This window comes from Arachis hypogaea, chromosome 12, assembly GCF_003086295.3.
Source record: "Arachis hypogaea cultivar Tifrunner chromosome 12, arahy.Tifrunner.gnm2.J5K5, whole genome shotgun sequence".
NCBI classification, from domain to species: domain Eukaryota; kingdom Viridiplantae; phylum Streptophyta; class Magnoliopsida; order Fabales; family Fabaceae; genus Arachis; species Arachis hypogaea.
The window spans coordinates 10,382,651-10,526,829 of record NC_092047.1 but is presented as its reverse complement, the minus strand read 5'-3'; the positions used below and the strand labels follow the sequence as shown (position 1 = coordinate 10,526,829).

At 32.2% G+C, this 144,179-nt stretch overlaps 11 protein-coding genes, 4 non-coding genes and 1 pseudogene across 23 annotated transcripts; 6 read left to right on the top strand and 10 right to left on the bottom strand.

The window, feature by feature from the left end:
- The first annotated feature begins 17,922 nt into the window (after positions 1–17,922).
- On the top strand, positions 17,923–23,000 carry LOC112726807 (shaggy-related protein kinase theta). Its single transcript, XM_025776329.3, has 13 exons — positions 17,923–18,750; positions 19,608–19,859; positions 20,037–20,129; positions 20,293–20,352; positions 20,466–20,738; positions 20,821–20,895; positions 21,061–21,117; positions 21,197–21,337; positions 21,478–21,528; positions 21,643–21,738; positions 21,976–22,059; positions 22,343–22,445; positions 22,532–23,000. The coding sequence occupies exons 1-13, from the start codon at positions 18,688–18,690 to the stop codon at positions 22,597–22,599; spliced, it is 1,416 nt and encodes a 471-aa protein (XP_025632114.1). The 5' UTR covers positions 17,923–18,687; the 3' UTR covers positions 22,600–23,000.
- A 609-nt stretch (positions 23,001–23,609) lies between these two features.
- On the bottom strand, positions 23,610–23,680 carry TRNAG-GCC (transfer RNA glycine (anticodon GCC)). The gene has a single exon. It is a non-coding gene; the product is annotated as a tRNA-Gly (tRNA).
- Positions 23,681–24,701: 1,021 nt separating this feature from the next.
- On the bottom strand, positions 24,702–24,784 carry LOC112731774 (small nucleolar RNA snoR114). Its single transcript, XR_003167536.1, has one exon. It is a non-coding gene; the product is annotated as a small nucleolar RNA snoR114 (small nucleolar RNA).
- Positions 24,785–24,794: 10 nt separating this feature from the next.
- TRNAG-GCC (transfer RNA glycine (anticodon GCC)) lies at positions 24,795–24,865 on the bottom strand. Its single transcript has one exon. It is a non-coding gene; the product is annotated as a tRNA-Gly (tRNA).
- A 5,586-nt stretch (positions 24,866–30,451) lies between these two features.
- On the bottom strand, positions 30,452–31,607 carry LOC112726806 (BON1-associated protein 2). Its single transcript, XM_025776327.3, has one exon. It carries the CDS (start codon positions 31,367–31,369, stop codon positions 30,812–30,814), a length of 558 nt encoding a protein of 185 aa, XP_025632112.1. The 5' UTR covers positions 31,370–31,607; the 3' UTR covers positions 30,452–30,811.
- A 3,674-nt stretch (positions 31,608–35,281) lies between these two features.
- Positions 35,282–36,018, bottom strand: LOC112726805 (BON1-associated protein 2-like). Its single transcript, XM_025776326.3, has one exon. It carries the CDS (start codon positions 35,906–35,908, stop codon positions 35,345–35,347), a length of 564 nt encoding a protein of 187 aa, XP_025632111.1. The 5' UTR covers positions 35,909–36,018; the 3' UTR covers positions 35,282–35,344.
- A 46,639-nt stretch (positions 36,019–82,657) lies between these two features.
- LOC112726802 (BON1-associated protein 2) lies at positions 82,658–83,736 on the bottom strand. Its single transcript, XM_025776324.3, has one exon. The coding sequence runs from the start codon at positions 83,547–83,549 to the stop codon at positions 82,974–82,976; it is 576 nt and encodes a 191-aa protein (XP_025632109.1). The 5' UTR covers positions 83,550–83,736; the 3' UTR covers positions 82,658–82,973.
- A 2,853-nt stretch (positions 83,737–86,589) lies between these two features.
- TRNAG-GCC (transfer RNA glycine (anticodon GCC)) lies at positions 86,590–86,660 on the top strand. Its single transcript has one exon. It is a non-coding gene; the product is annotated as a tRNA-Gly (tRNA).
- A 6,833-nt stretch (positions 86,661–93,493) lies between these two features.
- Positions 93,494–93,970, bottom strand: LOC112729131 (BON1-associated protein 2). The gene has a single exon (XM_025779487.3). The coding sequence runs from the start codon at positions 93,968–93,970 to the stop codon at positions 93,494–93,496; it is 477 nt and encodes a 158-aa protein (XP_025635272.1).
- An 11,199-nt stretch (positions 93,971–105,169) lies between these two features.
- On the bottom strand, positions 105,170–105,857 carry LOC112726801 (BON1-associated protein 2). The gene has a single exon (XM_025776323.3). It carries the CDS (start codon positions 105,749–105,751, stop codon positions 105,245–105,247), a length of 507 nt encoding a protein of 168 aa, XP_025632108.1. The 5' UTR covers positions 105,752–105,857; the 3' UTR covers positions 105,170–105,244.
- Positions 105,858–108,453: 2,596 nt separating this feature from the next.
- Positions 108,454–114,660, bottom strand: LOC112726799 (RAP domain-containing protein, chloroplastic). 8 transcript variants are annotated; one of them, XM_025776316.3, is made up of 5 exons: positions 114,386–114,660; positions 111,388–111,516; positions 109,173–111,195; positions 108,844–108,926; positions 108,454–108,724 (listed from the first exon to the last, which is right to left on the bottom strand). In XM_025776316.3, the coding sequence occupies exons 3-5, from the start codon at positions 111,010–111,012 to the stop codon at positions 108,617–108,619; spliced, it is 2,031 nt and encodes a 676-aa protein (XP_025632101.1). In that variant the 5' UTR covers positions 111,013–111,195; positions 111,388–111,516; positions 114,386–114,660; the 3' UTR covers positions 108,454–108,616. The 8 variants fall into 8 exon arrangements, with proteins under 8 accessions (XP_025632101.1, XP_025632103.1, XP_072064841.1 ...); XM_025776318.3 differs by having other exon boundaries at positions 114,461–114,605; XM_072208740.1 differs by having other exon boundaries at positions 109,173–111,022; positions 114,461–114,602.
- On the top strand, positions 114,427–118,490 carry LOC112726800 (cell division protein FtsY homolog, chloroplastic). Of its 2 annotated transcripts, XM_025776321.2 has the most exons (13): positions 114,427–114,605; positions 114,764–115,123; positions 115,255–115,359; positions 115,502–115,575; positions 115,679–115,737; positions 116,048–116,085; positions 116,182–116,302; positions 116,475–116,543; positions 116,638–116,720; positions 117,146–117,214; positions 117,461–117,523; positions 117,643–117,781; positions 118,185–118,490. In XM_025776321.2, exons 2-12 carry the CDS (start codon positions 114,794–114,796, stop codon positions 117,754–117,756), a joined length of 1,125 nt encoding a protein of 374 aa, XP_025632106.1. In that variant the 5' UTR covers positions 114,427–114,605; positions 114,764–114,793; the 3' UTR covers positions 117,757–117,781; positions 118,185–118,490. The 2 variants fall into 2 exon arrangements, with proteins under 2 accessions (XP_025632106.1, XP_025632107.1); XM_025776322.3 differs by lacking the exon at positions 114,427–114,605 and having other exon boundaries at positions 114,794–115,123; positions 118,201–118,490.
- A 264-nt stretch (positions 118,491–118,754) lies between these two features.
- Positions 118,755–120,912, bottom strand: LOC112726798 (uncharacterized). The gene is made up of 3 exons (XM_025776314.2): positions 120,548–120,912; positions 119,706–119,852; positions 118,755–119,146 (listed from the first exon to the last, which is right to left on the bottom strand). The coding sequence occupies exons 1-3, from the start codon at positions 120,794–120,796 to the stop codon at positions 119,003–119,005; spliced, it is 540 nt and encodes a 179-aa protein (XP_025632099.1). The 5' UTR covers positions 120,797–120,912; the 3' UTR covers positions 118,755–119,002.
- A 7,581-nt stretch (positions 120,913–128,493) lies between these two features.
- On the top strand, positions 128,494–129,850 carry LOC112729664 (RING-H2 finger protein ATL54-like; annotated as a pseudogene).
- Positions 129,851–134,419: 4,569 nt separating this feature from the next.
- Positions 134,420–136,836, top strand: LOC112726797 (uncharacterized). The gene is made up of 3 exons (XM_025776313.2): positions 134,420–134,798; positions 135,764–135,910; positions 136,595–136,836. Exons 1-3 carry the CDS (start codon positions 134,556–134,558, stop codon positions 136,733–136,735), a joined length of 531 nt encoding a protein of 176 aa, XP_025632098.1. The 5' UTR covers positions 134,420–134,555; the 3' UTR covers positions 136,736–136,836.
- A 4,379-nt stretch (positions 136,837–141,215) lies between these two features.
- On the top strand, positions 141,216–141,770 carry LOC112729663 (uncharacterized). The gene has a single exon (XM_025779827.1). The coding sequence runs from the start codon at positions 141,216–141,218 to the stop codon at positions 141,768–141,770; it is 555 nt and encodes a 184-aa protein (XP_025635612.1).
- Positions 141,771–144,179: the final 2,409 nt, after the last annotated feature.

Here is a 144,179-nt window from a genome sequence, read left to right as displayed (position 1 = left end):
CATTTATGAGCAACAGAAAACTTCTCATCACACCAATAGCACAAACCTTTTTCCCTCCGATTCTGAATTTCAGCAGGGGAGAGTTTTTGGACCTGGTTTCGGGAAGAAGGAAAGGTCAATTTTTGGTTGAGAGTAGGTAAAAGTGGCGGCAAGGTATTTCGTGGAGGTGTTTTGATTTGTGATTGTGGAGCTAGAGTCTGAAATTGAGATAGATAAGATGTAGGACTAGAATTATGGCGAGGAGTGGAAGAAAACTTATCTTCATATAATCTATCCAAGCTCACCACCCTCATCAGTGAAGGGGGGCATTGTGCCTTGACCTCGCGCTTAATATCAGCTCAGAGGCCACTAATGAAACAATCTCTCAAAGCATTTAGTGGATCAATGTGAGTGCGGTTAGAAAGAGTGACAAATTCAGCGTAATAATCACTCCCTGAGCCTTGCTGTTGCAGCTTGAAGATCAATTCCCGTGGTCAGAACGGTGCTGAACGGTGAGACATTTGGAACCAAGGTATGGCCATACCCGTCATATGTATCGCAACAAGACTGATTTTGTCTTCTTTTGGAACACTAAAGAAATCAAAGTATTGGTCTGCAGAGAAGATCCAACCCAGCCCATCGGAACCATCAAATTTAGGTAAATCAAAACTCACCCTTCGTTGCTGCCACAGTCGAGAGAAGTTGTCAGCTCCTGAGTGGGATCCTGTCAATGACTCGTGCATGAAAGAATGGCCGCGATTATGATCGGAGAGGAGCTGTGTGATGGAGGTCTGGATCACTTCTAGCTTCAAATCAGTCGCCTCCATGACGCGTTCACGCTCGACGTTGTTGTCCTCCGATACCGATTGAACCATCTGGAATAAACGCTTGATATTCTCCTCCATGGTCTTCATGCGAGTGTTATCTACCACAACCATGGTCAATGAAAGCACCAAATGGAAGGATGTTGCGTTCAAGTAACACAGAGAAGGAAAATAATGGTAATACCTCAATGGGAATGGATTTTATATTCCTTAGGCACTAGCTCTTCCAATTGGTCTTTCAGCTCAGCATCATTTCCTTCCATATTACTAACTCTATTTATATTCCTTACAATTAAATATGACAAATGTCTAATATCCTATTATGTTCATGCTAAATCGTTGCAAGGTACAATAATTTAGTATTTTTGCTGCTTTCACCCTATAAGGGAGTGGATCTTCTTCAGTGGAAAAAAAATTGGATGGTGTCTAGTGTTTAATCTCATCATTCATTACTCTCTCTCTCCTATTTAATTTTGGTCCCACTTATAGAATTAAAGGTGAGAGATTACACTTTATTCTCTCAAGTATTCAAAAAAATGGAGAGGATCCATTTCCATCAAAACATGAGAGTGTAAAAATTAACTTATTCAAATCTTACATCATACTAAATTGTTGTAGAATATAAAGATTTAATGCTTTGTTGTATTCATTCTACTAAATTGTGGTAGAGTAATACGATTTACGTGTAAATGATAAATCTCTTACCACGATTTACATAAAAGAAAAGAGAAAAGATATGTAACAAAAATAATGTAGAACAATCACATAAAATTGGTGGGCATTCATTTTATTTATGTGATTTACTCAACGAGTACTATATTTGTTCAAAATTAAAAAATACGACATTATTTTTTAATAAAAAAATTTACTTTAACAGAAGAGTGACGAAAAAACATATTCATGAATAATATCGTCAAATAAATAATAGCGTATACATAAACCATTTGTATACACAAAGTTTAATAGTATTATGTACGCGTGAAAATTATTATAGAAATAATTATCAATATTTAATATGTAAAAACTCAAAATTGGATAAAACTACAAGTCAAAATTCAAAAAAAAAGACATTATATTCAATATAACTATTTTTTATGAGTATTTATTTATGTACAAAGAAGAATAAAGATATTGTTCAAAAAAAATATTCCAACTCTATAAACTCTACACCTTAAAATTTTGGACACGACCTATATCTCTTTCAAAAAGAAAAATTTTTTTCATTATACAACTTAACCACTATATCTCTCACTTAATTTCTCTTTTTCTCCCTTGTCGGCACACAAGTTGAAGCAAATTCCATCAAAGATTAACTTCACTTCAATATTTGACTTTAACATAGTACGCAGAGTAAATCACACTGGAATTTTCTTTCTCCTTTTTTAACTTTTAAAAATATGTACATTAACTCGGTTATTGTGCAAGCATATTCACCTTTTTTATTTATGGATCAAATTTTCCAAGTCACTACTATTTCGGGGTGTTACCTAAAATCGAGATGAATTTTGGATTTGGACGTGAGGTCTAAACGTCTGAAGAGGATTATTCTAAGTTGCACTTAGATGGTGGTTTCTTTGACGTCGTCGCCTGGGCGATGGTAAAGGTATCTGCAAGTAACTCTGATGTGTGAGTTAGTAAGAGTTTAGCAAGCCTAGATGAAAATTGAATTCGACAAATATTTGAGTTTAATGAAATATTTATAAAAGTGGATGATGACTTGGTTATCACTTTACTTGTAAATAGTGGGTGGTTTCTTTCTTTATTGCATGGAAAATTATTCCACGTTGAGGTAGTTACTGATATATAGATAATAACTAAAATAGTGGAGGGGAGCAGTGACTTACTCTCCAAATAGTATCCGTGCTCCGTATAGATCTAAAAAATTAACCTGTGTGGCTCTTAAACTAATCTCTTTAGATTTGGAGAAGTTTTACTGACTATTAAAATTGGACTGACTCTTTTTGGGCCCAGCTATATCTATGTAATGGTTGAATCTCTCGTAATTATATAATGGTATGATTTTCTTTAGAGTATTTAACATCATATTGTATGTTGATTTTTTTTTCAATAATTATTTCATGTTAGCATTTTTAATTGCATTTCCTTTAAATTTTTCTATTGTTCCTTTTTTAATAAAAAAGATTTTAATAATTTTTAAAGTAAATGGATAAAAATACACATAAAAAATTTTAGAGTAGATAAATGTACACTTCAATCAATCAAAATACTCAATGTACTCCCAAAAGATTGGTAACGATAGATAAAGATGATATACTGTTAGTGAAGCTCCATTTCCATTAAGTTTAGTGCCTACGTGGCTGTATAGCGTAACAAGGTGGACTTTTTAGTAAAGCTTGGATGAAAATAACATAATGAGCAATGCTAGGGAACCAAAAGGATATTAGCTAAAAATCAGCCAAATACCTTTGGGTGAATCCAAAATTTTTATGAGTTAATATATATGGATGTTTCTTCTGCTAAGTATCAGAATGTTTTTTTTCATACTAAATGGATGTTCTTTTATATATTTTTCGAATTTTTTTGTATTGAAAATGTGAATGTCTTTATTTGTTTAAGAATTTTATATTTCTTTTTAAATTTTATAAATATTTAATTATTTTTGCTAAAATATAATTGAATGTTTCTTTTGTTAAGTATTAGGATGTTTTTTTCATATTAAATGAATGTTTTTTGAAGATGGACTATTACTCCCATGTTGTTGTTGTTATTCAGTTCCCATATTGTCCCTCCCAAACGCCTTCCAGATCCAATGGCAACTGAGCCACATGTCCTTCTTCTTCCACTTCGGTCTCAACACCTTCACCGGACAAGAGTGGGGCTCCGGCCACGTACACCCTTCCCTCTTCAACCCCACCAACCTCAACGCCACTCACTGGATACACCTCGCCAAACTCAACGGCTTCAACCGCGTCATCCTCACCGCCAAGCACCACGACAGTTTCTGCTTGTGGCCTTCCCAATACACTAACTACTCTGTCCGCTCCTCTCCCTGGAAGGCCGGCACTGGGGACGTCCTCGCTGACCTCTCCGCCACCGCCAAACTTGCCGGCGTTGATCTCGGCATCTACCTCTCCCCCTGGGATTAAAGTTGGACTTCGTGTTGCCCCAGTCGTCATGATGAGGGCCAGGGAAGAAGAAAGTCTCTGGTCTGCTGAAAATCTCATCAACCTTCTTCGCCGGCTGCATGAAAGTGAGTTGCTTGGCATGCTTGTCCATTGCACTCATCACGTTATTTTCCCCCGCAAGAGCTTGAATCTTGTTCCCTCTCGCATTTACCTCGTAACACACTATGTGAAGATCATCTTCCCTCTCCGCCACCACCAAACTTGCCGGCGTTGACCTCGGCATCTATCGCCGGCGCTTCCAGCAGCATTGGTGAGATCAGAGAGAGAGGTGCGTGTGATTGTTGGAGGTGGATAGGTTAATGTGAGAGAGAAGAGGAAGGCTTTTATAGGTTTTAATTAGGTTTACTTAATTAATTTTAAATTTTTTAAATTTTGAATTTAAAAAATTTAAAATTAATTATTAATATAAATTAATGTGGTTTTGTTTAGTTTTTGGCTGGTAACCTTTTGGTTCCATATACTTTTCCTAACATAATTTAACAAATTAAAAAATTTTTAAATAAAATTAGGTGCTCTAGTTTCTAAAAGAACTCTATCTCTTACTCCAATTACAGTGGCTTGAGAAATTGAGGGATGAAAGGTAAAGTTTAGTCTAGATCTGAGGGTAAATCGAGACTACCATGCTTGAAAAATAACTAGTGATAGCGGTGAGTCTTCTGTTGGAGGTGTGAAGAAGAAAAACAAGAAGAAACACCTTTCAATGGTGGCAAATGCTACTATGGCATGGATGTTGTGCTGCTAAAGTCACTAACGGTAGATAATCCAGATAGATGGTTCTTATGATGTCCGCATTATAAGATATATGTATACTAACTATTGTGCCTCCACTGTTAATAAAAATCTTAGTTGATGCTGATTCATTCTTCTTTTCTCCAAACTTGTGTGGAGCAGAAATTAGAGATAAGATGTGATTATTTTACTTGGGTTGATGAACTTGAAAATGAATGCACAAAAAAGACCATTTTTTATGCTAATTTATTACACCAGTCACAACCATAGAAATATAATGCAAATATGAGTGAAGAGAGGAACATAGATGACTCCAATATAAAAGTGATATTAAAGTTGATTGTTAGGATGAATTCAAAAATTAGTAACTAAACGACATTGATAATTAGTTTGTACATTGGGTTGGGGATATTGGGTTTGATGAGCTTGTATAACTTATTAAAGTAATGTATAATTAGGGCACTCAATTTTATTTGAGATTTTTTTAAATTTTTTAAATTAGGTTATTTCCACCTAAGCCTCACTAAAGAGTCCACATTATCATACTACACAGGCACATAGACACCAAACTTAACGGAAATGAAGTTCCACTAACAACGTGCCATTTTTGTCAATCGTTATCGATTTTTTGGGGGTATATTGAGCATTTTCATTGATTGAAATGTACATTTATGCACTCTAAAATTTTTCATGTGTACTTTTGTCCATTTTTTCTAATTTTTAGAGCTAAATATTGTTTAGTTATTGCTTTATACAAGGAAACAACTTTTTATAAAGATTAACACACAACAAGCTCATGACTATCTAGACCCAACTCACTTAGAGGAAGAATAATCTTAGTCTTATGATTGTTTGCTTGTTTGTGGTTTCTTTTTATTCTGGCCAAGAATAATACACCAGTAATCCTACTAAATGAGAATATCACGTTATTGGTTCGTTATTAATAGTCAACAAATATATTATTAAAGCAAATAAAATTATTATCTCGTAAAACTATTAAATCATGACATTAAAAACAATAAATGTCTAACAGTTATATCGGAGAGGTGTAATATAAGGGAAAAAGAAGCTCACGAGGTAGGACACGATTCATTACGATCACTCTAAAAAAAATTATTGATTTGAGCATCGGAATATTATTGCAGGTTGTTGATAAACCTCATTTTTAGAGTTTATCTTGTGTTGAATTTAGAGAGTTTTGTCAACTTTTCTTCCATTTATTCACTGAAATAGCATGGTTTTGTAAATTCTCCTTTAATTGTGCTTAAGAGTGAAAATATGCTTTTTTAGGTCTTAAAATAGCTAAATTTAATTCACCTTGATTCTATTAGATGCCTTGAGATATTTGTTAAGTGATTTCAGGTTTAGGAGGCAAAGATTGGATTGAGGGAATGAAGAAAAAGCATGTAAAAATGGAGAACTCATGAAGAAATGAAGGAATCGCAAAGCTGTCAATCATGACCTCTTCGCACTTAATCGATCATAACTTGAGCTACAAAGGTCCAAATGAGGCGATTCCAGTTGCGTTGGAAAGCTAAAATTCGGGGCTTCAAAATGATATAAAATTTGCCACAGTTTCCTCGCGTTTAGGGATGCGTACACGTGATGTACGTGTACGCGTGGGAAGCTGCATGTGACTCACTAAAGGCAACTCGTGGCTAGCAATTTCTGAAGCATTTTGGACCCAATCCAACTCATTTCTAATGCTATTTAACCCAAGGATTGAAGATGGATGAATTAATTAGTGAGTTAGTTAGTTTTAGTTTAGTTTTCAAGAGGCTTTAGTTAGTTTCTAGAGAGAGAAGCTCTCTCTTCTCTCTAGAATTAGGATTAGGTTTAGATCTAGATCTACTTCCTCTTCTCTTGCTTAATTTCCTTTTTCATCTTTAATTGTTTCCTTGTAGTTGTAGCATTCTACTTCTCTTGTAGTTTCTTTGTATTGTTAGTTGTAGTTTATGAATTCTTTTGTAGATCTACATTTCTTTTTCAATGCAATTAGTAAGTTCTTTGTTGTTTTATAATTGTTTTGTCTCTCTATTGTTAATCTCTTGCTTTTGTAGTTGTAGATTCCTTTAATTATTGTAATCAATAGTGTTTGTTTGTATTTTCCACTAGGTGTTTGTTAAAATGCTTCTTCTAGTTATGAGTTAGATTTTTGTTCCTCTTGGTTTAGGTTGAGTAATTGGTGACTCTTGAATTATCGAACTCTCTTGTTGATTGATGATTGGAAGTTGCTAATTAACTTGAATGTCACTAAAGCTAGTCTTTCACTTTGATTAGACTAGGACTTGTGGTCTCAAGTTGATTGTATCCAACTTTCCTTCATAGTTAGATGTTAACTAAGTGGAAGCAATGAACAATTATCATGTCACAATTGATGATGATAATTAGGATAGGACTTCTAATTCTCATACCTTGCCAAGAGCTTCCTTAATTGTTAGTTTATTTCTTTTGCCATTTACATTTCTTGTTTTTTATCTCAAAAATCCCAAAAGATACTTCATAGCCAATAATTGAACATTTCATTGCAATTCCTAGGAAGAACGACCCGAGATTTAAATATTTCGGTTATTATTTTTAGGGGTTTGTACTTGTGACAAATAAATTTTTGTATGAAAGAATTATTGTTGGTTTAAAAACTATACTTGCAACGAGATTTTATTTATGAAATTTTAAACCGTCAAAAATCCATTCATCAGTTGTCCTTTGAATTGGTGTTAATATTGTCCAAACTAAGATCTCAGAAACCTTAGTAAAAATATGAACCTTTTTTTTTTTGGGGAAGGGGGGGCTTAAAATTTTAAATTGAAATATTTAAGGTTACACCTTCCACCACCCCCCAAGTGCGCTTCTAGAGATTTGAACTTATGTCATCATTTTTACAAAAGATCAAATTGTTTGTCAGTTATTTAATATCTTGTTGGTTACTCATGGTTATTAACATAATATCGATTAAGGTTTAGTTGAACACCTTTAATATCATATATACAAACTTTTAAATGTTCAAACAACATTATTGGAGGTGGGTATATCGGTCAATTTGACCAATTTAACCCGGTCCAATGGATTGATCAAATACTAATGAACTGAATTACAAGATAAATATGCTATTCTAATGAGGTCAGCATTCATATTGCTTTAATATGTAGGTTCTCAAACGACTTCAATCCACACTTTTGACTTATTATTACTTATTATGGGTCATGGCTAAATAAAGGGAATAATAATAGCTGAATTCTCACATGATTAATTGTCTAAAAACAAAAAACAAAAAAAAAATTAATATTTAGAGAGGTTGTTAGACTACGGATTAATAAGTTGTAGCACATTAAAGTAATTTTTCAAAAATATATACACTTAAAGTAGACTAATAAATTAGCTCGTTAAACTGCAAACTCAACCTATTTAGCTCGCAAATTAAACAATGTGGATTTAAAATCCACTAAAGATGTAGATAAAAAATTGACAAATTTAAATAGTGCGAGAACTTACCTTTAAACAAATTAATTAACCTACAATCCTAGTATATCCAATCGATGATTATGGCTGACAATACATATTTTATTCGTGAATATTCAATCTAGTTCAACATGTTTTAATTTGTTCAGATAGGATTGGTTATTCAATCCGCTACAGATAGAATAGAGAATGGTTCAGATTTGCTTGCAGGTAGGATAGGGTACAAATTTAAAGTGTATCCAACTCTATTCTACCCACACCTCTAATATATAATATATATTTTAGAAATTATACATATAGTAAAAGAGGTGAGAGTTAAACCAAAATCCTTCTTCATATAATAGCTTAAAATAAGTAACTAACCATTAAATTAGTTAGTTAAATTAGTAATTTAAAGCATTTGTATATTTATAAAGTTAACATAAAATAAAAATAAAAAAGTTTATATTTGCAATAAAAATTTTAATTTTTCTGCGAGTATGGTAGAGTTTAAAACTTTAGGGTGCGGGTAGATTAGAGTTGAGAAATTCTCAACCGACGGGTAGAGTACGGTAGAATTTTAAAAAAGTTTTCAACCTGCGGATAGGATTAAGGTAGAGTCCAAACCCTACCATACCCATTGCCAGCCCTAACTATATGTGCAAGTATTTTTGTAACTAAGTCTAATCAAGTTGGCGTAAATTTAGTGGAAAAAAACGTACACATACGTCACCACTTATTCTTTTCCGCACTTGTTGCAGCATAGAAATTTTACTTAGAGAGCATATAAATTTATTGATATAGCACAAAAATTTTTGCACATTTCACAAACTTATCAATATAATATAGAAATTTTTGCACATAAATATTTGCACATAGCACATAAATTTTTACTGCAAGGGTATTTTATTAGTTGGGTGAGTCAATGTTCTAAGTATGTAGTCCTCTAAAAATTTATATGTTGTACATATTTGGTTAGTTGCATAACAATGTTTTGGATATGTGGTTTTTCAAATATTCTTGTGTTGTATACTAAAATTTTTATGTTGTGCACCAAAATTTATGTGTTCTAATTTTTCGAATATTTATAGGAGAAGAAGAAGACGATGATGAAGACGATGTAGGAGGAGATAACAGTGGCGACAGCGACAACGACAACAACATTAAAGAAAGAAGCACGTAAAACAAGAAGATGACGACGATGATGAATGAGGAGGAAGAAGATGAAGAGAAAGAAGAAGCAGCAATAAGAAAAAATGAGAAAAAGCAGCACCCACACGCACGTACGTACAATGACGAATCCAGAATATTTTGTGAGTGAGGGCAAAATATACATAATATGATAATAATTTTTATATTTATACTTTGTTATTATAAAATATAATTAGTCTTTAAATTATCGAACCAACAAATTAAAATACTAAAATAATAATTTAAATAATAATATATAAATTAAAATTTCATTTTTTAGGTTTTATATTTTAAAAAGATTAAATACAATCAAATCTAAAATTTCATTTTAAATACAATCAAATATCTCTCTTTTTATATATGTCGTTAATAATCATGTAAAAATCCATCTCTCATACGATTACGAAATCGATTCTTTATAATATTCATATTTAAAAAGGTTTTTTCAACTAACGTTATCTCAAAAAAAACTAAAGTTAACTTAAAAAAAATACCAGTGAATAAACAATATTATTTTAATTTTGTTATTTTATTATTATTATTATTATTATTTAACTATTTTTTATTTATAATCAATAATATAATATTAATATTTTTATTAATTATTTTTAATTTAATATTAAAATTAGTTTAATAAGATTTCATTTGAAATTAATTTAACAGAATAATTATATATATTTATAATCAAATCTAATAAAATATTGAGCTGAATTTTATTATTGACTATCAAATATTTTTATTGTTTTAAAATTAAGATGCTAACCTAGCGGTAATTTATAGAAGAGAGAATAATGTTTTGAAACATATTATTTTAAACAAGTAAACAATCAAATAGTATCAAAAAATTTATATCGCTAATAAAAATAACTTTAAAAGGTGTTAACAACAAATAAGTCTCGAAGAACTAAATATACATTAAATATATATTCTAAAAAAAGACTTTAGATGTCATATTTTGATGCAATTTTTTATAAGTAATATTAAAAAAATAAGATCTTTTCATTTTCAAAAATTTATAATTTTATGTCAACTGAATTTTTTAAAATTTTTTTAATTGTGAATGATTAAATTTTTTTGAAAAAAAATCTAGAGATAAAATTTTACTCTAAATATTTTTATGCATCTTCTAAATATTTATTCAAACATTGACAAAATAATTTAAATTAAATGGATATGTCATTTATTAAATACGAAAGTTTTTTGTCACTTTTAATAAATATAATATTTATTAATTATTTTTATTGCAATTTTCAAATCATTCAAGGATTATTTTGTTTGAATCTTTTGGATATCAAATTAGTAGTTACATCTGTTTTGAACAAATAATCAAATATATATAATATATATACACGGGACAATACAAATATTCACTAAGTATATAAACAGATTTTTTCAAATTTTAAGTTTATTTATTAGTTGTAATTATAAAATAACAAATTTATAATTATTTCACTCTTTCTTTTTAAAGGTTATTGTAACAAATTCATTTAAATCTTGGATTATATTACCATTTGTTTTTACATAATTAAAGTTGATGAGTGAAGTTCAATTATAGTGGGATTAAATTAAATTATATAGTGGGAGCAAATAAATTTTATTACTATATTAGTTAAAAAAATTTTAAATTCCACTAGGGGACACTTGCCCCCACTTCCTTAAACATGCATCTGTCCCTGCGTACGTACGTATGTATGAAGGAGAAGTAATGCGCGATGATTTGGTCGAAAACTTGGTTTAAAAAAATTTGGATGCCTAGTTTTATTAATATCCAGCTAAAGTTATTATCTTACTTATACTCTATAGAGGTAAATACTAAATCGGTATCCGAAATATTCTGGCGCTGATAAAATGGTGTCTGACTTTTGTTATTGACAAAATAGCTCCTGAAAGATTTTAAAATTTGACAAAATCACCTAACTGTAAAAGGATGACGTCATAATGAACGGAAAACGTTGATGTGGTCATTGGAAGAGAGCTTTGATGATGGCAGAGAGCTCCGACGACGTTTCCAGTGTTCTTCTTTTTCTTTGCCATGGCAGAAGGAGACGCGGCGGCAAGGTGCTGTCTTGGCAGAGGGGACGCGGAAGGGACGCAACGGCGTGTTGAAGAAGAAGAAGAAGCGGCAAACACGAGAATGCGGTGAGGTACTGCCATGGCGAAAGGAGACGCAGCGGCATGTTGAAGAAGAAGAAGAGACGAACATAATGCAGCGAGGTATAGTGGCGTGCCATGGTAGTTTTCTTCTTCGGCTTTCATGGCAAAAATGGACGTAGTGGCATGTTGAAGAAGAAAAAGCGGTGAACACGAAGAAGAAGAAGGTCACCAAAAACGTCGCCGGAAACATTGCTAGAGCTCTCTGCTATCATCGGAGCTCTCTTCCAACGACCACATCGGCATTTTCCATTTATTGTGACATCATCCTTTCGCGGTTGGGTGATTTTGTCAAATTTTAAAATCTTTCAGGAGCTATTTTGTCAATAACAAAAGTCAGGTACCATTTTCTCAGCGCCATAATCTTTCGGGTACCGATTTAGTATTTACCTCTACTCTATAAATTAAATAAACCCTTACAGATATATTCGTGGTATAGTAAAATATTCTAATACCGTATAAATAACATAAATTATTTTTTCTATTCGTGTGATTTTGGTGATGTGCAGATGAGTGGGCCGCATAGGAGTTAAATGTGTATATGGTGTCAAAAGCTTCTCGCAACAAACGAGTCTCTAACGTTGCCATCATGCTAAGTGCAAGAAGTTGGGGAGAAGACACATGTCCTGGATCAAGTTGGGAGCTTTGCTCCGCCTACAAAGCTGCTTCCCGTACCTGTGAGAAGCGTGATGCGTGTAGCTAGGGGTGGCAAACGGGACAGAACCCGTCAGGCCAGCCCGCGTAATTCGCCAAAAAAAGCTGGGCGAGCTGAAAATTTGAAACCACCATAATTAAAAAGCCCGCCAAACCCGCACCGTCTAATTCACGGGTTTCGGCGGGGTGGGACGGGCTTCTTCGGCGGGCCTGTCTTTTTTTTTTTGTAATTGAAGATGTTCTAAGTTATAATTTGGATTATGTTTTATATTTGATTGATTAGAGACTTGAATATGTTTAATTATATGTATTAGACAATGTTTGTTTTATTTTTTACAATGTTAGTTTTATTATTTTGTTTCAAAAAACCTGGTTGATGATTATGTTTATTACATATTTAGAATTATAAAGACTTTAATGTTTGTGAATTTAGAAAGGGATAAGTACTATTTTGGTCCCTAATGTTTAGGGTCAAAATCGAAATCGTCCCCAACGTAATTTTTTATTTAGAATCGTCCTTAACGTTTTATTTCGTATTAAAATCATCTTTTTTAATAAAATTTTTAATTTTATTACTAAATTACTCCTATCCTAATAAAAAAATTATATATAAAAAAAAGAAAAGACGCGAGAGGGGAAGGGAGAAAGGGAAAGCGAAAAGGACGCGAGGGAGGGGGAAGGAAAATGGGAAGGGGGAAGGGAAGGGGGGAGGGGGACGGCACCGGCGAAGCTTGGAGCCGCCGTCGCGAGCCAAGAAGAAAGCTTCTGCTTCTGCACCGTTGTTCCTCACTACCGCGTTCTCGCCGTTGCTCCTCGTCACCTTGCCGCTGCACCTCGCTGCCTCGCCGCCTCTGCTTCTTGCTTCAGCCTCTGTTTCTGCTTCGCCTTCTGCTTCTTGATTTGGCTTCTGCTTCTTGCTTCGCCTTCTGCTTCTTGCTTCGGCCTTTCTGTTTCTGCTTGAGCTTCTGCTTCTTCTACTTCTGGGTCTGCTTCTGCTTCTACTTTTAATCTGATTTTGATTTGATATTTTCTAATTTCATTGTTATTGTGTGTTGATTTGGTTGTTGAATTTGATGTTGTTGTTTCTGGATTTGAATAATGTGTTATTGTTGGTGTTCTTGAATCTGATTATTAGTATTTGATGGGAGTAAGGGAGGTGGTGGTGGTGGTAAAGGTGGTGATGGTGGTGGAGGATATTTTTGTCCGTAAAAAGTTAAAATGACGATTTTAATACGAAAAAAAATGTTAAGGATGATTCTAAATAAAAAATTACATTGGGGACGGTTTCGATTCTGACCCTAAACATTAGAAACCAAAATAATACTTACACCATTTAAAAATTATAATTTTTTATATCTTTAGAAATAATAAATTTATTAAAATGATCGTAAAATTATAATATTTAATGATTTAATAATAAAAAATTAATATAAAAAAAAGAAAATTAACCGGCTTAACCTGCCAACTCGCCATTAGACACGAAATGGAAAAAAAATTTGAGATTGTTTTACCAGGCAAAATGAATTTTTAACGAAGCGAAACAGATCAGACTAGCTCATTTGTCACCTCATACGTATAGCTATCTCCCACCTCCTAATTCCTAATTCCTAAACTATGTATAAATTCCACCTTCTTTCTTTTTGGAGTTTGCATGTGATGAGTTGTGAATGGTGAATTTTGGTATAATATTTTATATTAATTTATGTTATTTATACAGTATTAGAATATTTATATTAATTTATTAAAGATTTCATATTGGTAGAACATTTTATATTAATTTATTTCATATTACCTCCATGAAATAATGTTCAAAGTCTTAAAGAAGCAGCTTTAGTTACAGAGGGAAAGCAATAATTTTCTAACTGCTGGTCCATATTTTCCCGGATCGATCTTACACAACAACTTACTACTACTTATTAACTATTAAGAGTTTTTTTTTTAAGACAAAAAAATTAGGAGAGTTGGTAATAATTTGACTTCATGTTCAAGATTTGAAGACCAATAAATTAAACCACGTTCAAAAAGCTAAGATGATTTAATGAACAGAAAGGTCAATATACACATTAAAAATCATACTATTTTCTTAGAACGACTTTGAATAAAGCTTCATTAAATTTCTCATATTACATTTCATCGTTTGTATATGAAAAGTAGAGTTTGCAATAAAATTATATATTTTGGAGACGCATGATCACAACCGGTACTTATACCAACTTATTATAACGCATCATAACTTGACCTACAACAAAACATAACATGTTTTTTCCTCTAATTTGTGGTTTTCTGTTTCTTTATTTCTCGCCTACATTCAACAGATTTGTTCATACTCTTTATGTGATAATAATAAATAAATAAATCAGTTGGTAAAAAGAAAAAAGACAACAACATTTCTCTGCTGCATGTTTGGAACAAATTAAAGAGACGTATATATACCTACCGTTTTATTTTAATAGGATAAATGAAAAATTAATTTTAATTATTATTTCTTAAGAAATTAGATAATATTGCACATTATACATAATAATTATTTTTTTAGGATCCCGCTAGGAAGACAATGGACTATTTGTACAATATGTATAATGGGCTATTGAGTTATAAAATGAACATCCCATACTATCTAGAATAACCATCCGAGTACTAGCGATAATAAACATTTTCTCAACAAGTTAAATTAATTTTGAGGTTCACCAAGGATCGAACTCTTGACTTTTCGGATCTAAGGTTTTAATATCATTTCATGATACCACATCCCAAAAACTTCAATTAATGAGAAAGGGTAACACTAATAATTATATCTATAATACTCCCTAAACCTCCATTGTACACATTATATAAATATTCCATTGGTTCCTCATACTTTCCCTAATTATTTTTGGTGTCATGCTATATATATAATCAACTAATTAATGTACAGAAATGCGTATTTAATATTTAAAAATATTATAATTATATTACTATATATACAAAAGTTTTATTATTCAACATTGAAATATTTGGTTATTGTACTACGATAAATTTAATTATTTTGAAAACTAACTATTTTATTAAAAGAATATATGAAATAATATATATTAATCGACAAAAATATATGAAGACTGATTTTTAATGTACAGAAAATTTTTTTTTAGAGTTATGTTTAAGATTATTATTACTACACTTTTCATTTTACAAAATACGTAATTACCAAATAATATATATAATTTCAAATTTTAAATAAATAAATAAATAATATGTATAAAAATGACCATATTTAATTAAAAAAATAATAATTTACCCTTTTTAATATCATTTAATCACTTCTCCGGCAATGCATTTGCATGAATCTAAATTCTCTAAGCACCTCCCAAATGCTGTATGTCATTGTCACAAGCCAAATAAGTGTCAACGTCACTGTTTTTCTCTCCATACATATAATATGTGAATATGTGATATGTCATATGTGTGATATTATCTGATATATGTGATTAATTATTATGGTTGAAAGCTTTTTGCTATGCATATCAAAACTCAACTAACACACATTCGGAGTTAGACATTTATAATTTATAAAATAGGATGAGAAATGGTCCAATTCAATTTAAATAAAATGCAAAGTTCTAAGAAATAATTTGAGCCAGAAATTAAAATAGGGAATCTAGACATTATTAAAAACAAAACAAAAAAAATCTTGATTTCCAAATACTTATACGAACACAAACTCATTACCTATTTATGTGGTCTCAATAGTCTTATCTATTGTATTCAAAGTTTGATAAATTTAGTTTAATTAAGGCTGTGTTATTGTTGCTGAAATTGGGACAAGAATTATAAAATTGAGACGGAGTGTTATATTTGATAATTATTAATTAAAAATTAAAATTAAAATTTTAATTTCAAAATATATAAAATTTTAGTTTTTTAATATTTTTATAAAATGAGACATAAATAATTAAAATTTTTTGGAATGAAAATTTAAACTTTAATAATATTTTTTTTTAAATATTTTAATTTAATTTTTTAAAATTTAAATTTATTTATTAATTTTTATATTTATTTTAAATTAAATATAATACTGATAATACATAACTCAATCTTATATATTTTATACTAAATATAATACAAAATTTAATTTAACCTCTATTTTTTAATTTTTATCCTTTAATTTTTTTTTAGTTCCAATTTCTCTTTCACGAAATCTAAGATTTTAGACAATAAATAATAAATTCTCATGGTATTAAAAAAATAATAAACTACCATTTTTATCTATAAAAGCTAAACGTTCAATTATCTATTCATAAAAGACGAAAATTACCATTTATATTTATAAAAAATGACTTTTGCAAGAAAAATTACCCAAACCTTAAAAAATTAAATAAAATTTTTTAAACTACCCTTCTCTCCACCACTATTATCATAATCTCTTCCCTTTTTTTCTCTCTCTCTCTCTCAATGTTCTTAGCTACTCCAATCCCAAATTCTGCCACCACTTTCTTTCTTAACTACCAAGCACCATCACTGCTGCCATTACCATCACCACCACAGCTATCACCACCCTTCCTCCTCCCTCTACCTCTTCCACTCTGATCTCAACCGCAGACTCCGCTTCTCCTTCACCTTCCACCTCTTCCAAAACTCCAACCTCGCCGTCTCCTCCCCTACCAGCTTTGAAAGGAGTTGGAAGAGCTTGAAGAAAATCATTAACCAGCAAAGACCAAGTCATTGCAAACTTCAAGCAATTGGTGCAAGAAAAAAATCCATCATCCTTCTTATCCACCTCATCACCATTCACATTCACATTCACATTCACATTCACATTTACATTACCACTCATTGAGTTCTGTGAGAAAATACCCAAAAAAGCCTTCAAGGGAACCTTGATTGACAACCCCCTCTTCTTCTTTATATTGCAGATATGAAATTCACCACCTTATTTCACCTGGACAATCAAACAAATACCTTTCATACTCTTATTCTTGTGCCTTGACAAGAAGCAGTGCTCAAGATCCTTTGCAGCTTTTCGAATATCCACTTTTAAAAGGGACAGTGATTCCTTCACAACCTGAATGGAATTGAAGAAGGACTCAACTGGGTCGTTCCAGACACCATTTTTTGATAAATCCTTGAAAAAGTCGCAGCCCTTGAGTGTGTGTGCAAATTCGAATCCGGTTCTCTAGAACTCGATCCGAATCGTCGAATGGTAAAAGTAAAGATGCATAATACAGAAGTCTCTTTACGCGCTCTATGGAATCCGTTAGGGTGTTGAATTCCGAGGCCAAACAGTTAAGCTTGATAGTGATAGAAGAAAGAAAAGATGATTATGCTGGTGATGGTGGTATTGGTGATGTTGAATCGCGACTGACACCAATGGAAGAGTGTACGGTAAAGGGGTTAGGGTGACGGTTGAGAAGGAGGGTGAGGCAGTGGTACTGAATGGCGATGTAGTCGATATTGGGATCGGATCGCTGAGAACATATAGAGAGAGGGGGGTTGGATAATTTTACTTGCAAAAATTATTTTTTATGGGTATAAATGGTAATTTTTGTCTTTTATAAATAAATATATCAAAATTTTTAATTTTTATGGATAGAAATTGTAGTTTACTAAAAAAAAATCAACATTTATGTTTCCCTTTCTATTATTTTTTTAGTTACCTATATGACAATGATCTTATATAAAATATTTCTTCCTTTAAAAAAATTCCAAATAGATAAATTGTTTTAAAATTTTTATCAATAAAATCCATGCATGATTTGTTGCCATTTTTCATTTGTTTATTTTTTCAAAAGTTAGAAGAAGCTTTATTTATTGAACTCCATAAAGGGATATTCCTTACACACGGATAGCATCCCTCGTAATGAGGGAAAGAATCCCTTCTTCGTAAATAAGTACATCTTGGAGGGTATTTCGGTAACTTAGTTCCCACCAAACACAAGCTTTCACTTTATATCAAAACCAGAAGATGTAAACCGTTAAACCTACATCGATGACCATCCAACGGTCCATATTTCGATTTTGACCAAGGTACAAATTTTGAAGCTGGAATGATTGGGGTTTGATCGAGGTTTGACCGTAGAAAATTCAAAAAATTAATAAAAAAAAAAATTCTTTTTTCATTAACAAAACACAAAAGGCTCACCTGCGAAGCTCTCTGTCTGTACCTAAAAGGAGAGAGAGAGAGAGAGAGAATCTAGAGAGAGAAAATCTAGTAAGAAAGGAAGAGAGAGAGAGAGAGAAACGAAGGGAGGGAGATTCATAAGATTGTGTTGTGTTGGTGTTGTTTTGTGATTTGGTTTGTTACATTTTCTGTTGTTTCATTTTCCTAGCTTCTCTCAATTTTTTTAATTAAATATTTCAGTTATTTTGTTTGGTTTTGGGAGATTTGGGATTATTGGAACTTAGGGTAAGAAAGGGGGAGAGAGAAAGTTTGAGATTTCTCTCCCTCTTCCTTCTCTTTGTTTGGTTGTATAATTATAATTTTCTCTTTTTCTTTGGGGAAAAAGTTTCTATTTTTTTTCCTGAGGGGTTTGATTTGAGGGATTTATTAGGGTTTGGATTTGTTTTGGTGTTGTGTGGGATTGGAATAAAAATCTGCAACCATGAATATGATGAGAAGGTTGAAGAGCATTGCTTCTGGCAGGACATCCATTTCTTCAGATCCTGTAAGATACACATTTCTATTTTAAATCCCACAAATTTTTATGTTGTTGAGAATCTAGATTTAGATTGGGTTAATGTGATGAGCATGTCCATTGTTTGAGGCTTCAAGGGGATTACTTTTTTTTTTTTTTTGTAACAAATGTCTAATTAATGCATGTTGTGTCAGGCGAAACATTTTTTTTTTGTGTGGTGTTTTCCCCTCTATTTAGTTTTTAATTACATTATCTGGGATATTTTTTGTTTCATTTTATTTGTGAAATTTAGTTATCGTGTTAATCATTTTCAGCTCCCCTTTGATAATTTATGCTCATATGCATTTCTTACAATTTTCCCATCTTCTCTGGTTATTGAGGATTGTGAATTTGTGATAATTGTTTCTGAGACATAGGTGGTTTATTCTCAAGCTTTGTTTATTTATTTATTTTGTGGTCTTGATCTGATATGAACACAACTTTGTTGTCTATGTAACCACCTATTCAATGAAGTCCTCTCATTTTCTGAATTGATGATAACAGAAGCTTTGTGTATGTTTGGCATGGTTAAGTTGTTGGAAGTGTAATTTTGCAGAGATTTTGTGATGTTGAAGTCTTTTATTCTGATTTCTAAGCAAAAATAATGTGTTTTGGCTTTTAAGGCAATAGATTGGTAGCTTTGTTAACATCAAAAGATACTTTTGCTTTAAACCTATTAGTTACATTGCATTGTTTATGGAATGTTGTGCTCTCAAATTAATTGTGACGAGGGCGACGAATTGTGAACTTTGATAAGTGATTGGTTATTGAAACTTATTTTTCCCATGAGACACCTTGGTAAAGCTCCATGTTGAGGTTTCTATAAGGTTCAAATTCGTTCATTTCAGGGAGGTGATTCTAGCACGAAAAGAGCTAAGTTTGATCAGGAAACCACAGGGAAAGTCAATGATGAATCGATTACCATAGACAAAGGCGGCCAAGATCAGGAAGATTTTGTAGATGCACAAATGGGGGATGCTGTTGGCACATCAGATGTATCTTCGGTAGCTAAAAATGAAAAGTCGGGTTTTGATCAACTTCCAAAAGAATTGCATGATATGAAAATTGCTGATGAGAAAAGGAAAAAGAACAATGAGAAGGTATTGTTATCATTTCCTCTTCTTCTTTAGTTAAATTTGATCCATGTTTTGGTCGTTGCTGTGATACTTTACAAATGTTAGATTTTCATATTCATTGCAAATAGCTTGCATTCTTTTTAACGTTTCATGAACCGAGTTCCATCTTAGTGACTTCAGTGATATATTTGCTATGTGCAGGATGTAGAAGCAACTGTAGTGAGTGGTAATGGAACAGAAACAGGTCAAATAATTACAACTGCTATTGGTGGCCGAGATGGACAACCAAAGCAGGTGATTACTTTATTCTTGTTGCAGCTAAATGAGATCATTTATTTTAAATCGGCTAATTTAATTTGCATGTCTATATGCAAATATATAATAATGCAACTGATACAGCTTATTAATGGCTTATGCAAAATATAGTACTTTTATTAACTCATTTCTTTTGGCTCAGACAATATCGTACATGGCTGAACGCGTGGTTGGAACTGGTTCTTTTGGAGTTGTTTTTCAGGTATTCATCTCTTTGTTGCTGTTTTTTACAAAATTGTGGTTGCCCTCTACTTTACCATTCTAGCATTGTTAATTACTCGTTAGCTTATGAACAATACTTCCTTTATGTTGTAGGCTAAGTGCCTCGAGACTGGTGAACCGGTTGCCATAAAGAAGGTTTTGCAAGACAAGAGATATAAGAATAGGGAACTTCAGGTTATGCGCATGCTTGAGCATCCTAATGTTGTGCGACTAAAGCACTGTTTCTTTTCAACTACGGATAAGGATGAGTTGTACCTCAACCTGGTTTTGGAGTATGTTCCTGAAACTGTTTACAAGGTTTCAAAGCAGTTTATTAGGATGCACCAATATATGCCTATCATTAATGTGCAACTTTATACATATCAGGTAAGTGTTAAAATTATGAGATGATTGATGTATATGTATTATTATCTTGTATTGATTATTCATGGATGCGCCTCTCTTGTAGATATGCCGTGCATTGAATTATTTACATGAAGTCATTGGCGTCTGTCATCGTGACATCAAGCCCCAGAATTTATTGGTAAGATTTTGTCTTTTAATTTCTGTTTATTTGGTCCTTTTTAAGTTTCCATAATGTCAACAACTTTGGTTTCACGAAAAACACTATTGGGTTGAGACTGCTTAGAACTTGTTTCTATAGTATAAATGCATTTTGGACTGACATCAATTATTATGTATATTATAGGTCAATCCTCAGACCCATGAGTTGAAGATATGCGATTTTGGTAGTGCAAAGATGTTGGTATGTTCCTTTTGCTTGTGAATTTTTTATTACCTTACGACAACACGGACGTTAGCTTATGAAATATTGCATGTTTTAGGTGCCTGGTGAACCCAACATATCATACATATGCTCGAGGTATTATAGGGCTCCAGAACTTATATTTGGGGCAACTGAATACACAACTGCTATTGATATGTGGTCTGTCGGTTGTGTTTTGGCTGAGCTCCTTCTAGGACAGGTGAGCATATGTGCAAGACTTTTTTTCTCGTTTTTATAAGAATAACATCGACCTATATAACCAGAAAGAACATTCAATTAGCTTAGTTTAAGTTCTATGAACTTGTAATATGGAAACTTATCCACATTTCATTGTCGCAGCCATTATTTCCAGGAGAGAGTGGGGTTGATCAGTTAGTAGAGATCATTAAGGTACAACTTCTTGTCTTCTTTTGTTATCTTCCATCTCCTTTTGCTTTATAACCTTTACCGTACAAGTTTGATTCTTTTTCTTTTCCCAATCTGTTCTCTTGTTATGTATTACAGATCTTGGGAACACCTACCAGAGAAGAAATAAGGTGCATGAATCCCAACTACAATGAATTCAAGTTTCCTCAGATTAAAGCGCACCCGTGGCACAAGGTTAGTGGTTCTTTCCTCTGCGTGTCTCCTTGTTACTTCCTTTGTTTCAAAATAAACGACGGACAAATTGGTACATACGAAAAAATGTATCACGAAGTAAATTGCATCCCTGATGCACTAATTTGTTTAGGTATTGATTTGTCCAAAGTGGCATTTTTATTAAACCAGAGGGGGTATATATATAAACGATAAATGATATATGCTTCAAGTTGTATCTTACCCAATTAATAACTACAGGTTTTCAACAAGAAACTGCCACCTGAAGCAGTGGATCTTGTGTCAAGGCTACTTCAATATTCACCAAATCTACGTTGCACTGCGGTAAGAAACTTATTTTGATTTGGAAATTTTACCTTTTTTTCCTAGATTGCATATTCAGTAACCTTAGTTTTATAACTATCTCTATTTCAAAATAAAAGTCGCTCTTACTGAATTAATACATGGAACAATGTTAATGCACGAGTTTTCAATGAACATGCATACTACCAAAGAGGGAAACCATTCTTGCATGTGATATTATTTATTTGTGTTGCAAATTGTTCTTATATTCTGCCATCAGCTAAGTTGCATAAGAGTTAGGGAAATAATTATTTGTTGTTTCCAGTTGGCTGCATGTGCACACCCATTCTTCGATGATCTACGGGACCCGAATACATGCCTGCCAAATGGGCGACCGCTGCCGCCGTTGTTCAATTTCACTGAAGCAGGTAAGATTTTATGGTCAGGTCAACATCTGTGTATTATTATTTTATTTGTTCATCGCGGATGCTTAGTTAGGAAGTAAACAATGCAGAACTGGCAAATGCACCTGATGAGTTGCGTCAACGTCTCATTCCCGAGCATGCGAGGAGTTCGAGCTGATTATAGCCTGTGACGAAACAGAAAAAATCCGTAGGGCATTGTAAATGGCGGCTTTTTGGATGAGAATAGAGGAAATTACCTTCACCAGCAATGTTTGCACACCACAACTCTCTAATTCTGTTGATGAGCCTGCTCAAAATGTGACCATGCAAACTTGATACGAAAACCCCTAACATTGTAGCAATCTCTTCTATCAAGGAACATGAAACATGAATGCAGGTGAATATACCAAAAGGATGAGAAAAGTGCCAGTTCATAATGGTGTTGCAATCATTTTTAGTAGTTTATATGTGTTTTTGGTGTAAGCCACATCCTGTGGAAGTTGTTGTGTTCTCTCTTACTATCTTGTAATCATGATGTTACCATATAGTTCACCTAAATATGATTGTTTTATTTCTTAATTGGAACCAAGTTGGAAGAACCTTAAGTTGAGTAGGTACCTTTTTTATGCTTAATATTATATCTACCAATATTCTTTTTTTAAATGGAAAATGGTCAATAATTCTTTTTGAAGTGATGTTTTATTGCAAGTTAGGTTAGAATTTATGAAAAACTTTAGCATTGTATATTAAAGCCATTCAATTATTAACTTGGAATGTAAGAGATGGAAATGGAAGAATAATTATAGCTAATAAAAATACATATCCGATGCCTTGAGTGTAAGATGGGTAAAGGTTAGTGCTTGATTTAGACTTTAATAAATGTTCTTACCGTGTGATGAGGAAAATCTTTAGTCTCACTTGATTAATTCTTTATATTCATATTTTAATATTAATATATGCAATTAATCTCTCTTCAATTGCATCAGTACTTATACATTAGTGCACAGTGACTTAAATTTTGTTATAATTAAAGAACCCAAAAGGGAAACGAGAAGAAAAAGCAGACACGAATATTAAGAAATTAAAATAAAATTATAAAAAGAGAGGAGCTCAGTCGAACTTCTAATCATCGAATAGATGAGATGTGAAGGACCCTCCATCACAAGTTCTTGTCGTCATGGCTCCAAATGCACCAGCCGGGAATCGAACCCGGGTCTGTACCGTGGCAGGGTACTATTCTACCACTAGACCACTGGTGCTTGATGTTTATTGTTCTATTATTCTTTTAATCTGTTCAACTTAAGAATCAAATAATGACATTTTCTTTTAAAAATATTATTGAGTAAAATAATTAGAATGGTTCTTAACATTTCATTCTTGTAGTCATATTAGTGAGACTGGAAACTGTTATAACCTAGAAAAAAGCTCACAAATGAACAAAAATAATGGAGTGTATAGGCAAAAAATGAGCGTATAACGAACATGATTGATGTTCAAGAATTTAAAAGACTAATTTGATTGAACGGTAATTTAAGAGGACCAACTTGATTAATAAATAAAATTTCAGAAGTATTCACAAATTTACTCAAAGATTATTAGAGGATCACACATAAGCAGTGAGTAACTAATGAATTAATGATAGATGGTGAGAAGAAAGATAACGTATATTATGTTACAAAATTTATATTTTATAATATTTAGTCGGTGATGAAGAGAGATTTTTACTGTTGGACAATGGAATATTGCATAGACAAAACAATATTCAAATTCTCAACATTTATTTAAGCGGACAAATTAACTAACTAATAAACTAACCCCACTTGATTTATTACAGTACATATTTTACAGGGACAAATATTAGAATGGATCCTAGATTATACTAAATCAACTCTCTTTACTACTATTTGGAGTTTTTTTTTTTGGACTTAGAGTTTAATTTAATTATGCATTTTTTGCTTATTGTTAAATGTAATTATTTAAGTTAGCAACCTAGTAAATTTCAAAATTATGACTCCTTGCTATAAATAATGAATTAGTCTCATTTGTCCAACAACGGTCTATGAAAACAAAACCAACAATCCTCAGCAGATGCCAACTTCCAACAACTCTCGTAATGGTTTAAGGTAGGAGCAGCATAAATTGAATTGTCCACATCTACCATATGCTTACATGTGTAGCCAACCTTAACTAATGTATAAATACATGTGCAAGTATCAAGAAAAGTCCCACTTTGAAAAAGTTGTCATACAAGAAATTAAAGTATAAAATTAAAAAAACAAGGAGCTCAGATGCACTTGTTATTCTATCCCAAGGATCAGATTTGTGATGGACCCACCATTCACAAGTAAATTTCATCACTGCTCCAAGAAGACTTGCACCAGCCGGGAATCGAACCCGGGTCTGTACCGTGGCAGGGTACTATTCTACCACTAGACCACTGGTGCTTTGTTGATTGATTTTGTGAGTATATATATATATATAAAACAAAAGACAAAATATATATTCAAAAGTTCAATCAATTTAAAAATAATTGAGTTATATTATTTTAATAAATATATAACAAATATTAAATAAACACCAACAATACAAATATAAACTCGTATAAATCCAACGTTACATAAGACAAAGAAACTCATATTCTAAGACTTTCTTCTTTTAACAATCAAATAAAGCCCTTCTTATTGAAGGGGATGGGTTGCGGATTAGGATTTTATAGGTTAAGTTTTTACAAACGATCTAAAAAAATCATAATGCTTTGTTCATTCATTGCAAGAAGGTTGGGGAAGATAAGAAGGGTTTGCAGCCTTTTAGATCCCAAGCAGCTTGGATGACTCATCCCTTTTTTAGGAATGTAGTTGATACAACTTAGAGTAAAGGAGCTCCAGACATAGTCAAGAGTTTGCTAGAGGTTCAGAAAGATGCAATCATCTTCAATAAAGATATTTTTGAAAATATTTTTGTCAAGAAGAGGTAATTGGAGAGGCAATTAAATGATGTTCAGCTTTCTCTGAAGAGTGCTGAAGATCCGTAGTTAAGGATTAAAGAACAAGGCTTGCATGAGGAACTGAATAATATCCTTCTTCAAGAAGAGCTTTTGTGGTATCAAAAGTCAAGAGAATAGTGGGTTCAATGTGGTGACATAAATATTAATTTTTTTCACCTGCAAACGGTTATCAGGCGAAAGATGAATAAGATTCATGGGTTATTTTTAGAAAAGACGAGACTTAGTCTACGGATACGCAGGTTAAGGGTTAAAGAACAAGGCTTGTATGAGAAATTGAATATATGCTTCTTCAAGAAGAGCTTTTGTGGTATCAGAAATCTAGAGAACAGTGGATTCGATGTGGTGATATAAATACTAAATTTTTTTCACCTGCAAACGATTATCAGGCGAAAGAGGAATAAGATTCATGGGTTGTTTTTAGAAGATGGGACTTGGTCTATAGATACGCAGGTACTGGAGTCGGAAACAAATTCTTTCTTTCAGAAACTGTTTTCTTCAAGGGAAGATATTGATCTGGATGCTATGGGACTTTCCATGTCCTTTTCTCAGTGATGAGGCCTGCCAATGACTAATTGAACCAGTGACACTTGAAGAAGTGAAACCATGAATTCCTTTAACACTTCAGGGCAAGATGGTTTTCATGCTCTGTTTTATAAAGAGTTTTGAAATTCTCTTAGTTATGACATGTGAAGGTTAGTTAAACAAGCCTTTGATGGGGAGACTATAAATGCGACTATCTTTGATACTTTCATTGTTCTGGTACCCAAAGTAGAAGCTCCCTCGTCTTTAAAAGTGTTTTGTCCTATTAGTTTATGTAATATTTATAAAATCATTACGAAAGTTCTTGTAAATAGGTTCAGACCTTTCCTCGTGGAGATTATTACTCCCTTCAGGGTGGTTTTATTCCAAGGAGAAGAACCACAAAGAACATTATTATTGCTCAGAAAATTATGCACTTCATGAGGAATACAAAGTCTAAAAAGGAAACTATGGCGTTCAAAATTGACCTAAAAAAAGCTTATAATAGGGTAGACTGGAGATTTTTTGAAGCTTCTCTGGTAAGATTTGGATTTTCGAAGGCTACTATTAATCTTATCATGGCTTGTGTGACATCTTTTTCTTTGGTTATCTTGTGGAATGAGAATAGACTTCCAAATTTCAACCCCAAGAGAGATTTGAGGCAAGGAGATCCCATGTCTCCTTATTTTTTTGTGCTTTGTATGGAGATCCTTGCCTGTCTTATTTCTCATAGAGTGTCGCAAGGTTCATGAATTTTGGTATCAATTTAAAGACATGGACCAAGAATTTCTCATTTGATGTTTACTAATAATCTGCTATTATTCTGTAAGGCTACGAAAGCTTAGGTGGTAAAGGTCATGAAGATTCTGGATTTATTCTCAAAAGCATCAGGATTGAAGGTGAATTTTAATACATCTAAGGCTTAGTATTCGAAGAATGTTTCTGCAAGAAGGAAAGTAGTTCTCTCAGGGGTGTTTAGCATTAGGTTTTGTCAAGATTTGGGTAGATTCCTGGAGTTAATATTGGGCATGATAGGGCTTCTAGGAGGATGACTCGGGAAGTTATTGAAAAAATTCAAAGGAAGCTTGCCAGCTCGAAGGGGTGTTTACTAAATAAGGCGAGAAGGCTTTGCTTGGTTAAATCGGTTATGACTTTTATCCCAGTTTACAACACGCAAATTTCTCTTATTCTCCTAAGTATGCTAATAAGATCGACTCCTTGATGAAGCAGTTCCTGTGGAAATCAGGCCAGGCTAATGGGAGAGGTTTGCCCTTAGTTAAGTGGGATGTAGCAATAACTCCTAAAAGGATAGAAGGTTTAGGTATTAGAGATACTCAATGTGCAAACATGGCACTTCTTGGCAAGCTAGTTCGGGATTGTCTCATTAATAGCAACAAGTTGTAGGTGAAGATTATGAAGTATAAATATCTCAAGAATCTGAGCTATCTAGGCAACTATCGCAGACATCACTCTTCGGCTACTTGGAAGAACATTGTTAAAGCTTATGCTTCAGTTCTGGGAGGGTTTCGATGGAATGTCAGAGATGTACGTCAATCAGTGTGGTATGATGAGTGAACTCCATTCAGAAGGCTTTGCGATCTTGCTTCTTACGTGCATATTTCTGAGTCAGACTTGGTAGTGGCTGATTTGTGGAGGGATGGTTCTTGGGTAGTGGATAGACTTACAACGCCTATTCTGCTTGAGACCAAGCAGTTTATTAGCTGCCTGCGTTATCCGAGTAGTGCCAATTTGAAAACTAGGTGGAGTTGGGAGCCTGTGACAACAAATGGATATAGTGCTCGAGAAGGTTACAAATGGTTATTAAAGAATAAATTGAACTGGAATGTTAATGGCAACTGGAATTAGTTGTGGCATTCGATTGTCCTGGAAAAGATCAAACTAACTATGTGGCTTGGTGTTCATAATGCTCTCCCAACTGAGAATTTTCGTTTCAGGTGTCATTTAGCTAGTTCAGATCAGTGCCCGAGATGCAATGAGGCACTGAAAAAAAATTGTTCATTGTCTTAGAGACTATGAGAAATCCAAAGCTATTTGGCATATGTTGAACCCTCTAATTATTGACTCAGTTGAAGGTACTACTCTCGAAGATTGGTTTCAGAAAAACATGACTGGTAATGAGGCACTTTTTGGGTCGGTGCTTTGGTGGGTGTGGAGACATATGTGTAATGATATTCTGAATGATAGAAACCAATGGACTGACCACAAGGTAGTTGCTCTTGCTATAATAACCGCCTCTAATATAAAATTAAATATGAGTAGAAGCTCTTCGTTCAGAACGTTCAAGAATCGGCTATGCTGAGAACCACGAGTCGAAAATAGTTTTAAAGTTAATTGTGATGCAACTTTGTTTCCTGATTTGAACTTGGGTGATTTTGGTTGCCTTATTAGAAATTCTAATGGTGGTTGGATTTTAGGTTGTTTTGAAAGCTCTTTCCCCTGATCTATTGTCAGATGTGAACTCTTTGCAGTTTGGAGGGATCTTGTTTTAGCTTGGGACTGCGGTTTGAGAGATATTGTGTGTGAAACAGATTGCCTTAAAATTTTTTATTTTTTGCATGATTCTGTTGAAGGGTATCCGTTTGAAGTTGTTAATCTTGTGCGCAAGATTTAGGAGCTTCGATCAAGACTTTGGTTTGTTCAAATTGAGTGGGTAGCCCGAAAATAAAACAAAGCTGCGAATTGAATGACTAGATATGGAGCAAGGAGTAATCCTAATAATATTATTTGGTCTGAATCTTGTGATGATCTTAATCAACAAGTCATATGTTCTGATTTAGGATAGATATCTTACTTTGTGTTTCTTGTTTACTTGTATAGACACTAATATATATATATATATATATATATATATATATATATATATGGGGAGTTCTATGATAGCCTTAATTTTAGTGACTAAGAGTGGCATGAGTTTGATCTATAAATAAAATATTGATTTATGGCAAGAAAATTAAATCTAAGACCAAAATGATTCTCTTTCTCTTATAATTTTTTATGATTATTTTTATCAAAATAATTTTTTATAATTATAAAAATAATATAAAAAAATAACATCAAAATAATTTTTTAATTATTATTTTATTATTATTTTTCTAATTATTTATTATTATTTTTATTAATTTCTAAAAATAATATCAAAATTATTTTTTAATTAATTTTATTATTTTTATTTTTAAAAAACTAATACCGAAATGATATTTTCTCTCTTATAATTTCTTATTATTATTTTTAAACTAACACCAAGAGAGAGAATATCATCTTGGTGTTAGTTTCTCGAAATTACAAAAAAAATAATTATAAAATAATTTTAATGTCATTTTAAAAATTATGAAAAATAATAATAAAAAATAATTAAAATATAAAAATAATTATAAAAATTTATTTTAGTAAAAATAATTATAAAATTAGTTATAAGAAATTATTTTTAAAAAGAAAAATAATAATAAAATAATAAATAAAAAATTATTTTAGTATTATTTTTTTGAAATTATTTTTTATAATTATAAAAATAATTATAAGAAATATTTTTAATTAAAATAAACATAAAAAATTATAAAAAAAAGAATTATTTTAGTCTTAAATTTATTTTTTTTGTTATTTTTTAATATTTTATTTATAAGTCAAATTCATGCCACTTTTAATTACCAAAACTAATATCACTATATATATATATATATATATATATATATATATATAAAAGAGCGGAAGATAACAAAAAAAAAATTAAAAATCATTTTTAAAATATAATTTTGGTATACCAATAGTAATAATATAAAAAAGTTTATATATACATGTAATTATATATTATTGTTATATCAATATAAATGATTTTCTTAAAATTATCACAAATAATTATTTAAAAATATAATTAAATAAGTATGAAATAATTTATATTATCCATACATCAACACTAAGCGGTAATTTTAAAAGGTATTTTACGTTTTAAACACGAAAACCCCCCACACGTATCACGAGCTGCTTATCCCTTATATGGTATAATCAAGGTGACAAAGTTACGTACTCTCATGACACGTTTTCCATCGTGTTTTACAAATTAGAATAATATACAAGGGATTAATCGATTTTCACCGTAGCTATTAGCTTATTGACTTTTAGAGGGAAAAAGGGTGAAACTTTCTACCACACGCTTTCTTATTTTGAACACTTCCAAGTTCCAAGTTCCAAAAAAACCATCTCAGGATTCTGGCATGGCGAAATTTTTCTCATTTTTGAGACGAGAAGAACGTCAGAGGGCTATAAAATTTATTATTTTTATGAATAATTAGTTAATAATATTTAAAATATGAATTGAAATATATTATTAAATTATTAAATTAAAAAATTAAAATAATAATTTAAAATATTGATAAAAATAATAAATTTTGCTTATCTTTAAATCTTTTTCTTTCGGAAATTCAATATTTTTACACTACTATTTGTACATAAAAATTAAACACATGTAAACAAATCCAAGGATACATATCTATTAAATAAATTCAACTTATGTAAGACTTCTGTATTAATATATTTTGAGTATACCAAAAGGGAATAATACTAATAAGGAGGAGGTTACAAGATTGAAGTCATTGAACATCCATAACAACTTATAACAAGCCTTCATCGCAATAAATTTCAATTCAAGCTGACTTTGTATGAACTTTGACCAACTAACAAACCTCTTGTAATTACAATATATATTATACACCACTTTTTTAATTTTGTGTATATAACTAAAAATAAATAAAAAAAGAATACAAAATTTATCATTTATACTAATAAAAATACATAAAAATAACATGTCTTAATTAAATATAAAATATTAAAAAAATAACAAAATAATAGATCATCAAATAATAATATTAGGGTAGTTCCACCATACGGGAACTCCAAGAACAACTTCTTCACCAGGTTCCTTCTTAGTCTTTTTCTGATCCTCCACCAACTCCTTCACCGTATTTTCCACCGGTGGTGCCACCGTCATCCTCCTCACGGAGAAATGAATAACTCCATTTCTCCTTCCATCCCAATCCCTCAACCTATAACTCAGCACATTGTCGCCGTCTCTGTCGCTGTCGCTGCCAAACCCAGAACCACCCAACAATATATCCGAAATAGCAATCCTTGCCACCCCAACGGGTCTAGCACTACTTGCTCTTGAATTCTTGCATTGAACCTCAAACGTGATGGACCTTGCATGCATTGGAATCTCAAGCAATAACTTCTCGTTCCATGAAATCAGACTTGAGCTATGATTATTGTTGATGATAATGTGAGTGTTTTTGGCTGCTTTTGTTGTGCAAGATTTGAGTGACTCAGCTCGAACGACGACGTATGATTCCTCCTTCACATGAACGTTTTCACCGGAAATAACCGTAATCTCTATAGTTTGTGAGCTTACCCCCATAGCTTAGAGTGTATGTATTAATTATTAATTATGTAACAAAATAATAAGACTATGAATAATGTGTGTAATGTTTTTGGTGGTGTTGGTGAACAATAAGCAGTGTTGAAGGATGGTTTATATAATGAATGGAGGTAGATATAATATGTAAATGTGTTATGGGGAAGGGGGCACGAAAAAGAGAGAGAAAGAACAAAAGAAATTGAGGTGGCGTTTCGGTGATTTTAATGGATTTTAATTCTCTCCGTTTGGTTGGTGTGAAGTTAAGGTGTAATATGTGTGGGGACTTTGACTTTTGACTTTGACCTTTTCGCTTCATCGTTTTTAACTTTTATACGCCACACGCACTCTGATAGTGAATCCGCGCGCGGTTTGGTAGATTTCATGGGAAAAATAATATGCAGTGTGTTCCGAACGGAGCGCGTGTGATCTATGGGCTGCTTTTGTTTAAACTAGAATATAGAGATATAAAATTGTGTTTGATAAAGGAGATATAAATAAAAATAATGTATTTATAAATATTGAATTAATATATTTTGTGTTCATCTTAATAGAAAAAATATAAAGATACTAATAAAGAACACAATTTATTTTTTATTTTTTTTTTTATTATTTTTATTAATTTTTTATAATTATATTTTTTATTATTATATTTTTCATTTCAAATTTTTTGAATGAAAAAAATGAGAATAAATTGTATTTTCATAATTTGTTTTAGTTTATCATCAAACAGAATACAAAAACACAAATTTTTGTGTCTCTGTCCATCAGTATCTTGTCCTGACATGTTCTCAATGTCTTGTCCTGTCATGTTCTTAGAAACAAACGCAGACGAGTTTCTTATATGCATATCTAGGGGGCAGCAGTTTTATTTGAATTTGACTAACATTTAACCATTAAAAGAAAAGTGAGTAATTTCATATTATTGGATGAAATCTCACACTATTAAAAATACCAATAATAACTAATTGAGGATTATAAATCACAAAATTGACTAGTCCCTAACACTCTTCTATAACTAAAAATAGGACAATATATATATATAATTAGTCACTAAATTAATTTATATATGATTATGTGTATTGTTTAATTTATTTTTAATATATATTTTATATTTTAAAATATATTTTTTATAAATAAATAATTTTTTTTATATATGTAGCATAATTGATGTATAAACTATATATACTTTTATTACAAATTGGTTTTTACTCATATCATTTATACAATTAAAAAAGAGTTAAGTACGATTTTGGTCTATAAGGTATAGGTCGAAAAAAATTTTTTGTTCTTAATATTTTTTTTTATACAAAATCGTTCCTAAAGTTTAATACCAAATTTTAAAATCGTCATTTTTTACTTAAATATTAAATTTTAGACTAAATTACTCATAATAAAAAATATTATAAAATAAAAAAATAAGAGAAAGAGAGTGTTTCTGTTTCTACGAAGGGAGATGGGAAGAAGAAGAAGAAGGAAGAGAAGAAGAAACTGTCCATGATCACCTCTATCTCTATTTCTATCGCCATTTCCATACGATTTTGGTTATGGACGATTTTAAAACTAAGTTAACTCTTAGGGACGATTTAGTATACAAAAAAAGATTGAGAACGAAAAAAATTTTGACTTATACCTTAAGAATCAAAATCGTACTTAACCCATTAAAATATTTGTGGTATATAATTTTTTAAAATTGACATGGTTTATAGGCAAATAAAATTTAAAAAGTAGATAAATATTCGTAAACAATGAAATCAGACACTCCTTTAGTCCAATGGCTCCAAATACCTTTGTCTTAGTAATTTTCTCAATAAGACTCCAAATCAAATTATGAGGCTATTCTTAAAAAAAAAAGATTACCATTTAGGTAATTTGTTTTTATTGACAAAAGGTCAAATTAAACTGTTGAACAATTTCAAAAAGTCAAATATATATAGAGTTTAATTTAATGTACTGATAGTGTAAAACGTTTTATATAATCGTCTAATTAATTTATTTGTTTGGATGACTATTTACGTAGTCAATATAAAAAATAGATATTTTTACTGACATAATGATATATAATTGAATACACGTATAAAATTATTTTATACGACAATGTATCAAAATTAAATTTATTTTTTAAATAAAATGTTTGAAATTTTTTTTTTCTGGCTTTAGAGTTCTTTCAACACTCTCTTTCCAGAATAATGTAGTGGTGTAAATGATAGGGTGATAAATTAGTTTCAGTTATTCTGTTTTAACAGAATCTGTTATATATGTTGCTTCTTTTGGGTAACCGCTATGTCTGGTATAAATAATAGTTAGTGTATATGCTATGGATTCATTCAATCAATTCTCGCATTGTTCATTCATCGAAAATATTTCATTTCTATGATTTTAGATTGTTTTTTTGAAAGCGTTCATCTCTTTGGTGTTGATCTTTTACTTCTATATCTACTTTGTATGTGCTCTCTTTAATCAATTATATATGTTAGATATATATCAATATTATTAGTTATTAAAATCAGTCACTAATTAATATAAAATATACATTAAAATTATGCTAAATAATATATATTTATAAATAAATATATAATGATTGATTTTAGTGTATATAATATTTTTTATTTTTAATATATATAAAATATACTTTATCTTTAATTTGAAAAAAAAAATAAAAGTACACACATGAGCCATATTTTTTAATTTTTCTCTTTAATCCTATAGTAGTGCCATAACTACAACATGAATGAATGTTAGAATGTATGTATAATTTTGTTAATAAAATGTTTTAGAGAATTGGGACCGATCAGTTATCAACGATTTCGCAATTAGGTCGCAATTTTATTTTTTGAAACCAATAAAGGAAATAGAGGCAGTTTCAACTTTCAAATCACAAATCAATTACCTATTTAACGATGATTATAGATTTATAGCACAGTAGTGGTTGTTGAAAATTGCTAAGAATCTTTACCAACGCCTTAAAAATTGGCAGAAAATCAAATTCACGGATCCATGTAGCGGCGGTTCTAAACCGCACAAATCCCTTGTGAAATAGCCGCAATTGTTTATTGGTGGAAACTTAGATGCATTCGACTTCATGTGAAGTTGATAGCTGAGAGCTGTTATATGAAAATTTAGTTAAATCAATCAAATTATTTAATGGCTCTCAGCTATCAATTTCACGTGAAGTCGACTGCACCGGAGTTTCCATCTTGTTTATTTTCCTTGTGAACTTCCGAACCGTAACCAGCAACCGACTTTCAACTAAAAGTATTGTTATTCACTTTGACCATATAACTTGCCAAACACGTAATAACTCCGTTTAAATTAAGATGATAATTTTATTTACTAATATATATTATAATAATTAATAAGAATGTGAACATTGTACTTTTGAGTTTTGCTTTTTCATTCTTTTCTTTTCTTCTTTAGCATGGAATGTCGTTATATTATGTATTTTATGTACAATTTTAATCTATACGTAAGTGTTTTTCAAGTAAGAATTCCTTATAAAGTAATACCAAAAAACCAAGTAGTGAAGCAAGCTAATTACGATTTATAGAAAATTCTATGTGAGCTTAAATAATAAATATATCTCATTACAAGCAGATATGCATAAAATTAAAAATAATGCTACAAAAATAATAATAATAATAATTTATACTTAAATTTACAAATATTTTACATACAAAAAATATATAATTTATATTTATATTTATTAAAATTTTAGAATAATATAATTTGTATCTATATTTTTTAAAATTTGTACATATAAATTTATAAAATTTATTTATTAAAAAAATTATTTATTAAAAATAATTTAGTATTTATGGTATGGTAGCCAAATAATAATAAAAAATATTAAAAATTGTTGCCTCAGAAGTCAGAACATTTTTTTTAAAGAGCAATTAATTAAATGAATCCTTGATCTGGAAAAACAAAAAATGAATAAACTTAAAACAACAACAAAAAAGAGAGCAATAATATAGATCTTCAAATAATATTGGGGTAGTTCCACCATAAAGGAACACCAAGAACAACTTCATTGGAGTTCTTATTATTCTTCTTCATGTGATCCTCCACCAAACCCTTCACCGGCGGCTCCACTGCTTCTTCCACGGCGGCCGTGATCTTCGCAGTCGTTACGGAGAAATGAATAACTCCATTTCTCCGTCCATCCCAGTCCCTCAACCTATAACTCAACACATTATTGTCGTCGTCGCTGTCGCTGCCGAACCCCGAACCACCCAACAATATATCCGAAATAGCAATCCTTGCCATCCCAACGGGTCTAGCACTACTTGCTCTTGAATTCTTGCATTGAACCTCAAATGTAATGGACCTTGCATGCATTGGAATCTCAAGCAATAACTTCTCGTTCCATGAAATCAAACTTGAGCTATGATTATTGTTGATAATAATGTGAGTGTTTTTGGCTGCTTTTGTTGTGCAAGATTTGAGTGACTCAGCTCGAACGACGACGTATGATTCCTCCTTCACATGAACGTTTTCACCGGAAATAACCGTAATCTCTATAGTTCGTGAGCTTAGCCCCATGATGCTGATGCTAATTATTAGATATGTGTGTGTGGTGTTAGTTTAGATTGTTTTCGTTGTTGTGATGATGGAGATTAATAACGAGGGTGAAGGTTGACGCTCTTATAAGGATGTCAAGGGGTAGAAAAATTTGTTGGAAGGGAACACGAAAAAGAGAAAGAAATAGCGAAAGAAGTTGACGAGTTGCGTGGACTTTTTGACTTTTGACCTCAGCTTACTTACACTTACACCAATATATATACAGTGCTTATTATTAAATATTAATTAACGTAATATTATATAATTAATAAAATTTATTATTTTTAATTATCAGTATTTAAATTTTAAATTTTAAATTATAATAACATAAAAGTAAAATATAAATTAAATAATATCTAATATTAATAAAAAATATTAATTCTGACGCGTCATTAGTGATGGGAATATATCGAGTAAGGACTGTGTGTGTGCCTTTGGAGACAAGTTTACCTGCGTATCTACTACTAGTGCCTCTTCATTAGATTATTTATGTCATCACTTCACTACATTTAAAATACGTGAATATGTGTGTAACTGTGTATGTTCTTATTCTTCTTCTCAGAAATTCAGATAAAAGGACAAAACATTATTATTTTTAATTTTTATTTAAACATTTAAAAGTAGTGTCTATATGTGACTGCAAACAAATTTAAGGAGAAATTACTTAAATAAAATAACTCTTTTTAATATTATTTATTTATAATTTTTTTAAAAAATGTATTATTTTATTTTATTTTAATTTTATATAATTTATTAAAAGCACCAGCGGATTCAAAATTTATACGTAAACCATGGGATTTTATTACGATATTTTTTAAGTTAGATAATTTTATTTATGAAATGAAAAAAATATAGAGATGTCCATGTATGAGACAAATAAAAGAATGTGCTTGTTACGGTACGATGATAAATTCATACGTATCGATATGTTTAAAATATGGATAAATAATAACAAGTCATGTAGAATTTATTTTCCACATCAACATTTAATTTTTGTTTTTTTAAATATATATTATATCACTATTTTTATTAATACACTCGTTTAATTAAATAAAAATAAAAAATATTTTTTATTTAATTTTATAAAAAGTCTTAAACATCCTTCTTTTATTTGATTAGACAAAAATATCCTTTTAAATTAACGAAATTTTAGAATTCAATTAATCATAATTTTATAGTTTCAAATAATTTAAACAACATAATAAAAATATATTAAAAAAATAAAAAATAAAAAAAAAATTTATCTTCTTCAATTTCTCTAATCATTCGTGCCCCCTCTAAGCAAAACATATTAAAGAAATAAAAAATCGATCGTTCTTCGTCTTCTCCAATTACCCCTCTGAAGTAAAGTAGTGAAAGTCCCAAACCAAAACCCTAGGTTCTTTGCCGCCGACGTGCTCCCCGAGGTTCTAAGGCACTCTCTTCCTTCCAAAATTTTCAGAAACGAAACCACAAATTCAACCAATTCTTCCTTCTCTGCTTTCAAATGGGTCCTTCATTCTGACCCAAAAATCCAATCTTTTGTTAACCCTGATGCAATCAACCCTCTTTGAGCTTATGTTTCGTTGCCTCAGGTCACGTTTGGTCCCAAAAGGTGGAATTTTTAATTCAGGCGCCCTTTAATTTTACTGGCTTATGTAGAAGAAGGGAATTTGAGGCCAGTTATGATATAATTTTAGTTGCATAAAGTTATCTTTTTGAGTTTGAAGTCTTAAAGGTTTAAATTTGATTTTTCCAAAACCCTTAGTTTATGTGGAAAATTTGAGAGAAATTTGTAGCTAGTTATTATAATTTTAATTGCATAAGGTTTTGCATTTGGTTAAAGAATCTAGGGTTTTGGTTTGGAATTTTCATTACTTTGCTTCAGAGGGATAATTGAAAAAGATGAAGAACGATTGAATTTTTGTTTTTTTGATATGTTTTGCTTAGAGGAGGGCACGCATGATTAGAGAAATTGGAGAAGATGAAGAAATTGTGATTTTTATTCTTTTAATATGTTTTTTATTGTTGTTTAAATTATTTGAAACTAAAAAATTAGAATTAATTGAATTCTAAAATTTCGTTAATTTAAAAGGATATTTTTGTCTAATCAAATAAAAGAAGGATGTTTAAGACTTTTTATAAAATTAAATAAAAAATATTTTTTATTTTTATTTAATTAAAGGGGTGTATTAGTAAAAGTGGTGATATAATATATATTTAAAAAAACAAAAATTAAATGTTGATGTGGAAAATAAATTCCACGTGAATTGTTATTATTTGTCCATATTTTAAATGTATCGGTACGTATGAATTTATCATCGTACCGTAGCAAACACCATAAAAGAAATGAGGGATTCCTAACGCTCTACTATAAAACTAACATCATATAATAATCTAATAAGAGAGATAAAAAAAGTAAAGTAATCATCAATTAGGAAGTGAGAATTTGTTGAAACTCTTTCTGCAACTTCAAAGTCGACGCCATTATCTCTTTCACACTAGATACATTATCAAAGATGAACCTGTTCCTAGCATTCCATAAGGACCAGCTCAAAATCATCATGATCATTTTCTGAGAGGAGCTATTGGGTTGGGCACGCAAGGCTCCCGTTCTCAAGTTCCACTCAACATAAAAATCAGAGTCTTCGGAGCTCCTTTTACTATCTAGTAAGCCCATTTTTTGACCAAATTTCCTTTGATTTTACACAATAGAAGATGCAATGAGTGATTGTTTCTAGAAATTGTAGGCATTTTCGGCAGATAGGTTGAATCGCTGGGATGCGATGATGAAGCTTTTGCAACACTGGAAGCTTTTCATAGAAGCCCCTCCAGAGAAAAATCATAATCATCCCTGGAATTTTCAGCTTCCACAGTTCCGCCACAAATTTCGTTGTCTCATAATCTCTGCGCAAAATTCAATAGGATGATGGAGAACCCATAAGCCACACGATACCCAATACTCACTTCATACAAACCATTTTTATTAAGGGTCCAATAAATTTTATCTTTTCCACTCCCAATTGTTGTTGCTAGCACACGCTGACTAGTGTCCTAAAAAAAATACTTCTAATTAGAGTTTGATTCCACTGACCATTAGAAAGTATTAAGTCTTTGACCATTAATAGTGGTTGATTTTATAGATTGGAAGTTTCAAATGAAGAAACAACATAAGGATGTGGAGGAGCAAGCCAAGGATCACTGAAGATTCGGATACTGGATCCATCATCAACTCGCCAAGCCAGCCCCTTTTCAACAACCTTACGCCCTTCCAATATGCTACGCCACCCCACGAAGGTACTGTTCCGATCTCTGCATTTATTATAGAACTGTATCGAAAATATTTACTTTTGAGGAGTCTAGATAGGAGTGATTATGACTGAGAGACAACTTTTTAATATTGTTTTGCTAATAGCACCAAATTCTGAGCCCCTAGGTCTTTAAAACCAAGTTCACCTTCCAATTTCGGTCTTGTCATAGTATCCCAACTAACCCATGCCATTTTTTGCTCTGTACTTTTTTTATCCCACCAAAATTGAGAGGGTATGTTGTGAATCTCTCTAAGTAAAGTGTCAACAAGACTTAAACATGATAATGAATAAATTGGGATAGCCTCCCCAATAGATTTTATTAGAACATGCCTGCCTGCAGAGGAGAGAAATTTTCTTTTCCACCCTTGAACTCGCTTCCTCACCTTGTCCTTGATTTCTCCAAAGGTAGCCTTTTTTATTTTTGGACTGTAGATGGAAGACCCAAATATTTATCCTGTGCACCAATATGATCAATTTTTAATTTCTGAGCCAGTAGTAATCGAGCAACGAGAGGAGTATTATTACTAAAGAATAGAGCTGATTTATGCAAATTAACTTTTTGGCCACTGAACCCCTCGTATGACTGAAGAAGATTGAGAATATTTTCACAACTATTTTCTGACGCTTTGCAAAAAAGGATTGAGTCATCTGCAAACAATAAATGATTAACAGTAGGACATCTTCGGTTGGTCTGAATACCTTCAATGAGACTGTTTTGCTCTGCCTTGTTTAGCAAAATGGATAATCCTTCTGCACAAAAAAGAAAAAAGTATGGAGATAGAGGGTCTCCTTGACGGATACCTCTATTTGGTTTAAAAAAATCAAAAGGTTGACCTTCAACAATGACAGAGTAAAAAACTGTAGTCACCACCTCCTGTAACCAACCAATCCACCTAGATTCAAATCCCAGCTTCTCCAAAATGAACAAAAAAAATACCACTCAACACGATCATAGACTTTGCTCATAACCAATTTAATAGCCATTTCACTTGATAGGCCCCTCTTCTTTGTCTTTAGATAGTGCATACATTCATGAGAAACTAGGACATAGACTGAAATCAATCTACCCTTAATGAAGGCACTTTGATTAGGGTTGATCAGCGAAGTCATAAATTTCTGTAGTCGATGAACTAGTATTTTAGAAATAATCTTATACACAACTAAGAGAAGGCTGATGTGTCTAACCTGTATCATATCCTTTGCATAAGGAATCTTAGGAATGAGACAGATTTGTGTATGATTGAAGCTCTTTTGTAGTTTACCACTGACAAAGAAACTGCGGACAGCTTTAAAAACATCTTCCCCTACTAAACTCCAGTAGAATTAAAAGAATTTAGCCGTAAATTCATCATCACCAGGGGCGCTCTGGGGGTGAACACTAAAGACCATACGTTCTACCTCATCAAAACTAACCGATCTAGTTAATTTTCTGTTCATAGTTGCTGAAACTTTGGTTTCAAAATCTCCGAATGCATGTGCCAGATTAGCTTGGTTAATCGATGTGAAGATATCCTTGAAGTATGTTTCAACTACTTGTGCAATTTTCTCACGGGTGGTAGCATACGTACCATGATTCTTTTCTAGTTTCCAAATTTTATTTCTCCGGATTCTGGATTGGAATGATTGGTGAAAGAAACTTGTATTTCTGTTCCCTTATTTTAGCCACTTTACATGAGACTTCTCTCTCCAATAGCTTTCCTCCCTAAAGTAAGCATACTCAAGTTTATTTTTCAAGGCTTCAACCTGTTCTCCCCCTGTAATACCCTCATCTCTGAGAATTTCAAGCTGAGATGTGGGTTCATCAATGTCCTTCTTCGAATTAGATTTGTTCTGCTGCTGCCATTGAACAATACGGTGCCTACAATACTTCGATTTTTGAGACAAAACAAACATTGATAAGCCATCCACCTATTCCTTCTAAGCTTCAGTGATAATTACCCGAATTTCTTCTAAATCACACCATCTCTCTTGAAACTTAAACCTCCGATTAGATTTTTCTATGAACGGATTTGTATCAAGGAGGATAGGCGCATGATCTGAACTGTTTTCTGCGAGTCGAGACAACGAGGCTAATGAAAAACAATCCATCCACTCACCGTTTGTAAGTGCACGGTCAAGTCGTTCCCTGATTTGGTCCTGCCCTCGTCGCCTATTAGTCAAGGTGAACCTTCTCGCAATCATACCCAAGTCCTTCAGTCCACCACCATCAATAAAATTCACAAATTCAGGAATAGATGAAGTTGATTTTAACCCCCCTTACTTCTCATCGAGGCTCACTATAGCATTAAAATCACCCATAATTATAACTTTTTCAAAGAAACCTTGTACAAAAGAGAAAAGTTTTGTGTATTGGGTAGACCAAATACCATCCAATCTATTTAAATGTACCCCAATCAGCCCCCAAAAATAGTTTAAAACATGATCAGATACCTTGACAGTTATGAAAAACTCTTTTTCAACAAGAATCTCAACCGTTGTGCCTTCCTTTCATGTTAAAGCCAATCCACCAGCTGTACCCGTCGGACTAACAATCCTCTAATCTGTAAAATGACAAGATCTCAACTTACTTTCTACCAGACGAGATTGATTTTTTGTTCACATAGAAACAAAATCCTGAGGGAGTAGGATTGACACATCCCTTTAAGGTTATGAACTGTCAGGGGTCTTCCCAAACCGTGACAATTTCATGAAAGAACTCTTATGGCGAATTAAAGGGAAGGAATAAAGAAGGGAATAAAGAAAGGATTAAAGAAAGAAATTGGAAAAATCAAACATTGACCTAGACGGCACAAGAATTCTGTTTTGGGAAAAACCCTACCAGAACAAGTTGAAGGAGTATGTACTCCTCACGTGATCCTATTACGATTTTACATACAAACTGAAACAAAATATATATAAACTATTATAATATTATATATATTATAAAATTATTACTAGAAGAAATAATTTTATAATATGGTATTAAAATTTTTATGATCTAAAGATTTAAGGTTTAGTTAGTATTAAAAAAAAATCAATACTAGACAAATTGTTGGATAATATAACATAAGTTTATTGTACTAGTTAGTAGTAGATGATTGCTCCTATACAATTTAGTTAGAAGTTGTTATGGATGATTAGTCTAACTGGCTAGATGATTAAGTTAATTCATTGATATAGTTAGTTCTAACCTTAGTTAACATGACGTATATAAACCAGCTTCTTGTATTGTTACAATTAAGTGAAACCATTCTGCAAGTTCTCAATTTCTAAACTTGGAACTCATCTTCCTATTCTCTTTGTCCTCTTCAATTTACGAGCTTGTCCTGAGTTTTCACATGGTGCAGTGAGTGTTTTTCTCACTTGTTCCCTTTCTTCTTCTCCGATTCACCCACACGACAGCGTTGAAGAGAGTGCTTCGTTTCGGTTCCGTTAAAGTGTCGACTCCAATCACGAGTTTATAGGGATTGAAGGTAGGTGCTCGTTCTTGTTGATCTTAAGAGGATTAGCGTCTTTGTGCTGCTTTCAATTTCTCTTGTGCACAATTCCTGGTTCGTGGAACTTGCTTTCGCAACATTTTGTCCGATTTAACGGTTTTGCTAAAAGAATCGTTGATTCACACGCTCCTTGCTCCGATTTGGAAAATCCTGGATTCTCCACTGCGGAATCTCAAAATTTCATGCTGATGATGCATCACTTCTCGACTATGCAATCTCAATTAGGATCCTTCTAGTCAACTTTTTTCACCCGAGTAAAAATCCTGGTATCTCACTCACTTCCATTCCCCGGAACAATCACAAATTATCATTCTTGGTCCCATTCTGTGACAATCTCTCTGAAGACGAAGAACAAATTTCTATTTATGGATGGTTCTCTTCCCAAACCTGATAAGACTGACCCTACTTTTGAGGCTTGGGAACGTTGTACTTCTTGTATGCTTTCTTAGCTTCATGCTTCCCTTATTTCTGAGATTTTAGCTAGTGTGTTGTGGTGCAATGTTGTCGCGGATGTTTGGCGAGATTTAAGTCATCAATTTTATTAGGGGGACATTTTTAGCATCGCTGGGTTGGAGGAAGAGATGTTTCCCATCAAACAGGGGGAGTTGTCGATTACTTTTTACTTCATCAAGCTCAAGTCCATTTGGGAGGAAATAGAGGAATTTTGATCGATTTTAAACTGTGATTGCCTGCACAAATGTGACTGTGTCTGTAGAAGTTTTAGAGACTACAGATCACAAACCAATATTATAAGATTATTACAGGCCTAAATGAGGAGCATGCGGGTGTTTGATCTCAAGTTATGCTTATGTAGCCATTCCCGAGCCTTGCTACGGTATTCTCTATGCTTTTATAGCAAGAGAGACAGATGTTTACCTCTGACTTACTTGAAGAAAAGGTGTTAGTCAATGCTGCACAAACCTCCGATTTCATCCCAATTTCTCCAATATTCTCCTTCATGAGGCAGAGGACACGGTGGTCGTGAGGGCCGCTATCGTGGTTCCACTAAGCAAGCACTCAATGCGGCAAACCTAGTCACACTATTGACACATGTTATCATAAGCATGGTTATCCCCCTCATATGCGAAAGCCTCAAACAACTTACGATAGGCGAGTTGTTAACAACATGGTGGCAGATGGAAATGATGCACAAAATGACACCATCTCTGAAGCTTTGAAAAGTGGCACCAATGTAAACACCTTATTCTCCGAAGAGCAAAAACAAGCTTTGATTTCTCTATTCAACCCTCATGGTGATAAACATGCTCATTCTACTAATCTGGTAACCACGATTCATGCTCCTTTAGCAGGTATACATAAAATTCTTTCACTTTCAAGTCACAATTTAAGACCATCTGATTAGATATTAGATACAGGAGCAATTGCTCATGTATTGTTCTCTTTAAAAATTTTCAACCGTTATTATTTCACAGATCCAATCCTAGTTAAGATGCCAGATGGTTCCCAAATTGTATCTACCATTAGGGGAACAATTTGGTTTACTGATTTTTTCTACTTAACTGATGTTTTATATGTGCCTTCTTTCTCATATAACATCATTTCAGTCTCAAAAGCAACCTCAAAATTTTCTTGTCAATTTTTATTCAATGGTGTGAACTGTGAGATGCAGAATTGGATGAAGTTGAAGATGATTGGCACTGCTGATGATCTAAAAAATGGGTTGTATATACTGAACTCAGCCACATTAAGTCGTAGCACTCATCCCTCCACTCAAGTCATCCATACCATTTCCACTAATAAGCACTCTGCAGCACTATGGCATGACAGATTAGGACACATTGTCTCTAATAAATTAGAAATAATGCAAAGAGAATATGATTTTTGAAGTGTAATTTTGATTCATTGAATAATATACCATGTGAACCGTGCCATTTTTCTAAACAGAAGCATTTATCTTTCCCTTCTAGCAATATTAAATCTGTTGAATGTTTTGATATGATACATGTTGATATTTGGGGACCTGTTGCTATACCCTCTACAAAGGGACATAAATATTTCTTAACCATTGTGAAAGATAAATCTCGGTTTACTTGAACTTATTTTATGAAATTGAAATCTTAAACCTTCCAATTAATCTGGGACTTTGTGCACTTTGTGGAGACATAATTTAATAAGAAAAATAAAAACTATACAGAGTGACAATGACAAAGAGTTTCTCATGACTGATTTCTATAGTTCCAAAGACGTAGTACACCACATCACTTGTGTTGAGACTCCCCAACAAAATAGTGTGGTGGAGCGCAAGCAACAAAATATTTTAAACATGGCTCGGCCCTTGGTTTGCAAAGCAATTTGCCACTTAAATTTTGGACCTTTGCCACGGCTTAGGCTATCCACATACTGAATAGGGTTCCGTATACTTTGTTCTTTACACTCGGAGAGTCCTTTTCAAGTTCTTTATCAAACTTTGCCTATTATTCAGCATCTTCGAGTATTTGGTTGTTTGGCCTTCGCCTTAACTTTGGTTGCTTCTAGGACAAAGTTTGATAAACAAGCTCGGATATGTGCTTTTCTAGTGTATAAGTCTAGTACAAAGGGTTTCTTATTATTAGATTTGGTTAACAAAGACATCTTTCTTTCTCGAAATGTGATTTTCTATGAATACATATTTTCTTTTCATTATGATTTGGTCACTGCGTCATTCCAGTCCACTTCTACCCACTTTTCCTCTGTTTTGGGGTTTTGTTTCTTTCATAGTGCATCACTTATTTCTTGGAAAAGTAGAAAACATGTCACTACTGTCTGTTCCTTAGTAGAGGCGGAGTATAAGGCTTTGGCACTAGCTGCTTATGAAGGTAGGTAAATCAACTACATTTTGAGGGATTTTTTAGTGTCATTGGATAGACCGATTACGATTTTCTAGGACAACTGATAAATTCATATTTTATGATATTTATTTGATCTAATTGTGTAGATTTTATTAATTTTTCTTGCATTTATTCATTAAAATAACATAGTTTTGTGAATTTCTCCTAATTGTTCTTAGTGATGAAAACCATGCTTTTTATGCTTAAAAATACTAATTTTAATTTCATTTCTATTTCATTCGATGACTTGATGTGTTTGTTTAAGTGATTGAAGGCAAGGATGGCTTGGAAGGATGAAAAAAAAGCATGCAAAAGTGGAGAATTCATGAAGAAGTGAAGGATTTGTAGAGCTGTCAATCGTGACCTCTTCGTACTCAAGTGATCATAACTTGAGCTAAAGAGATCCAAATGAGGCGATTCTAGTGGCATTAGAAAGCTAACATCTGGGGCTTCAAAATGATATACAATTTTCTATGGTGGATGTGTGTTAAGATGTCCGCGTATGTAGTTAGAGGAATTGCAGGAAAATGTGCATATGATTGGTTATGAGAAAAAATGGGGTTGTGACTTGTGATGGCAATAGACAAGAAATATAAAAAGCAAAAAAGTAAAGAATCAAATAATAACTAAATACCAAAAGCAATTAAACTAAGAAAATTAAAGACACCAACTAAGAAAAGTCTTGGTAAGGGTTGAGAGTTGAAATTCCTATTCTCATTATCATCCTCAATTGTGATAATAAATGTATTTTGCTCTCACTTAGTTATCCTCTAACAATTAAAAGAAAGTTAAATGAGCACAATTAACTCTAATCCACAAGTCCTAGTCAATTCTTAGTGAAGGACTAGATTTAGTGGAGTCCAAGCTAACTAGCAACTTTCAATTACCAATTAACACTAGATTTTGATAATTCAAGAGTCTCCAAATTACCAACCCAAGCAAAGAATACAAAATTCTATTCTAAAATTGAAAGAGACATTTTTATCAAACACTTAATATGCATAAAAGGAATTTTACCCTCAACTTTTTCTACACATTCCTCATTGCTCCAGGCATGTGTTGGAGGTTGTTCATGGTCCTCTTTATGTTGCCATTTTCACTTTCATGAACTCTTGTTGGATTTTGATTTTTTTAATGTAATTTAATATTTTATGTTTTCTTGTGGTTTAATTTAGTTGTTATTATTGTTTTCTTGCATTGGGTAGTTATAGATTTTACTAATTCATACAATTTACCATGCTTTATGTTTATGCACATTAGGTGTTTGATGAAATACTTGAATTGGTTTTAGAGTAGAATTTTAGTACTCTTGGCTTGAAATTAATAACTTAGGTGCCTTAATGTCATTGATGTCCAGTGTAATTAGTAATTTAGGATTGTTAGTTGATTTTAGAATCAATTATATCCACTTGACTTCACCCTCCGATATTAGAGGAAAACTAAGTGGAATTAACCTTTTGTAATTGCCATGAGTGTCTTTTAGCATTTATATTATCTTAGTTGTTAGCTTTACTTTCTTGTAATTTACTTTTTTGTTCATCATTCCAAAACTCAAAATTCTCATAACTAATAATATGCACACTTTCCTGCAATTCTTTTGAGAAACGACCCGAGGTTTAAATACTCATGGTTATTATTGGTTTGACTTAAGTGACAAACAAAATTAAACTTTGATTGAGGGTTAATTGTTGGTTTGAATCTATATTTCGACGGGATTATTTTTGTGAAAATTCTAAACCGACGATTTCTCTACGTCAACAACCAATCTGCACTTTACATTTTTTCAAATCCTATGTTACATGAGCACACCAAACATATTAAAATAAATGGTCACAGGGTAAAAGATTAAGTACAAGATGGATTGCTGAAATTGCTGTCCATTAGGACCTACCACATAACAGGTTGCATATCTCTTGACCAAGAGTTTGGCTCTGGGTCGTTTACAAAATTTCATTCCAAGCTTGGACTGGTCAATGTTCACACTCCAAGTTTGAGGGAGGCTGTTGGATAATATAGCTCAGCATAAGCTTACTGTATTAGTTAGTAGTAATTGATTGCTCCTATACAATTTTAGAGGTTGTTACGGAAGATTAGTATTGCTGGCACCGTAACTAGTTTGTTAAATAATTAAGTTAACTCATTGATATAGTTAATTCTACCTTATTAATTAACATGATGTATATAAATCAGTTTATTGTATTGTTACAATTGAGTGAAATCATTCTATAAGTTCTCAAATTCCGAACTTGAAATGCATCTTCCTATTCTCTTTTTCCTCTTTAATTCATGAGCTGTCCTCAGTTTTCACCAATGTTCTGAAAATTGAACCGGATCGACTGGTTCAACCGGGTTAACCAGAAATCAGTCACTTAGCTGGTTCAGTCCACTTATAAAACCGTTCTGCAAAAAATTGGCAGAAAAATCGATTGAATCGGTGGTTAACCGGCGAATCGGCCCGGTTTTAGCACGTACCGGTTCTCCCCCAATAAGAAAACGACGTCGTTTGGCTTTTAAAAAAAAAGAAAAGAAGACTGAAGAATGCGTGTTGCAGCCACTTTACCCTAAATCCTTAATCAGCTAATCTTATCGAACAACACTCCCACTCCCAACCCTAAACTCTTCGAGGCTCGAGCTTCTGCCTACGAATGACAACCGCCGCCGTGAATCGAAACAGACGCCGGAGCAAGCGGCACTGTCACGGGTCGTCGCCTCACCGTCGCGGGTTGTCGCCTCAGCGTCACGGGTCGTTCTGTTCCCTACTTCGAGGCTCGAGCTTTTGGCCTTCTGTTCTCTACTTCTCTTGCGGTTTGTTCTGGGCTTCTGGCTCTTCTTCTATTCTTTCTGTTTTTATTTTTTGTTCTAGGCTTCTGTTCTTCTGTTCTTTTGTTCTTCTGTTTTTAAATTTTTTTTATTTTGTTTATTATATGATTAATCAAATGTTGAATAAATTTGATGTATGTTGAATTTGAGAATTCTGCTCTGCTCTGTCCTTCAATTTTTTTATCTTTTCAATTCTGCTCTGTTCAATTTTTTTTATTTTTTCAATTCTGCTATGTTGGATGCCATATGAATTGTATGAACTATGAATTGATATATTGGTCTGGATTTTGGATTGCTGGCATTCTGAATTTAGATGGAACAGTCACAAAATGATCAGCAACAACAACATAATGCTGGCATTCTGTTTTGAGTACTGTGGTTTTTTTAATTAAATTTTTATTCAGTGAAAAATTTAGGACAGATTTAAAGTAGGTTCATGTTCTTCAGATGCAGAGTTCTTTTGCTCTCTTGTTCTATTTTTTAAATTTTTTTATATTGTTTATTATATGATTAATCATTCTGTAATGTTGAATAAATTTGATGTATGTTCAATTTTAGAATTCTGCTCTGTTGATGTAGGTTCAATTTTTTTAATTCTGCTCTGTTGAATTAACTCGATGAATAGCTGAATTTAATTATGTTGAATGCCATGTGAATTGTATGAACTATGAATTGATATATTGGTCTGGATTCTGGAAATCCTATCAGAGCTGCAGCCACCTTCAAAAACTTGGCTTGTTATATTGATTCTGATTTTTGAGCTTTGTTTTGTTATACTGATTCTGATATTTGAGTTGTTGGTTCCTGATTTTTTCTAATTCTTCTAATTCTGAGTTATTGATGGTACTTTGCTGGGAATGAATGTGTCAATATGCAATAGAGATATTTGTGCTCTTCGACTGGATTTATCTCTGATTTGATATTGGAAGAAGAGTTTTCAATGGATGATCTTGTTATGAATGAATGATCTTGTTTTCAATTGAAGATAAGTGTGTGTTCAATTGTTCAAGTCCATCGTTGGTCCAAACCCTATAACAGAACTTTGCTACGAACAAATGATCTTATTTTCAATGGATGCTGATTGCTTGTGTGGTTTGTTTGTTACAGAAAGTACAAAAGGCTCTTTTGCAATTTGATGTCCACTCAAAATCTGTTTTTCAGTTTTTATTTTTTATTTTGAATGCTATATAGAATATTTTGGATTCTGGATTCTGTAATTCTGAATTTTTGAATGTTATATTCAATTTTGTAATATGGATTATCTTTATGATGGGAACAATGGAATACTTAATGATGATTATGATTGTTAATGAGTAGTATCTTTATTTAGTTGAAAACTTGTTTAATTTTTGAATGCTATATTCAATTTTTGATTATATATTGAATTTTTTTTATAATTTCACTGTATATTTAATTAAACCGATTTGACTACAATTCGACTCTGATTAAACCATTGAACTATTGAACCAATCACTTGACCAGTTCAATGACCGGTCCGATTCTCGCAACCTTGATTTTCACACACATAAAAAGAAAGAAAAAAAGTCTATTCTAAAATTTACACCATAAAAAAAAAACAGTTCTTGTGTAAAAAGACATGTTAAAGATACTTATTTATGTGTCTCTATGTATTTGCTTAAAATTTTTTTAAAAAAAAAGATCATAACACAATACGAATACATATTTCGTATTCACAAAAACATAATTATATCGTTATAAAAATTTTAATTATTTTAATATGATAGATTTAATTATTTTAATATAAAATATTTGATAATAATTAATTATTTTATTAGAAAAATATTTTATGTTGACGGTGAGTCGGTGACCCCACCTATCTCTATCATTCCATAGCTGCAAGAGACATTAGAAAGTTGTATATGGATGATTCATGCACGCAATCAAGAAATAAAAGGAAAAAAAAAAAGGGACATTTGGTCCCAACTACATACTGTGAAATAATGATGTATCCTCTGTAACCTAGTAAGTTTTATAATATATGGTTCACTATTTTTAGACATTTACATTATTAGGACTCTTTTGCTACATGAATAATACCAATCACGGGGTATATGTCACATGATCATTGTTGGCACCAGCAAGTGTTGTCCCTAAATTTACCGTGCATTATGGTGTGATGTATTATTGATCTTAAATAAAAGCTGTCAAGGAGAATTGAATCCAGAATTAGACTGATTTCTAAATTAATTGATCGATTAAATAAGGAAAATGGAATTGATCAATGATGATATCACAGAAAAAAAAAAAAAAAAAAAACATAGTAATAGTTCGGTTTTCTAAGGAAATAACTTTTTTTTTGTTGAGAAGGTTACAGACTTACAGTAGGCAAAATCCTTTTATTTTAATAAAAATATTTGATAACAAAATATTATTTAGTATTTATTAATTGTTATTCAAATTAACAAATATTAAATAAGACAAATTAAATTTTTTTTTTATTTTCTTAGTTCTTATAGATATCAAGTAAGAAATAAAAACTATAGATTTGAAATTAACCGAATCTTTAGAGATTCAATGGCGACGAATTACGTTTAAAGGTTTTGAGAATAAGCTTTTGACTTGTTTACCATTCTGTGAAGAATTTGCAAAGAGATTAGCGAGAAATTTGATAATAATTAGGTACAAAATAGTTTTGATTTAGCGATAAAATTCCATCTATTAAGTTTATCAATAAATTAAAGTTGCGATGACAACTTAGTGACAAAGTTTTTTTTTTTTAATTAGCGAAAAAATATGTCACTTGTACTATATATAGTCGCAACTTTTTTGCTAATGAGATTTTAGTAGCATGATAACTAAATTTTAATTTAGACTTTAGAGATTGGTATTTTTTGAAGCTGTTTATTTTTTGTGTTTTGACAATGTATATTCCACTTTAGTGTGTTGAGCTCTTTTTTTAAAAAAAAAAAAAAAAAAATACACGCCCTTATTAGCTGAGTAATTAGTTGTTGCCACAAAGTAGCGGTAACAATATAATTATCACTAGCTAACATAACTTGTGTAGTGATTTTTTGTAGTATTAACTATTTAAGTGATGAATTTGGAGGAACTAGTACGTTGCTCGCTAAAAGCTTTAACTTTGGTGATGTATTAGCTAGGAAATTTTGTTCATCAAGTGTTTGCGACGAAATAACAAGCATTATTCCTCACTAGTAATGAATCTTCCTGCACTAGCTTAGGTTCATTAGTGATGAATTAGTGACATAATTGTTGATGACCATACAAAATGAGGGTAAATGTGTGTCACTACCCTTTTCTAGCTACGAAATTAAATTTATGAGAAATTAACTTTCTTGTAAATCTGTCACTAATCAACTGCTTATCTCGTGTCTGGATGTTTTGTAACCATTCCCAAATAAATCTTGTTAATGTGTCACCACTTCATTGTTAAATACTGAAGAAAAATATTTTTTGCAAATTTTGTTGCTAATCTGCCAAATTGTTGTAGTCCGGTAGAAGAATATAAATCAAAATGTATTTATTTATTCATTTTTTTGTTTTAATTGTTTTAATTTGTATTAACAAAAAGATGCCTTAAAATACAATATTCTACCAAGTGGCATATATTCATTTTGTGACGGATTAAAATTATCACAAAATTTTTAAAATAACTACTGCTAAATCTGTTTTTTTTTTTTTTTTTTTTTTGTAGTGTACTAAATGACACGAAGCTTATATGCAAGTATTTTGGGCTGTAACGAAAAATAATAAAATTATATGTAAATATAACTTAATTCTAAAAACTAATTTAGGATATAAAAGATATCTGATATTTATAAACATTCTAAAAATTATATTAAAATTGTAATAAGATCTAAATCATAAAATTATCTAATCTAATAAAAAAATTTAGAATTATTAATTAATTTATTCAAAATCATGATATGAGAAGATTTTAAGTGTTAAATCGAATTTTTAACTGCTTAATAAATACACACTAATGATAGTTAGAAACAAGAGATTAAACTGGAAAAAAGATTTGTGTATTCAAGTTGTCTATTCAAATTGTCTGGAATGATACAATATAGATGGGTATTTATAGGGACTGACAGAATCGTAATAATAAAGACGTAATATTCTATAATAAATATTCAGATATAATAAATAATTCTAATTGATCCTAATTATATTCTAACATCCCCCTCTAACTCAACTGACAACTTGAGTTTGAAACTTATTTAAAACAACGAAATAAAAAAAAAACTGCATAAACTGATAAATTGGATGCAGACGGAACTGCCAAAAGGAAACGCAGATAGAACTGACGCACTATAACTCAAGATACAATTTTTTTTTTTTAATATCTAGGTATATATTTGAGAGTGAAGAGAGTAAATGTCAAACGAAAAGTTTAAGAAGTACTCTTTGACAAAGAAGCAGGTTCTAGCTAGATTATTACCTTGATTGTTCATTATGCTGTTTTTAAGGGATTATTTCATTATCTGTGCTAAGGGAGAAATTACGATGTGAATTACAGAGTATAGGATATACATAGACTTGGAAATTGCATATGCATGCATGGGTCAACGAATTTATGATCAACGCATTACCCACACCTTACGTATGAGAAAACTTCACTACTAGTGCTTTAAATATACACGATAGAATCATCAAATCAATGTGGCCAAGTCATTATTTAGTTACAAAATAAATTAAACCCAATCCGTTGAACAACACTATCTACCTACCATTGCACGGAAACTTTTAGGTTATTTTAATTATAAAGCAAAAGTCAATTTTAGAATTGTTTGTACGTACTTGATTCTTGTAATTGGAAAGATATATGAAACTCTACCAAATGAGGATAGATATATATAGATGGGTAATCCATATTATTATTTAGGTGAAAACTCAGGTGCAATCAACTTCACATGAAGTTGATGATAACTGAGAATCATTAAATAATTTAAATAATTTGACTAAATTTTTATCTAACGACTCTTAATTATGAACTACACGTGAAGTTAACTGCATCTGAATTTTCACCTATTATTTATAGTTCAACTCCATATTATTGATTCTATATCTATTATAATATATCAATCACACACCTTCTTCTTATTCTTCTTATATACAAATCCAAAAATAAAAGAAAATTTAAAAAAACTAATACAATGTCTCAACCAAACCGGAACACATATAACATTATTTTTTGGATTATTTTGATTCACTTTAGACTCCATAACTTGGTCATGCTCAAATAATCCACTAGAACTCATCTTCATTTCTTCCTTTGCTTGTTTGATTTCGTAACTCGCCGGCCAATCCTCCGGCGGCGGCACCACCACCCTAACCGAGAAATGGATAACCCCATTTCTCCTCCCATCCCAACCCCTCAACTCATAACTCAACATTTGAACGCCATCGTCATTATTTTCAGTTGCATTCGAAATATTTCGACAAAAAAGAACATCCAAAACCCCAATTCTGGCCACCCCAACGGGTCGCGCCGCCTTGTATTTCTTGCATTGGACTTCAAATGTGATTGACCTAGCATGCATGGGAATATCCAACATGAATTTCTCGTTCCATGCAAATATGCCACCATTTTCGCTTACCATTTTGGTTGTGCAACAATTCAGAGACTCGGCACGAACGGTTACAAAGATGTTCTCAGCAATTGGAGTTCGATCAACACATATGTTTTCACCGGAGATAACAGTGATCTCTAGTGTGCACGCATGTTGCTTTGCCTCCATTTTATTTTTTGAGAAAACAAAATAAAAATAAAAGAATTGCTATGGTATTCACAATGTTGATGAGTGTGAAGTTCTTCATATGTTAAGGGGTTTTAATAATAAGTAGTCAGATTTAATTGCATGAGAAATTAGGGTAGAAATGCATATGTTATTTCTTATGACTTTTCATCGTTTTGAGAAAAGAATAGAATTATAGGTATTAGAAAAAGAGAGGAAAATGCTCTTGTCGTAAATTTGCTTATATATATGAAAGGACTAATTAAAAAGATTATAAAGTTAAATGTAGATAGAGACTTTAACGTGTTTATATGGCGTGTGTGGAAACTGTGTTTTACGTGTTGAGTAAGTTTACTATAATTTATGATGATTTCAACGTGTATGTATTTGAGTATACGATGTTGACTTATTCAACATACATGCCATGTGGAATATAAGACATAAAATATTATTTGTACATTAAAATTAGTCACTAAAATTAATTATTAATATATTTGTGTATAAATACACATATAATTTAATTTATTTTTAATATATATTTATATTCTAGCATATATTTTATATTGATAATTTATTTTAGTGACTAATTTTAGTATATATATAGCATAATTCTTTATTTTATTTTATGGTGTATACTCTTATGAAATTTTTATAATTATTATCATATAAAAATATTTTATTTTAAATATTGAATTGAATAATAGATTTTAAAATTTAATTTTTATATATTATAAAAATATTATTTTTATTTAAAATATGACAAAATAAAAAAATCATACTTTTGAAACCAAAATTATTATAAAAAAAATATTTGTAATATTTTCATTAAAATAGTTGTCTTATTTTAAATTAGGAAAAGTATAGGAAAATAATGAAAATATTAAATAATGTGAACAATAAATATATTAAATGTTTAATTTAATAGGTAGGCAGATAATTATGTTCATTATTTTTAATTAGATGACTATTTTTTATTTGATTTACTCATGTACAGTTAATAATAGTTGGATGTTTAATTTATTAAGTGTACAAATAATTATCCTAATATTACAATTTAAAAAATAATTTAAGAGTGAAATATTTTTTATTTTATTGAGTCAATTTTAGAATTTATTATTAACATTATTTACAAAAGTGATTGTTTACCTAGTAAAAATGATTAAATTATATATTTGTTTCTTCGTAGGTTGCTTTTACGTTGCATACATTCCTCATGTTATATATTATTTTTTTATGGCGGTGACAATGGTGTAATTTCCCACAAAATAATATGGTTTTAGTGTTTTAGGAATGTATATAGTGCCTGTTTCGCAGAAATTAGTAATTTTACTTTCGTAAATCATTACTATTGATTTTACTTTTCTTTTTTTTTATTTTTTAAGTTTTTAAAAAATAGAAATCGTTATTTACAATTTATTTTTTTATTTTCTAAAAATAAAATAATTACTATTTACGATTTTATTTTTAAAATTTTTATTTTTAAAAATAAAAGTTACTATTAATGAATTTACTTTATCTCATATTTTGATAAGATCCAAAAAGTCCCGTAATATTTTGTATTTCACCAAAACAATCCCAATGTGTATATATATATATATATATATATATATATATATATATATAAAGGCCGCCCCATCACGTGGCGCTATTTTATATATAATATAAATTTTACTTTATGAAAGATTATTCACTAATTTTTTGTAATCTATGTCGTTCTAAGTAAGTTTTATCAAATTTGAATTTGTATATTGGAAAGTCTAAAAAGCGATTAATTTCGTGTGCATGTATCTATCCATTCACAATTCAAATTAAAAGGTATCCTCCATCATATTTTTTAGGAAAAGTTGAAGATTTTTTTAAATTTGGGCCACTATGTAACCTGCAAAAAAAAAGTGAGTTATTGGATGAAATCTCACATCAATAAAATTATCATTGATGACTATTTAATGGCTACAAATTACAAAAATTACTGGTCTCCTGACACTTCTCTATTTTTTTAGGTGTGTAATGTTAAGGAACCTATTTTTTTATTAATTTCATCAGCTAATTTTTATAAAATTATTTTATTTGTATTAAATTTTAGCCTTTAAATTATATATTCTTAATTCTAAATTTTAAATTCTAAATTATTAAAAATAACTTTTTTAAAATTAAAAAAAAAAGTTAACTACTCTTAACAAACTAAAAGTTAATTCTCTGTATTTTTTTTAAATGTTTGTCTATGAATATATATATATATATATATATATATATATATATATAACAAATATTGATTTGTTATAAAATGTTTAATTATTTTAGAATAATATCAGAGATTTTTTTGCTAACTCTTTAAAATTATTTTGTTTATCCTAAATTCTAAATTCTAAATCTTAAAAAAAATAACTAATATTGACAAACTAAAAATTAATATTTTATTTTTTTATTATTTAATAGCTAATTGTCTTATTAAAAAACTAATATTAAGAAATTAACTTTTTTCAGCCAACATCAACTAATTTTTTAAAAATTATTTTGTTAATCTTAAATTATAAATTGTGAACCATAAACTATTAATTTTAAATTCTAAATCATAAACTTAAATTCTAAAATTAATTAATGTTGGCTAACTAAAAATTAGTTTATATATATATATATATATATATAATATATTAAAACTGGTAAAATAATGTGTCTTGTGGCTGTATTGGCTGATTTTTAATATATATATATATATATATATATATTAAAACTGGTAAAATAATGTGTCTTGTGGCTGTATTGGCTGATTTTTAATATTTATTGGAAACTTTTTTTTAATTTTCCCTTATATCATTAGTAATGAATAATTGTTACAATATTATATTAGTAGAAATAAGAGTGATACCACTGGCCATACACATAAGTAAAATTTAATTTTAAACTAACGTTTTACATGCTCACTGCTGCTAAATTCATGAATGTACTTAATTGATGGCTTTTGGTACCTTAAATTGAGCAACTGATCGAGTTCATCCATAAGGCATGGGCATGGTCATCATATGCACCTCATTTTGGACCACAATAATATTCATCTTCATTTCCTCAACAACCACACTACTGGCGGCTATATATACATATATATGCACCATGCATGCTGGTTAAGCTAGCTGGTTTTCCTATTTCCTTAGCTTGACCCTAATTTTTCTTTGACTTGAGAGAGTAGAAAATTCATTACCTATTCACTCTAAGATAGAATGTGAATTTCTTTCAATTTTTTTAAACAATGAAAAAAAAATCTAAAATAAATTAGTACAATTAGTACTCAATAAAATAAACATCTTATTAGAATTAGGTTTTATTGATTATTGAAAAAATATATTAAAATCAGGGATAAGTACGATTTTGGTCCCTCGCGTTAAGGGTCAGAATCGAACTCGTCCCCGATGTATATTCTGATTTAAAATCGTCCTTAAAGTCGCATTTAAATTTAAAATCGTCCTTTCTAATAAAATTTTTTAATTTATTCCTAAACTACCCCTAAAATAAAAAAAATTATAAAATTATAAAAAAAAAAATAAAACGCGTACGGGAGGGGGGGAAGGGTTTACAAAGGGAGAGGGGGAAAGGGGGAAAGGGGAAAAGGGGAAGGGGGGAGGGGGGACGGCGGGGGGGATGGCGCCGGCGGCAAAGAGAGGGAGGAGGGGAAGTGGAAGAAGCCGGAGAAGAAGCGGGTTCAGGGTGGGAGGAAGGGGAGAGGAAAGGGGAGAGGGGGAGGAGGACGGCGGCGGCGAAGGGGGAAGGGGGAAGAATGCGGGGTGGGGGTGGGGGTGGGGGGAAGGGGAGAGGAAAGGGGAGAGGGGGAGGACGGCGGCGGCGAAGGGGAAGAACGTTGGAGTCCGCCTGCCGCCTCGCCTCGCCGCCTCCGCCTAGCTTCTGCCGCCTCACGCCTCGCTTCTGCCACCTCACGCCTCGCCGCCTCCGCCTCGCTTCTGCCGCCTCCGACTCACGCCTTGTTTCTGCTTTCTTGTTTTCTGTTTCTGTTTGTTTCTGTTTCTGTTTCTGTTTGGTGGTGGTGGTGGTTGGTGGTGGTTGTGGTTGTGGTTGTGGTGTTGTTTCCTGTTTCTTGGTGGTGGTGGTGGTGGTGGTGGTGGTGGTGGTTGGTGGTTGGTGGTTGGTGGTGGTTGTGGTTGTGGTTGTGAGGGTGGGGGTGGATGGTGGTGGGAGGGGGAGACCGGGGGGTGGGGGAGGGGGGAAGGGGAGACCGAGGGTGGGGTGGGGTGGGGGTGGGGGTGGGGGTGGCAGGAAGGGGAGACCGGGAGGTGGAGGGGGAAGGGGAGACCGGGGGTGGAGTGGGGGTGGGGGTGGGGGAAAGGGGAAGGGGAGGAGGAGGGCGAGGGGAGACCGGGGGTGGGGTTGGGGGTGGGGGAGGGGAGAGGGAGGCGGGAAGGGGAGACCGGATGGGGGAAGGGTATTTTTGTCCAAAAAAATAAAAAGGACGATTTTAATACGAAAAAAACACGTTAAGGACGATTTTAAATCAAAATATACATCGGGGACGGGTTCGATTCTGACCCTCAACGTGAGGGACCAAAATCGTACTTATCCCTTAAAATCAAATGCCTAATTTTACCAACATGTCAACGGTTATATTTGTTAGGGATAAATATTGTTTTGGTCCCTCACGTTGAGGGTCGAAATCGAACTCGTCTCTGGTGTATATTTTGATTTAAAATCATCTTTAACGTGTTTTTTTTATTAAAATCGTCCTTTTTAAAAAAATTAATTTTATTCCTAAAATACCCTTACTTTAATAATAAAAAAAATTATAAAATTTAAAAAAAAAGAAAAGGACACGTTTTGAGGGGAGAGTAAACGCATTTTCGGGGGATGGGGGCCGAAAGGAAATGCGAAGGGGGGAGGGGAGGGGAGGGAGAGGGGGAAGGGAAAGGGGAAGGGGGGAGAGGGGACGGCGCCGGCGAAGCTTGGAGTTGCCGTCGCCGTCGCCGGAAGAAAGAAGAAAGGAGAGGGGCTGCGACGGAGGAGAAGAGAAGAGGGAAAAGAGAGAGGGAGCGCCGGTGGAAGGGAGGACCGTTCATGCATGCTTCTGCCGCCGTGGAGTGCGTCGCCGGGAAGAGGAGCACGACGCGAGGAGGGCGCACGCGAAGGAGAGAGAGAGAGGGATCCGAGGCTGAGCTGGTCCGTGCATGCTTCGTCGCAGGTCCGCGGGTGATGGCTGGGTGGCCGAGGAGAGAGAGGGATCCGAGGGTGGAGTGCGTCGCCGGTCCTCGGACGCTCCGTCGCTGCCGCTGGGGATGGATGGCCAAGCGCTGCTGGTTTTGCATCTGCTTTTTCTGCTTCTTCTTCTGCTGCATCTGCTTCTTCTGCTTCTTCTTCTTCTGCATCTGCTTCTGCAGCTTCGGCTTCTGCATCAACATCTTCTTCTTCTGCATCTGCTTCTACTTGAGTTTCTGTTTCTGATTCTATGACTGCCTCTGCTTCTGCATTTGTGATTGCTTCTACTTCTGATTTTGATTTGGTTGTTGAATTTGTTGAATTTGGGTTGAATTGTTGAATTTGGATTGATTTGTTGAATTTTTTATTTCTGGATTTGTTGAATTTGTATTGATTTGTTGAATTTCTGATTTTTGGATTTGTTGAATTTGTGTTAATTTTATTGATGTTGTTTTTTTGGGTGGTGGAGGTAAAGGTGCTGGTGGTGATAGAGGTAAAGGTGCTGATGGTAGTGGAGGGCATTTTTGTCCAAAAAAATTTAAAAGGACGATTTTAATACAAAAAAATACGTTAAGGATGATTTTAAATCAAAATATACACCAGGATGGGTTCAATTCCGACCCTCAATGTGAGGGACCAAAACAATACTTATCCCTATTTGTTATTCGAAACACATAACAGAAAAATAATTCTACATACTAATAAAAGTAAATTATAAAAAATAAACTCCACGTCCTTTAATTAATTTTATGTATAGCAAAATTCTATAGAAAAAAGAACAATCACAAAAAAATCTTCTAATTAATTTTATTAATTATGAAAAGTTTTTATTGAGTAAAAAATTATTTCAAACTGTATGTTATGCAGATGTTTTAGTAAATTTGGGTTGGTTCGATATCTAATAATTTGGGAGCAAAACTTATTCCTCTTATGAATATCAATTTCGAGTTGTGCATCAAAAGATCCCAATGTTGGACGAATAAAGAAGAGAATAAAAGATTCGAAATGTGAATGAAATTTAAATGACTTGATATTAAAATTACAAAACAAAATAAATTACTTGAAATTAAATCAAAGTAATAAAATACCTTCAATAATAAAGGTCAAAGGACTTTGAATTCAAAAGACAATGTGAAAATATTAAAGAAGAAAAAACAAAGACTTTGCAAGAAAGTAAATTTGCAGAAAGGGAAAGATTACAAGAAATTTAAAAAAATTTAAAAGATATAGAAGGAATCTTACAGAAAGAAAGCTCTTGACAGACTTAGAAAATCGTTGGGGATGTGAGTATGCGAGAGTGTTTTCTAAAATCGAACTCCAAGCTATGTCTATTTAAAGCTATCTTCAACCAATCAGATTTCCTTCACGTATTATTCCTTATACAAGGAAGTCAAACATAATTGTTCCCGCTATAACAAGTATGATAACCATCTTCAACTGTCTCGATCTCTGGCCTCTCTATTGCTTCGATCATGTACCTTTATTTTCGATTTGCACCTTCAATCAATCTAGCTTGCTTATTGATGCAATCACCTTTGTGTGCCTTCTCAACATAATCCAAACAAATGTCTTCAATTTGTTCGTCATCAACTTATTATTTTTAACCAACACTAACCATGAAAGATTCTGGCGTTGATAAATTTATCTATAAAAAATAAAACTAATATTATACCCATAAAAGATAGATTTAAGTTGACAAAACAAACAAAAACCTAAATAATTATTCAGAATTTCTAAATTATCCCTTCTTTACCAAATCTAATTCAATAATCTCTCTTCCTCCTTCTCTTGCACCACTTCACATCCCATGCGCACTTTAGCCAACCCTCTCCCTTTCCCATGTCCATCTTATGCTGCCTCACCCTAACCCTATGCCATCGCCTCCACCACAATCGTCATTTGCTGCATTGCCACCACATGTGCTACTGTCTGCCAGGACACCACCCTCTGGACCCCAACCCTACTCTCTCAGGTGGAATCTACCGCCGAATCCCTCTTTCACATTGCCGTCGACACCTCTGCCACACCCAATCTTGTGGAGTCACACACACGCACCGGCCAGTACCGTGTTGAAGAGTAGGGATCATAGTTAGCAGAACCGGACCGGACCGGCCGGTTCGATCGAAAAATTGGTGAACCGGATCTAGTATCGGTTCGGTTTGATATTTGGACCGTATAAGGTATAGAACCAGAACAAATCGGTCAAACCCGGAGTGAACCGGTGAGAACCGGTCAAACTCGGTAAGACCGGTCTGACCGAACCGTTTGAAAGGCAAATTATCCAAAATGTATGATATGGGGTTTGAACCCCTATCTGCTAGAAGATCAAAACCTCTCTTTGCCGCTGAGCTATGTTGATTTTCATTAATATGTATGCAAATTATAATATATATAGATATCTTTCATCAAATAGTTTACTTTTATTTATTTTATTTTAATTTTAGTTATAAACTCACTTATTTTTTCTTTTCATAATTATATAATATATTAATATTATTTTTAATGAATACATATAGCACTTTTTTATTTTACTTATATTCAATTAATTTTAATTTTAAAGTCACTCATTTTTAAATCAATTATATTTTATTTAACTATAAATTTTATTAATATATATATATATATATATATTAAAAAGATAAAAAAATTATAAACCATAATTTATTTTTTCTTTTTATGATTATATGATATCTATTAATATTATTTTTTCAATAAATAATTATAGCATATAATAATAGGTAAAGACTCACATGCAGTTATCTTCATATGAAGTTAATAATTGAAAATCGTTAGATGATATTTAGTTAAACTTGTCAAATCATCTAACTGTTTTTAAATATCAACTTCACATGAAAATTAATTGTATGTAAGTTTTTATTTATAATAATATAATAATACAATAAATATAAATTAATTAATAAAGTATTAAAATTTGAAAATAATTATTATTTTTATAAAAAAAATAAAAGTACTTATAATAAAGAAAAAATAATTAAATTTTACATAATTACTTAATTATACCGGGTTAACCGGTTTGACCAGTGACCCACCGGTTGAACCAGTAACCCAGTGACCCAGTGACCTCACCGGTTCGATCACCGGTTCGGTTCTGACAACTATGGTAGGGATGTGGTGGAACTAAGTTCAGTCATGGAAAATGGGTTCGACATCATTCGGCTCGTCCCGCCAGAGAAATTCGGCATTGTCATCGTCTTTGCCACGAGTTTTGGAATTAGGTCAGCATTTTACCTCAATTTTGGCATTTTGATTTTTCACTGTTGAAGATATTTTCTTCTTCTCTCAAATTATGTTGGTCTTCATTTATTTTAATTTTTTATTTTATGTTGGTGATGAAATTTCACTTTATTGTTGTTTATTTCGACTAGAAATGGCTTGAGGAGGAGGAAAGAAGATGATAATTTGAACATCAGGAAGTGGATGAGTATATAGGGGACAATGAAGCTGGATTTGTAAAGTTGAAGGTGAGGGTGGTAGTAGAAGAGGAAGAGGAAGAGAAAAAGAAGAGATGTTGTGAAATTGGATTTAATAAAGAAGGAATAATTTAAAAATTTTGGATAATTTTTTAAAATTTTGGTTAGTTTTGTTAATTTAAATATATTTTTTAGGGCAAATCACTCAATTAAGCCAAGGGGTGGAAAAAATTACAAGAATCAGCAAAATCAAAAACTGGTTCATGAATCAACCAAGAGACATTTCTATATAGTTCGAATCAACCTAATTCGAACTTCATTTCAATGTAATTCGAATCACACTGATTCGAATTACACACACACGCACACACCCACTAATTCGAATCAACCTGATTCGAATTACTCACACACAGTAATTCGAATCAGGGTGATTCAAATTACACCCATGCACGCGTTCCTAAATAATTCAAATTTGGATGATTCGAATTACACAATGTATAATTCGAATTAGACTGGTTCGAATTATACTGAGCCAGACGTGTATAAATATGGTGTGAACGTGAATTGATCTCATTAGAGTGAGAAAATAGCTAGTGAGGAGAGTTTTGTAGTGTTGGTTCATCACAAAGGATCGATTAAGAGGAAAACATGATATGGTGTGAAGTTCACTAATAAGGATCCTCTCATTATTTTTATTAGGCCTACGACGAGCTATGATGAGTTTGTGAATTCTATACTACCGAAACTTGGTCTGCAAGGCGTCAAACAGGTTCAGAAGTTATTCTATCAAATTCCGATCTCAGTGCTGCAAGAAATAGTGAAGCATGATTGTTTCACGATCGGGAGTGATGAGGACTTGCAGGTCCTGTTTGATTGTCGTCGGCAGTTTCCCGAGGTTAGGACACCTGAGCTGTTGGCGAAGTTGGTTGATGTGGTATCTAGCTCGGGGGGTTCGAACCGGAATACCCACGCTATAGGCACGGTAGCCGGTTCTAGCTCCAAACCTGTTGGTGCATCTTCGTCTGTCCTTGTGAATGAATCTCCGGTCGAGCCTGTCGCCTCCCCGTCCTTCGCTGTTGATCTCAACTGTAGTGGAGGTGGAGAGGTTGGAATAGTGGATGTTTTGCCGACTTCTTTAGAGTGTGCTGCCCCGGCTGGTCTGGGCGATGCATTGCTGGATGATGTTGACGATGATGATGTGGAGCCGGATACCATTGCTGATGACAGTGGCGATGATATTGGAACAAGTGATCCAGCTGGGGCTGGAGGTGGTTCTAGCTCTGCCACACAGCAGTACCCTCCGCACTTTTCATCTTTGGACTTAGATTCCATGAGACAGGAGGAGGTTCCTGGGGAGCTTACTAGATTTGGTGCTAGATATGGCCAGGGGTCTGCAGGTCTCACAGAGTTTCAGGTTGGTCAGCAGTTTCAAGATAAAGATGAGGCTGTGTTAAGTGTGAAGACGTATAACATCTGACGCGGGGTACAGTACAAAGTGGTGGAGTCTGACTATCGCCAGCTCCCTCAGGGCACTAACAAAACCACTAACATAAACCACTAACATAAACTACTTGCAAAACCACTAACAAAACTAATAACATAAACCACTAACATAAACCACTTGCAAAACCACAACCCTAAACCACTAACATAAATCACTTGCAAAACCACTTACAAAACCAATAACATAAACCACTAATATAAACCACTTGCAAAACCACTATCATAAACCACTTGCAAAATCACTAACAAAACCACTATCAAAACTGCAAACATTATAACTAACAAAACATAAAAAAACCAGTCACATACAATGTTACCAACGTCATTTACCATCAAAACCACTAACATAACGTATATAAATAAACGAATAAGTTACCTAATCCTACTTTAAAAAAAAAAGATTACGTACTAACCTCTTCGTTGATGACCCCGGCTATATGAGCTACTCCATCCAAACGATATAGTCTGTCCGGATTATCCCCCATGGGCTGAATATCCTGCTCGAGCCTTTCTTCGAGTTGTGATAGGTTGTTTTCTCTGGAATTTGGTGGGGTATGATAATGGAAAGGTGGTTCCAATGAGGTTGGTTCGAACTCCTTTATAGCCGAAGCAAGAGTAATTCGAAACACCGCAATTCGAATTACTACCGGAGACAAAAATTGAGTAATTCGATCAGCCTAATTCGAATTACTTAAGAATGCGTGCGTGGGTGTAATTCGAATCAAGTTGATTCGAATTAGTGGGTGTGTGCGTGTGTGTGTAATTTGAGTTAGTTTAATTCGAATTACATAGAGATGAAGTTTGAATTAGGGTGATTCGAACTATATAAAAATGTGGACTGGTTGATTCATGAACAAATTTTTTATTTGGCTGATTCGTGTAATTTTTTCCTCCCCTTGGCTTATATAGGTGATTTGCCCTAATTTTTTATGAGCACAAAGTTAGTTTTGTTTTTTATGAACGTATTTATCAGTATTTGAATTTTTAATAATTAAAAATAATTATTTATTCTTATTTCAATTGCATAAAGAAAAATAAATTTAAAGAATATTAACAGACAAATATATACATGTATATAAAAGTCTATCAGTTGTATTAATACTAAAGCGTTTTAGTATATTCCTTAGACATGCCATTGATATATAATTAATGTAGGATGAGTCAAATATGTGTATACTAATAAAATTGAAGAGTAATAATTTTGATAAATCTCAATTAATATGAATATAATTTATTCATAAAATAATAAATACATCTAATTTGAATTATAAGAATATTTCTTTTTTTACCACATGACTGATCTCCACAATATTCCTGAAAATGTTAATAAAATAATTAAATAATAAAAGAAATGTCTAGAGAAAGAAAAAGAGACAGCACAATTATATAAATAGATCCAAACAAAAGAAAAGAAGTAATAATTAATCGTGCCTTTCCTTTCCTGCAAGAAGACATCTCTTCAACTATAATAAAATAAGTCAGCTAAAAACATAATTTTTTTTAACTAATATTTATTAATATTTTTTAAAATTATACTTTTATCATTTTATTTTTCATTTCTTTCATTTTTTTTTCCAACACAAAATTAATTGTTCGTAGATGGTCAGATATTTTTCCATGGGTAGCTTGAATTATAAGCGTAGTCTACTTTTAGGAATTTCTTTTTGTGGAAATATTTAGCTTTCCACTAAGGAAAATAGCGTTTGGAGTATTCTCTAATAGAGATGGTAAAAATATCGATCTGTATTTGTAGATATTCGTAAAAATTATTCATGACAGGTAAATTAACGAAAATTCATAAAATTTTTATAAGGATGAAGATCTGTTCCGGCAAAGAAATGAGAATGGAAGGAGACATTACGGGGACCTATAAATTTCTTTTTAAAAATTACTTAAATATTTTTATGTAAATATATATTTAATAGATTTTTTTAGTTTTATTAAAAAATAAATTAATAATATATTATAATATTTAAATTTACAATAACTAATTATTTAAATTTTTGTCATTACAAAAAGAGAGTATTATTCATGTTTGATTTACCACTAAAAATTGTTATATTATTTTGTTAGAAATTATTTTATTTTATTTTATTTTGTATGTTAAAGATTTTGTGTGTATATTAATTATGTTGAATTTGTATTTAAATTGTGTTCTAATTTGATACATTTAGTTGAATTATATTAAATTATAATTGTGTTAATTTTTTTAATTTTTTTAGAAGCTTAATATCCATGGATATCTATGGATATCCACCTTTTCCGTGGGCAAAATAAATGGGACTCGTAACAAAAATGGGACGCGGATAAAGGACGTTTTATTAAATGGAGACGGGGATGGGGGAGTGATCCCGTCCCATGGAATTCCATTACCATCCCTATTCTCTACCCATATTTTGCGAGTAGCGATTGATTAAACGGTTCGAAAGTTCGACCTTTCTTCTTCTTTACTTTACTTAGGTTGGTCCATCTGATCCAAAAAATTTTATGTTTCCATTTTCAATAATATTAGCTAATAAACGTTCAATCTATTGACATAAACTCTTTGGCAATTGAAAACAATTCCATTATATAAGATGGAATAGCTTGTGCGACTAATTTTATTAGAACTTCTCTACTTGTTTTAGATAGACTCGTCTTATTCCAAAATTAAAGATATACTTTTTGAATCTTTCGACAAAAATAGGTAGATCTAAGGATTTTGAATGAGTCTCGATTATCTTAAGTCCTAATCAATCTTAGATAAGTGTTTATATGAGAGGTGTCATATTACGACTAAGCAAGATCTTTGACTTATCTAGATTAATTTGTTGTCTAGATGCTAGTTAGTAAAAATGTAAGATTTTCTTTGCCTTTGTTATCTCCCAATCTGTAGTGTGTACGAATATAATAGTATCATTCACAAAGAAAAGACGGGACATTGTCAAGACATAATGTGAGTTTCGAATGTCGTGAATAACATTTGTTTGTTGTGCTTGAACCTGTTAGGAATAAATAGTATGACCACAATTCAATCAATTATGTGTCAAATAATTTGTTATTATTATATGGGTTAAGTACTGAAATCGTCCCTAAGGTAAGGGGCGAAAATCAAATTCGTCCCCGACCTTTTTTCGTTATTAAAATCATCCTCAACGTTCAAAAACGCTTTAAAATCATCCTTCCCCGAATTCTTGGACCAAAATATCCTCATCATCATCATTCTTTTCTTCACCTTTCTCACCCCACCACTTCCATTGCCACTAACATCACCACCACCACCACCACCACCACCACCACAAACACCAACACCAACCAATACCAACACCAAAAACATCAAGCAACAGCAACAACATAACTCAGAAAATCAGAACTCAAAACTCAGCAACAACAGTAATCAAAACTCAACAAAACTCAGCAAAACTCAGCAATAACAAATTCAGCAACAACAATAATAAAAACTCAGCAAAAAGCAATAATCAAAACTCAGCAACAATTCACAAAAACTTCAAAAATTCTACAACAAAAATTCAGTTCACAGAAGAAGAAGAAGAAGAAGAAGAAGAAGAAGAAGAAGAAGAAGAAGAAGAAGAAGAAGAAGAAGAACAGTGGCGGATCACAGACGGCAGGCGGTGCAGCGGTGGCGGCGGCAGCGAAGATCGGCGGCGTCCGTGAAGACCGGTGGCGGCGGCGGGGAGTATTCTCCTTCCCCCTCTTCTTCCCGAAACCCCCTCCTCCCTCTTCTCCCTTCGCGTTCCCTTCCCCCTTTCCCCGAGGAGCAGAGCGGCGGCGGCGACAGCGAAGAGCGACGGCGGTAATGAAGACCGGTGGCGGCGGCGAGGAGAGAAGATGACGGAGGCGAAGGCGGCGAGGTAGCGAGGAACGGCGACGAAGGCGCGGCGGTGACTGGTGCGATGGCGGCGACGAAGGCGAGGCGGTGACTGGCGCGATGGCGGCGACAGCACGCGGCTCCTCCAACGGCGGCGATCCCCTCCCCCCTTTCCCCTTTCCACTCCTCCTCCCCCACACCCCTTCCCCCACCCCCACCCCGCGTCCTTTCCCCTTCCCCCCACCCCCACCCCGCGTCCTTTCCCCTTTCCCTCTTTCGCCGGCGCCGTCCCTCTTCCCCCTTCCCCTTCCCCTCTTCCTTTTTCCCCACCCCCCCTCTTTCTCGCCCCCCTTTCACCCTTCCCCTGATTCTCTTTCTCCCTCAGCCTTTCTTTTCTTTTTTTTTTAATTTTATTTTATAATTTTTTAATAAAGGGTAAGTTGGTAATAAAAAATATAAAATTGGTAAAAAGGACGATCGTATAACGTTTTGTAACGTTGAGGATGATTTTAATAATAAAAAAAAGTCAGGGACGAATTTGATTTTTGCCCCTTACCTTAGGGACGATTTCAGTACTTAACCCTTATTATATTAAAATATTATTATAATAAAGTTCTTGATTAAATTTAGAGATTTATCATTGTGATAGTGATCATAATATTAAGAGATAAATCTTTTAATTTATAATTTAATCTAAATTGTTATTGATCACAGAATTATTAAAAGGATATTAATAATCTGAAAATATCATTATATATATAATGGTCTTCATTGGATGAAGATTAATATATCTCATATATATATATATATATATATATATATATATATATATATATATATATATATATTAAATTCCTAATGGTTATAATTATCGCATATTTGTTAATAGAATATTCTCAAGATGAACATGGTAATAAAGTTTCCTTTGACCTGTAACTATTATAGTAATTAACAATATATTTATTATACTTTAATTTCGGACACCTAATACCCTAGGGTACTAGTTGAATGGATATTGGGTATGATTTAAATACTTGTAGAATTAATGATCAGTCAATAAGGAATCCGTCAACACTCGCTAATAAAGAGTTTGAGCTCTATGATTATAATGATTGAGATGAATAAAATCTTGGCTAAGGGAATTGAATGAATGAAGAAATGAGTTTCTTAAGTCATTCACAGTTCATTATAATAATAAGGGTTAACCAAGAGCTAGAAAGATGGAAGGAATTATACCTTGTTCTTCTCAGGTTCTTAGTAAAAATAGATTACTTCATACTATCGGGTCATTGAGGAGTGTTGCTAGACGCCAACCTTAATTAGTAAATTTAATATGACTAATTTACTACCCGCTTAGTATTAAATCTATGGAGTCACACAGTAACGAGTGTTCTAATCTTTGTTGTAGAATTATTTAATTATTATTTTAATTTGATCAAATAAATAATTATATTAATTCAAATAAAATATTATTATATTCTTTACTAGCACCAAGAATATAATAATAATAATATGATAATTGAGAATATTAAATGAGATTTGAGAATAATTAGTTATTCTATTTCTAAACTTGAATTCTAAATTTAGATGAGATCCTAACGAGTTAAATCTCAAAGTAGTCCTTGCACTTGCACTCGAGTCTCAAAGTGATCCCTGAGATTAATAATTACTTAAATTCGTCATTGAAATTGTCCTCCGAGACTCATAGTAGTTCCTAAAATAATTTCCGTCCATCTTGCCATTGGAAATGACTAAAACGACGTCATTTTGTATTTATTAAAAAAAAAAACACGCTCTCCTTCTCTAACCCTTCTCCAGTTTTCGTTTTCCTTTTCCTTCCATGCTCCCTTTCCTCTTTCCCAATCCTTCTCTAGTTCCCCTTTTCCTTTTCCTTCTCCAATCTGAGCCATTCCCCTTCTCTTTCCCTTTTCTCTTCCCCTTACCAGTCCACTCCTAAGTCCTTCCATGTAAATGGCAATGGGCTGCAACGGCTCAAAAGTGGAGAGGCTTCCGGCGGTTTTGTTGTGTCGCGACCATTACAACTTGTTCGACAATACACTCTTTCAAAGCTACGCCCTCTTTGGCGCCCACGTGGTGCACATGCACTTCCTCAAAATACTTGCCGCTGTCATTGTCTTTTTCTTCCAACAACACTACTCCATACCTCCCCTTCCCACTCTAACTCCAATCAACGGCTGTGATGATGCCAGCAAGAAATCCTCCTCTTCCTCTTCCGATGACTCTGAATCATGCAACCTCCTGCATTTTGAATCAGATTTTCAAGATATAGACGATAGCTAGACATAATTATTCATCACTGTAAGCCGTCATAATGAGTATCTCAACCACCATACTCATGATAACATCACTTTCATGCATTACGTACTACATCTCCGCCACCTCTACCTTTCTCTCTTAGCACCTCGCGCTGGAAATTCTTCAACTTCTTCGAACCCTATGATGACATTTACTGTGCCACTGCTGATGTGGAAACAAAAAAAGAGAAGGAGGACATTGACAGGGGAAAGGGGAAGGAGAAAAGTCTCAAATTGGGGAAGGAAAAGGGGAAGGAAAAGGAAAAAGGGAACTAGGGATGGGTTGAAAAAGGGGAAGTGGAAGGGGAGCGCGAAAGGGAAAAAGGAAGGGGAAGGGTTGGAGAAGGGGAAAGGGAAAGGATAACTAGAAAAGGGTTGGGGAAGAGGAGGTGTTTTTCTTTTTTCTTTTTGATAATAAATACAAAACAACGTCGTTTCAGTCTTTTCTAATGGGAAGGATGGACGAAAATTATTTTAGGGATTACTATGAGTCCTAAAGAACAATTTCAGAGACGAATTTGAGTAATTATTAATTTCAGGGATCATTTTGAGGTTCAAGTGCAAGTTTACGGACTACTTTGAGATTTAACTCGATCCTAACTGATTCTGTTTTAGATTGAATTATGATATGATTTATAAATTTGAAAGATTCAAGTTTAAAATAGTAAGATATGATTCAAATTTAAATTGAGATTCAATAATAAATCTCATACTATATATATATGCCAAGAGTAGAAAAAAGAGAGGAGAATAACACACAAGTATTCTATTCCTTTATCTCTATATATATAAACGTATGTGAGCCTAATTCTTAGAGAAGAATTTTATGGAGTGCAAAGAGTTGCAAGAGGTTTCTCAATTTAGATAAGATGTCCATTGGTCAAGGAGTTGATAGCAAAGGTTGGTTTCAGTGTGGATACGTATAGCGCTTTCGTACAATCGAAGGAGAAAGTGATTTTTACTAGCGTACACACAGGTATTTAGATCTGATCTATATATTGTTTTTCGAATAAAATTTTTAAGTATAAAATGGATTTTTAGATTTTTTTTCTTCTATTGTGTGTTATGAACACATAGTAATCCTTCAGAACTAATAGATTAAAGAAGACTTTTGCACATAGAATGAATAGATAGGGTGACAAAAAATTTTCTTATCAAATACTCTTTGAAGGCGCAAAAAATTTTGATGGAGTTTTGTTTTTAAAGATTGAGAAAGAGATGATAGTGGTGCACTTGCAAATAAGATTGATCCATTTTTTCAAAAATTTTATCATGTTTTATTTGATTGGAAGAAAAAAAATTAAAAAATAAAATAAAAAAATTAAATAAATTTTTATTTTATTTTTTATATGTTTGAATGAAAAAAAACATAATTAATATTGCGAAATAATAATTTTATTTTTTTATATTTTAAAATATATTAAAAAGGAGAGAACAATATTAGAATATGATAATGAATATATTTTCTTTTTATTTTTCATCCAAAGTTAATTAGAAGAAAAAAATTTAATAAAAAATGACCATTTTTTTCTCAATTTATTTTCATTCTATTTTTGTTTTTCATTTTTTTCTCAATCAAACAAAACCAAATTTGAGTACTCGAATAAGAAATTCCATTCGATTCGATCATAAGTTTTGGTCATATCTGATTTAATTTTTATATATTCTTTTGCACTCATTTTTTTCTCGTAGAATAAAAATATCGTTATACGAAATTAATGATAAATGTGCGATGTCAAATGTCCAAATCCATTCTTATAAATTTGTTCATTATTATTGGAAAAAAAAAAAGTAAACTATTAAAATAGTACTTGAAAATTTACTGATGCTAATGAAAAATAAATTTTTGAAAAATAAAAAATACCACAAAAAAACTGAATATTAAATATATATTCTAAAAATAATTTTAGAGATTATATTTTGATGTAATATTTTTCAAGTATTATTAGAAAAATAAGATCTTTTTATTTTTAAAATTTAATAATTTTATGTCAAATAATTTTTTAATTGTGAATGACCAAGTTTTAAAAAATAAAAAATCTAACAATCAAATTTCGTTTCAAATTTTTTGTACACTTTATAAATATTTATTTAAATATTATTAAATACAAAATGTTTTTATTATTTATAAAAATATAATATTTATTAATTATTTTTATCATATTTTTAAATTATTTAATAAATATTTTATTAATAATATTTTTTACATTTTTTTTGTCAACCTTTAAATCTTTTGAATATCAAATTAACAGTTAATAAAAAAAACTCTCATGTGAGACTAATTTTTTTAGTTATGAAAATTCAGTATTATGTCCGATTATAGAGAAATAATATATTTTTTTATGGACGTAGAGATATATTTTTTTTTAAATTAAAATTTACAAATCAGAGACTCAAATTTGTAAAAGCTACAAAATTTAAGGTTTAATTTGTGATTAAAAATAATCAGAACCTCAAATTTATAGATGAAAATGTTTTTTTTTTTCATGTAAAGTAAATTGGGCTCCAATTTGTAGCTTAAAAATTTTTTTTTATGCTAAAACGCAAATCTAATCCTTAAATTTACAAATTAAAAAAAAATTTCTAAATTTAAATCTCAAATTTATAATATCTATACACAAAAATATACAAAATTTTTACATTATTAAAAATACCATTTCAACTATAACACAAAAAAAAGAGTAAACACCCAATTCGATCTTTGTCCATTTTTACAAAGGACAAAGCGATTTTTGTCCAAAAAAAGGATATTTCGACTCTCAACCTTTTTATTTTGGGACAATACGGTTCTTCTGTTAAAAAATTTATTAAATAATAATAAAAATTAGTTTTGTGGGGTTTTATTTGTATTTTATGGGGTTTTAAACCTCCACAAACTATTAATAACTTTGTTTTTGAAAAATTTCTTTATCAATGGTGGTTAAGTGAAGAAAAATCATTGAAAAAATGATGCAACAAAAAAAATAATTATAGTACAATACTTTTTAAAGGAAAAAAATAACATCGAATAAAAAATGAAAGAAGAGAATTTTAATGTTGATAATATTGGTATTGGTGATGATGACGGTAGAGGAGATAATGATGATGATAAAGTATGGTTACACAATAAAAATAATAGAGGTAGGAGTGATAATAATGAAGATGAAAAAGATAATGGTAGTAACTGATTATATTGTTGAAAAGATTTTTGTGGAGATTTAAAACCCTCATAAAATAATACAAATAAAATCCCACAAAACTAATTTTTATTATTATTTAATAAATTTTTTAACAAAAAAATCATATTATTCCAAAATAAAAAAATTGAAGATCGAAGTATTTTTTTTAAATAAAAATTACTTTATCCCTCGTAAAAATAGACAATAAACGAATTATATCTTTACTCTAAAAAAAATAAAAGGTGGCCATGTGAAGGTGTAGGGGGAAGAACTCTTGGAACTTGGACTCCATTCCTATTTTAGGCAAACAGAACTTTTTTTTTTGGGAAAAATAAATAGACAATATCATCAGTAAGGTGATAAAGTTATACTATCCTTCCCTACAAGTTCGAGGAAGCAACGAGGAAAATACATATTAACAAAAAGAAAAAAAAATAATTCAAAATGGTATGTGCTTCAAAATTTAATTTTCTATAGAACATAGTGCAATTTATATAATATTAAAAAACAAATGAATATATATATAAGAGATATATTTGATTTAAAAGATAAGCATTAATGACTTTAACATGACGTGGAACACTACCCTTTGCTTCTTGTTATCATCAAATTAATATGTTACGTACCTTGTGGGAAATTAAACTCAAAATAATTAATTGGTGGCAAAATATGGAATATAGTTCTACTCATCATAGTAGTCATGGTGAAAATTAACCATATACGTTTCAAGTACGAAAAAATTTGAAGGGAATAATTTACCCGGTTGTACACGCTGCAACATGAAATCAGATGAAATAAATTGCAATCCACTGCGTAAATTTCGTGGCATTTTCATAAAAGGTTCTTTAAAAAAAAAATTCGGGTGATAAAAAAAAAAGGTTGTGAGAAACAAATATAATAATAATGTGTATGATCTAAGCAATTACCTTGGTAAATATTTAAGGAAGGAAAATACACAGTAATAGCAACTTCGCAAGGAATTGCACTGTGATAGTTTCATAAACCAATCAGAATATTAGCATTACCTTTTTATTTTGTTCTCATTTCCTTTTTATTTATGGGGAGTTGGTTGTAAATTTTGATTTTGGGACTAGTCTTTTTTATTTGATAAATAATTAAATAGTATTACAGTTGTTAACAATTTTAAATAATAAGAGTAACAACTTTATTATTAGATTTTTTTTTGGACTTACTTTATTACTACATATTTAAATGTGTAAACTCCCCACATTTCTCCAATAAGACTCTAATGAGACTGATTTTATGATGGGTTTGGATTGTCTTTAAAAAGTGTTTTTGTTTTCTTTATATTTTTTAAGAATATTTTTTAGAGTTAAGTATGATTTTGGTCTCTAACGTAGAGGTCGAAAATCGGAATCATTTCTAATTTTTTTTTGTTACAAAATGATCTTCAAAATTCCAGTTTAATTTAAAATCGTCCTTTTTACCAATTTTATTTTTTTATTACAAAATTACTCCTCAATACAAAAATTATAAAATAAAATAAATATAAAATAAATAAATAAAAAAAGAAAGAAAGGGATACAAAAGCAGGGGGTGGGGAGAGAGAGGGGGCGTGAGAAAGGGGGGAAGAGGGAGAGGATGGGGGAGAGAGAAGGGGGACCGCACCACCGCACTGCCACTCAGCCGCGTTGTCGCCTGCCGCACCGCATCCCACCACCAGTTTCTTCTTCTTCTTCTTCGCCGCCCTGCCGCCTGCCACACCGCACCGCACCACCAGCTTCTTCTTCTTCTTCGCCGCCCAGCCGTTCTGCCGCACCGCACCACCACCAGCTTCTTCTTCTTCTTCTTATGTGAATTGGATTTTTTGTGAAATTTTATATTTTTTTATGAAATTTGTTGTGGAATATTGTTGTTGCTGAAATTTTGAATTTGGAATATTATTGTTGCTGAATTTGTTGATTATTGTTTGAATTTTCTGATGATGATGATGATGAGGCCATGATGATAATGGTGGTGGTGGTGGTGGGTTCTTGTTCAGTTTGGGCTTCTGGTTGATTTTGGAAAAAACTCTAATGAAGATGATGATGACTATGATGATACTGGTGGTGGTGGTGGTAGTTCTGGTTGGGCGTAGGCTTCTGTTCTGGTGGTGGTGGTGGTGGTTGATTTTGGGGTAAAGGGAGAAGGGTATTTTCGTTCGAGGGACGACTTTTAAACAAACTGAAACTTTGGGGACCATTTCGTAGCAAAAAAAAGGGGTAATGCTAGGTAGACAAAAAAAAGTCAGAATTTGTCTTATTTAGCATTAATTAATTATCGCAACAATTAATGAATGCTAAATAAAGCAAGTTATGGCTGTTTTTGGCTGATTTTCTTTGGTTACCAAACATTTCCGAAAAAAAGTTGGAGACGATTCCGATTTTCGACCTTTACATTGGGGACCAAAATCGAACTTAACTCTATTTTTTATTAAAAAATAATTTTATTTTAAAATAGAAAATGTAAAAGTACTCCTTTAATTTATTTTAGTATACAATTTATTAATTTTTTCTTAAAATTTTATTTTGTTTATAAAAAGTAACACATTACTTGCTTAAAATAATTTTTTAAGCTTTAATAAAAATATTTTTTAAAACCTTTTTTTTTTGTAAAAATAGGGAGACTCAAACCCACAACCTCTAGGTGAGTATAGAAAGACTATGTCATTTAAACTATAGCTCGTTTGGCAAATATTTTTTAAAACTTATATCCAAACATTTTTGTAATGATATAAAAATGCTATTTTTAATTTTTTATTAAATAATAATCCAAACTAACACTCCTCCATTATTAAACAAATAAATTACATATTTACTATTTTACATCAAAATACAAATATTTATTTTTCTACATCTTATTTCCCAAATTTGTTGAGAAAAATAAAAAAAATTATTCCAATTTAACTGGTCGTACTTATGAAATTGGAACAGCAAAACACAGCATAACTTTCAATTTATTGACCTTTCTTTCTTTTAATATAAATGTGATAAAAAATACCTCAATTAACTTAAAAATAAAAAATATCAATATGCTGAATTGTATTTTGTTGTTCTAATTTTACTAATACTACCTGTAAAATTGTAATAATTCTTTTTTCTCTATTTTGCCGTTAGTAATTGTAAATTGTATGGCTGTGAAATTGAAAAATAATATATAAAATAGTAAATATTTTTAGTTTGATGTATAATGATAAATATATAACCGATAAACACATCCTACATTTTAAATTGGGTTTTTACTTTCATTTTCACATAAATGTTAAAGAGTACTCTATACAAATTAAAGTTATATAGAAAAAATATATAAAAAAAATTTTATAATTATTTTTTACTATATTATTATTGTTCAAAATATGGGTCATAATTTTCTCAAATATTATTTTATCCCATAATAAAAAAGATATATAAACTTAAATTTTTAACATATAATTCACCAAATGTTAATTGACAATTTTTACATCAAGAGTGGTCAATTAAGTAATTAACTGATTCGGAAATAGGAAGGAAGAAGGGTTTGTCACAAGTCACAAGTGTGCTTAGTGGACTCAGTCATTTGAACAATATCATGAATCATAAATGTGTTAGTTTGGCACTTTGGCTTATAATGGAAATAAAGCAAAGCCTAGGCTGTATTTGTTTGGTATTTTCATTTTCATTTTTATTTTTATTTTCAGTAATTTTTATATTTTAGATTTTATTTAAAAAATAGTAAAATAATAAAATTTTATTTTAAATCTTTATCTCTTATTTTTTTTATAAAATTTTGAAAATAAAAAATACTAGAAATAAAAAAAAAAAGTGCCAACCAAAGCAATCTTTAGAGTTGCGGAAAGAAAAAAAAAGCATTAGGTCCCGGGCTGAGGTTCACCATAAATTTGGACGGATCATAAACATCATTGTCTACCACATTAGTCTAATCAAATATTCAAATTTTATAATACACGAATAATTATAATGATATAATAAAAAATTATTATAAAATGACAATTGTATTGTATTGATAAATTAGTAATTTATATATATTATTAAGCAAAATTTTAAATTTGTTTCGAAAATCATTTCTGCTTATAATGTGTTTCAAAAATATTTTATACCCACAAAATTCAGTCAGTCATCATAATTTGTGTATAAATACATTAATTATTTAACTTATTTTCAGTATCTTTTTTAAACATATCTTTATACAAATAAACCTATTTTTCATATATACATTATATTTGTTTATTAATTGTTACTTTACATCCCTTCCACTAGTCAAACAATTTAATTCTCTTATATGAAGTTTTGTAGTTTGAAATACTTTTGAAAAACCAATTTAAAATTGTCCTCTATATTAATTGACATTGTCAATTTGTCATGAACTCTAAGCAATATTAAATTAAAACAATATAGATTTTGTACTTTTTTGAGTTTCTTGAACAAGATGGTGACTTTTTGACTAGATAGATAAGAGTAAAGACAAGGATCACAGTCATCGATTTTATCACCGCCGCACCGAATGCGCCGCATTTACACTTACCAGTTGCCCCTTCACCATTTTCCTGCTGCGCACACTGCCGCCACAGTCCCTTTTTTTTATGATTCAGCGGTTCAGCCTTCACTACAATTTAATACCAATTCAAAATCCCCGCATATTCTTTTTTTTTACACAACTATTTTACAGAAAAAAATAATTGAGAATTAATATTCAATTTAACTCTAAAATTATAAAATAAAATTTAATTTAACTTTTAAAATTATAATAGACTTAAATTAAATTTTAAAATTTATAATCGTAATTTATATTAAATTTTAAGTTAATTTTCGTTACTGATGTATTAATTTAGTAAATTAACTTGTTGCGATTTGAATTTTTTATCTAAATTTTATGTGTTTAAAATTTATTAGAATTCTTGAAAAGCCAATTAAATTTATAGAAGATTTAGTAGGTATTAGCTAAATGAAATTTAAAAAAGAAGTCCAAAACTCCAAATCAACAAAAAAATCAGTTCAAAATTAACGTGAGTTACTGTTATAAATTTTAGAAGTTGAATTGAATTAATTATAATTTTAAAAATTAATTTAAATTAATTTTAAATTTTAAAAATTAAATTGAGTATTATTTTAAAAAATTACCTATTTAAATATATAATTTTTTTTAAAGATAAATGTTATTTTATTAATATAAAATAAAAGTATTTCTATAAGAAAGTACAAAATAATTGGATATTTTCATTTATTACCAACTGTGACTGAAAGAGTAAGAGTTTAAAGAAGAGTAAAGTAAGAGTAAAGAAAACTAGCAGCATCTATAAGGTATGGCTCACGAGTTCACGCACTAAATTGCTGGCTTCTTTCACTATTTCTGGTGCCGGGCTTATTACCTTCTCAAAAACACACCGATTCCTCGCTTTCCAAGTGCTCCAACACAGCGCCACTATGAGGAGGGTCTTTTGTCTACCGTTGAATTGAGTCACTGCTCAGGATAAGACTCGTTGTCACCAATTGAAAAAAGTCTCTTCTCTCATCCATAGGTCAGGGGTTATTAAGTTTAGACTCCATATTATTGAAGACATGGAACATTGGAACAAAGCATGAGAAATTGATTCAGCTTTCAACATGCATCTTGGATAAGTGGCAGGAGTAGATGCCATATCAACTTAATTAATCTCATATTTCTTATTTTAAAGGTTAGTGTTCTTTATTTTAAAGTTAATATTATGAATAAAAACAATATAAAATTTATTTTAATATGTTTATATTACAGTAATTATAGCTCAAATAACATAATCTTTTCATACTCACCTAAGAGGTTACGGGTTCAAGTTTTTCTATCTTCGATATAAAAAAATTATAATAATTATATTATTTTAAAAAAGAAAAAGTCTAGAGGCCAGCAACTTTATTAAATTCTGGCCAGCATGTAACCAGCAAAGAAAAGTGAGTTATTGGATAAAATCTCACACCATTAAAATCATCATTGATGACTATTTGATGATTACAAATCACAAAAGTTGCTCGCCCCTAATATTTCTCTTTAAAAAAATATTATTCAAATTAAAATAATACTTTTTATTATTTAACAACGTTATTTATCAAATTGTGCTAAATTTTTTTTATCAAAATATAAAATAAAATGACTTCAATGTTAATAATATTTCATAACTATCGAAAATATTATAAATATAAATATAAACATACTAAAATTTACCACATAAAATATAATATATTCTCTTTAATAATCATGCATCTCAATGAAGAAAATCATGTAAATAATATTCCCACCATAAATTACATTAACATCAATATAATTTTAGTTAAAATTAATTTTTGAAAATTGATACAGATATATATTTGCAAAAGTTAACCCAAACACTAACAAAATTCTGTAAAATCCAATCAAAGAAGAGTTTCGTGAAACGGGTAGAACTGAAACACGTATGTATTGGAAATTGTTTTACATCCACCAGAATATTATATCTAATCAAATGCCTAAATTCCTAAAATTAGGTCACCATACATATCATTCCAACAAATATCACATTCTGACGCAACAAACCATCTAGTAATGGAAATTCTTAATTCATCAAATCCAAATTAAAAGCGGAAAATAGAGGAAGTAAATTGCTTTCACGCTTGAAATACCATTACATAATTACAGTACATTAACATTACATTATTATATATAAATTCCATAAGATAATTGATATAGATAATTGAAACATTAATTAGTAGGATCCTATATTCCTATTCTCAACGGCATATCCACATCAAAATAATATATATTAATCTTTTTTGTTTATTTCAATTGATTGAGTCATTTAAACTCGATTTGACAAAAAATTTATCTCGTTCAAAAATATAAATATCTCATTTTATATTTAATAAAATAAAAGATTATATGCTTGTGATTTGATTCAAAAATCCATCTATAACTTTTAAATTAAAAAAAAAATTATCTTTTATTATATATGTTTACTAAAATTATTTTAAATATTAAAAATAATTTTATCAAACATCATTTTATAACTTATAAAAAATTATTTCATTTTAACTCACAGGAATTACCTATTCGAGGAGGTCCGTGGAAGGATATTTGTCAGATACAGTTCAAGAATCAGGAAGTGAAGCAGAAGATGATTACTGGGTTGTCCATGAAGGTGGGTGACGGGAGACGAACTCGGTTTTGGGAGGATGTCTGGATTCATGGAGGTTCTTTGAAAGATCGTTTTCCAAGGCTCTTCTCTGTTTCAAACAAAATAGGATCGGTGATAGGGGATTGTGGGTTTTGGGATGGGTTAGTGTGGATATGGAATTTCCAGTGGAGGAGAGAATTATTCCAATGGGAGTTGGATCTAGTGAACCAATTTCACCACACTTTGAGGCTGGTGAAAATTGAGTTTGGAAGAGAGGATAGAGTTGTCTGGAAATATGATAAACAAGGAATTTTCTCTACTAACTCATTTGTGCAGGTGTTGCAGGTGGAAACGGTCCCGGAGGATATATCAAGCTACAGCTTTACTAGGACTATTTGGAAAGGCCTTGTCCCACCTAGAGTGGAGTTGTTTGTATGGTTTGTCCTAATTGGCAAGGTCCACACGAAGGAGAGACTGAGTCGGTTTGGGGTCATTCACCAAGAAGATAATTTATGTGTTTTATGTAACAATAGTGTTGAATGTGGCCACCACTTGTTTCTTGGTTGCAGCTTTTTTTGGCAGGTGTGGTGTGCTTGGTTATCATATGTTGGTGTGCAATGGACTTGCCCGGGTGCGATAAAGGAGCATTTCCAAAGTTGGACTGAGATCTCAAATAGAAAAGAGGAGTGCAAGAGATGGATGGTATGCTTTTGTGCGATCATTTGGAACATATGGTTGGAACGAAACAATAGGATATTTCAAAATAAAGGAAAAGGAGTTGAGGAGATTATCAACATGTCCTTTCTGAACTACAAGGAGTGGTTAGGTGCAGACCCTTTCTGTTGTTGATGGCAATGTCGGAGATGACAAAAAGGGTTATCTAAGTTTATTCTACTTATTTGCTTTTAGTTTGGTTACTATGTTGTTATCATCTATGCTCCACTTGTTGTGTTGAGCTTCTCTTTAAAAAAAAACAATACGAAATTTAAATTCATGACGAATAAATTCTTGATAGCAAAAATGTGGCTAATTTTTTTATATAAAAAAATATTGATATTTTTATTAGGAATTAGATTATTTGATATAATTATAAATGGATGGATTATGTAGATGAGAGGTCAACACAAAAAGGATATGTTACAACTTATAATACCGTAACAACATCTTAATCAATACAGGAGTGTGTTGAAAAGGTCAGTATACAAATAAAATATTATCTTCACTTTCAGGTTAAAAATAATTTCTGCAGGAGAGTGATCCAAAATAAAAATAAAAAATATTTTAAAAATCTTTGCCAAACTAGTGATACAGAAACTCATGGTGTGTTTGGATTTGGTTGGAGAAGAGAGAAATTCGTTTGAGTTCCTTGAACGCTTCATCTTCATGTGCAACATTTTTATGCTGTAAACGCAGAAGTGATTTCTGTCTTCAACCCAGGTTTACCAAAAACTAAAAATTCTAGCTTTTCCGTTCACCTTTTACATTGGATTGAACTTTATGTTCTATGTACCAATTATGTCCTTCATTATTCATATGTTTATTATTTTTTTATAATACTTTTTTTTAATATTCTCTTGTATATATTATTATTTTTTATAAAACTTCTGTTTTTTTATATGAGTTCTTTTACTATTATTGTTATTTCTTTTTTATATGGAATAATTTTTTTATTTTGTATTATGATTCTATTAATCCTATTAGAATACTAAAAAATATTAAGAATATTAAAAAAAAATTTAAATTTATTTAAATATTTAAAATAAAATTATAAAATAACATAAAATAGTTATTTAAATTCATGTCTTTTTTTAATAATTTTTTATCTAAAAATAATTTTGAATAATATAATCCAAACAATATTTAGTTTACTATAATCCATTTTGAATTAGAATTACCAAACATAAACCAGGTTAATACTAACTCACTTTTGATTAAAATCAATTCTACAAAATCAATTTTATACAAACCTCCCTTTACAAACCGTAATCCAAACCCACACTCAACTATCCCACTCTTACAAAAGAAATAGAACTTTTTCAACGAAGATAGTTTTGATTCACAAGACTCGAACGATGTAAGTTGAGAAATTAAAATTCTACTGAAAACAATAACACCACACATTATGTTAACATATTCAAACTTAAAGACAAATTGGAAACTAGCTCATATATAGTGAGTTCCTACTTCCAATGCAACCTTCACTCTAAGAATTAGTTATTCAAATTTTGCAAAACACATTTTAACGCTGGGAAGTTGCATTTTCTAGATCTCATAAACTTAGGTGATCTTCCAATCTAATCTAGAGGAGTTAACCACAGATTCAAACATAAAATAAAATAAAAGCTTCTAGTAATGATTAATGAACATACTGAATAATTTTGCCAGCTGTAATCAGATGTTGTTTCTCCACCAAACAGGAATGCCAGTAACAACCGCATTATCAGAAGCAGACGAAGAAGAACAACCCTCACTCTTTACACCAACCACCTCTTGGAACCCATGAAAACCGTCACAGCCACCACCAACCACCTTCGCAAGCGGCGGAGCAGCGGCCAAATCCCTAACGGAGAAATTAATAACGCCATTCTTCAAGCCATCCCAATCCCTTAACCGGTAACACAAGAACTGAAGGCAGTGATCGGGTACAACGGTTCCCAGGAAATCAGATAGTGCCACCCTGGCAACCCCAACGTCCCTAACGGATCCCGTGGGGGACGTCTTGCACTTCACCTCAAACGCGATGCTACGCGCGTGTGCCGCAACTTCCACAACAAACTTCTCGTTCCACGAGACGAAGCCGTTGGAGTTGCTGCCGTTTCCCTTACACGACGTCGTGTGGGCGGTTAGGGATTCGGCGCGTACCACCACGAACACGTTCTTGGTGGCGGTTTTTCCGTTCACGCGGAGGTTCTCGGCGGAAAGCACCGTCAGCTCGAGGGTTCTTGGTTTCGTTTTGATGGAATCCATAGTATTTTGAGAGCTCTTCTTTTTCTTTTTTCGGAATGAAGGAAGGGACTTGTAAATTGTGAACTCTTTGGCACGTGGGTTTGAAGTAAGAAAAAGTGTACCGGGATAGCAAAAAATTGAGTAATCATTATTAAATAAAATTTTATATCGTTAAAAATATTATTAATTATTACAAATCATAAAAGTTAGACCCTAGCATTCCAATTGAAGTAATAGTTGATACTTGATAGTGAAGTATTTTCAAAGCGTGATTCGATTCAAAATCTAAATTAAATCGGTTTATGTTTTAATTAATGTCATGTATAAGTGGAATTTGGATTTTCTAAAGTTTAAATTTTACTTTAGAAAATAAAGTGTGATCTTTTATTATTAATTTTATAGGTGGAACAAAAAATAAATATGAAAGAAAAAATATTCAAGGATAGAAGATCAGATTTTACTCTTTAAAATAAAATTCAAATTTTAAAAAATTCAAATCCATACAAGTATACTTAAAAGAGTGAAAATTCATGTGTCAGTTAATTTTATCTGAAATTTATAATTAAAAATAATTAAATAATTTGATTAAATTTTTATCTAATAATTTTTAATTATAAAAATTTGATTTTTTTTTGTGACGGTATACAAAATGGATTACACTTGAACTTTTACTATTTAAAATATAATATCTTTAAAATATTGTTTTCGTTGAACTAAATTAAAAATTAATTCTTATAATTTGATTCAATTATGTAAAATAAAAATTTAATAAAAGATGAAGATTAATATATAATTATTTTTATGTGATATTAATAGCTGAAAATTATTATAATCTAAACAAATATTAAATTATCTAAACATAAATATTTTTTTTCGCTCATGATATTTTATCTAAAAGATGACACACATGAAGATTGAGATGTGTCTCGTTTTTTGGATAAAGGGTGAGGAGAGAAAAGAGTATCTAGTAATTTTTAAATATTAATTTTACATAAAAATAATTGTATGTAAATTTTCACTTTAATAAAAATGTATTTGATTTGAATGGATAATTTTGTCTTTTGTATTCATTTATTTGTAATACAACCTACCATTGTTACGAGAGTTAAACCTCAAAGTAATCCATGAGATTCACAAAATGTACCGATTTAGTCTCTGACTTTTCAATTACACTATTTATGTCTTCGAGATTGAAAAAAATGCATCTATTTAGTCCCTTTCCGTTTTTCTGTTTAGACTGCTTCCCGGCGGCAATAATGTGGCAATAGATTGCCATGCTAGAGTGTCAATTGAAAGTGTTTAACCCAATGTGATCCCTAAGCCCTTTTTAACCCTAATCGCTGCATGGGTACAAAAATCATTTGATTCGACCTTGTTTCTCTTTTGGTTCATCACCAATCTTCGGTTACCTACCAAAAACAAACTTCAATTTTTAAGTCCTCATGAATTCTGAGCTATCTAGGTATTCTTACTTCCATGAAAGAGCTAAGGTAATCTTTTTTCTTCTTTTTTGTTGTTTCAATCCCAAATTCTTCAATGGCACAAGTTGTTGAGGAAAGAGAGAACAGCAGAACTCGCATGAGTAATTTTCCAAGAGATATGCTAAAAAGGTTTATGTCAGTGAACCATCTTCACCATCATGAGCTACAACAACAACAACATCGCCATGGTGATGGAGATGCAAAACAAGAGATTGAGCTGAGCCTTGGTCTTTCAATGAACGGTCGTTTTAGTGTGGACCCAACAGCAAAGAAGATCAAGAGAACAACATCAATACTCGAATTCTCATTCTCAAAGTCCCCTCATCAGAGATGGAGATAATAACAACGGTAATAATAATAATAATTAAGATATTGGGGTTACTCTAATAAGATGCCAATGCCTTGCACAACAAATCTGATAAGAACATGTTCCCTTCCAACAGAGACAGAGGAGGAGTGGAGAAAGAGGAAGGAGTTGCAGACGCTGAGGAGGTTGGAAACAAGAAGAAAGCGCTCTGAAAATCAGCAGAGGAACATGAAGGTCATGAGAGAAAAGAGTAACGGTTCTTCTTCTTCTTTCTCTAAAGATATTGCTACTTTTGTTGATGGAAACAATAGCAATTTGGTGGAGGCTGCTTTGAATGAATTTAGTAGTTTGGAAAGAATGACATTGTTGAGTACTAGCGTGGTAATCCATTGCCACACATCACTGTCGCCAGGAAGCAGTTTTGACGAAAAAACGGAAAAGGATCAAATAGGTGCATTTTTTCCAATTTCGAGGATATAAATAATGCAATTAGAAAGTCAGGAATCAAATCAGTACATTTCGTGAATCTCAGGGACTACTTTAAGATTTAACTCTTGCTACGACGACCATTAATTATAAGACGGTTGCTATCAATTATTAATCAAAGAGAAAACAGGTTAGAGTTCACCTTTAATAGGTCAGACTTATAATAAATAATTTTAAAACTTAATTTGATTTAAAATTTGTTAGGAAGTTTGATAATTTAAAAAAAATACAAAATAAATAAATACAATTAAATAAAATTAAAGATATAAGATCAAGTCCTTGTTATTATATTTTTAGTACAATAAAATTATATATTTATAGGTCTAAAATAGTGGGAATGGATCTTTTTAATTGTTAAAAAAAATTGAAATATAAAATATAATTTTTAATTTTTTATTATTCTCTCTTTTATATTTATTTTTGGTTCTACTTATAAAATTAATGGTGAGAGATCATATTTTACTTTTTCAATTATTAAAAAAGTTGAGAGGATCCATTTTCTAAAATAGCCTATCAAAGTATTTTTTTTGTGGGCCAAACACAAACTTCTCCCAAATTATTTTTAAACCGTTCTCTTTTATACTAATATATCTAAAGAATGAAAATATATTTTTAAAATTTTGAACGCATTAAATCATTTCGATTCTAATTAAATCATCTAAAAAAAGCTGCATCTGCACTCCTAAATTCACAAGAGATTGTGTGTGTATATGTTTGTGGGATAAGAGAAGTGGTAAGAAAGTTGTTCTTATTGAAATTAAAAACTGATCAACTAAATTTCATCAAAGCACCAGTGGTCTAGTGGTAGAATAGTACCCTGCCACGGTACAGACCCGGGTTCGATTCCCGGCTGGTGCAAAGTTTGTTCGGAGCGGTGATGTAATCCAAACTTTGTGTTGGATAGGGTCCTTCACGTTCTGATCCAATTGGATGAACTCAAGTGCCGTCTGAGCTCTTCTTTTTGTACTATTTTGAAAAGGTGTGAAAATATTTTGATCATCTAAGACTTTTATCTTCATTCTCCATAGACATGTTGTTTAAAAAAATGATAAACTGAAAAAGTCTTATTTCGGACCAATTGTTCTTTTAAAGTGCAAATAATTCTCTAAATTTTACTGACCTAAATGAATATTTTCTCTAAATATTTTATTACATGATGAATTTCTCGGAATAATACAAGTTCGCTTGCAATATATTTGGTTGTAACTACCTCTAACTTACTAATTCTTCAAGAATCAAGAGTATTATATTTATATCAATTCTGCTACGTTATCAACAATATTTTTGTCAACTTCTTCCAACTCTTATTTATAATGGTATTTAATAGAAGTGTCTTTGTAGATGTGTCTAATAAAAATATTTTTTTAGATTGTGTTAGGGGTCGGCAACTTTTGTGATTTGTAGCCATCAATGATGATTTTAATGGTGTAAGATTGAGGTGAGATTTTATCCAATGGCTCACTTTTCTTTGCGGGTTACATGCTGGTCAGAATTTGAAAAAATTACTGACCTCCTAGGTTTTTTCTTTTTTTTATGGCTATATTTAATAAAAGTGTCTTTACTCTTTATAAATATATTTTTTAAATGTATCCCTTTATATATGTGTTTAAAATATAATAATTAACTATTGTTAATAATAAATTAATAGATAATATGTTGGTACCCTATACTTTTCCTATTTATATATATATATAAGTAGTTATCCACATTGGAGAGACAAATCTACCAACAAGTACCTGCGTGCGTTTTTTCATGTACCAAATAATTTCGTTGTGATTACCATGAATCGTGAATTAAATAAATATTTTTCCTCTTTGGAAACTCAAAGGTGAATTTTGATAAATTAACATTTTTCACATTGGAATTCAAATGCACTATATACATGTACTAGTATTTGGCATGAGATTAATGAGTCAAAGACCTAACGCATAACATATTTGAACAACGAGACATAGCTAGATAATTAAAGTTTTGAAAATTATTCTCATCTCATGGGATATATTTTAAAACAATTTAATTTATATACTTTTTTTCTACAAGAACAATCTCAAACTAGGGATGACAATAGTTTATTATGGGACAGAGACTCCTCTCTCATCCCTATTCCTATCTTATTTTTGTCACAGATTCTTGTTTACTTTTTTTTTAATTGCGATGGAGACAAAGATATTAAATTTTTAAAAATTAATACAGTTATAAAAGATGGTTATAATAACGAGCAATGCTAGGGGGCCAGCAACATTTGTGATTAGTAGCCATCAATGATGATTTGATGGTGTGAGATTGGCGTGAGATTTCATCCAATGGCTCACCTTTCTCTGCTGGTTACATGCTGGCCAAAATACAATAAAATTGCTGGCCCCCTAGACTTTTCCTATAATAACATCTAAAATAATATAATTCAATCAAATATATCAAATTAAATATAATTCAAATACAAATTTAACATAAACAACATACATACCAAAAATTTTAACATATAAATTAAAATAAAATAAAATAAAATAATTTCCAACAAACTAATATAATAATTCTTGGTTTAAGATTTAAATTTATTACATAACATTATATATATTAGATTATTTAAATAAATTTTTTTTCGCAGAAATTTCACGAGTCTCTGTGAGACCAGGTACTTCAATCTCCACCTTCGTGTTAATTTATTCCTGGGACAGATTTCTCTCTTCGTAAGAATTTTGTGAGTTTCAAATAATTTTTCTGTCCCGGATAATTTTTATGGATATCTGTAGGTGTAAATTCTTTTGCAATTCCTACTCAACTAATTTTTAAACAAAGTTTTAGTTCTAAAAGATAAGAAAACAAAATAACGAATGCTAATTATGTTTTCATAATCTCATTACAATACTTTTTGTCCAATAGAATAAATGTTAGATTGTGCGTTGCTCACTAAACTAAAAGTTATAACTGTTACATACAATTCCGTATCTCTAATTAAGCTTATGACATTCTCTTGGCTCAAATTCACTCTTGGGGCATATTTGGGCTATAATTAGGCTTATGACCCTCTATTTTGTGTATGCAGCAATTCATTGTTCAGCAGTAGACTTTTAAATGGAGCTTAGAACCGTAACGAATTAATCCTTAATCTGTCGGATTGGAAAATACGGTAAACAACTAAAAAAAATCGGCTAAAATCTAGTATAAATCACTTCCAAATTTATATATATGCACTATAAATATAAGATAGAATATCTGCTCTAATTTATGCTATTTTTCTATAATTCTTATACCTTCTAGACAATCATCGACGTAATCGTCGAAATCCCTTATAAATACCACTTCCTATATATTTAACTCATAAATTGTGACTGATTAAAAGTTTTCATTCCCTCAAAAATGAACAAAAATAATTACTGTTGAACAATAATGTCTATCGATAATCTGAATACATACAACTCCTTTGACAAAATTAATCTAGTCGGCATTATTATAAAAACATTATATAGTTTTCAATTGACTTCGACTCGAAGTACACTTTTAGAAATGCAAGATGTATGTTGGCCATTGCCAAAAGGAACCAATAATAATAATATATAGTCATCCTAAAGTGGTAACTAAAAACTACCTAAGAGTGCCTAATTAACATTACGTCCTCTGCATGGTAATTGCCAAGATATGATCTCAATAATGTGTTCTTATGTGACACAGTGCAAGATAAGTTCTACCTCAGACATGATAATAAAGAATGTATGTCTTAAAAATTATTTAATAACAAAATAAAATTAACAAAAAAATAGTCAAAATTTATCCATTTAAGATTCATTAATTGTTGTAACTTTATTAACTCTAACTTTATTATTATTATTATTATTATTATTATTATTATTATTATTATTATTTGTAAGTGCATGCCGTTTAACATTTTTTATGAATGAAACTTTTTTGTTATAAAGAAAAAAGTATGTAATGTGAATTACTCTGTAGTGATATATTTGAAAATTAAAGTGCTAATAAAATCATATATACAAAATGTTATTAATTTAAAAACCTTTTAAAGATGTTAATCATTCATATAATAAGAAATTATATGAGTGTGACTTGGTAGGTCATCACTCTCGATCTCTTAATTACGAGGTGGGAAATTTAAAATATATATTTTACAAAAATCATACCCACATCTCATATATAATATATATTTTACAAAAATTAGATATATAGTGAAAGAAGTGAGAATTGAACCCACAACTTCTTTTAGAAAAAGTCTAGGGGTCAGCAACTTTTATATTTTGTGGCCAGCATTTAACTATCAAAGGAAAAGTGAATGATCTCCCACCATTGGATGTAATTTCATACCATTGAATATACTATTGATAGCCAATTGATGGTTACAAAACACAAAAATTGTTGGCCCTCTAGCACTCCTCCTTCCCTTATGTAATGATTTACAATAAATAAACAACCACTAAAACTAGTTAATTAATTTTGTTAGAGCATTAGATTCTTATTTTTTATATTATTAATATGTATAAAATTCGAAATGATTAAATTCTATATTTACTTTAAAAAAAATTGATATTTTTGCGGGTAGGATAGGGTAGGGTAGGATAAGGTTTAGAATTTTTGGGTGCAAGTAAGATTAGAGTTAAGAGATTCTCAACCCGCAAATAAAGTAGGGTAGAGTTTTTAATAAAATTTTCAACCTTCAGGTAGGATTAGGGTAGGGTTCAAACCCTACCCTACTCTACTCGTTATCAGCCCAATTTTTAAGTGGATGACTTATGATAAAAAGAAAGAAAGTACTATCTTTTAAAAAAATCATATAATAACACTAAGGTAGCGTTTGTTTTGAGGTATTGGGACAGAGACTGAGAGACTGAGATTCAGTATTATATTTGTTGGTTCAGAGACTGGTACTAAAATTTCTGTCTCTGTCCCTAAAATTTCAGTATTTCAGTACCTCCAAAAAGTGAGGACACAAGGGACTGAAATTTTTAGAGACAAAGACTAAAATTTTAATAACATTTTATACCTAAAAAATACGCTCATTTCAATTAATTAATTCCAATTTTATCTTTTGTAAAAATTAAATTAGAGTTTCATTCTTGTTTTAGTTTCTGTCTCCCACTTTATACCAAACAAAATATTAAAATTTATTTCTATCTTTGTCTCTTAGTATCAGTCTCTCAGTCTCAATCTTTCAATCTCTGTCTCTCCACCAAACGCTACCTAAAGATGCCCAGGGATTTAGCAACAGCTTTATTTAGGAATTTGCACTATTTTAAACCAACACAAAAGGAATATCAACGTTTAAGCGGCCTCCGTTCTTTAAGACGTGGAGATTGGAATTTGTGACAGTTTTCAGCGATCATTGACGTAATCCTCGCTATATCAAAATATTATATTATTTAAAAGTCATTATAATATATCAATTTTGAAATTCATGGTTATTTTACAACAATTTTAATTTAAACCGTTTCTATTTAAATCATAAAATTTTCAGTTTTTTTTTTTTTTTTTTTTTTTTTTTTTTTTTTTTTATACCGTAGTTTATAAATTTGCTATCTGAAAACATAATTTTTTTTTAAATTTAAGATTTAGATTTAAAGTTTATAATTGTCATTAAATCTCATTTACAATTATTACAAAAATATTGTATTTTATAGCATAACTCTCTAATCGCCATTATTTTTTTTAAACATTCTAAGTATTTTTTCGTTACTTTTTAGTGGTATGTTATTTAATTTTAAAAACATTATTTTTTTCTCTAGTGTGGTGTATAAATTAACTATATGTTATATTAAAAGTATATACAGTATGTTATTATTAAAATTCATGATCAATTATTATTATATTACATTATTGTAGGGAGCAAACCCCTCCTTTGAAGTAAAATTATGTATATACAATTCATCATAGCTGGATGAAATAATAATTAGAATGGACTTTTATATTTATTAATTTGTGTACGTCTGCATCATGGTGAGAAGGAGAAAGAAGACAGTACACTACCTTCATCTAGCTAGATATGTAACTATACATTGTCTTTATCATTATGGCGTGTTAAGCACTGCTTGAAATTTATTTGGATACCATTAAATTATTAAAAAATTAATAATTTTTTTATTTTTAAGTATATTTAACAAAATTTTAGTAATATAAATAAAAATATTAAAAAAATAAAAAATTATTTTTTAAAATTATAATTTATATATTTTTTTAAAAATTTTATTAAAATTTTTTTAACATAATAAATAAATAAATAATATTTTTAAGTTATTATATCCAAATATATTGTTATATAAAAAATATTTTTACATAAAATACATATTCAAACATAAATTATTTTAATTTTTATAAAAAAAATTAAATAAAGATAACTTGATTTTTTTTTCATAAAAACTCATCCCAACACAAACTCTTAATTATATAAGATAAATTAATACAAAAGAGACATATTAATAAAAATAGAAGAGCATACAGTATTAACGCTATGTATATATTTTTAGTTAATAATATTTTTTATATTATTTTTTATTAAAAAGATTATTACCATACAATATACGAAACTAATAACAAAAGAGAAAATGGATTATATGAACTCTCTAATTAATAGTGTTGATACAATGTCCTTATTCAATTTTAAATTATAATTTTTGGTATATCATTTTATATTCTTGTTGTTTATTATATATCTTTTTCTCAACGAAACTCAGAAGGAGAATGCGCACCAAACGCTAGTGTCTTTTTTATATGGAGGAATGCAAAAGAAAGTGTTAACTAAAAATTATTTTACTTATTTTAAAATTTAAACTCTTAATTTTATATCCTACATTATGAATTTTAAAGTTTTTTTTTTTTTTTTTTTACCAAAGATACCCGCAATCTCTTAATTGAGTATGGGGAGACTATGCCATTTGAGCTATTACTCATTGGCTTATAAATTTTAAAGTTGATTAATATTATTTAACTAAATTTTTTTTTTTAATTTTTTTTTAAACGATCCCTATAATATTTTCTAATCAATAATTAGGCATTAAAGTAATCAATCTTGTCACGCATAGTAATTTATTTTTTATGAAAAAGTTTCAGGCGCGCTTTTATTAAAATCTAGTCAATATTTATTAATCATAAAAAATATGTAATTTCATATCATTAGATATAATCTTATACTATTAAAAATATTAATAATAGTTAATTGATACCTACAAATCACAAAATGTGCTAATCACAAAATATACTGATTCCTACTCCCTAACATTACTAATTTTTTATACTATACATTATTTTGATATCAAAACTTTTTAACAATTACTACGTGTATTTTTTATTTTATTAATAAAAAATAATTTAAATACATAATTTTTTATTTTATGTCACATTTTATATAAAGGTACATATTATGGTGAAGAGAAAAACTGATAAAAGAGAACGGAAATTACATTCTCTTTTATCAAGTGGAATGCATCATTTTGTTTTTGTTAATTTTTTATGAAATGGAGTTAAATGCTTTTCTTGTTTTTGCACCCAAGACCTCTTCCGATCATATTAGATTGGTCTTATAATTAAGAAACCATATATATTTCATTTGATGAACAAATAAAAGTGAAGACGTAAATGTAGTTGAAAATCGTTAAATAACAATTTAATCAAACTTATCAAATTATTTAACAATTTTTAAATATCAACTTTACATAAAGTAAGTTTTTACTTCAAATAAATTGTTTTATAATTTAAACCCAATTAACCGGAATTCCAGTTACAACTGCATTAGAGCTATTTCCGGCCGACGGCGGCAACCCATTCGCCAATGAAACCACCGGCATTTTGACCCTAACCGAAAAATTGATAACCCCATTTCTCTTAATTTTTCTATCCCATAACCTATAGCTCAAAAATTGCACTTGATTTTGAGGGACATAGCCTCCTACTATATCCGAAATTGGTATCCTTGAAATTCCAACACTATTGATTCCCATCATTGCTTTGTAATTCACCTCCAAAGTTATGAAACTTGCATGCAATGGCACGTCCATTATAACCTTCTCATTCCATGTCGGATAGCTTCCGCCGTTGACGTCCATTCTAGTTGTCCTCACGGCACTGCTTGCGTCGGTTTTAAGCGTCACAAATGCATTCTTCTTTATAGATTTTTTGTTCACTCTAAGATCCTCTGCTGATAAAATAGTAATCTCTAAACTCCTTGACATATTTCTTATATAAATGTTACACAATGTATTATGTGGGGGCAAGTAATATAACTAAAAGCTTAGGGACTTAATTGGATATATATAGAAGAATATTAATTTGGCTAAAGAATAATAAAAATAATGAAAAATATGAGAGAAAGAAGAAGGGGAAGAGAATGTTTTATATGCAATTTTAAGTTGTAGTTTTGTGAGGAAATATGAGAGAAAGAAAAGAGAAAGAAAGAGGTTGTTTCTGAGGAAGGAAACAAACGAGGAACGTCTCTTTGTTGTGCCGTTAGAAATAGAATACGCCGCGCGTGTGGTTTTCTCAAATGTTGTGGACTAAGGAACTTGTTTGACATTTTCAAGTGCCATAGTCAACAACGCCGCTAAAAAAAATTTTAAAAATATAAAATGAAAATGTGCAACATGTATGGCCAAATTAATGGCGCAATATACGAAAAAATATTTAGTAACTAAATTAATTTTTATGTATATGTATATAAATATATATTTATTTAATATATATATATATATATATATATATATAACTGATTTAGTGATTTTTTTATAGAATAAATGTCATTTTCGATCTCTAACTATTTATTAGATAGACTTTGCGCTTCCTAATAAATATAAAAATCTAAATTGATCTCTATCTATTTTAATTAATTAATATATATACGTTTTAGTCTCTGTAATTGATTTAGAATAAATCACTTGTTGATGTGTCAATAATTTGTCTCTACAACAATGAAAAAAATGGCCAAACAAATAACTGACAAGTAAATAAGGACCGAAAAAATGGTTAAACACGGAAGAAAATATTTACTCTTTTTTATATATATGTAATAAGGCTGGAGTGAATTAGCCAACAATACAAACTATAATAATTTGATGACCTTCCCGATAACTCTCCACACACAAAAAGTTAAAATAAAAATTAGTATATAAATACAATTGTGTTATGAGTATAGAAAAAACTGTTATAAATTTGATTATTTATTTAAAATAAATTTAATTATATTGATGATAGAATGATAGATTATTTAACTGAAATAATATGTATAAATATATAATTGTTTATTCGGTGATTGATTTTTAGTGTTTACGAAAAATTTTTATATAAATAATATTAATTAGTGAACTGATGTTAGAACTCTTTTTTGAGCTAGGGAGAAAAATTTTAAATTGAAGTAAGTTTAATATTAATTCATTAATTCCTTCGTATTTTATATAATAATGATTCAATACTCTTATTTATATTTTTAACAATTTTTAATAGATTAACCAACTCATTAAGTGATCTAATATTAGTTGAGTCGTAACAATATTTCTCATTAAAATAACTCTGTTCTCAAGATTGGTAAAAAAAAGAAAAAAAATTCTTTAAATCCTAAGTACAATTACTCCTAATTACAATTATCAACCCCATCTCCATTTATTAACTTAATAGTCTCTTCACTCATCTCCATCCAATACTCAAACATGACTAGACCAAACATGAGTACAGAATCTATAGAAGGAACCACCATCACCCTCAATTTCCATCTAAGCCTAGGCTTCAAAGCAGGCAGTTTCAACTTAATTGAAAAAATCATCACAGACAGAGAGCTAAAGTATAAGGCCATCAAGAACTCAATCCTAGGAATGTGGGGCAACCCAAAGAATGTTACCATCTCAGAAGTTGGAAGGAACAAGGTCCTTATAAGCTTCAAAGACAGTCGCACAGGAAATAGATTCCTGAGGAATGGTCCGTGGAATGTTAAGGGACACCTGATGAACCTACAAAGGTGCCTGTAGAAAAACTAAATGCTGAAACTGCCAGAACCATTGGAGAAATGATTGGAATAGTGGGAGAAGTGGAAGACCCCATAAAAGAAGGAACCCTACAAAGGAACTTTCTAAGACTCAGAGCAGCCATCAACATTACACAACCTCTTCAGACAGGTTTCTGGTTGAATAGAGGAAACAAGCCCAAATCTTGTATAAGCTTCCACTACGAAAGACTACAGGACAACTACTGCTTCAAGTGTGGAATCATTGGCCACGAGAAGAGAAACTGTGACAAGTCTCAAGCCATGGAATGTTGGACTCTACTAAACCAAAGTATGTTGTAGGGATGGGAACAGAAAGGGCAAGGCCGCTGCACTCGCCAAGGGAGGAAGAAGCATGGGAGCAACAAATCAGGGAGAACGAAGTAGCGCGTGGAGATCAAACGCTGGAGGATGAAGGTGTCAATAGCAAAAGCACTGAAAACGACCCTACGAACCAACGGGTAAAAGGAGTAGAAGAAATAGAGGTCACTTCTGGAGAGATTAAAACAAAAGAGACAGATGGAAGAGGCGGCGAAAAGATGGAGGAGCAGAGATGAGCTATCCCATTATCACAAGAAAATTGGCCAGAAGATAGAGACATACGCCTCCTGAATCTCCTCGGAACAGCAGTTCACAACTTATGAGGAATAAAAGGTAAAAGTTTGATGGGAGGAGAGGAAGCTTCAAGAAAGGAGAAGTGGACAGGTCTGGAAGGTATCTCTCAAGAGGAAATTAGGATCCAGTCTGGGCCATCAAACTGGATGAGGCCCAACTCACCACAAAACCAAGATAAGAGAAGCAAAGAAATGATGGAAGGAAAATCAAACAATAATGGCCAAAGCAAATCTCAATACTCAATAAATTTACTTCAACCGGGGCAGGATCCCATATGGGCCCAACGAGGAGGAGTTTGCCAATATGATCATCCATCCAACCCTCACTCGGGCCCGTGAAAACAGGAAAGGGAGAAAGAAGGTAGGCAAAACAAAGAGGCCAAGGAAGGGGATAAGAACAACGTCAACCTTAGATGGGCTGCAAGAGAAGAAGTTGAAAAGTGGAAAAAAGAAATGAACCAGGAGAAAAAGCAAGCATACAAAAATCAGGATAGAGTTACCTACTATGTTGAACTTGCATCGGATGATGAGATGGCTGAATCTAAAGCAAGCAACCAAGTTAACAAAGACATGAAGATATGGGAAGAAATATTGTGCATAGGAACAACAACTAACCAACTCCAACCGGGAAGATGACCAAGAGTCAAGGAACAGCAAACGGAACAAAGGAGTGGTACAGCAAGAAAACAACATGGATTTGGACGAACAAGAACCAACTTACAAGGCTGAGGAGGCGGGCCCACACATGCCCCCACCCCAACCATGATTATCCTAAGTTGGAACTGTCGCGGTACCATGATTATAACTCAACATAGAACCAAATCAGAAGGTACCAAGGCAGTTCAGATACGAGGCCTACTCGGACGATAAGGAGGAGTGCAAGAAAGTCATAAGAAAGGGGTGGACATCTAAGGCACAAGGTGGAGACTGGAACAAATTTATGGAAAGAACTAGCAACTGCATCAAAAATCTCCAAGAGTGGCACATGAGGAGCTTCAAAAGAGCCGACAAGGATATTACTAGATGGCAACGTAAAATTCAAAATCTCTAAAACTCCCATCACAACCCAAGGCAGCAGCAGCAAATTGAGAATGCTAAACAAAGAATTAGAGAACTATGGAGATAAGAGGAAAAATATTAGGCTCAAAGGGCTAGAGTGAAATGGCTCAAATAGAGAGACCGAAATACGGCCTTCTTCCATGCTTCAACCATTCAAAGGAGAGATAGGAACCGCATTGACAGGCTAAGGGATGCAAAAGGGAGATGGGTACAAGATCAGGAGGAAATGTTGCGGCTCAGAGACTACTACTCTAAGCTTTTCACTTCTAGCGGTGTATAAAAGAGGTCCCCAAAAGAGTCACTGAAGAAATGAATGCAGATCTCCTGAAAGAAGTCACAGAGGACGAGATCAAACAAGCAGTGTTCAGTATGGATAGTACCAGAGCTCCAGGGCCAGATGGGTTAAACGGTCTTTTTTTATCAGAACCACTGGAGCACCATAAACAAAGATGTATGTGCTGTGGTTAAAAATTTCTTTAAAGGAGGCTCTATACCAAGACAAATCAATGAAACACAGGTGGTGCTCATCCCAAAGATTAAGCAAGCAGAAACCTTGAACCAGTTGAGGCCCATAAGCTGCTGCAACTACATCTACAAAATAATATCTAAGGTGATAGTGGCTAGATTGCGAGGAATCATCGATAAGATCGTTTCACTAACCCAAAGCGCATTCGTCAGTGGAAGGCTCACTCAAGACAACATAGTCATAGTCCAAGAAACAATTCACAGAATAACAAGTAAAGGGAAAGAAGCCACAAAGGACTTAGCCATTAAGCTCGATATGAATAAAGCTTATGATAGGATGGAGTGGAAGTTCATAGAAGAAGCACTAAAGGCTTTCGGGTTCCATCAATAATAGGTGAAGCTCATAATGGAGTGCATCGGAAGCGTGACATATAAGTTTAAGATCAATGGAGCTCTAACCAAGGAAATCATCCCACAAAGAGGATTAAGACAGGGAGACCCCCTTTCCCCTTATCTTTTTATTATAGCTTCGGAGGTTTTTACCATTTTAATGGACAATACCTTAAACAGAAAGATTATTACAAGAGTTAAGCTAGCATCTAAAGCACCAATTATCACTCACTTATTGTTCGCTGATGATTCATCATATTTTCAGGGGCAGTAGAAGAGGAAATCTATCAACTAGTATAGATTCTGAACCAATATACCTCGGCCTCTGGACAAGTGATTAATTTAGAAAAATCAGGAATAATCTTTGGTAACCAGATTCCGATCCAAACCAGAGTCAACATAGAAGACATTCTCAACATCTCAACTTGGGACAACCCAGGGAGATACTTGGGACTCCCGGCTCATTGGGAAAGGGCGAAAGGCAAGGCTCTATAGTAGATCACGGAAAAAGTGGAAGGAAAAATAGAAGGATGGAAAGAAAGCCTGTTAAATCAAGTTGGGAAGGAGGTTTTCATAAAAGCAGTCATACAAGCAATTCCAACATACGCCATGTGTATTCTAAGGTTTCCCAAATCTTTTTGAAATAAATTAAATGCCAAAATCGCAAAGTTTTGGTGGAGGAGTCAAGGAAAAGAAAGAGGGATCCATTGGAAGGCTTGCCGAAGATATGCAAGAGTAAGAAAGAAGGAGGACTCGGTTTTAAAGAGTTTCACTACCAGAATACGGCGCAATTAGCCAAACAAGCTTAGAGAGTGATCAGGAACCCGGAAGCTAAATGGGTACAAGTGCTCAAGGCCCTATATTTTTCAAATTGTGATTTTTGGGAAGCGTCAAAGCATCAAAATGGCACATGGATATGGAACAGCTTACTGCAAGAGATGGAGCTTATAAAATGTAAAGGAAAATGGAGCATAGGCAAAGGAAGTGGAGTGAAGGTATGGGGAAATAACTGGATTCATGGATTCAACGAGCCACTCAATAGAGGAAGTATTGACAATCAAAGAGTAGAAGAATTACTAACATCCTCTAGAGATTGGGATAGAGCGAAAATCCAAAGGAGTTTTCCCCTAGATGTAGCAGAAAAAATAGTCCAGACTCCAGTAAGCAGGATCTCCAAGGAGGACAGGTTATTGTGGCCCTTTCAGGAAGGATGGAGAATTCACAACCAAAACAGGGTACTGTGTGGCAAAAAAAGAAGAAGACGAAAGAAATCGCAACAACAGCCCCTCATCAAGCGCAGCGTTCGAGGAACTATGGGAAGATATTTGGAACATAAAGGCACCCCAAAAAATCAAAATGTTCCTGTGGAAGGCCACACACAACATCATTCCGGTAAGAGCTAATTTTTTTAAAAAAAGAGATTATTGATTAAAAGTGTTTGTCCGATCTGTTTGCAAGAGGAAGAGACCGGTGAGCATACTCTCTTGCTCTACAAATGGACTAGAGCAGTGTGGTTCGGCTCACAGTCGCAATGTATGCCAACAAACCAAAATGTCAGATCAGTGGGTGAATGGCTGCAACAAATGTACATGAAGTGTAAAGAAGCCAGCAGAGCGGAAGCGAACCAGAATTGGAGTAGAATAGGCATCACTATGTGGACAATATGAAAGGCAAGGAACAACCACGTATACAATAACATAGAGCCTAACCCAGAGTCTACCATCAATCATGCAAGAATAATAGAGAAAGGGTACAATAGCCTAATAAAAGAAAACATCTCCAAAGTCAGAGAGGACAACAAAGGGAGGCCAATACTCCTCCTCATAGCTGGCTCAAGATAAACTCTGATGCTTCGTTTTCCATTGGAACCAAGTCAGGGGCAACAGCTTTTGTGATCAAAGACCATGGAGAAAAAATCATGGGGGGATTAGCAACAGTGATTCAAGCAAACTCAAGCCTATCAGCAGAAGCACAAGCAGTAAGGGAAGCTGTAATTCTAGTGGAAAATTTAAATATTCAAAAAGCCATCATTGAAACAGGTAGTCTGCACCTTGTTCAGACTCTCAAATCCGGGATTACAATTTGGGAAATAGACCCAATCATTCAAGACATAATTTCTATTCAAAAAAGACTTTCAAATTGTGGTTTCACCTGGACCCCTCGGAAAAAAAAAAACAGACTGGCCCATTCATTAGCAGCTCTGAAACTCAAAAATCAACTTCCTACTATTTGGCCAACAACTCCCCCGCCTCAAATTGTAGATATCATCAGAAGGGAAAGAATTAGACTGCCTCTCCGAAATTCTCATCAGCAAAGCTGAAGGCAGAGTTAGAGTAGTCAATAGAGCTCACCTCGCAAGCATGGCTTGATCTATATTATATATTAATAAATAATTATATACTTTCATATATATATATATATATATATTTTCGAAGTATAAAAAAAATTTGTAGTTAATAACTTTCTTTTGAGAATTGGGTATTAATTAACCAAAATATATATATAATATGATAAAAATTTATTAATTGGCAGGTTTCAGGGGATTGATGATTGGAGCAGTTGAGAAGGAGAAGTCACCAATGCCGCAGAGAGGTTCCGGCCTTGTAAGCTTGCAGTGATCCCCTCAGAAACCTCCTCCGCCAGAGCAGTGCCGCTTGTCTAGGCACCATTACGATCAGAGCTGTTGCATCGCAAGCAGCTTCCAGCAGCCTTGCATCAGTGAATCGGAGTAGCGCTCCTCAGAGACTTTCCGTCCAGAAGAGCTGGAGTAGGGGAGCCATCTCCGTCTTCCTTCTTCACCGGAGTGCTGGAGCGAACTGGGTCACTGCCAAGAGCCAACCTGATTTAGAGAATCCTCTTCTATTTCTCAAGACGTTAGCCCTGGAATTTAGCTTCTTCTAGTTTAGCGCGTTAAGTGAGAGTGGTTGGTTGAGAGAGAGAGGTAATCCGTAGTTTGAATTAGGATAGTTAGGCGGGCGGGTCTGGGTCTCGGTTCCTTTTCAGTGTGTGGGCTGGGTGTGCGGCCTTCACCAGGTCCAAAAAAAAAAAATGAACCCATCAAACTATGGCTTCCTCTTTTAGTATTGTAACCCATCCGCCCAAATAAAAAGCTACCTCCTGCAATAACTTGACACTAGCGCTGTATCCGTAGTCGTTGCCACTCCTTTCTTGGTCGCGCAACCTTAACCACTAGTACCGACATGCACAGTTTGTCACTGTCCTGTTGTTGGTGTCTTGATTGCGCGGTGGTACCATGGTGGTTGTGATCGCACTATCGCGGTTCCAGGAAAACGCCATTGCCATGGGCGCCTGTGGTTGGAACTCTCTGTAAAAATCTCTGTTGGAACTCAATGCTGCCACCATGTGGTTGTTCGTTGCTCATGGTGACGAAGACAAGGTTGTTTTGATGGGGGAGTCTTATTACAACTCAACTAATGTTGGACCTCTTAATTAGCTGGTTAGTCCATTAGAGGTTGTTAGGAATATAAATAAGAGTATTGAGTTATTATATGGAGTAAGGTTCTGAAAATTGAATCGATTATTGAACCACTCTAACTACTGACTTGGTATACTTACTCACCTCCTTTAATACAGTAGTTTACGCGAGAAGGGACGAGGCAGGATGGATGGCCTAGTTTGAAAAAAGATTTTAGAGTGTCTACGGTGAAACCAGGAGGGTTTCTTAATGCCTTCTTTTTTGTTCTCATTGGAATTATTTTACCAAAGAGAAAAATCGTTATCTTCTATTAGCAGAAATCTAATTATTGGACTGCACGAAATGTGTATGAGATACCATAAGGGCCCAATATCTCAATAGCATCTTTGTCTAAAGTTTCGAATGAGACTTTGATCCGAAAGGCAAAAGCAATCTTATTAAAAAGTCATTTACTGATTTATTGGTTCAACCGGAAGAACCGTTTTATAATAAAATAATAAATAAAATATAAATAAATACACCAAAATATAATTAATAGTTTAATATAAAATTTAAAATATAATCCAAATTAATACTACTACCGCGAGTGACAAAAAGCCACGTGGTGGCAGCATTGAATTTCGACAGAGATTTGTGATGGAATTGAGTTACTTCTATGATGAAAGATTCTCAACAAAAACACCAATGTTAAAACTTTCACTTCGAGTTAGGAAAATTTTTTAAATTAAACTAAGTTTAATATTAATTCATTAATTTTTTTATCATCTATATTATAATTTAAATACTCTTTTTTTTTTATCGTATTTTCTAATTTGATAGATCAATGTATTTTTTTTATTACAGATCAAAATTTTATTTAAGGGTTTATCATTAACTTTAAATACTCTTATTTATATTTCTAATAATCTCTAATGGGCTAACTAACTAATTAAGCGGTCCAACATTAAGGAGGTCGTAACAAATGATGTATAAAATATGATATTGGTGACAAAATAATTGATATAGTTACTAAAGTAACGTATTTGAATTTTATAGGAACTTGGGTTCAAAATTTGCTTTTAGAGCAATTTTGGTACGTAACATTAATAGTCGCCAATCGGACCATGTTTATGAGTTGTGGAAGTAGATATATAACAAAGTATACGCACATGTAGCAGCCGGATGAATAATAACGGAGTATATAAAGTGGACTAATTATATTATTTATGTCTGCATTGTGCTGATGAATGAAGATACATTCATCTCTCTTCTTAGACTTGTATTATGAATGGCAGCTAATTAATGCTTGCTGATCAGTGATGACACACATATATTATAGCCGCCATTAATATTTCACTTGTTAAGCACTTCCAATATCGTCGTACGGTGGTAGCTATACATATATATGCAGCTGAAAGGCACCTAACCCCTGTATTTATACCCCTTTTTTTTAGAAATATTATTTTTTAAATAATCTTTAAATTTTTTCATTTAATTATAATAATTTTTTAATTTTTTAAAAAATCGTATCGATTGAAATTTAGTTTAATTTTTATATTTTTTAATTTTCTCTTATTTTTAAATTTTGTACACTATTAAGTTCTTTTTTTTAAATGAAAAACTCAACACAATAAGATATAGAGTATCAATAGAAAAATATTAGACAGATAAATAAACTAATTCCTAATCATCTTCGATAATACTATTAACAACCAAAAGATCAAATATCACTCCATTTTCTGTAACTTTTAATCAATTTGTTGACTACTTCTACAATACGTGTTTCTTGATTCATGAAGATTATGTCTTTCTTTTCTAACCAAGTGCTCTAAATGATTAGTTATTTTATCTTGGAACATTAAAAATACATTTATTTTTGAAAAATATATCCCAAACTAATTAAATACAGACCACTATCTTCTTATAGAATTCTCTTTTTATTTATTTATTTTTTTTATTAAATATTGTTAGGTACACATCTAAAATAATAAATAATAAATAAAATATTTTTAAAATACATTCAAAAATATATATAATATAATTTTTTTGGTAAAATTAAATAAACACATCACATCTAGAATAACAAATAACAAACCAAATATTTTGTAAACACATCTAAAATTATCAAAAATCATAAAAAGATAGATACTATCAGCAGCAAAGATAATAGTTACTATGTTTATTTAGGTATGATAACTTCAAAATCATTATTACAAAAATAAAACTTTCTCCCTCAAATATGATCAAAAACATAGATTTAAAAAGACAAAATTTTTTATCACAAGAGGCCAGAAAGCATTATTTATAATTTTTTAGTGGTGTCTTTTGAAAAAAATGATTTAATTTATGGTATAATTTTTAATTATATTCGAGACAACATCTAAAATAATAAATAATAAATAAAATATTTTTAAAACACATGCAAAAATACATATAATATAAATTTTTTTGCTAAAATTAAGTAAACACATCTAAAATAACAAATAATAAACAAAATATTTTGTAAACATATAAAATTATCAAAAATTATTAAAAAAATGTGAAGATAGTAGTTATTATGTTTATTTGGCTATAATAGCTTTAAAATTATTCTTACAATAATGAAGCTTCCTCCCTCAAATATAAACAAAAATATATATTAGAAAGATAGAATCTTTTACTAGAGGAGGCGGAGAAGATGAAGAGCAAAGAGCACGTTATACATCTAAATTCCGGTAGAGGATCGGAACGCAACAAAGATGAGAGGAGCATAGGACGGAGAAAGAGTGCAGCGCGATGGAAGAGGACGGCTCGAGGGAGGAGCGCGGCAAAGAAAGAGCACAGGACGGGAAAAGAGCGCGAAAACGAAAGAGGAGTGTAAGGCGCTACAAATCTAAAAGATTTAAAATTTAGATTTAAAATTAAATTGTTGAATTTTAGTTTTACTCACACTGTTTTTAAATTTATATTTTAAATTTAAAAATATTAAATCTATTTAAATATGTTTGTTTTAATTTTTTAAATTAGTGCAATAAAATCTGTTTAAAGAATAAATAGTCGTACTATTTCTTTTTTCTCTGAGTAAATTATTAAAAAGTATCGAAAGTTTAGATTACTAATAAAAAAGTTTTTAAAAATACTAACAATAAATAAGTTCTTAAAAAAATTAAAAATATAAAAAATTAATATTATATATATTTTAATATATATTCTATATAAATAATTAATTCGTAAATAAATTTATATATATATATAGAATAATTAATTATTTAATTGTGTTTTATTATGTCAAAAAAATAATTAATTTTTAAATTTATTATTTAAAAATTGATTAAAACACGTAGTTTTGATTAAATAATCGTATAATATTTTTTTAAATATATAAAAATTAAAATCTTATATATATCATTCCCTTTTTATTATTGTTATTGTATATTTCTTTTTTCCCAACATATTAAAAAGTAAAATGGACACTCAAGTCTAGCGTTTTCACGTCCAATAATATTTAAGCAACTAAAAATAACTATTAACAATATTTTCCATCACTCTTTATAATCTAAAACCAATTAATTGGAATTCCAGTTACAACCGCATTAGAGCTCTTTCCGGTCACCGGAACTCCTTGCGCCGGCAATCCATTTATCGCCGGCGGCAACAACGACGAAATCTCAGGCATTTTGACCCTAACAGAAATATTTATAACCCCATTTCTGTTAACCTTACTATCCCATAACCTATAACTCAAAAATTGAACTTGATTTTGAGGGACAAACCCTCCTACTATATCCGAAACCGGTATCATTGCAATTCCAACACTCTTAATCCCCATTGTTGCTTTGCAATTCACCTCCAAAGTTATAAACCTTGCATGCAATGGAACTTCCATGACAACCTTCTCGTTCCATGAAGGGTAGCTTCCGCCTTCGCCGTTCACCTTCGTCGTCCTCACTTCGCCGTTTCCATCGGTTTGAATCTTCACAAAAACGTTTTTCTTTATTGATGTTTTGTTCGTTCTAAGATTCTCTGCTGATAAGATAGTAATCTCAAAACTCCGTGACGACATATTAGATTGAAAAATATGTTCCAAAGTTTTTGGAGCTTATTGATGAGAGAAGAATATGAATATAGAATGTGTAGAGAGAAGTGAAGGAAATTTTGGAATGAAAGGTTGGAAGGTGAAGAAGATTTCTTATATAGCGTTTGGTTTGGAAGCTTGAAAGAAAGGAGGAAGAAACAAATAGGTTGTTTCATTAACTTTGGCCGTTAAAAGTTAAACGATGACGGAGCGTGGTTTTGGAAAAGTCAACTATGGAAACAAAGAATATACGTTTTCAGGGTTTTTTTTTTTGTTTGACGCTCTTTGGGAGGCGAAAGGTCACAATGAAAATAATAATGATTTTAAATGGAAACGGCAGCGTTTGACTTGACGGCTGATTCTAAGACGAAATTTCGATCCTCTTAGGTGGAATGCTCAATCTTTGCGTGGAATGAAGGGTAAAAATTTAAGTATAGTCATTTTCATATGAAATTATCAATTAAAAAATATTATATAATAATTTAATTAAATATATTAAATTATTTGAGGTTTTTTAATTAATAATTTTACGTAAATCTGTACGTAAGTCTTCACTAAAATGAAATACTCATTTACTTGTTCTTAAATTACACTAAAAATTATTCTTATCCATAACATGTTGGAAATTTTTTTTCTTTTTTATTTTTTTATCAGACAGTTGTTTTATTAGTTTTGATAGTTGCTTGTTATTATGTAATATTAGCGTAAAACAATTTTATGAGTAATTTGGTTTAATTTTATTTTTTATATATAATTAAAAAATACTACTTAAGATTAAATTAGTCAATTTTTTAAAAATTTATTATTATTTACTTAATTTAAATACCTATTTTTACAATATTAGTAGTTCAAAAAATCAAGAAAAATATTTAAAGGATGTCTAGCTACTCTGATATAATTAATAAAAAAATAACTATATAGATATTTGCCAAATATATTTGGCTTATATAAATATTAAAGCACAACCTTTGTGAAAATTAAATTTGTAATATATGCCGGTGAGGGATACTTTAAGAATACACTTAATTTTTGACAAGTGTAAATATGGAGATTATGTACTAACCTTTTTTTTTTAAATATTTTAATTTGTCGGTAACATAAAAAAATTTCACAATAAAGTTTTTTCCGCTTGCACGTAGAGCACGCAGGTCAATTATTTTTGGCGCTATTATGCTACTCTTAGAGTAATAGTAAGCCCTCTTGCAAAGTAGATTTCCAATCCAACGGTAGAAAAAAGTGTTTTTTGTTGTGTTTTGAAATGAGAATTGTAGGTATTTTCTGCAAGCCGAGTCAACTACCGTTGTTGTTGGGGGAACATAGCATGACTTGTTCCTTGTACACACACTACCTCGAAGCTTACTAGCTTTGAGACAAATACTAGATTGCAAGTTTGAGAATGTTTGTTGAGACAAATTTTGGAATTTTATATGGAGAATGGTTATTTGGAAAATGTGAATGGTGTTTCAAGGATGGTTCCTTGCCTTGGATATGGATTTTGACATAATTGGGTTTATTAGTATTAGACTTAATAATTTGACAAGTGGTTGTTAAGGAGAAAGTACCAACCATTAGATGAATGCACAAGCATTATGATAGCAATTTACACAAAAAAAAAAAATAAAAAAAAAAATAATTGATAAGAAATTTCAAGGGAGACTTGGCGAGCATGTTTTGTTCGTTTCAAAGTAAGTTACATTGAACTCTCATATGGTTAGAGTATCATACACACTTCTATTAGGTAAACACATATGGTAAAATGTGACATTGACATCTCTTATAAACGTAACATTCACTTCCCCTCTTAAGTCTTAAACATATATGGTTAATTTGCATGCTAGTTAGATCTTAGATGCCTGGAAGTGGTTCCCTTAGTAATGCTTGATTGGTTCAGTTTAATAAGTTCGATGCAGCCTCTCCAAGGAAAACAAAAATGCTAGAACAATTTATCAAAGGAAAGAAATATAAGTATATAACTAATTACCTACATCATCTTCTTATTAGATAATCTCCATCAAGATACATAAGTTAACTCATTGTTGACAGTACTCGATCCTCCCCATGTAGGCTCAATTTGGTTAGAAAATTCGTATGTATACATACGAGGGAAATGATACTATCACTCATATTTTTTATAAAGACTATGTTACGGGTACACCAAAATCAGCCACCAAGATAAAATACATATTTTTTTTTTTTTACCGAAGATATGGAGACTCGAACCCGCAACTTCTTAATTGAGTATGTGGAGACTATGCCATTTGAGCTATTGCTTCTTGGCAAAAAAATACATATTGAAAATAAATTAAACTACACATGTATTTATACATAAATATATTGGTGGCTGATTTTAGTGGCTGATTTTGGTGTACAAATAGCATTTTTATTTTGATAATGTCACTCCATACATGATCATACGTGTGTAAGATAGGGTGTTGAATAGTCTCTTGATTTCGACACCATATCCACCATTGGATGAGATGTTGACCCCGCTTGAATTAGATCCACACTCTATTCAATAGTAGATAACATACGAGTAACCAAAGTGTCTACGCTTAGCATTCTTTGAGATTCACCATACATTACTTTCATTAGTCCCTCAACCATGTTATTGGAGCATCTATCCTTAGTACTATTTCTTCCCAATTCTCTTTTATTGAATAGAAAAAAAAATCTTCAATGTAAATTAATAATGGGGAAAAAGAATTATGGCATTTATATGCTTTTGAGATTTAATATTTCTGGCAAATATACATCCCCTATACTAATTTCTCAACAGGAAACATGATCAGTCTAAGTTTTGTATATCTTCCTAATGCTTCAAAAAGAAGTGAGGAACATTTGATGATGAATTATTCACTTTACCTCAGTCAATGTAGTGTTGGCAATTCCTTCGTTTAAGTGATCTTTGAGAATGCTTCTAAGGTACTCCAATTGTTGGGATGATCCTTCAAGTTCCTCCCACTACAATGAACAACATATATGTTACCAAATTCTCTACACACAAATTCATGATTCTTATTCTTATCAAATTACAAAGCCTGTACATATTCTGATTGAGTAACATGTATAAGAGAGCTCACCTCTTGATAGCATAATGATACAACTTTCCACCCAGCAGCAGTAATGTATCGACGTTTTAGCATGGTATGTCCCAAAGGCACACCTATATCAAGTAAATAGGAAAAAAGAAAATAGTTAAAATATATCTAAGAGAATACGGCCGAGTTTAGAATGGAAAATGCAAAAATACAGAGACACTAAGAAATTGAGATTGAGAGTAGAGTCACAACTTTTGTCCCTTCTCCAAATAACTTAGTGTTTTCCTAGTGTTATACTATTCTGAAAACACTTAGCATAGTATAAGAATAAGATTACAAATTTAATTTATGAAACAAAAAATTATACATACCAATATTTCTAGAGAAATGAGTTGGACCGTCAATCTCCAAAGCTAGTTTCTTATCAATTATCACAGCATCCAATGTGTACCCGTCCACCACATATTCTTTGACCCAATTAAGGCCAGTATTAACAAGAAGACGCCCAACATCTTTCTGAAACAATGATGTTATCTTCTGATTAAACCTTTTAGTTCTACAAGCACGAGCAACTTTTTCGTCAAGCTCATGGCATAATGATAACTGAAGATGGGGGAATTCAAGCTTCAAGCACTGGTTTACAAGATGAACTTGAGAAGCGAACATGATATCCTCTCTATATAGCTCTGAAATCCTTTGCTCCTCATAGTGGCTTAGGGTTTTCCAGATATGCGAGAAGAAACTCCTATCCAATTGTCTGAAGACAGCATAGGACCAAGCTATAGTTCCAAGCTGATCCCTACTTAAAGTGAGTGTAGGAAAATCAAGAGATCCATTTGAGACACCACTTCTATTGACACTGATCTGACCATAATTATTTGGTGTGTTTTCACCATTGCGAGCTTTCAGTTGGCAATGATCAGCGAAGACACTGTCTAAAGAATCAAATACAATTTCAGCAGGCTCATATAGAGACGCAAAAGCCCACAAAAGCTGTGCTAGTTCTTGCTCTTGGAAGGTGTGAATTATGTCAGAAGCCCTCTTCGACAACTCTGAAAAAAGTTCAGGAGCAGAGTGTTGCATTGAGGCAAAAGCACCTGCAATATTAGCAACATTTTGAGAGTTGAATTCCCCAACCTTGGTCATTGCGACCTCCGCAATCCTATCCATCTCTGAAAAATATAGCAGTTCGCCTCCAATTTTGGATAATGCCCAAGATATATTAGAGATTCCTTGTGCCGAGCATTCAGGTAAGGCTGTCATTGCAATCCCCACAAGCATAGACATCTCTTTTTGTCGGGCGAAAGCCAGCCTTCGAGTTGTGATCATAGAAACTTTCTCCATATTCTTAGCGATGCGATGAAGGGCAGTAGCAATGTTCAAAGGGGAAAGAGGCGAGGGGCTTAGACCTTTTGCAACAGCAACAATTGTCTCAGCAGTAACATCCAATACATCCTCTGCAGTCCGTGCTTCTACAATTGCTTTATTCAAATTGATTTCTTTCCGATGATCAGAAGGCCCAGAGAATTGGGATAGCTTATTTACAAACTCTTCCATGCTTTTCTCCTTCCTCTCTAAAAACATTCCACCGGCCAGCGAACTCACCTTCCTTTTCAAAACACCAACATCATCGATTGTTTCTGGATTCTCCAGCAGCATGAAGTCTTCCTCGGAGGTATAATCAACATCAAGATCATCTATATGCTCAAATTTCTCAACAATCTTCTTCTTGGTTTCAACTTTCTTCTTAGCCTTTTTCTTTTTCTTCTTGGAGGCAACCAAATCCTCCATCATTTGAGCCATGCCCCTTGCTTCAATCGACCTAACTGCCATCTTCCTTGCCCTCACACACCAATCCATTCCATCAGTGTCTTCAAGCAGCTTAGACTTCTGCTCTTTCACCCTCTTCTTGGGAGCCCGGTAACCAAACGGATCAAGTTCCCCGATGAACTCCGATTCCCAATCCACATCAGATTCCTCTCCTCTATCATCATTATCCTTCACTGCACCAATGCTAGCTCCCCTGGAGCCAGTACCGGTGTCTCTACCTAACCTAGTGCAATCACTTCTCAAGATAAACGGCTTAAGTTTCCTATTCAAATACCCGGTTCTTGTGATCACTGGGAAAGTGCAACCACAACCAAGCCTTGGAGTGAAACCAAAGGGTTTCAAACAACTTTGGTGAAACATAGAATTCAATAACCCTTCCATACTTTTTCACCTTGTCATCCAAACAAAAAGAAAATCAAACCAAAACACAACCAGGTTTTGAGCATGCAACCCAACAACAACAAAATCTTGTCTTTCCCAGTTCCTAACTTTATTAACGCCAATCAATAAGCACATAAACGTCAATCCTTTATGAGCTTCATAATAGCAAGGAAATGCAAAAACCTTCAATAAAATTGACAGAATATATAAATAAAACAACACATTTAGCTGGGTTAGGTGCTTAACAATACACCAAAAAAGTCCTGTGAACAGCACAAATAGCACCGAAGAAAACAATTTAAATTCAACTACAAAAGGAACCTATTTTCCAATCATTAAGAAAAAAAACCCGAAAAAGGAGATTTTGAAGCTCACCTTATCTTGGAGGAAGCACGAACTCACTGTTTTGAGGAGCGAACAGCGAAGATAGTGCAAGTGTATGCTTGAAGAATGAAGAAGAGCGTTTTACCTTAAAACGCAGCGGTTTAGCTTCTGTGTCAAAATCTGAGAACCAAATCCATCAATAAACCAATGGAATAACTGATTTAACGATTCAACCGGAATTGAATCATGATTAAACTTAATTAAATAAATAATTAATATAAATTTTTAAATATCTAAAAATAATAATTTAACATGAAATTTTAATAAAATTTCACATTCAACTAATAAATAATTTAGGTAGGGGTGAGCATGGGTAGCGGGTACCCGAGGGGTACCCGATTACCCGTTCGAACCCGAACCGAACCAATTAAATTGGTTTTAAAATTATTTTATAATTATATTTAAAAAATTTATAATTATATTTAAAAATCAAATAGTAAAATTGGATTTATTTTTTATAATCTAAAAAGAAAAAAAAAATAAAAAAAGCTACTGCACTATCTTATAAGTTATAACCAAGGTTTTGAGAACCGGATCGATCATCGAACCGTTCTAGTCACTGGTTCACTGGTCCAACCAGTCCAACCAGTGGTTCAACCGGAAAAACCGTTTTAAAATAAAATAATAAATAAATTATAAATAAACATCCTAAAATATAATTATAGTATAATATAAATCTTAAAATATCTTCGAAATTTAAAACACTACATAAAATATCATCAACCTAATCCATATGATCTTATCAAAATACAAATTCAAAATCCATAAGAACTTGTTGCAAATTTGCTTCGGTGGATTAGGATTAGGATTAGCAGCATCATTCGAAATTAATAAAAGTTTTATTAATCTCTATTTAATTAATACTATTATCCATAACTGAAATTAATAAAAGTTTTATTAATTAAAACAAAATTAAAGACCAGCCACAGCACAATGAAAAATCAAAAAATTATCAACATGACCATATCTAAATTCTGCCACCAACATTTAGCAACAAACAAAGCCAGCAAAACCAGCAATAATTAGGAGCCAGCAACTACAAATCAAAGCAAAACCAACTACAAATCAAAGCAAAACCAGCAACTACAAAACAAAGAAGTATCCATAACCAGATACGAAATTAAAGACTAGCCATAGCACATTGAAAAATAAAAAAATTATCAACATGAGCATATCTAAATTCTGCCACCAACATTCAGCAACAAACAAAGAAATAAAAACAGCAGGACATTCAGCAGCAAAAACACCATTACCAACAGCATTCAGCATTCAGCATTCAGCAACAAAAATTATCATTCAGCAACAAACAGGGCATTCAACAACAAAAATTAGCATTCAACAACAAAGTGTGATCTTATCAAAATACAATCTCAAAAGTTAAATAGCAAAAAGAAATATCTAAATATTAAAAACCAACATGAAGATTTATCAATCATCAAAATCCATAAATTAGAACCTTGTGACTGACTATTATTCGAACTAAGTGGATTAGGATTAGCAGAATCATTTGAATTAGGAGGATTGGCAGACTAATTATTACTCAAACAGGCATTATAAGCAACTGCTTCTTGATTAATACTTTCATCCGTAACTAAATTCAATAAATCATAATCCAAATTAAAAACAGCAATAGAACGGCTAGAAATCCAATAATCATCCATAAGACCATAGAACAGAATTAGTAACAAATCCATTACTCAATTTCAGAATCAGTAACAAATCAGTAACAAAAGCACATATTAGAACAGAATCAGTAACATATCAGAAATCAATCACTAACTTCAGAGTTCAGATTCACAAATCCCTAATTTCAGAAATTGCATATTTGAGTAATTTGAAATTTCAGAGTTCAGACCACTAACCTTGACTGAGAAATTATAAAAGCTAAAAATTATAAAACCAATCAGAAATATGGTTAAAGCATTTCATCAAACATGTTGCGTGCGGTAAAATTAAAATGAAATAAGAGAATCCAAAGCTTAATTTCAATGTGATAGAGAAGAGAACAAAACTATTGTAACTTTAATTTAATCTATGAAAAAATCCAAACCACTACCAAATCAAATAATTACTTATTGTAGTAGAAATCAGAAGTTGCAGAGTTTGAAGAAGAGTATTGGTGTTGTCTGTTGTGTGAGTGTATTGTCTGGTGGCTGGTTTAGGGAACTCACGGCGGGGACAACAGAGAGCAGTTCGACGAGTGGAGCACGCGGGTTGGTCGCAGAGTTTGAAGCAGAGCAACGTGGCTTCCAGACGAACGCGAACTCGAACGGTGAACAACGAGTGAACGCGAACGGTGAACGCCGAGCGAACGCGAACGAAGACGCGAACGTGAACGGCAAACAAACGGCGACGGAAGCGTGGCTGAGCAGACAAAGACGACGGACGCCGAGCTCGAGGAAGCAACCGCGATCGGTGACAGCGAACAGGGGTTGAAGACTTGGAGCACGAGGGAAGCTAGATGACGGATGGCGAACTCTGAGTGCGACGGACGGCAGCAGTATGCCCCCTCTTTGGGGCGGTGGTATAGGCTTACAGTGCTAGGGTTTTGTGGTTAGGTTTGTGAGTTCTCTGACTGAAAGAAAGAAAGGGAGAACGGGAGAAAGAAACGAAGGAGCTTCCCTTTTTGTGTGAACCGGCCGGGTTCCGGTTCGGTCTGACCGGTCAGTTCTCGTCCGGTTCAACGGTTTTTAGCCGATTTTCTGATTGTCGGTTTTATATACCTGACCGCACCGTTAATACTGTCGATTCGCGGTTAAACCGGTCTCATCTTTTCAGAACATTTGGTTATAACACTTAAGTTCATTGATTGGGTCCAATTTATTATCTAAAACTAAAAAAAATGCTGGCTCATTAAGATATAAAAAAAAATAATCCAACATATAAAAATATAAATAAAAACCTTAAAATTATAGCTTGACTCATCATGACTCATGAAATCATCTTTTAACATAAATTAAATCATAAAAAAAATTAAAGAGAAAATAACCTGAGGTTACGTTTCCTTATCTTTTCTTCATAATTCATAAGCAAGCACAAGCGGTGAAACCAGTGAAGTGCTCACCGTAGAGATGAGCGACGGCAAGAGAGCGACCGCGATCAATGAGTGAAGAGGCGAGCACCGAGCAGAGACGGCGGCGATCTTCGACGATTTCTGGCTGATTGATTCCTCGTTTCTGAGGCTGTATATTGCAAAGGACGAGCCCTGGGTGAGTGAGTGGGTTGTGGATTTGGGTTTCTCTCGTTTTTCAAAATAGCTAACTCTCTTATCCCCGAAACGACGCCGCTTTATAAGCCAGATATTTAAAATAAACTGAAACGACGCCGTTTAGCTTTATCTTTTTTCTTCTTACTTGTTTGGGTTCAGTGAAGTGAAACGCTGTGAAGAAGGCAAAAAATGGCTTCTTCTTCTTCTTCTTCGATGTGCGCGTCTTACTCTTCAGTAATCTCGAGACCTTTTTATAAATCTCAACGGCAATTCGCGTTCTTCCGTACCGGGAAACTCGGTTCGGTTCCCGATTTGGGTGGGCGGTTCAGGTGTATGGCTGGTCAAACCGGATTCTTCACGAAGCTTGGGAGGCTAATAAAGGAGAAGGCGAAGAGCGATGTCGAGAAGATATTCTCCGGCGGGTTCACGAAGACGCGGAAAAACCTCGCCGTCATCGACGAGCTTCTTCTCTATTGGAATCTCTCCGACACCGATCGAGTACTCGACGAGCTCGAAGAGGTTTTGCTTCTTACGAAATTGAAAAGCTCCTAAAATAATAAAATGCGTAATGTAATGTTATTTGAAAAAGAAAATGGTTTTTATTATTTACTATTTAAGTTTATGATTTGATGTGTTCATTTTGTGTTCAGGCTCTTTTGGTGTCTGATTTTGGACCAAAAATCACTATTAAGATAGTGGAGAATTTGCGTGAGGATATATTGTCAGGGAAGCTCAAATCAGGCACTGAGATAAAGGTATCATTTCAATCAGCACACACTCTCTGATAGAAGAAAATCCTTGCACTGTGATCATTTTATATATATATTACTTAATATACCAGGGAATTTCAAATTTTGTGACATGAAATATGTTATGCATGGATTTGAATGGCTTTAGGAAGCACTGAAACAGAATGTCTTGGATTTGTTGACGACCAAGGGGAGAAAAACTGAACTTCAACTTGGATTCAGGTGAGAGGGCTATTTAACTTTTGATTTTGACATTGTTATGAGACACCAATTTTTATTAGTTGCCAATTTTGTGCTTTATATTGGATTAATTTGTTATCTTCAGGAAGCCAGCTGTAATAATGATAGTTGGTGTTAATGGTGGTGGAAAGACAACATCTCTGGGTAAGAAAAAGACTTAAGAAATTACCCTATTATTTGCCTTGTAATGAAACCAAAAATTGCTATGAAACGCAATTTTCTTTTATCTTTCTCTCCTATGAACAAACTTATAATCTAAAAGTTTATTGTGTTTGGTGAGGTTGGAAAAATATTAAACTTTTATGGCATAGAGTAACTAATAGGTTAAGGTTTGGTCGTTGATGCTGTTATAGTGTAACTAGTGCTTAAAAACTCCAATTCTTTTAAGATATGAAGCAGAGGCAAACAGTTTAGAAATTTAAAAGCATGCGAACATGACAGCTCTTTCATGCAGGAAAGCTGGCGTATAGACTGAAGAAAGAAGGGGCAAAGGTTAGATTATGTTACTTGAGTTTGGTTTATGCCATGACTAGTTAGGATATGATGGTTAATGCTGGTTCTCTGTTTGTATCTTTAAAAATCAACCAGATACTGATGGCTGCTGGTGATACATTTAGAGCAGCTGCTGGTGATCAGCTAGAGATATGGGCTGAAAGGACTGATTGTGAGATTGTTAGGGCTGAATCAGAGAAAGCCAAAGCATCATCAGGTACAAATGAAGTTAGAGTTCACTCAATTACCACCAGATCTTCTGTTCATTCTTTTTCACATAACTTCATTTCTTACTTTATTTGATTTTATTTTTTAAAAAATTCGATTAAATTTGTTTCTTAGTCTTTATTGTTATATCTATAGTTGTTACTATATTGTTTTACTTGCAGTGCTTACACAAGCTGTGAAAAAGGGAAAAGAACTAGGTTTCGATATTGTTTTATGCGATACATCTGGACGTAAGTGCGAAATTTTACAGATAGCTATTTTGTATTTTCATGAACTACTTGATTGTTTGTAATACTAATGCTGCTGTTCACTTTGAATTGTCAGGTTTACACACTAATTACAGCCTAATGGAAGAATTGATTTCTTGTAAAAAGGCAGTGAGCAAAGTCGTTGCTGGTGCCCCTAATGTAAGTCCAAGTTTTTGGCAGTTACTTTTTGCTCTTTTTACACGCATTTTACTTCTGGTGATAGATGAACTTATGATTTGAAAGTGATTTCCCAAGTTTTATTCATATGAGGCTCTGAGGGGTAAGCTTTTAGACTTCCAGACAGAATTTGATGAGCCATTATAGTACTTACAATCTTTGTTAATGTACAAAAACTCTCTATATCTGTATTTTCTTACAATCTGTGTTTCATCTAAATGACTTGTTTAACCCTGTTCAACAAGATTGTGCGCTTTTGACATTTTTAATTCCTCATGGGCTGACACTAACAATAACTTCTTTCTTACCTGAGTTGCCTCTCTCTCTCTCTCTCTCTCTCTCTCTCTCTCTCTCTCTCTCTCTCTCTCTCTAATAATGCGATGTGAGGGCATTGATGATGTCTGCAGGAGATCCTACTGGTTCTGGATGGAACTACAGGTTTGAATATGCTGCCACAGGCAAGAGAGTTCAATGAGGTAAACACTAGTTTATGTTTTGAATTGGATTTGTCTGACGAGTTCGAAGTTCTACTAATAGGAATAATAAACTTCATTCTGTCCCTTCCCGTGCTTACATCTTTTATCAAACCGTGACCCAATGAATTGTCTATCACATATTAGCTTTTTAGGGTGTAGTGTGATTATTGCCCCTTAATATTTCCAAATCAATTCGATGTTAGTTGTTACCTAAACTGTTTCAACGCTAAAACCTCCAATGTGCAGGTTGTAGGTGTTACGGGTTTAATTTTGACCAAGCTGGATGGTTCTGCAAGAGGCGGCTGTGTGGTATTCTCTTCATTTCATCTTACTGATCTCTACTATTTTAGGGCTCAACAAATCTAATATTATTTATTTTTGCTGGGGCGATCATGTTGAAATTGTAAGACACTGATATCTGTTGTCAGGTCAGTGTTGTTGATGAGCTTGGAATCCCTGTTAAATTTGTGGGTGTTGGTGAACGTGTAGAAGACCTTCAACCCTTTGATGCAGAGGCCTTTGTCAATGCCATCTTTTCGTAAACCAATGTTAGGTTATGTTAATATGGTATGCAAATTATGATTTGTTCTCGTCATTCCTTTCAAAATTGAAATTGAAATTAAAATTTTTTGCAAATTTGTCATGGTATAACTGGAATTACACGCATTTTGAAAGTACAGAAAATGGCTAAAAAACTGTCCAAGACATGTCTCTTGTATATCTCTATTTAAGCTTTTGTTTATATCAGTTATCCAAACATACTTTTTACCCCAGCTTCTCTTTCTCTTCTATGGACAGTAATAAAATGCTACCTTAAAAATGTAGAACTCTATGAAAAATGAAATATTAGCATTTTAGTTAAACCAGAAGCACTTTGAATTGTAGCCTTGTGCTTGTAGGACATTTTCTTGCTTGTATTCGCTATTTCAATTTACTTTTCCATACCATTGTTGTATATGTTCTGCTTCAGGATCATTTATTAGCAGAAAAGCTTGGCATGGATATGAAGAGCCAATACCAGGTCATAGGAAAGATTGGCAGTGAAGCCATGCTTAGGAGAGGGAAGGCAATCAAGGCATTACAAAACTGTGTAAATGATTTTGTGGCGCAGAGACGATATTGCTTTTGATGCACGTTAGGGTGTATAGAAACATTTTTCATTATCTGTGGCTCAGTTTTTGACAACACAAAGGTGTTTATATGATGTGCATGTAAACATGTGCCCCATTGTTTGTAATATATCTGTTTGATTAATGATATGTTTTCCTTGCTTAGATTTCTCAGGTTTTTTAGTTTCAACCATCATCAATTCATCATCTATGCAAATTTGCACTTGTAAAGGAAATTTACCCTTAATAATTATCTAAAAGGTTTGGTTTTTGCCTTTTTGGTAACGTTCATACATTATTGAATGGTAAGTAAAATATTACTACATGAATGATATGTGTATTATTTAAAATATATTTAAAAAGTTAATATAAATTTTAAAAACTATTGACATGATTAGAATGGTTTTTACAATGACGTGCTTACATCTCAGTTAATAACAAAAAAACTTTATAATACAAAATTTCATGTGTAATACACTACTATTCTAGGTTGCCACATCATATGTTTGACAATATTTCATATTTGTTTTGTAAATTATCACTAAAAGAGGATAATCCCATTGGAATTAACAAAGGGAAGTAGAACATTATGAATAGGCTAATTCATCTTAAGGATTTTGGTATGACAATCAATATGAATCTATAGAGCCACTTGCACCTGAAAGCTATATGTTCATAATCATAGACTAGAAGCTGGCATGTTATAGTAGGTAGCATGACAAATATAGACAGAATTTCCAGTTTTCTTGAGCTTGAAGTCAAGTGCAACTACAGTCAAATTTCTTCCACTCTTCACCACTGAAGCATTAGCTACCACTTCTTCCTGCATAAACCGTTTACATTTCAAAGGGTCAAACCACCAATCAGAAAGTAATTAGGCAGTTATGATGAATCCATGATTTAATGTGCTGTTTCTTTAAACTGCACATTGCAGCTTATATGCTCTTCATCCAAGTGTTACATTACATGAACTGTTAAGAGGCATATGGCAAATGTCAATGTAAGTCACCATCACCAAGACAACCAACATTGCATCGAGGTTGTGACTAAGTGACTATTTGCGAAGAATTACCCTGGGTGGTAAGAATGTGAACCACAAGTCCCCTGGTAGGTAGTTAGTCGATGAAATACAAAAACAGAAATTCTAGAGGCACTAACACACCAAACTTTTGACATTCTATCAGATTTTGCATACACACATGCAAACATGAATAGTATAATTTGCACCCACATTACAGAGTTTGCACACATAGATTGACAAAAAGCATGCACACACAAATCATTATATTTTGCACTCTTTTTGAGTGTTGGTTACATATTGTCCAAAAGACTATTGACCACCTAGCAAGGCTCATAGAAAAATAAAGAAATAAGGAGCTTACATCTATTGGAGTGGCAGAGAGGTAAGAAATGCTAGTTTCTCCGAGGAAAAGCTCCTTGTCCTCTGCAACAACAGTTCTAGCACAAGCATGGGATAAAATATCAACCAAGGACGCAACGGCCCCTCCATGGAGTGTTCCATACCCATTCTACAATTCCAATCAAGAAAATAAGGAACAACAAATCTTCATTGAAAATCACATAACAGTTTTATAGTTGAACTTTGAACACAGAAACAAAACATCACATTTCCGACATGAAGCATTTCAACTAATTATAGCAATCCCCAAGTTCAACCAACAAGTTAAAACTTAAAAGCCCTAAGGTTAGTAAGGTAGCGTTTGCTTACTGTCCTAAGATATAAGAGACTGAATTAACCAGAAAATAAAAATGGAAACCGAGAACACTCTAAAATTTCCCCTAGTCTCAAAAATTATTTGGATAATTTCTACACTTCAAAGATAGAGCAACAGAAGAGTCATGTCTCAGAGATGATTTATAAGTAAAATTTTGAACCTCCCAAGAAAAAGGGACACAGAAGACAAGTCTCTACCGTTACACTATCTCCATTTTCGTTGGAGATTAGTAACCGAAGCTACCTAATTTTGCTCAAACAACACCAATAATGCATAAATACTTCATTTCTACTCACGAATGAGCATCAAACTTTCTAAATTGTTTACTAATTCTTGAGATTGCATCGTATACTCGCATTTCAATGTATAAGATCCGGAACATTAAATTCAGCAATTTTAATATTCTAATTTCCTCAGCTAGAATCAGTGTAAAAACATGAACAACACAATAATTGAAAGCAGATAGAAGAATGTGTTGAGTTGCGTACACAGATAGGGGGTTTGGCGAGGATAGTGCAAGTGATTCGTCCCCGTTGGATGAGATCAACGGTGATGAAGCTGCGAAGGAAATCGTCGAAGAATCCACGCGCGTTGCAGGGATCTGGGACAGGAGTGGCGGCACCCATAACGGTGAAGAAGCGCAAGGTCTCTTCAGCATGTTGAGGGTCCATTTCCTCAGAAACTTTAAGTGATGGAGACGCACACAGAGAAGAAGAAGAAGAAGGTTTGTGCGCCATTGATGACTCTTTAGTGGGTTAGTTGGTGGTTGTGCAGCTAATCAGAGTAACAGACGGAGACGTATAGCGTTTGTGATCTCAGTCTGAAACTCTATAACGAGTGTGGTGTTCTAAATAAATGTCAGCTTAAAAATTTGAATATTATATAAGAAAAAGTCTAGGGTCAGCAATTTTTGTGTTTTTTGGCCAACACTTAACCATCAAAATAAAAGTGAGTAATTTTTTATCATTAGATGTAATCTCATATTATTAAAAACACTATTAATGACCAATTAATGGTTACAAAATACCAAAATTACTGACCTTCTAACATTTCTCACTGTATAATCTGTTAATTAATAATATATTTTTAAATTAAATTTTATTTTATGTATATAATAATTTATTAATTAACGATAAATTTTTAATAAAATTTAAATACACCACAAATTAAAAAAACTATTAGGAGTTGGACTACTCTTAAACAAAGTGAGCGAGCTTACATTTTTCTATTCTATTCATATTAACTATTAGTTTAATTATTTTACATTTTTTTCTGTAGAGATTATTTCATTTTTTTTTATTAAAAATAGATTATAAAAAGTAAAAATATTGCATTGAAATAGAAGAATAATACTAGATATATTTATCCAACAAAATATGAAGTAAAGGTTAATTACTTAATTATAAATAGTAATAATAATATAATAGAAAAAGAAAAAAGGTAGGTGTGAATTTTTTTTTACCATCAAGTTATCATAATACAGATTTTTATTCTCAAGTAATATATATACTTTTGTTGTAAGTAATTCAATAACATAGATCTTTATTTTCCAATAATATAAATTTATTACTCAAAAGGAATTACGATATTAGAGCCTGTTTGGGAATTATTGGATAAAGATTCTTTTGTCAAAAAAGTTTTTTTTTTTTTTAAATAAGCATTGTTTGAATAGAAACATAAAGATAAATTATAATTTTAAATGTAAAAATAGTTTATAATAAAAAATAATATTTGAGATTTTATTAAGCTCTTCTATATATAGTGATGTAATTTTTTTTTTCCAAAGATAATAAGTTATATTTCATTAATTATTAAAAAATGAAATACAAAGATGTCTAAAAACAGGACAGCATAATAAAAGGTGGGGATTTCCCAAAAACACTACACTTATGGTATTCATCCGACGGTCCGTGGTCGAAAAACGAAGAAAAATCTTAAAGAAGAAAGAATGATAAATCCAATTGAATGCAACTAAGAGCTTGCCTCATGGAGATGACGACCTAAACTGGGAGTTCTTTGGATTTCACGGAGCAACTTGACAGAGCTTGCTAGAATGGCAGACGGCATAGAAGTAGAACCTTCAAAAATCAACTGGTTGTGAGCTTTCCAGCAGTTCCAGCAAATGATGGCAAGCAATTGAGGATTACGGTCAGCATTCTTCAACGGGTTAAGTATATCTGTTGATGCAGTCCACCATGTCCAAAAGTCGTTAGAACTCTGAGGGGGAAGACAGTCACGAAGATAACTCTGAGACCATACGTCTTTAATTCTAGAGCAATCGATTAAACAATGAGTGACTGTTTCCGTTGCTTCATGACAGCAGGGGCATATTGGTGATATAGATGGGATGCGGTGATAAATCTGAGCAAGCACCGGAAGTCGGCCATGGAGAGCTTTCCAGATAAATAGCTTAATTTTGTGAGGCAAGTTCAACTTCCATAGATCAATCCACGGCTTTTTCTGCTGCATATAATTAGGGCAAAGCTCCAGATGCGGATGGTAAAATAAATAGCCAATTCTGTAACCTGAAGCTGTATCATATTGCTTGGATTTGTTCAAATCCCATTGCAATTTGTCCCTACACTGCTGAATTTTAACTGACAAAATCCTGTTTGCAACGTCTTGGGGAAATAATTCTTGAATGAGATTCTGATTCCAATTCCTATCTTCAGTAATTAGATCTTTAACTCTTGGAACCAACTCAGAAATAGCCTGTCTATTTGGCATGTCAGAAATCATTAAAGGATACGGAGGAGGCAGCCAAGGATCCTCAAATGTTCGGATATTCTCACCAGTACCCACAGCCCAATTAAGACCTTTTTCAACAATCTTTCGGCCTTCCAGTATGCTCCTCCATCCCCAAGAAGGTAAGACTCCAATTTCTGTCGTTATAGTATTACCATTGCTAAAGTATTTACCTCTTAGTATTTTGGATAATAAGGAAGTAGGCTGTGTTACAAGTCGCCAAAACTGTTTGCCTAAAAGCGCCAGATTTTGGATTCTAAGATCTTTAAATCCAAGGCCTCCTTCTTTTCGTGGGCGAGTCATAGTGTCCCAGCTAATCCAAGCCATCCGCCTTTCAGAACCTTTTTGTCCCCACCAGAACTGAGAAAGTAGAGAGTGGATTTCCGAAATTAAACCATCAGGCAACTTGAAGCAAGACAATGTATAAATAGGAATAGCTTCTCCCACTGCCTTAAGCAATATGTGTCTACCACCTGACGAAAGAAGATTGCGCTTCCACCCTTGGATTCTTTTTCGAATCTTTTCTTTGATCATACTAAAAGAAGCCTTTTTCGATTTAGAGACTGTAGAAGGCAAACCTAGGTATTTATCCTGAGCCCCAATATGATTAATATTCATAGAGTTAACCAGTAGTGTACGAGTAGTGGAGGGAGTGTTGTGGCTAAAGAATGCAGCAGATTTATTAAGATTTACCCTCTGGCCACTGATGCTCTCATAAGAATTCAATAAATGCAGGATATTTGAACATGCTTCAGGATTAGCCTTACAGAATAAGATGGAATCATCAGCAAATAGGAGGTGGTTGACCTTGGGACATCGCCTATGTATCTGAAGACCCTGAATTAGTCTGTTTTGTTCTGCCTTGTGTAGCAAGAAGGAGAGACCTTCTGCACAGAAAAGAAAAAGATAGGGGGATAGAGGATCTCCTTGTCGAATACCTCTATTTGGTTTGAAGAAACCATAAGGTTGTCCTTCCACAATAACAGAATAAGAAACAGTTGTCACTAATTCTCGAATCCACATGATCCATCGGGAGTCAAAACTAAACTTCTCCAATATAAACCAAAGAAAGTGCCATTCCACCATTTCATATGCCTTACTCATATCTAATTTTAGCGCCATTTCATTTTCGAGACCCCTTTTTTTGTTCTTCAAGTAATGCATACACTCGTGAGCAATTAGGATATTATCAGAGATTAATCTGCCTTTAATAAAAGCACTCTGCGTAGGGCTAATTAGTCTATTCATCATACCCTGAAGCCTATGTACAAATACTTTGAAGATAATCTTGTAAAAGACTGAAGATAGGCTTATTGGTCTTACCTGAGTCATATATTTAGCATCAGAAATCTTGGGAATAAGACAGATCTGAGTGTGGTTAAAACCCTTCAAGATTCTGCTCCCAGAAAAGAAGCTCTTAACTGCTCGAAACACATCACCACTAAGTATGTTCCAGAAGCTTTGAAAAAATTTTGCTGTCATACCATCATCTCCTGGAGCACTTTGAGGATGAATGCTAAATGTTGCGCGTTTCACTTCCTCCATAGTCACTGGTCTTTGAAGCCTACGGTTCATGTGAGCTGTAACCTTAGGTTCAAAATCAGTAAACAGAGGTTCAGGGTTCTCATGACAAGTGGAGGAAAAGATGTCCTTGAAATAAGATTCAGCCACAGAAGCAATACCAGCATTTGAAGTAGCCACTTCACCATCACTGCCAGTTAGTTGCCAAATTCTATTCCTTCGGGTTCGATTTCTAAATTTCTGATGGAAGAAAGCTGTATTCTGATCACCAGATTTGAGCCATTTGACTCTAAACTTATCTTTCCAATAAGATTCCTCATTTTGCAATGCTTTTTTAAGTTTGTCCTCTATTTTTAAAATGATGTCGCCTCCATGAATTCCTGCTAAACGAAGTTCCTCTAATTCCGACTGTAGTAAATCAATCTCCACCTTCGAATTAGATCTGTGTTCTTGCTGCCATCTGACAATCTTATGCCGACAACGCTTTATTTTTTGAGCTAGGATATACATGGCTGAACCATCAATCTGTTCATGCCAAACCTCTCTAACAATCTGCCTTATTTCATCATTGGAACACCATCTTTCTTGGAATTTGAATCGGCGTTTAGATATCTCAGTTCTCGGATTAGAGTCTATGAGAAGAGGGGCGTGATCCGAGCCTGATTCTGATAGTCTAAGAACCGTTGCATTGGGATAGAGTTGCTGCCAATCAACTCCTATCAGGAATCGGTCCAGTCTTTCCTGTATCAACTCATCACCCCTCCGTCTATTTGACCAAGTGAATAGTCTTCCGACCATACCAATATCAATCAGGGAATTATCATCAATAAAACTATTAAAGGTTTCAATAGAAGAAGGAGATTTAGCACCCCCACCTTCTTTCTCCAATTGATTAGAAATGGCATTAAAATCCCCCATTAACACAACCTTACCATCGAACTGTTGGGTGACTGAAGTTAATTCAGCAAATTGAGCCATTCTATGTTGATCATTTGAACTGAGATAAACACCTAGAACACCATAGGGATCATTAGAACCAGCTGTCAGAACTGATGCCGCAATGAAAAATCTACCATGCTGTAAAATCTGAACAGTACAACCATCCCTCCATGCCATTGCCAAACCCCCTGATAATCCATCCGGATCCACAATAAACCATTCCTTGAAACCACAAGATCTTAGTTTTCCTTCAACTTGTCGAGATTGATTTTTTGTTTCACAGATAAAACCAACCTCGGGGGAGTAGGATTTGCAAATCCCTTTAAGATTGTGGATTGTCAGGGGTCTCCCCAAACCCCGACAATTCCACGAGAGCAGTTTCATATTTCTCTGGGTGCCACTTGAAGGCTGGCACCCTCCACCGTCATAGCAATTATATGAGGGTTCTGAGTCTCTGATTTGTTGCCCATGGTGTAAATCAGAATTGGTATTCAATGATTCCAAAGAGAAATAAGATATATAAGATATATGGAATGAGTGAATAAGAAAACGGAATGAATTAAAAGAGGAATGAATTGGGAGAGAAAACGAAAATTAGGGAGTTAAGTGGAAAAGAAATTAAGAAAAGAAAGTAGAAGAAGATGGAAAAGGGTTTGACGAAGAAAAGACAAAGAAAGGTGTAATCATGGAGGTGGCGCAGTGAAACCCTAGCAGAGCTTCGGGCGCTAGATAAGGAGTACGTACTCCCACTATAGTTGATTAGTGATTATATAGTGATGTAATTTAGTAACATGAAAAAATAAATATTTAATCATCTTTAAATTTTTAAATTAGTATAATAAAAATTAGTCAATTATAAGTAATAGAAGTTAAATAAATCATCACTTTGACGTTATCAAGTTTTTACTTTAGAGAATTTTTTTCTTTGAAGTTTATATTTTTTTTCAGTTATATCACTTAAAATAACATCTTTTCATATTTAAACTATCTTTCAGCTCAAGTATATAAATATAAATTAATTATTGAGTAAATAATTAAATTAGTTTATGAAAGATTATGTGATTTTTAATTTGATATCTGAATGATTTTTTTAATCAAAATTGACTTCAAAAGATTTAAAATTAATCATGTTAGTTCCTCTATTTATTCTGTCATTAACAGCACTAATGTTTGCTGAGATGTCACATTAACTTAACATATCAATATTACACATTACTAAACAACAGGTGCTGAAGAAATATGTTAAGATAATTATGTTAAATAAGTTCCAAAAACATATGTTTTTCTCCAATTTCTTCAACAACGATGACATACTCATTCTTCTTCACTCTCAGAAAGAGAAACGGCTTCCGGTCCTTCCTTTACCTCTCTTCTTCTTCATCTTTTTCCAAAAAACTTGATGTCAACAACAATGGCGGCACTCCAAAAGTCCCAGCAAGCACTTCTTCAGGTTCGGGGTTGATGATCACCAAACCTACTGCCACCAGGAGAAAGTGTATGGCGGCAGTTCATTCTTCTTCTACAACAACCGCCACGACAGTTGGCGGCGGTTTACAAAAAACTAGCGACAGTTCATTTCTGTTTGTTTTTCGTTTGAGGAAAAGGTTTCAAGATCCCAATAATGTTGTATGTTGGTTGTGGTAACAACAGAAGCTTTTTCGATGATTTCTTTAACAAAATCTCAAACGGCTTCGGTGCTGCACTTTTAGAAGAGTCGAATTTCAATGTGAATGAAATCATAACAAACATTATCAGCAGTGCATGAAGGAGAGAGTTAAGTGTGGAGGAATATTCGGTGGATTCATGATGATGCCTAACACTTCTTCTTCTATTCGTCATTGTTTTTACATTTTCTTCATGGGATTCGGTTCTTTTGAAGGTAAGGTTTTTCTTTTTTCCTGTTGCTAAAATTTTTGTTAGGATTGTGCCATTATTAATAAAATTGGTTTCTCTTTGGTGATTTTTGCTGGAACTAAAAACTATCTTTGGGATTAGGATTTCGTTCTTGTCAACTACACATTTTTTGGTACATCAAAGTTGATCATCGGCTTTGCGACGATGATGAATGTTTCTTCTTCTTTTTCTCTGCGACGTCGAAACGGAAGTGAGAAGGAGAGTGTTGTGAGAGAAGCAGGGTCTACAATGACATCGTTTTATTCACTGCCTCTCACCCTAAAAAAAACGACGTCGTTTTAATGCTGACCTGAAGCTTAACGTGCCAGATCAGTTTTTGTTAATGCCGTCCACAATAAAATTAATAGAAGGACTATCGTGACTAAACTAAAATTTTTGGGAGACAGATTTGGTTTAAAAATCTTTTGGTGATCATATTGGAGATAGCGTGATTTTTTAGAGACCAATTTGACCATTTACTCATTAATTATTACATAATCAATTATTTTTTTAAAAAAATTATACAGATAAAAATTATGGAAATAAATTTAATTTTTAAGTATTTCTAAACACAATTTTAATTCACAATTCATTTTGTTAGAGTGCAAATGATTAAAAAAGAGAGTCAAGCACAAATAATTATATGTACATATTTTTTTGTGTTTTTTCCCCATAATTTGTGTGTATCTTTTCATTCATGGCAGTTTTATTTTTATGTTTTCATTAAAAAAATTATTGGTAATTAGATTATTTTTATATATTAGAGATATAATTATTTATGTGTCTCTTTTTATCAACTTAAATTTTTGAAAAAAATAATATTATGACATAATATTAGAGCTTCTATGATTGAAAGGTCTAGAATTCAATCATTGGTGAATCCAAAAACAAATAATTACAACCTAATGCAAATTATTAGAGATATAACTAGGTTTAATTACTCTGCAGGTCTCTATAGTTTCACCGAATTTTCAATTAAGTCCCTATACTTTTTTTTTTCAATTGGGTCCTTATACGTTAATTTTTTTTTCAATTAAGTCCCTACCGTGAGAATATCGTTTAAGATAATAGAATATTCTGTTTAAAAAACAAATATTCTCCTGTTTGGATTAGATATGCTAATTGGACATGTCTCTATTTTTTCAAAATACCCAAAACACCCTTGACATTTTGTCCCAAAAGAAAAAAAACCCTAGCCAACTCCTAATTTGCTCTCTGAGAATCGTGTGCAGTGCATTTCTCCTCCGTCGGTCCTGTCCGCCTCTCGGCGTGCCTCACCTCGCCTCGCCGTCGAAGCCCTCTTCTTCTTCTTCTTGTGTTAAAATTTGAAAAAAGAAAAAATTGGTGATTGGAGATGATGGGTTCAGATACCACTTTGGTTACCACGGTCATTGGGTTTGGGATGAGTGCCACTTTCATTGTGTTTATGTGCACAAGAATCAATTGTGGGAGGATAAGAGGGAGTGTTGAATCTCGCATGATGTATGAGATTGAATCCAGGATTGACATAGAATAGGTAAAAAATTCACCTCTTCAAACCCCCTCCTTTTATGAACTGATTTATTAAGCTTTTTTTTGGGTTGTGATTTGTGAACATGAGTTTGAGTTTTTAATATTCTGCTCAACTTTTGTGAAAATTAGTTCTATACTATGTATTATTTGGTCATGGTTCCTAGATTGTTGTTCTGATCCAATCCTCTTTAAGGCATATAAGGAATGAGGACAGCTATAATTTTGGTTCTTTTGTAAGCTTCTATATCAAATGATGCAAACGATGCATCCTTTTTATAGAATAAATCTGTGACTTGACTATAAATTTCAATCAGATGTAGAATTGGTATATAGGTATTGAACAATGTATATACTGCCCTTTCATTTGATTCTTTTGTAAGATGAGTATGTGGTTGAGACTTTTTCATAGGTCAGTATTCCATATATCATATACTTCGGATTCATGAATCTGCATATATCATATCATTCAAGTTGATATTATTCTTTGCCTAATTAGTAGTTTAGTTTATACCTAAGTTGTGGTTTTGTTTATTTTACTTGTTTATCTGTTGGTGATTTAGATTTTAATTTTTCATTGTTTATGATAGCCAGAAAATCATGCTAATGACCCTGAACCTGAGCTTGTTATGCTTGATGCAATCCCCATTTTGAAGTTCAACCAAGAGGCCTTTAGTGCTATTGAAGATACACAGTTAAGTTTGGTCTCTCAGTTTCATCTCATGCACAACTTGCACCTCATATGTTCCTTAACCTCGTAGTGTAACTTCTAGTGTTTTCTAGATACTGTAATTGTCTTAACATCGTTTTTTAAGAAAAACACTTCATGGATTCGAAATAAACTCAAGGAGTCAATGAATGGATAACTAATTCGCATTACTTCTACAGGTGTGTCATATGTTTGGCAGATTTTAGAGAAAGAGAAGTGTTACGCATCATGCCGAAATGCAATCACACATTTCATCTTTCTTGCATTGACATATGGCTGAGAAAACAATCCACTTGCCCGGTATGCCGTCTGCCGTTAAAAAACTCATCTGAGGCGAAACATGTTAGAATTGTTACATTTACCATGAGCCAGCCTCTTTGATGAGTCGCACAAGAATCAGCTGTTATCAATGTTATTATTGATTCCTATGTTGGTTCAAAGAGTGGGAGATTGCAACACAAGAACTGATTTTTAGATTATTTGTATTACACTGAAACGTTTTCTATGGTTTTCATTTTTAGATTTCAAATTTCAATAACACAAATTACATAGCCTTGTGGTTTTCTATGATGTACCATGATAGAATAAAGATACAAACTATATTCCATGAATCCATACAAATGTAAAATATTACATAATCATAATGATTACTTGAATGGTGAAAATTGAATTTATATATACTTATTATTACTATTTCTGTTTCATTTCATCCATTCCTTTTTTTGTATGTTCTTAAGATAAGGTATTTTGAAAGTAAAAAAAAAAGATATTTTTGGTACAATTTGTATATAAATACACAAAAGAATGAAAGTGAAAAAATAAAAGGGATTATAGGAATATCTTTAATGTCTTAGAATCATTGAATATGATTATAGGAATATCTTTCATTGAATATTTATAGTTTTATCGAATTTTCAATTAAGTTCCTATATTTTTTTTCTTTTCAATTGGGTCCCTAAGAGTATACAAGTAATTTCATAATTCACTAATATTTTTTTGACGTTTAATATTAACAGGGGCTAAATTGAAAAAAATATAATGTATAGAGACTTAATTAAAAAGAAAAAAAATATAGAAACTTAATTAAAAATTCAGTAAAACTATAGGGACCTGCAGAGTAATTAAACCATATAACTATTCATGTGTGTATTATCTTATCAGCATAAATTTTTTTAAAAAGTTAATATCTTTACACTATACAAATATCTATAATAAAAAAATTAAATTAAGTAAAAAGAATACATTAGACAAGACTCATAGTTAGACAAGTTAAAATTTTTATTACTCTTAGTTATCTATTGAATTGCTTTATTAATAACATCTTACAACTCAAAATATTTAAGGCTATATAGAAAAAAAATTCACAAATTTAGACACGTACAAATTGAATAGTTTGACACACTTTGTATTAATGCCTTTATTAATAAGTATAGCTTAACATTTAAGACATATATGATAAATTTTAGAAATTCTATAAATTTTAAAATAATCATTGATTTTATCAATTATTACAAAAAAAAAAAATTCAACTTACTTGCGGATTTTCATAAGTTCAATACTTTACAATATCAAAAATTTATAATAAAGTACAAACTCTAAATTTCAACTGTTCATAATCTTTATATAATCATATTAATAAAAAAAAATTTACACAACACAAACCAAAAAAAAAAAAAAATTTAAGTTGGCCGCTTATTTCACTTCAAAATTCATACATTATATATCAAATTATACCGATAAAAAAAATTATAATTTTTTAAAATTATAAATAATTCATACACTAGTCTAATATTTCTGCCTCACTCTTTTTCTCACCCACACACTAATTAACACAAATTTCACTATTAGCCATCAAAGAAAAAACAGAAAAAAAGAAAGAGCGTGAACATAGTTATTTAAACCGGACCGAATCGATCGATTTAACCGAAAAATCGATGAATCAAATCCTGTATCAGTCCGGTTTAATATACTGACTACTTGAAAAAATGAATCGATCAAAATCGGTACGAACCGATCAAATCGATGCAAATTGGCACGAACATGAATCGAACCAATCCAATCAACAAGCACTGTCAATAGTCAACCCGCATGTTGATGATGTCATGCTGACGTCAACGTGCGGGGTTGAGAAATTTTAAAAAATTGAGTGCAAGAGGTGGGAGTCAAACTTGGCTCCAAGCTAACCCCCATTGCACTAACCTATTTTCTTATGCTTTTTATAGTATATATTGCATGTTATATAATATCCTAACTAATACATATATATATATACACAAAAATACTTAATTCAATATTTTTTATATTCAACATTTTTTAAACTAATTATTTTTTAATTGAAGTACAAATTAATTAATTTTAAAATAAAAATTATAATTAATATAAAAATAAAATAAAAATTACTTATTTTGAAAAATTTTTTTATATATAATTATTTAATTATATAAAGATTTTCATACTTTAAAATTACTCTTTGGATATAGTTCATAAATCGTTATTCTTATTGTGTCCAATTAAGATACTATTACAGTACTACAGACTAATTTTATGTCTATTTTTATATTAGTAATTTATAGAATTCGAGACTTAATTGTTCTTAAAATGTTAGTAAAAATATGTATTTCAAATTTTAATTTTAGGTTTTTAACTATTTTATATTTTTTATTTACATGAGACCGATTTTACCGGTTGGACCAATAACTCATCAGTTGAACCAATGAACTAATAAACCAGTAACCTGACCAGTTCAATCACCGGTTCGATTCTGATGACAACTATGAGCGTGAGAGAACACAAGAAAGAAGGTTTTGAAATGCCAATGATGTCGTCCTCGAATTACATGAGTAATAAAGTGTTCTTTTCCACCAAAACTTTCTTCTTCTTGTGTTCTTAACTTCCTTGCTGAGTATTGAGAGTTAGGCTGACTTGGTCTTAACTTAAGATGTTGAGTAAGTTCGAGTGCCGGCACAGTAGCATTGAAATGTGTCAAAAGCCGTGACAATTTGGTATCAGAATAAGGTTCAAGAGGGAGAACAAGTGGTATCAGAGTCGATGGTTAATCGTTCTGGCGGTTTAAGGAGTATTCAAAGTAAAGCATCGAAAGTCTTTTCGACAAGAGTGATCCGGGTAGCGTGTCCCATAATATGGTGCGGCGGTATGATGGACGAATACTCTAATATGGTGGAGGAGATAGAAAGGGGGGAGTTGATGTGCTCAATGTAGTGGCTCACACTTGAAGAGGAGATTGTTAAGTAGGAGTGTGAGGAATGTGATGAATTAGTCCCACATTGAAGAAAATAAGGAAAAGTGGAGAGTTTACAAGATGAGTACACTTGAGTAATAAAGTGTTCTTTCCACCAAAATTTTATTTCTCTTGTATTCTTAACTTTCTTGTGAAGTATTGAGGGTTAAACTGACTTGGTATTAACTCAAGAGGTTGAGTAAGTATGAGTGTCAATTTGGTAACATTGGAGTGTGTCCAAAACCGTGATAATTGGTATCAGAGCAAGGTCCAAGGTCGTGACAATTGGTATAAGAGCAAAATTTTTGTGATTTAAGGAGTATTTAAAGAGTCTCGTATTAAAGTCTATCTGTTGTAGTAATAGAATATGAATGTGGATTTATTTTCATATTTTCAACTCCCAACACTTATTATGCATAATTCAAAACTTCTTAATTTTGGTTAATGACACAAGAAATCTTTAAAAAATTACAAATTCAAAATATTAAACTCACTCAACCAACAAAATACATTCAAATATGATTTAGAATAAAAAATACATTAAAAATTAAAAAGCTTCTTGTGTTACGGTTAAAAATTTTTGGTGTTATTTTCTGATAAATTTTACATATATAATTCAAAACTTTTTTTCCTCTTCTTCTTCTTCATCATCATTATCTTATTTTTCTTATTCATCTATTCCTTCTTGTTTTACCTTCTCATTATTCTTTTTATTTCACCATTTTAACAAAAATAAAAATAAAAAAAATCAAACAAAAAAAAGAAGAAATATATAATGCTGCAAAATCATTAGAAAGTGAAAGAGGAAAAAATAACAATAATAAAAGAACAACGACAAAAAAAAATACATGATGAAGAAGAAAATATTCATATTAAAAAGTGCAGGACGTTCACGTTAGTAGAAAATTGGAGCATGTCTAATACGCTATCACTAATAAAACTAATTTTTATTGGATTTGGATTAATTTAATTGGACTTAATTATATAAAAAAAATTAAATGTGCAGCAAAATTGTAAAAAAAAATTGGTAAATCGATTAAATAAGTTGGAATTTTATGTTTCAAAAATCTGATAAATGGATGAGATAAAGTATAGTTTAAACAAAATTAATGAATTTATACTTCTTATATTTATATATCAAATTTAAATTTGAGACCCTAATATGTATTCATACAAGAATATATATATATATATATATATATATATATATATATATATATATATATATATATATATATATATATATATATATAAAAGAATATATAAAGTCACCACAAATACAAGAATATATATTTTTTATATTTCTATCTAATTTAATAATATTTTAAAACACTATTCATTAAGTTTGAGACAAATTAATTCAAAGACAATCATAATTAAATCAAGTAAAGCAATTAAGGTATTTAGTACAAATTAAATTGGTTTTTAAAAAAGAAATGTCACGGCGTCATTAAAATATATTATTTTTTGTTATTAGTTAGTTATTAATATTTAAAATTATGAGATAAAGTACATTGTTAAATTTTTAAACTAAAGAAATTAAATTAAAAAATTAATTTGATGCCTTAATGATTATACGATGGTTAAAACAAATAAATTCTGATAATTTTTTAATATTTTTTTTTAAAATGTGATTTTTTATAAATAATTTTGTCAGAATTCTAAATATTTATGTGTAAAAATAGTAATTTTTTAAAATAAGTTATTTATATATTAAAATTAATTATTAAATTAATTATATATAATTTAATTTATTTTTAATGTATATTTATATTTTAATATATATTTTATATTAGTAGTTGTTTTTGGTGTACTTGTACCATGTTAAAAATAATATTTATTTTTTTGGAATTGGTTACAAGCTTGCAAGTGATAATGTTCAGTTGTTCAATTATTTGGCTGTGAACGGCAACGAAGCAAAAACGCACAGCACAACTCAACAATGGCGTCAAACACTTCTTCTTCTTCTTTCGTTCCTGTGTCACTGAAGGTTTCTCGGGAAATAACGGACCCTCGACACGCTCAAGAGACATTACACTTATTCAACGCTGTTATGGGCGGCGACGCCGCCGATCACTGCAACTCCCCTGAATTCTTCCTCGATTTCGTTCGCAGCTCCGTCACCGTTGATCACATCCGACGTGGACACATCTCTTCCACTATCGTCCCCAAACCGCCTCTCTGTGTACGTCATTTTATTCTGATTCAAACACTGCCTTATTGCCAATAATATCCAAACACGGTCTTAATTAGTTAGTTATTAGTTTGTTACTCAGTGATGACCTGGCGGTTCTGTTAGAGGTTAGGTATTTTCTTATTAGTTTGTTCGAGCTTTTTCACATTCTATAGGCATTAATTTTTTCATATTCGTACACTTGTTATGGAAAAAAGAAAAGACGAAGAAGATATTAGATCAATCATGCTTTTAACTGTTTTTGTTCTTTGATCGATGGAAAATTACTGATGAATTATTAGAGTTTATACAAATTTCTAATAATTCTAGTTGGCTACACTCCTAGTTGATTTCCTAGCAGAACCGAAAAAAAAATCATCTAAATAAATAAATTTCATTGGTTGTAATGTAAGATATATATTGTCACTGTATTAGAATTAAAACTCATTTTCTTATAGGTGTTGTGGATCTTATATGTTTATGTGTTGATTGAGCATAATTAGGTACCGTTTGCCTTTGATATCACAATACATGAACCATAAAGAGACAGATTAGATGAATAAAAAATAAACAGACAAAATTTGCTCACCCAACATCTTGGAACAAGAAACGAGGCATAACTTTTCTCTGTTGTTTCTGTTTGGTGTTTTAGTATTTTTATATTCTGTCTTCAAAACTTACCAATGCTTTTGGTTAGATTTCTAGAATAAAAAGGGCAGAGATAGTGTCATAGTGCAGTATTAGAGATGCAACTTCTTCTTCCCTTCTTTTCTGAAGTTACAAAACTTGGCTTAAGAATCATCTTCAACACATGCCATTTGAGTCCTTTATTAGAGTCTTCGATGTATGAAAATTATCTTAAAAGTTGTCCGAATTTTGAGTTATCCCTACGTGTTTTTATCCCCACCATCGTCTCAAATGTTATGTGATTTCCCATGAAGCTTTCTTTTTCTTAATTTTCTTTGTTGTTATCTCAGAATACCTATGGAACATTGCATGGAGGATCTGTTGGATCTTTAGTTAATGTTCTGTCTCATGCCTGTGCTAGAACTATAGTTGGTGAGGACAAAGAACTTTTTCTTGGAGAAACTAGCATTTCTTACCTTTCTGCCACTCCAATACATGTAAGTAGTTCTTATTTTATATTGAACTTTGATTCTCTCCATTGTCATTTATAAACTTCACCTTTAGCTTCAAATCAATAAATAATAGACGAATTTGCAACGTTCTGAATCCTCCAGAGTGCTTTATTTGCTTACATGTAACCAATTATTCACCCTAAATTGCATTTGAAACATCTTCTTACAACCTGTTTGGATTCTCAGCATTGTAAATAACATTGCTAAGCATCATTCAATGGTAGTCGCAACATTTTGCAGCGTCATTAGGACCTATTTGGTTATGTTACAAATTGCAATGATGAATTTGCCTACAAGATGAAGTACCTTATACCAATAAGATGGTTACAGTTATAATGTTTTGAATAATCAATCTTTAGGTGTAGTTTTTGCAAGAGCATTATCCCTAAACAAAAATTGTATCGGTTTTAGAATATGATTTTTGGTTTTGGGTGAAGATTATCTAAGAAGCTGCAATTTGCAGTTTAAACTTTAAAGAGTAAAGTGCATAACAAAAACTAACTAATAAACAATTAAAAATTAAAATAATAATAAGGGAAAAATCAACAGTTTTTGTTATGACTTATGACTAAATAAACAGCAATTTGAATTTTGAACCATGAATTCATATGGCTCAGTTGTTTTTTGTATTAGTGTTTTTGACCTTTTGAAATGAAAATGGTTATGCAGGAAGAATTGGTAGCTAATGCCTCAGTGGTAAAGAGTGGAAGAAATTTGAGTGTAGTTGCACTTGACTTCAAGCTCAAGAAAACTGGAAATCCTGTCTATATTTGTCATTCTACCTTTTATCACATGCCTGCTAGTCTATGATTATGATTTATGAACATATACACACATAACAAAGTTCTTCTAATAACCATATAGTGTTATACTTCCACTATTAGTTATGTCCAATGTACTTCATTTGAATATTGTTCTGGATCACAAATATAAAAACGAACAGATAAAAACAAAAATATCAAAAACAAAATAATCGTGCCACATGTATACTAAAATTAGTCACTATTATAAAATAGAGGGTTCTTTGGTGGCTTTAGTTTTGGTGACTAAAAGTGGCATAAATTTGACCTACAAATAAAATATTAACATATGACAAAAAAACAATCAAATCTAACACCAAAATAAATTTTTTTTTATAATTTCTTATAATTATTTTTATCTAAATAATTTTAAAAAAATAACACCAAAATAATTGTTTTAATTATATTTATAATTATTATTTTATTATTATTTTTATTTTTAAAAATAATTTTTTATAATTATTTTTATCAAAATAATTTTTATGCTTCCGGCTTGTCTAATCTTGACGAAGGTTGTGATTTCACAAATTTGTCTCTATGATTTATCATTTTGAGTATAAGATTGGAAATGTTTAGACAAATTTGTGAAATCATAACCTTCGTCAAGATTGGACAAATGGGAAGTATAAGAAATTATTTTGATAAAAAATAATTATAAAAAATTATGAGAGAGAGAATTATTTTGGTGTTAGTTTTTTTAAATTATTTTATAAAAATAATTATAAAAAATTATTTTGATAAAAATAATCATAAGAAATTATAAGAAAGAGAGAATCATTTTGGTGTTAGTTTTTCGAAATTACAAAAAAATAATTATAAAAAAATCATTTTGGTGTAAATAATAATAAAAATAATTATAAAAAATTATTTTAATAAAAATAATTATAAGAAATTATTTTTAAAAATAAAAATAATAATAAAATAATAATTATAAATATAATTACAAAAATTATTTTAGTGTTATTTTTTTTGAAATAATTTTGATAAAAACAATTATAAAAAATTATAAGAGAAAGAAAAAATCATCTTGGTGTTGGATTTGACTTTTTTGTCATGTGTCAATATTTTACTTGTAAGTCAAATTCATACCACTCTTAGTCACTAAAACTAAAACTACCAAAAAACTTCTCTTATAAAATATGTTAAAAGATAAAATATACATTAAAAATGAATTAAATAATATATATATTTATACATAAATATATAATAACTAATTTTGGTAGCTAATTTTAATGTACAAATAATATTTTTAAAAACCAAAACATAGACAGAAATTTAAAACAAATTGTCAAATATTGAATGTGGTAACCTTTAATATCTATATATCTTTCCCAGGTTTATGGTTCATTATTTTAAGCGAAGATCCAATTCACCACTCATTAGTTATGATAAAAACAAAAAGTTCCACATAGATTACCCATCCACAATGAGATAAATGGAGAGACACAAAATTCTTATGGGAACGAAGATTTGTTCCAACGAACAAATAGAAAAAGAGCCGAGCGCAAAAGTACCTGTCTCATGGAGATACACTAAATTTCTGCAAAATGTCCTTCTTTATATGTAATATGTATGTTGGATATTTAATGTATATGTTAGATTATGCTAAATTGTGTTTGGATTGTGCTACATTATGTTAAATTTGGTTGAATGTTTAATGAATTATGTTATAGTTTTTTGTTAAATTTTTTTAAGGTGAAAACTCAGGTGCAGTTGACTTCACGTGAAGTTGATAGCTGAGAGTCGTTAGATAAAAATTTAGTCAAATCAATCAAACTTTCTAACGACTCTCAACTATCAACTTCACGTGAAGTCGACTGCACCTGAGTTTTTACTTTTTTTTAAATAAAAGTAATATATGGATAGTTGCCAGTCTTCCACCCAAAAGCAATTAAATGGAGATCTGTGATGGAAATAAGGTGGAAACGGAACATACTTTTTTAAACAGAAATAAAGAATGGGAAAGAGATACCCCTCCCATGATATCTAATGGCATTTCTACCACAAACTACCAATCATGGAAAATAGTTTGAAGAATTTTACAATTCATTTATAAGATTTTAAAGAAAAAAACTACCACGTCTTTGTGAATATCTTTTATGCATTTATAAATTTTTAAGTAAAATTATTGAATAAATCTTTGAAAAAATTACAGCACTTGATTAATAAATTCTTTTTTTAAAAGAAAAGTCAAGAATAAGTGAATAACTGAATATATTAATTTATTAATATGTAAGTCTATTGACCAATGCTAATGCATTTTGGAATAAGTGAGGAAGGTAGTATTTTTTGAATTTTAAAATTTAAATTTTAAATCTTAAATCTAAATTCTAAATCTTAAATTCTAAACCCTAAATTCTGAATCTATATCCTAAATTTAAAATCATAAATCCTAAATTCTAAACTCTAAATATGAGAAAAATATAATAAATAAAAAGCCAAAATTTATTTAATTAGCAGGGAATTCAATAATACTTACTTAATAAATTAAAGAGCACCTAAGAATAAACCAAGTTTCTATTATACTTTTCAATTTTAAAAGTAAGAAATATAAATACATCATCTTTTTAATTTATAAAATATAAAATGTCAACTTAAAAGTTAAAACACAAGAATCCTTCTAAAATGCAATCTTGAACTCATCCTTTGTTTAGTAGATGAGGTTCAAGTGCATTCTATGACGGGTAAAGTATACTTAGCTTTTTATTCCTAAGATTTCAATTAGGTTTTAATTTTACTTTTAGTTAATTTTTTGACAATCAACTTATATCGTTTCAATTAAATTTTAATTTTATTCTTAGAGTTAATTTTTTTACAATTACCTTTTGGTCCAATTCTTTTTACCAAATTTACTCCTCTTTACATCATCTTAATCATCATCATCATCCTAATTTTTCTTATTTTTATTTTTTTTTTAAATTTTGACAGGATAATAATATTTAATGTAGTACGTCAACATTCAATAGAATAATTAATAGTAATAATCAAAACAAAAAAAATTTAGATTTACAAAGACTAGACAAAAATGTTTTACTGTGATCAAAACCTGAAAAATATGTTTTAGAAGGATTAACAAAGGAAGACGAAGGTTGCACAGCGCCTGTCGGTGGGACGTCCTCGAGGCGGAGCTTGAGTGAAGGAGACGGCGCCCAGATGCCTGCTGGTTGTGCGCCGGGTACGGGTGGCATCGCCGGTGAAAGGAAGGTTGCAGGAGGTGATGAAGCGACACGGGCAAGGGCTTATGGGGTGGATGAACGCGCTGCCAGGGAGGAGGGGACTGTGACGGGTCCGGAGGAGGTTCAACGGGGACAGGAGGGGAACGGGTATAGTAACGGTGATTATCATGCAACAGTTGTTGGTGGTAAGGCAAGTTCAAGGAAGTCAGGCTTGGGAATTGATTTGTCCAGTGACAGGAATATACTGGTTCAGAATATGGAGGAGGGGTACGGTGATAGAGGTAACCATAAAGGGGAACAAAGACACGCCAATGATGATGAGGACAGTAGTAATGAGTATGTAAGTTTGGATGAACAAATGGTAGAAAATCGGAAGACATGGGAGCTAGCAAAAGAATTTGGAGCATTGTTGCTTAATGAAGAAGAAGACATCATGGCTATCCTCCAAGAACAGAACGAAGAGATTGCTCGAAAAAGAAGACTGGCAAAACAGAAGGCTAAAGCAAGACGAAGAAGACCAAAAAAATCCCAAAAAGGTGTGTAATTATATTTCAAAATGATTATTAGTTCATGGAATATTAGGGGGTTAAAGGGTGATGGGAAGTTGAGAATGGTGAAAGAACTTAAGAGGAAATATAGGTTGGATATGTTAGGTTTGGTAGAGACTAAAAGATAGTTAGTGACAAGGTTTGATGTATCGAAAATTTGGGGGAGCGAAAGCGCGGGATGGGAATATGTGGAGTCTGATGGTGCCTCTGGTGGTCTGTTATTAATGTGGGATGATGGCTTCTTTAAAATGCGAAATTGCTATAAAGGTGAGCGATGGCTGTGTGTTGAAGGGGTACTGTCAGAGAAGTCTGTTAACTGTGCGTTCTTCTTGGTTTATGGTGCTCACAATAGAGATGAGAAGCGTGTTGTGTGGGAGGAGCTGAGTTACATGGCTGGGTTATGTCCAGGCGCCTGTTGTTTTCTGGGGGACTTTAATGAGATTGGACAAGTAGAAGAAAGGCAAGGTCTAGAAAGCTTACCTTTGTCGGCACATGACTATAAGGATTGGGTACATGACATGGGTTTGGTGGACCTGCCAATTTCAGACAGAAAGTTTACATGGTTCAGAGGACAGTCATGCAGTCGTATTGACAGAGCTTTGGTTAGTTTGGAATGGCTTGAGGCATTTTTGGAGACTCGTTTGCGAGGTGGGCCACGGGGTTGTTAGATCACTGCCCTATCATAGTGGAAGAGAAGAGACTAAGAGTTGGACCGAGGCCGTTTCGAAGTTTGGATTCGTGGTTTACTCATGAAGGGTTTCTAAGGATGGTCAAGGAGGAATGGAGAGGGCTGGGAGAGATACAATTCACTGATAAACTGAAGGCATTGACGGTTCCTTTGGGGAGATGGCACAGAGAAAACTTTGGTGATATGGACAGGAAAATATTGAAGTTTGAGGAAGAGATTCAGAAGCTTGATGACATGGTCAGCAATGGGAGCTATGATGAGACAGTGGAAGCAAGAAGGAAGGCATTAGTTAAATGCTGTGAGAAATGGTATGTGAGGAAAAAATTACATTGGAAGCAGATGTCAAGGTCGAGGCTTGCAAGGAACATGGATAAAAATACGAGATACTTTCATAACTTAGCTTCGGCAAGACGGAGAAGTAACAGGATTGATACACTAGTTATTAATGGCAGATTGATAAGGAATCAAGTTAGGATTAAAATTGCCATCAGGGAGTTTTACAAAGAATTATATCATCAAGAGAGGTCCCTTGAGGTGGGATTCAGAGATGGGCTGGTGGAAAGGATCAGCGAGGAGGATTCTCTTGCTCTAGAGGTGCTACCGTCACCTGAGGAGATTAAAGAGGCAGTGTGAGATTGTGATTCGTCCAAGGCCCCAGGATGTGACGGCTACAACATGAACTTCATAAAGAAGTGTTGGAATGATATAGGCTCGGACTTCACGGCAACGGTGTTGGGTTTCTTCCAATCTTCAAGGTTGCCGCCTGATGCTAATGTCACATGGGTGGCGTTGGCCCCCAAGTTTACTGGTGCTAAGGAAATCAAAGATCTGCGTCCAATTACCATGGTGAGGTGTGTTTATAAGGTAATCTCGAAGATGCTGGTTAGGAGAATGAGAGGGGTTATGTCAGGGTTAGTAGGCGAGACGCATAGTGCTTTTGTGAAGGGTCGGAAGATTCATGACGGGGCTCTAATCGCATGTGAAACAGTTCAGTGGATCAAACAAAGGAAGAGGAAAGCGGAAATAATAAAGTTGGACTTCCAGAAAGCATACGACAGAGTCAAGTGGAGTTTTGTAGACCTTGTATTGCAGAAGATGGGTTTTGGTCGAAGATGGAGGGGTTGGGTAATTGAGTGTATTAGCACGTGCTCTATGTCAATGTTGATAAACGGCTCGCCATCCAAGCCATTCAAGATGGAAAGGGGTCTGAGACAAGGGGACCCTCTGTCCCCATTTCTCTTTGTACTTGTTGTTGATGTCCTACATAGGATGATTGGAGAAGCTGTGAGAAACGGACGCATATCACCGTTGATGGTTGGGAGAGATCATATTGAGTTATCACATCTATAGTTTGCAGATGATACTATTTTGTTCTGCCCTCCGGAGGAAGACACAATCAAGAACAATAGGAGGTTGCTTAGATGCTTTCAGTTGATGTCAGGTCTAAGCATTAACTTTGATAAATCTAGCTTGATTCTTGTTAACTGCGATGAGCAATGGGTACAACGTATGTGTGGTATGTTGGGCTGTAAGCAAGCCAATCTACCTGTTAAATATCTTAGAATCTTGCTAGGAGCAAACCCAAGGCTGGTGAAGACGTGGAAGCCAGTAATAGACAAAGTGGAGGAGAAGCTTAGTCTTTGGAAGGCCAAGATCCTCAATAAGGCCGGTAAGCTGGTACTTATCAAATCTGTGTTAAATAGCCTACCGGTTTATTATCTGAGCCTCTATAAGATGCCAAAGATTGTTGCAGAGAAACTGATTTCCTTGCAGAGAATATTTCTATGGAATAAAGAGGATGGAAAGAGTGGTATGGCTTTGGTTAAGTGGGAAGTGGTTCAGGCCCCTAAGAAGTTAGGTGGATTGGGGGTTGGGGATGCTATGATAAAAAATTCAGCTCTTCTGTTTAAATGGTGGTGGAGGTTCTCTAAAGAGGAGTGTCCTCTATGGAAGAAGGTAGTATGTTCCTGTAACAACCTGAACCCAAATGATCCACTGTCCTCTCAAGAACTACCTATCCGAGGTGGTCCGTGGAAGGATATCTGTCAGTTACAGTTCAAGAGTCAAGAAGTCCGACAAAAAATGCTTACTGGGTTGTCTATGGAGGTGGGTGATGGGAGACAAACTCGATTTTGGGAGGATGTCTGGATTCAGGGAGGTTCTTTGAAAGACCGTTTTTCAAGACTATTCTCGGTTTCAAACAAAATAGGATCAATGATAGAGGATTGTGGGTTTTGGGATGGGCTAGAGTGGAAATGGAATTTTCAGTGGATGAGAGAATTGTTTCAATGGGAGTTGGATCTAGTGAACCAGCTTCACCACACTCTGAGGCTGGTCAAACTTGACCTTGGAAGAGAGGATAGAGTTGTATGGAAGTATGATAAACAAGAAATTTTCTCTATTAACTCATTTGTGCAGGTGTTGCAGGTGGAAATGGCTCCAGAGGATATACATAGTTACAGCTTTACTAGGAGCATTTGGAAAGGCCTTGTCCCACCCAAAGTAGAGTTGTTTGTCTGGTTTTTCTTGGTTGGCAGGGTTAATATGAAGGAGAGACTGAGTCGGCTTGGGATCATTCACCAACAAGATACTTTATGTGTGTTATGTAATAGTAGTGTAGAATATGGCCACCACATATTTCTTGGTTGTAGCTTTGCTTGGCAGGTATGGTGTGCTTGGTTATCATATGTTGGAATGCAATGGGCTTGTCCAGATGCAGTAAAAGACCACTTCCAGAGTTGGACTGAGAACTCAAATACAAAACAGGAGTGCAAGAGATGGTGGTGTGTTTCTGCACGATCATTTGAAACTTATGGTTGGAACGGAACCGCAGGATTTTTCAGAACAAAGGAAAAGGGGTTGAGGAGATCATCAACATGTCTGCTTTGAGCTACAATGAGTGGTTAGGTGCTGACCCTTTCTGTTGTTGATGGCAATGCCGGAGATGACAAAAGGGTATCTACATTTTCGTTTGTTCTGTTATTTATTTTTAGTTTTTAGTCTCATACTATGCTGGTGGTCTTTATGCTCCACTTGTTGTGT

What these genes read in the sequence shown, in the direction of transcription:
- LOC112729663 (XM_025779827.1), top strand. Translation starts at nt 141,216, where the DNA reads ATGGTCAAGGAGGAATGGAGAGGGCTGGGAGAGATACAATTCACTGAT.
- LOC112729131 (XM_025779487.3), bottom strand. Translation starts at nt 93,970, where the DNA reads ATGTCAAGGAGTTTAGAGATTACTATTTTATCAGCAGAGGATCTTAGA.
- LOC112726806 (XM_025776327.3), bottom strand. Translation starts at nt 31,369, where the DNA reads ATGGGGGTAAGCTCACAAACTATAGAGATTACGGTTATTTCCGGTGAA.
- LOC112726802 (XM_025776324.3), bottom strand. Translation starts at nt 83,549, where the DNA reads ATGGATTCCATCAAAACGAAACCAAGAACCCTCGAGCTGACGGTGCTT.
- LOC112726807 (XM_025776329.3), top strand. Translation starts at nt 18,688, where the DNA reads ATGAATATGATGAGAAGGTTGAAGAGCATTGCTTCTGGCAGGACATCC. An exon ending in CAAATCTACGTTGCACTGCG is followed by an intron (nt 22,060 to 22,342) that starts GTAAGAAACTTA and finishes TGTTGTTTCCAG; the next exon opens with TTGGCTGCATGTGCACACCC. An exon ending in GTTCAATTTCACTGAAGCAG is followed by an intron (nt 22,446 to 22,531) that starts GTAAGATTTTAT and finishes TAAACAATGCAG; the next exon opens with AACTGGCAAATGCACCTGAT.
- LOC112726797 (XM_025776313.2), top strand. Translation starts at nt 134,556, where the DNA reads ATGGCGTCAAACACTTCTTCTTCTTCTTTCGTTCCTGTGTCACTGAAG. An exon ending in TCCCCAAACCGCCTCTCTGT is followed by an intron (nt 134,799 to 135,763) that starts GTACGTCATTTT and finishes TTGTTATCTCAG; the next exon opens with AATACCTATGGAACATTGCA. An exon ending in TTTCTGCCACTCCAATACAT is followed by an intron (nt 135,911 to 136,594) that starts GTAAGTAGTTCT and finishes ATGGTTATGCAG; the next exon opens with GAAGAATTGGTAGCTAATGC.
- LOC112726805 (XM_025776326.3), bottom strand. Translation starts at nt 35,908, where the DNA reads ATGGGGCTAAGCTCACGAACTATAGAGATTACGGTTATTTCCGGTGAA.
- LOC112726799 (XM_025776316.3), bottom strand. Translation starts at nt 111,012, where the DNA reads ATGGAAGGGTTATTGAATTCTATGTTTCACCAAAGTTGTTTGAAACCC. An exon ending in TCATTTCTCTAGAAATATTG is followed by an intron (nt 108,927 to 109,172) that starts GTATGTATAATT and finishes TACTTGATATAG; the next exon opens with GTGTGCCTTTGGGACATACC. An exon ending in TATCATTATGCTATCAAGAG is followed by an intron (nt 108,725 to 108,843) that starts GTGAGCTCTCTT and finishes TGTTCATTGTAG; the next exon opens with TGGGAGGAACTTGAAGGATC.
- LOC112726800 (XM_025776321.2), top strand. Translation starts at nt 114,794, where the DNA reads ATGGCTTCTTCTTCTTCTTCTTCGATGTGCGCGTCTTACTCTTCAGTA. An exon ending in TGAAGAAAGAAGGGGCAAAG is followed by an intron (nt 116,086 to 116,181) that starts GTTAGATTATGT and finishes AAAATCAACCAG; the next exon opens with ATACTGATGGCTGCTGGTGA. An exon ending in AGGCAAGAGAGTTCAATGAG is followed by an intron (nt 117,215 to 117,460) that starts GTAAACACTAGT and finishes TCCAATGTGCAG; the next exon opens with GTTGTAGGTGTTACGGGTTT.
- LOC112726798 (XM_025776314.2), bottom strand. Translation starts at nt 120,796, where the DNA reads ATGGCGCACAAACCTTCTTCTTCTTCTTCTCTGTGTGCGTCTCCATCA. An exon ending in TCGCCAAACCCCCTATCTGT is followed by an intron (nt 119,853 to 120,547) that starts GTACGCAACTCA and finishes TTGGAATTGTAG; the next exon opens with AATGGGTATGGAACACTCCA. An exon ending in TCTCTGCCACTCCAATAGAT is followed by an intron (nt 119,147 to 119,705) that starts GTAAGCTCCTTA and finishes CGGTTTATGCAG; the next exon opens with GAAGAAGTGGTAGCTAATGC.
- LOC112726801 (XM_025776323.3), bottom strand. Translation starts at nt 105,751, where the DNA reads ATGTCGTCACGGAGTTTTGAGATTACTATCTTATCAGCAGAGAATCTT.